At 43.7% G+C, this 113415-nt stretch overlaps 2 protein-coding genes across 5 annotated transcripts; both read left to right on the top strand.

Annotated features, from left to right (window-relative positions):
* The first annotated feature begins 1015 nt into the window (after positions 1–1015).
* LOC134343845 (uncharacterized) lies at positions 1016–69255 on the top strand. Of its 4 annotated transcripts, none has more exons than XM_063042642.1 (8): positions 1016–1101; positions 1349–1588; positions 3636–5200; positions 38489–38789; positions 53687–53830; positions 59692–59787; positions 68724–68834; positions 69095–69255. In XM_063042642.1, exons 2-8 carry the CDS (start codon positions 1360–1362, stop codon positions 69223–69225), a joined length of 2577 nt encoding a protein of 858 aa, XP_062898712.1. In that variant the 5' UTR covers positions 1016–1101; positions 1349–1359; the 3' UTR covers positions 69226–69255. The 4 variants fall into 4 exon arrangements, with proteins under 4 accessions (XP_062898712.1, XP_062898702.1, XP_062898694.1 ...); XM_063042632.1 differs by lacking the exon at positions 1016–1101 and adding an exon at positions 1107–1210; XM_063042624.1 differs by lacking the exon at positions 1016–1101 and adding an exon at positions 1120–1252.
* Positions 69256–88322: 19067 nt separating this feature from the next.
* LOC134343839 (probable G-protein coupled receptor 141) lies at positions 88323–107610 on the top strand. Its single transcript, XM_063042614.1, has 3 exons — positions 88323–88395; positions 106124–106171; positions 106258–107610. The coding sequence occupies exon 3, from the start codon at positions 106313–106315 to the stop codon at positions 107153–107155; it is 843 nt and encodes a 280-aa protein (XP_062898684.1). The 5' UTR covers positions 88323–88395; positions 106124–106171; positions 106258–106312; the 3' UTR covers positions 107156–107610.
* The last annotated feature ends 5805 nt before the right edge of the window (positions 107611–113415 follow it).

The following is a 113415-nucleotide window of genomic DNA, read 5'->3' as shown; positions in this document are numbered from 1 at the left end:
TTTCCTCAGATTAGGGGACCAAAACTTGGAAGGTATTGGAAGGTATTGTAAGGTTCTAGATGTATGAGTATTTGGATGGACATGGATGGATTAGGAATCATCAGTATAGCTAAGTGTGGGTCAGAAAAGTCATGTCTAACCAATCTTATAGAGTTTTTTGAGGTATTTACCAGGAAACTTAATGTAAGCAAGGCAGTTGATGGACTTTAGCGAGGCTTGGGAGGCAAGCTCCCACATGGGAGGTAGATTAATAAGGTCCAGTTATTCAACATTCAAAATGAGGTAGTAAATTGGATTAGACATTGGCTTTGTGAGAGAAGCCAAGGAGTGGTAGTAGATGTTGCCTCTCTGACTGGAGGCCTGTGACTAGTAGAGTGCCTCGAGGATGTTTGCTGGATCTGTTGTTGTTTGTCATTTATATCAATGATCTGAAGTTATAATGTGGTTAACTGGATCATCAGATTTGCCAATGACACAATGATTGGGTGTGGAGGACTATGGTGCAGGTGCAGGTTGATGGGAGGATGCAGTTTAAATGGTTCAGCACAGACTAGATGGGCTGAAGGGCTTGTTTCTGTGCTGTACTTCTATATGACTATAACTTTAAACCAATTTAAAGATGAACTGCCAGCAGTACAGCAGGGAGGGGTTACGAGGTGTACAAGACAATGCAGGTCCAACGAAAAGTTACACAAGATCCAATCATCAGAAATGTTGACCATAGTGACGGGGCAATTGAATAAAATGGATGACAGAAAAAAATGTGGCGGCTGGAAATCCAAAATAAAAATCTGAAATTGTTTCTAATTACTCTTAGTTTGAACTAATCACAGTTACTTCCGTTGGCAAGAAGCAGTTCTCGGTAGTAGAAGGCATAAAGTTTCCACACCTGTTGAACATTTACACCACCGTCACGTTTGTCCGAAAGTAACGCCAGAAAGTTGTGGAATAAGCCGTAGCCATAACTACTGCATAAAATCGGAGTGGTCAGCATAAAGCGCAGGGAGTGGAGAATCAGAGCTGTCAGTGAAATTAGGGGATTCACCTGACTGGCTGCTTGTTGCCGCTAATTGATAAATGCACGGTTCTCGGCGAACCAAGGTAGGGAAGGTTGTTCTGTGCGAGGATCAGGCTGATGGGGGGTTTCCAAAGCGAATGATATTTGATTTCTCTCTAGTCTTTGGTTTAAATACGGAGTTTGAAGTACATGGTGTGTTTGCTGTTTCAAAATCACGACCAGAATTGCTCCTAGGTGTTTATATTTAAAATAATCCTATTTCCTATTGTGTGGAAGTGTGTTTAGTAATGGGTTTGGAAGTTCTCTATATATTTCACCTTTTTTTTCCAGTTGGAGCTCCGATGAATCTGCCACGGATCCCAGATAGTTGGATTTTAACTTTAATTGTTTGCTTGTCACGAGTCGCTATGAATTCTTCACCAAGCTACCAGAGGACGGAAGATGGCCTCCCGCCCAATCAGAACCGCTCCTTCTTCTTCCAGCCACTGCCGCCACCACAGATGTTTGTACCTCCCGTGTCTCATTTCATGCACCCTCCCTCCTTCCACCCGTACTTCTATCCGACTGTAGGTGAGTAGATTCGCCGTCGCATACATTTTTGAGAGGAGAGATGTGTATTCGCATGCAACTGTGAGATGGCAGATGTATGGTTGGTTAAAACGCTGGTGACACGAGAAACCACAGGCGCTGGGATCTTGAGTACAAAACAACACTCAGTGGGTTGCCCAGTGTCTGTGGAGGCAGAGGGGTGGTCAGCTGCATCGAGACTCGCCTCATATACGGTTGAACGTCCCTCTGCTATCACCGACGCTGTTCGGCCCGTTGAGTTCCTCTAGCGGTTAATTTCATCTGTCACTTTAATCGCTTGATTCATGCGTTTATTTTAATTGTTGCAGTGGATTCATAATCAACGGATTAATTGTATAAACGCCGCTCTATCCCGGGTTCAGTTCAGCCTTTAACCTGCGTTCAGCACTGGTAGTTAAGGGAGGATGCAGGAGGTGAAGGGCTCTGGGTTGAGTGTCTGGGACCGCCACTCTTACTCCTGACGATCAGTGTACTGTCGTGTAAACAATCGAAAGGGAGTGGTCGTCTCTTTGGCCGGAGGTAGGTCGTAGCTTTGTCATTTGTTTAACTGGAAGGTGACTTGGTGTTTATTGGGTCATGCCCATTGCGCTGTCCATCGTTTAAATGTTGATATAGACTGGCTGCCTCTGGGTCAGGCCCCCCCCCCCACTGTCATCTGCACTGACAGGGGTGGTAGAACATGGCACAGCAACAGGCCTTTCTGCCCACAATGTGCTCATCCAATTAAATTAGGAATCAAATGGCTAAGTAATCTCCTCTCACACAATGTCCTTATCTTTCATTTTCCTCACATCCATGTGCCTATCTAAATGTCTCTTAAAAGCCCTAAAGTATCTAACTCTACCACAAACCCTGGTAGCACATTCCAGGCACTCAGTTTTTTCAAAAAAAAAACTTTTGCCCCTCAACTGTTTTGAACTTGCACCTCTCACCTTAAATATATGCCCCCTAGCAATGGGCACTTCAACCCTGGGGAAAAGATATTGTCTGTCTTGTCTATCTATGCCTCTCAATCTTATAAACCTCTACTACACGGGGTCATTTCAGAAACTCTTGGGCACATGGATGATAGAAAGATAGAGGGCTGTGTGGGAGGGAAGCGTTAGATTGATCTTGGAATAGGTTTAAGGTTGGCACAACTTTGTGCAAAAAGCCTGTATTCCGCTGTTAGGTTTGATGTTCTAAATTCAGATAGTTTTTCTAAGCCCATTTGCACCACTTACCTGTATCAAAATACATTTGTGGGATGGTTGGATCTTTCTGAAGCGCCAGCAGATTCTATTCAGTGTCTAGTACCATCTGGATTTGGACACGTGCTGCCTGCACAGAAATAAGCCCTTCAACTCATCGATGAGGTGGATGGTGAGAATCTTGATCCCATTACTGAAACATTTAAAACCTGAGATGGGTTTGAGTACACAGGGCGAACAGTTAAGATTTTGTTCTCACCAAGAACATGATGGTGATGTTAACTATGTATGGAGGTATGTACTTGGACAACATCTGAATCTGAGGCACTACTTGAATCCTCAAAGCACTTGAGACAATGGACCCAGTGTAACGAATAAAATTAAGCACAGTAAGCATAGTTATGGTGTCTTCTACAAGGTTGGTTTTTGAGCTTTATGTCACTAACACTCGACCAACATCATCTAGTGATAGGTAGTAAATGCTAACTTTGGTGACATCCATATCCCAAAATTAATTAAGTAGTGGCCAGACTAATTTTCCATTAAGGGGATGCAATTCTGATTTGAATTCTTCCATTGTCACATCTGTTTGACATTGCAACTTGCCTCCTTTTGTTACCATTTTGTTTGACTTTCTGATTTGTTTAAATTTAATGTTTGTTAGGTGCTGGCCATAAACGTTACTGTTATGTGAAGGAATGTCTCCTTTAAAATTACTTGGCATTTTCAGTTCCCAAAATGCTAGGTAGAATTGTGGTGTGGATTAAGAACCTTGCAATTTGTTTGTAGGGATTAATTATTGATTATATGAAAGTAATTTTTGTCTCTCTTCCTGTTAGAAATTGGTGGTAGTTTGTATTACCCTGTGTGTCCCATGCCATTCCCAAGAAGCTATGGCCCACAGTCACCAATGGCTCACACGAATTTGAGGAGACCCTATTTTAATTCTTTTGTCGCTCGACCGGCGTTTTATCACTCTGCCCGATTCCGGCACTATCCCTTCCGAAGAAATGTGACTAATTCAGAAGTCCAAACAGACACAAGTGAAACCAATCCAACCCAACCCAAAAGGACTGATGTGGTTACTGAAACTACGGCATGTAGCAGTCAAGCAGCTGTACTAAGGGACCAGCAGCCCCCTGGTACTGAATCAGCCTCTAACCCTGTTGAGATCCTCCAAGAAAGAGGCCTGCAACAAGGATTACAAGGAGAGTCTAATGAGACAGAAGAAACAGCTGTTACAGCCAAGAGCACCAAAACAGGTGGCTATGCTTTACAAAAGGAAAAGATAAGGATAGAGTGCAGTGAAGGAGCACCTTCAATCAATGTGTGGAGGTCATTTGAAGCAACTGTTCCCTTGTATAACACACCTAATAAAAAGGTAGAAGATGGTATTCAATGTGAAGTTTGGTCTGTTAGTGCCTGTGATAGTGGGGTGCCCTTTTATGGCCCATTTGAAGCTGACAAAATAATCAAGAAAACTGAAGTTCCAGAAGAACGTACTCTTCCAAGCAAGTCACAAAGAATTTTGCAAGATTCAAACAAATTTCCAGAAACTGGGTTTGAAACTAGAACGAAAGATGAGGCTTTGAGCTGCCCAGGCAGGCTTGGCAAAGTGGACAGCCTGCTCAGCAGAAACAATAAAAGCTGCAAGTTTCTAGCAAATGAGTTTGTGCCTGAGGTGTCTGAAAAGTCTCCATTGCACAGGAGTCCAAGTAGACTTGTTCGTCAATGTGGAATGGAAGAGAAGAATGCAACTAATAAAGAAAATGAGCCCATTAGTTCAACAGAGCCATTAAATGAAGAAAAGGTGTGTGAGCTATTGAAAAGTGATGTTTCCCTTGAGTCAGCTGAAGAATATATACCTTCTGCAAGTGTCCTGGCATGGCTACAAGACAAAGCAAGAAGCAGTTACTGTAAAAGTGGTCTTTCTCCAACATTGCAACATCAACCAGGAGACCCCAGTGGATCTTTTGAAGAGATCTCCTCAAAGGATGAGGAATCGTCACTTGATCTCTTTGATGTCATACACGGAAAAAGGCAGGTGTCATACTCTCACTTGATGTGCAATCCCTATTCTTCATCCTTCTGCCCAGCATCCTCTGCCTGCAGTGACGATGTTGGCGGTAAAGAGAACCAACACCTTTCTGAGAGAAAGCAATTTTGCAGTGGTTGCAGAAAAGACCTTCTAAGAGGAAAAGGCGCAAAGCATGTTTGCAGAAATAACTCTGCTACTTGGAATATCAGTAGTGATGCCTTGTCTGAGAAAGAGGATTTGAAAAAGGACCATTTAACTCATGGGACTTCAGTGTCCAATGTATGGCGACGATGTCGCAGGATTTCCAGAGAATCACTCAGAACAAGCAGAAACAAAAAATCTCGTTACTCTTCAGATTCCATAGAGGTAATAATATTTTAGCAATTAGTGAAACAGTGTGGGGCAGCAAATAGCTTTAATTGTAGTTGATTATTTCAACTGTTTCGAGATGGGAAAGTTCAGCTCAGTTTAATTTGGATAAGTTATTGGAATACATTGAGGGATCAGAGTGAATGTTAATTTGTTAAGTTTTCAAATGGTTATGGATAAGAAGACTAAGGATTGGGGAAAGGTTAATGCTGATACTATTGGGCAGGAACTGAAGCAGCAGTTTGGAGGCAGCTTTTACTAGGTAAATTGAACATGGGGACCATTTAAAAACCAGTGGGTCAATGCAGGAACAATGAGATGGCAAAGATCTGGCATCTTTTATGTTGAAAATTTAGTCAAGAGAAGCAAAGCAAGTTTTGGTGATCTAGAATCAGATGGACTCTTAGGAAGGCAGGAGAGAAGTGAAGCATGGTATTGGGAAGGCTAAAAGGAGACAAATTGTACTTGGAAAGTAAGAATTACAAGCCTTTTATACTTGAAAAGGCAAAAGATAGGACTACTAGACGACAGAATGTATCTACCAAATAATGAAGGCCTAGATAGAATGGACATGGAGAAGATATTTCCTATGGTTGGGGGGGGGGGTCTAGGACCAGAGGCCATAGCCTCAATAGAGGGACATCCATTTAGAACAAGGCATTGGGGTATACTTAAAGTAGAGGTTGATGGTTTCTTGATTAGTAAGGATGTCAAAAATGATGGGTGTTAATTCTTGTAACTCCCAAACACAAAACTAATTGAAAGAAAAGCATGGATCTAGGAATAACATGTACTTCATTTTATTTTAGTGAGGCACACACATGACGTGCGGGTGTGATGAGGTATACTGTTCATATATCTTTACAAACCTATTATGAATTGTGTAAACAAATGTTTAATATATTTACAATATTACTGAAATATTAAACACAATTGTGAAAGCTGGTGAATAGGGTTGAAACTGGCTTTGAGGGCATGGATGCTTTCATAACTTCAGTTCTGAATATTATTTGCTTTTATTTGCATGGTTTGTTTTTTTTTAAACATTGGGTGTTTCACTTTTTTTAAATGAGTTTTTGTTTTGACTGCCTGTATAAATACTTGGATAATAAATGTACTTGAACTTTTGAACTTTGAGGGGGTAAAATCAAGCATGATCAAATGGTGGAGCAGACAGTAGGCTGAATGGTCTAATTCTGCTGTGTACATTATCATGTGCCTGGAGCCAGAGAGCAAGATGTTAATGAGCACTTTACATCAGCATTTATCCAGGAGAAGGATGTTGAGCATACTGAGGTCAGGAAAGGGATGCTCGTGTGCCATAGAATGATGACAGCAAAACAAGATGGTATTGTTTAGTTGTCTCCAAGGCCAGTGAGCTTTGCATCAGTTGTAGGAAAATGAAGAATTGGAGTGAAGGATGTATTTGGATTTAAGAAAGTGTGGATTTGGGCGATAGCCTACATGTCTTCCAAACTTGAGTTTTTGAAAAAATGACAAAAGAAAGAAAGGCAGCACTTGAGACAAACATAGAAAACCTACAGCACAATCAATACAGGCCCTTTAGCCCACATGGAACATGTACGTACTTTAGAAATGACCGAGGGTTACCCATAGCCCTCTATTTTTCAAAGCTCCATGTACCTATCCAAGAGTCTCTTAAAAGATCCTGTGTCACCGGCAGCCCATTCCACGCACTCACCTCTGCGTTTTTTAAGGAAAACTTACCCCTGACATCTCCTCTGTAACTACTTCCAAGCACCTTAAAACTGTGCCCTCTCGTGCTAGCCAATTCAGCCCTGGGGAAAAAGCCTCTGACTATCCATGTGATCAATGCCTCTCATCTTATACACCTCTTTCAGGTCACCTCTCATCCTCTGTCGTTCCAAGGAAAAAAGGCCGAGTTCACTCAGTCTGTTCTCATAAGGCATGCTCCCCAATCCAGGCAACATCCTTGTAAATCTCCTCTGCACCCTTTCTATGGTTTCTACATCCTTCCTGTAGTGAGGTGACCGGAACTGAGCACAGTACTCCAAGTGGGGTCTGACCAGGATCCTTTATAGCAGCAACATTACTGCTCAGCTCTTAAACTTAATCCCACGATTGATGAAGGCCAATGCACCCTATGCCACCTTAACCAGAGTCAACCTGTGCAGCAGCTTTGAGTGTCTCCCTGATCCTCCCCACTGCCAAGAGTCTTTTCATTAATGCTATATTCTGCCATCATATTTGACCTAATAAGATGAACCACCAATGGTTGAACTCCATCTGCCACTTCTCAGCCCAGTTTTGTATCTTATCAATGTCCCGCTGTAACCTCTGACAGACCTCTACACTATCCACAACACCGCCCTCCGCCCCACCCCCCACTTTTGTGTCATCAGCAAATTTACTAACCCATCCCTCCACTTCCTCATCCAGGTCATTTATAAAAATCACGAATACTGACTGGCCTGTTGAGTACCTCCAGCATTTTGTGTTTTGCTTGGATTTCCAGCTTCTGCAAATTTTCTCAAATATGAAGGTAGCTATCCAATAATATTAAAGGTATACCAAAAGTTCTTTTAGATAAAGTGGATATCAGACTGCTGGAAAATGATGCTGGAGAGGTAGTAATGGTGGACAAGGAAATGACAGAGGCAAAATTGTTATTTTGCATAGGTGCTCACTGTTGAGGACACTAGCAGTATGCTGGAAGTTCAAGAATGTTGGGGGACAGAAGTGAATGAAGCTGTCATTACTTGAGAAGGTTCTTGGGAAACTGAAAGATCTGAAGGTATAGAAGTCACCTGGACCAAATGGTGTACACTCCAGGGTTCTGAAAGAGGTTATGGAGACAATGATCTTTCATGAATTAAGATTCTAGCATCGTTCTGATGGACTAGAAAATTAGCCATAGTCAGCATGGTTTCCTTGAGGGAAAATCTTGCCTGACGAATCTGTTGGAATTCTTTGAAAAAATTAACAATCAAGATTGATGAAGAAGATTTGGTGGATGTTTTGTACTTGGGTTTTCAGACGATCTGGCAAGGTGCAAGACACAAGGCTGTTTAACAAGTTTAGAGCCCATGGTATTTCAGGCAAGACCATGAGATATAGGAGCAGAATTAGGCCATTTGGCCCATTGAGTCTGTTCTGCCATTTCATCACGGCTGATGCAGTTTCCCTCTTAGTCTCAATCTCCTGCCTTTGAAGTGTATTTTCATATGTCTTTGGTGAACAAGGAAGTCAATAAGATGTATAAGTGCATGAGCACTGAGGCAATGCTGGAATTTTGTATAATACCAGTTACTCTACAGGTCATTGTACGTAAAAATGATTTTAAATTTCCTTCTGTTCTTTCCTGGTTCAGTTCAGGACATTTGCATATGTATTTGCAAACAGAGGAGCTGACATGTCTGTTCAAGGCCACAAGAAAATACTTCATTAGGACCAGCACAAATGCAATACAGAAAGGAAAAAACAAATGCCAACAGTAGTGGTACAGAAATCAAAAGAATACTTATCTGCTAAGCAAGCTGACTTGGAGTGCACCATATATCTGACAATCACATGCAGCCTGCTTTCTTTCTTTCTGTTTCTCACTCTCTTGCACTCATAACAAAGGAAATGCCCCTTTTCATGCCCTTCAAAACCCCTAACATGGGTACTTTTCCATGCATTTGGTGCCTACACCTCCATAATGACCTCTCCTTCCCCAGAAAGTTTTTCACCATTTTCCACTGTTTGGCTGTGGACTTGAATTCCCTTCTGTGGATTTGTTTTCTTGTACTTTCCAAAGCAATTCCTCTCTAAGCTAACAGTACTTTTCCATAGAATCATAGAGAACTGCAGCATAGAAACAGGCTATTCCGCCCATCCAGTCTGTACTGGACCATTAAACTGCCTACTCTTATCAACCATAGCCCTCATATCCCTCTGATCCATGTACCTATCCAAACTTTTCTGAAACATTGAAATCAAGGTTGCATGCACCATTTGCACTGGAAGCTCGTACACTATCATGACTCTGAGTGAAGGTTTCTCTTTGTGTTCCCCTCAAACTTCAATTGGGAGAAGTGCACAAATACAGTATAATCGCACAAGGCCACTGGGAAGGTTCCAGGATAAAAGGGAGACATTGCCTAGTGGAGCAGTTGTTGGAGTGGTGGGGCTTTGGCGAGGATGGGCCTAGACAAGGTAAGGAGATAAGACTTTGCCTCCCAGCTGCCAGGGTTCATGATGTTTTTGAGTGCATTCACAATATCCTGAAATGGAAGAGTGATAACTGGAGGTCATGGTATGTATTGGTACCAATGCCATTGGTAGAAAAAGGAAGTTGGTCTTGAAAGCAGAATACAGGGGGTTGGGAAGGAAGCAGGATGTCCAGGGTATGAATCTTGGGATTGCTGCCTGTGCCACACAACAGTGAAGATAGGAATGGAATGAGGTGACGAATAAATGTGTGGCTAAAGAATTGGAGCGGGGCAGCAATTCAGATTTCTGGATCATTGGGACCTCTTCTGGGGCAGGTGTGACCTGTACAAAAAGGGTGGGTTGCATTTGAATCTGAGGGATGCCAATATCCTGGTGGGGAAGTTTGCTAATGCTATTGGGGAGGGTTTAAACTAGTTTTGCAAGGGAGTGGGAACTGAAGTGAAAAGGCAGAGGATGGGGTGGTTGGCACACAAGTACAGGAAACTTGTTGGGAGTTTGAGGAAGGATAGGCAGATGATAGTGCAAAGATGCACTCAGTGTGATGGTTTTGATGTGTGTACATTTTAATGCAAGGAGTATCATAAACAAGGCGGATGAATTTGGAGCATGGATCAACGTGGAACTATGACGTTGTGACTTGGATGTCTCGGGGGCAAGAATGGCTGTGGAGTACCAGGTTTCATGTGCTTCAAAAAGGATGGGGGGTGGGGGGGGGCAAAAGAGGTGGTATTGCTAATCAGGGATAAGTGTCATGGCTGCAGAAAAGGAGGAAGTCAGAGTGATTATCTACTGAGTCATTGTGGGTCCAAGTCAGAAATTAGAGTTAAAAGGAGCCATGGAGGCTTTGGTGAGCTGGCTTAAGGAAAACCCCAAGGCATTCTGCAAGTATGTGAAGAGCAAGAGGATGAGCTGTGTGAGAATAAGACCAATCAGATGTGATAGCGGAAACGTGCATGTAGCGGAGGTACTTAATGAGTACTTCAGTGTTCACTGGGGGGAAAAAGACCTTGGCAATTGTAGGGATGACTTGCAGTAGACTGAAATGCTTGAGCATATAGACATTAAGAGGATGTGCTGGAGCTTTTGAAAAGCATTGTTGGATAAGTCACCAGGACTGGATGAGATGTACCCCAGGCTACTGTGGGAAGTGAGGGAGGAGATTGCTGAGCCTTTAGCAATGAAATTAACATCAATAGGGACGGGAGGAGTACCAGGGGATTGGAAGGTTGCAAACGTTTCCTTGTTCAGGAAAGGGTGTAGGGATAACCCAGAAAATTGTAGACCAGTGAGTCCTGTTTCAGTGGTGGGCAAGTTGTTGAAGACCCTGAGAGGCAGAATTTGAGCATTTGTTAAGGGTGGGTCGTGCCTTATGAGCTTGATTGAATTATTTGAGGATGTAATAAAACACGTTGAAGTGGATGTAGTGTCTATAGATTTCAGTAAGGCATAGAACATATAATAGTACAGCACAGTACAGGCCCTTTGGCCCACAATGTTGTACCGACCCTCAAACCCTGCCTCCCATATAAGCCCCCAACTTAAATTCCTCCATATACCTGTCTAGTAGTCTCTTAAACTTCACTAGTATATCTGCCTCCACCACTGACTCAGGCAGTGCATTCCACGCACCAACCGCTCTCTGAGTAAAAAACCTTCCTCTAATATCCCCCTTGAACTTCCCACCCCTTACCTTAAAGCCATGTCCTCTTGTATTGAGCAGTGGTGTCCTGGGGAAGAGGCGCTGGCTATCCACTTTATCTATTCCCCTTATTATCTTGTACACCTCTATCATGTCTCCTCTCATCCTCCTTCTCTCCAAAGAGTAAAGCCCTAGCTCCCTTAATCTCTGATCATAATGCATACTCTCTAAACCAGGCAGCATCCTGGTAAGGTTCCCCATGCAAGGCTCATTTGGAAAGTAAGGAGGCATGTGATCCAAGGAGACCATGCTTTGTGGATCCAGAATTGGCTTGACCACAGAAGACAAAGGGTGGTTGTGAATGGTTCATATTGTGCATGGAGGTTGGTGACTAGTGGTGTTCTGCAGGGATCTATACTTTGTGAATCTTAAAAAAAAATATATATATATATATATAAATGACCTGAATAAAGAAGCAGAAGGCTGGGTGAGTAAGTTTGCTGATGATACAAAAGTGGGGGGTGCTGTGGATAGTCTGGAGGGTTGTCAAAGGTTACAGCAGGTCATGAATAGGATGCAGAACTGGACTGAGGAGTGGCAGATGGAGTTCAACCCAGATAAGAGTGAAGTGGTTCATTTTGGTCGGTATAATTTGAAGACACCATAATAATGGTAAAACTCTTGACAGTGTCCACACTGGACATCTCGGAGATCTTGGGGTCCGTGTCCGCAGGACACTCAAAGCTGCTGTGTAGATTGTTAAGCAGGCATATGGTGTGTTGGCATTCATCAACTGTGGGACTGAGTTGAAGAGCCATGAGATAATATTACAGCTATACAAGACCTTGGTCAGACCCCACTTGGAGTATGTGCTCAGTTCTGGTCACCTCAGTACAGGAAGGATGTAGATACTATAGAAAGTGTGCAGAGGAGATTTACAAGAATGTGGTCTGGATTGGAGAGCATGCCTTATGCGAATGGTTTGAGTGAACTTGGCCTTTTCTCCTTGAAGCAACAGAGGATGAGAGGTGACCTGATAGAAGTGTATAAGATGATGAGAGACATTGATCATATGGATAGCCAGAGGCTTTTTCCTAGGCCTGAAATGGTTAACATGAGGGGGCATAGTTTTACGGTGCTTTGAAGCAGGTACAGAGGGTTTTCCAGAGTGGTGGGTGCGTGGAATACACTGCTGACAATAGAGTAGTGAGAATGCCAGGCAGGATGTTGGAATGCTCCTCTTGCAGGATGTGGGAAGTCAGGGAGCCCTCCGGTGTCCCTGACAACGACACCTGCAAGAAGTGCATCCAGCTGCAGCTCCTAACAAACCGCGTTAGAGAATTGGAGCAGGAGCTGGATGACCTGTGGATCATTCGGGAGAATGAAGAGATTATAGATAATAGTTACAGAGCATGGGAAATTGGGTCACCTTCAGGTGAGGGAAGAGGAAAGGGCAAGCAGAGCAGGGTTCCCCTGTGGCCATTCCCCTCAACAATAAGTATACCGCATTGGATACTTCTGGGGGGGGGGCGGGAATGACTTACCTGGGACAAGCTGCAGCAGCCAGATCTCTGGCACTGAGTCTGGTTCTACAGTGCAGAAGGGAGGGAGGAAAAAGAGGAGAGCGGTAGTGATAGGGGACTCGATAGTTAGAGGTTCTGTGGTTGTGACAGAGAATCCAGGATGGTTTGTTGCCTCCCGGGTGCCAGGGTCAAGGATGTCTCTGATCGCTTGCATGACATTCTGAAGTGGGAGGGTGATCAGCCAGATGTCGTGGTGCACATCGGTACCAATGACATAACAGGAAGAGTGAGGAGGTCCTGGAGAGTGAGTATAGAGAGTTTGGTAGGAAGTTGAAAAGCAGGACCTCGAGGGTGGTAATCTTAGGATTGCTACCTGTACTACGTGCCAGTGAGGGTAGGAATAGAATGCTCTGGAGGATGAACAAAGGAATAGAATGCTCTGGAGGATGAACAAGTGGCTGAGGAACTGGTGTAGGGGGCAGGGTTTCAGATTTCAGGATCATTGGGACCTCTTCTGGGGTAGGTGGGACCTGTACAAGAGAGACGGGTTACACTTGAACTACAAGGGGACCAAAATCCTTTCAGGGAGGTTTGTTAGTGCTATTGGGGAGGCTTTAAACTAGATTTGCAGGGGGATGGGAACCAGAGTGCCAGAGCTGACAGTATGGCTGGGGTGAAAATAAATGATGTTAAAAGTTTAAGCAAATCCACTAATAGAAAGGTTGTGAGTGGTGGTAAAAATCTTCTGAGGTGTATATATTTCAATGCTAGGAGTATTGCGGGGAAGGCGGATGAGTTGAGGGCGTGGATTGACACGTGGAATTATGACATTTATAGCAATTAGTGAAACTTGGCTACAGGAGGGGCAGGACTGGCAGCTTAATATTCCAGGGTTCCGATGTTTCAGATGTGATAGAGGCAGAGGAATGAAAGGTGGGAGTGGGGTAGCATTGCTTGTCAGGGAAAATGTTACAGCAGTGCTCAGGCAGGACAGATTAGAGGGTTTGTCTACTGAGTCCTTATGGGTGGAGCTGAGAAACAGGAAAGGTATGGCCACATTAGTGGGGTTGTATTATAGACCACCCAATAGTCAGTGAGAATTGGAGGAACAAATCTGCAGAGAGATAGCAGGCAACTGCAGGAAACATAAAGTTGTGGTGGTAGGGTATTTTAATTTTCCATACATTGATTGGGACTCCCATACTGTTAGGGGTCTAGATGGTTTAGTGTTTGTAAAATGTGTTCAGGAAAGTTTTCTAAATCAATATATAGAGGGACCAACTAGAGGGGATGCAACATTGGATCTCCTGTTTGGAAACGAGTTATGACAAGTGAGGGAAGTGTGTGTAGGGGAGCACTTTGGTTCCAGTGATCAAAACACCATTAGTTTCAACTTGATCATGGATAAAGATAGATCTGGTCCTAGGATTGAGGTTCTAAACTGGAAAAAGGCCAAATTTGAAGAAATGAGAAAGGATCTAAAAAGTGTGGATTAGGACAGGTTGTTCTCTGGTAAGGATGTGATCAGTAAGTGGGAAGCCTTCAAAGGAGAAATTTTGAGTGCAGAGTTTGTATGTTCCTGTCAGGATTAAAGGCAAAGTGAATAGGAATAAGGAACCTTGGTTCTCAAGGGATATTGCAACTCTGATAAAGAAGAAGAGAGCTGTATGACATGTATAGGAAACGGAGTAAATAAGGTGCTTGAGGAGTATAAAATGTGCAAGAAAATACTTGAAGGAAATCAAGAGGGCTAAAAGAAGACGTGAGGTTGCCTTGGCAGTCAAAGTGAAGGATAATCCAAAGTGCTTTTACGGGTATATTAAGAGTAAAAGGATTGTAAGGGATAAAATTGGTCCTCTTGAAGATCAGGGTGGTCGGCTATGTGCGGAACCAAAAGAAATGGGGGAGATCTTAAATGGGTTTTTTGCATCTGTATTTACTAAGGAAACTGGCATGAAGTCTATGGAATTAAGGGAATCAAGTAGTGAGACCATGGAAACTGTACAGATTGAAAAGGAGGAGGTGCTTGCTATCATGAGACAAATTAAAGTGGATAAATCCCCAGAACCTGACAGGGTATTCCCTTGGACCTTGAAGGAGACTAGTGTTGAAATTGCAGGGATCCTGGCAGATATATTTAAAATGTCGGTGTCTATGGGTGAGGTGCCGGAGGATTGGAGAATGGCTCATGTTGTTCCGTTGTTTAAAAAAGGGTCGAAAAGTAATCTGGGAAATTATAGGCTGCTAAGCTTGACGTCAGTAGTGGGTAAGTTATTGCAGGGAGTACTAAGACAGAATCTACAAGCATTTGGATAGACAGGGACTTATTAGGGAGAGTCAACATGGCTTTGTGTGTGGTAGGTCATGTTTGACCAATTTATTGGAGTTTTTTTGAGGAGGTTACCAGGAAAGTGGATGAAGGGAAGGCAGTGGATATTGTCTACATGGACTTCAGTAAGGCCCCGCATGGGAGGTTAGTTAGGAACATTCAGTCGCTAGGTATACATGGAGAGGTGGTAAATTGGATTAGACATTAGCTCAATGGAAGAAGCCAAAGAGTGGTAGTAGAGAATTGCTTCTCCGAGTGGAGGCCTGTGACTGGTGGTGTGCCACAGGGATCAGTGCTGGGTCCATTGTTATTTGTCATCTATATCAATGATCTGAATGATAATGTGGTAAATTGGATCAGCAAGTTTGCTGATGATACAAAGATTGGAGGTGTATTGGACAGTAAGGAAGGTTTTCAAAGCTTGCAGAAGGACTTGGACCAGCTGGAAAAATGGGCTGAAAAATGGCAGATGGAGTTTAATACAGATAAGTGTGAGGTATTTCACTTTGGAAGGACAAACCAAGGAAGAACATACAAGGTAAATGGTAAGGCACTGAGGAGTGCAGTAGAACAGAGGGATCTGGGAATACAGATACAAAATTCCCTATAAGTGGTGTCATAGGTAGGTAGAGTCATAAAGAGAGCTTTTGATACATTGGCCTTTATTAATTGAAGTATTGAGTATAAGAGCTGGAATGCAAATTACAGGAAGGATATAAATAAGGTTGAAAGAGTGCAGAGAAGGTTTACAAGGATGTTGCCAGGACTTGAGAAACTCAGTTACAGAGAAAGGTTGAATAGGTTAGGACTTTATTCCCTGGAGCGTAGAAGAATGAGGGGAGATTTGATAGAGGTATATAAAATTATGATGGGTATAGATAGTGAATGCAAGCAGGCTTTTTCCACTGAGGCAAGGGGAGAAAAAAACCCAGAGGACATGGGTTAAGGGTGAGGGGGGAAAAGATTAAAGGGAACATTAGGGGGGGCTTCTTCACACAGAGAGTGGTGGGAGTATGGAATGAGCTGCCAGACAAGGTGGTAAATGCGGGTTCTTTTTTAACATTTAAGAATAAATTGGACAGATACATGGATGGGAGGTGTATGGAGGGATATGGTCCGTGTGCAGGTCAGTGGGACTAGGCAGAAAATGGTTTGGCACAGTCAAGAAGGGCCAAAAGGCTGTAGTTTTTCTATGGTTTCTAATAGGGTCTTTTAAGTGCCCCTTAGATAGGTACATGGAGCTTGGGAAAATAGAGGGCTATATGGTAGGGTAATTTTAGGCAGTTTCTCGAGTAGGTTACATGGTCAGTGAAATATTGTAGGCTGAGGGGCCTGTACTGTGCGGTAGATTTCTATGTTCTTCGTTCAAACTTTTCGCCTTTCATCCTTAACCAATGACTTTTAGTTTTAGTCCTACCCAACCTCTAGGAGCCAGGGGCGGGAAGCCTGCTTGTATTTACTCCATCTGTACCTGTCATAATTTTGTATACTTCTATCAAATGTCCTCTCAATACTCTGCGTTCCAAAGAATAAATCTGAACCAATTCAATCTTTCGTAATGACTCGGGTCCTTCAAACCTGGCACCACTTTTCTGAATTTTTTGTGCTCTTTCAATGTCATTTACATCTTTCCTGTAGGTAGGTGCTGCATACAATACTCCAAATTAGGCCTCTCTAATGTCTATGCAACTTCAACATAACATCTTATCTCCTGTACTCAATACTTTGGCCTATAAGGCCAATGTACCAAAAGATTTCTTTTATTACCCTATCTGTCTGTGACACGACTTTCAATGAATCATGGACGTCTATTCCCAGATCCCTTTGTTCTACCACACTACTCACTGTGTAACTGTGTAAATTCTACCCTGTTTGGTTCTAATGAAGTGCAAGACCTTGCACTTGTCTGCATTAAATATTCCATCTGCCATTTTTCAGCCCATTATATCTTGCTGGTCCAGATCCTGCTGAGGTATTAGTCTGGGTAGGGGAGCACTTTACATCCAATGACCACAATGCGATTAGTTTCAAAGTAACTATGCAAAGAGATGGGTCTGGTGTGCGGGTTGAAATTCTAAATTAGTGAAACACTAATTTTGATGGTATCAGAAATGATCTGGCAAGTGTAGATTGGGACAGGCTGTTTTCTGGCAAAGATGTACTTGGAAAGTGGGAGGACTTCAAAAACAAAACATTGAGAGTACAAAGCTTATACATGTGTGCCTGTCAGAATAAAGAGTAAAGTCATCAAGTGTAGGAAACCTTATTTTTCAAGGGCTATTGAGGCCCTGGTTAAGAGAGAAAAGGAGGTGCATTGCAGGTATAGGCATGTCGGAGCAAATGAGGTGCTTATGGAGTACAAGATGTACAAGAGAACACAAAGAAATCAGGAAGGTTAAAAGAAAGCATGAAGTGCTTCAGCAGGCAAGATGAAGGAGAATCCCAAGGTGAAGGAGAATCCCAAGGGATTCTTCAGGTAACTGGCACAAAATGTAGGAGGAACTCAGCTGGCTCGGCAGCTTCTATGGAAAAGAGTAAACAGGACATTTCAGGTGGAGTCACTTCATCAGGACTGGTGTAGGACTGGCCTCTGCCTGAAACATTGACTCTACTCGATACAATTGCTGCCTGGCCTGCTGGTTCCTGGAGCACTTTGTGTGTGCTGCTTGGATTTCTACCATCTGCAGATTTTCTCATCTTGATTCTACAGGTATGTTAAGAGCAAAATGATTGCTAGGGACAAAATGGTCCTCTGGAACACCCGAATGATAATCCATTAGTGGAGCCAAAACAGATGGGGGAGATCTTAAATGCATTCTTTGCAGCTGTGTTTGTGTGGGAGACCCACAAGTTAGAGAAGCGAGGCAAAGTAGCATCAACTTCAGATTGGAGGAGGAAGAGGTGTTTACTATCCTGAGGCAAATCAGGGTGGATAAATCCCCAAGGCCTAACAAGGTGTTCCCCCAGACCCAATGAGAGGAAAGCGCAGAAACTGCTGTGCCTTAGCAGAGATATTTAAAACACTTTTGGCAATAGGAGAGATGCTGGAGAACTGGAGGATTGCCAATGATGTTCCACTCTTTAAGAAAGGTTCTAAACATAAACTAGGAAATTATGGGCTCGTGAGTCTGATATTAGTTATGGGAAAATTATTGAAGGTATTCTAAGGGACCAGAGATGTAGTGCCCCCCAATCCTTTGTTCACAAAGCTTTTGTCCTCTTTAAGAAAGGAAGAAGGTAACAGAAAGGAAATTATAAATCAGTTAGTCTGACCTCAGTGGTTGGGAAGATGTTAGTCAATTGTTAAGGATGAGGTTATGGAATACTTGGTGACACTGGACAAGGTAGGACAAAGTCAGCACGGCTTCCTTCAGGGGAAACCCTGCCCGACGAACCTGCTGGAATTCTGAGGAGACTGCAAGTAGGGTAGATAAAGGGGATGCAGTCAGTGGATGTTGTATATTTGGACTTCCAGAAGGCCTTTGACAAGGTGCCACATGCACCTTGATCCTTTCCTGGTTCTGCAGCAGTTGGTGGAGGGGCAGGTCATGTTCAGGAAACAGGTAGGCTGCAGAAGGACTTGGTCAGATTTGGATAATGGGCAAGATAGTAGCAAACGAAATACAATGTTGGAAAATGCATGGTCATGTGATTTGGTAGTAGAAATAAATGTGCAGACTCTTTCCTAAATGGGGGGGGGGGGAAGAATCCAAAAGTCTGAGTTGCAAATAGACTTGGGGGTCCTTGTGCAGAACACCCTAAAGGTTAACTTGCAGGTAGAGTCAGTGGTGAAGAAGGGAACTGCAGTGTTAGAATTCATTTTAAGAGTCCAGAATACAAGAACAAGGATGTGATGCTGAAGCTTTATGAGCCACTGTTGAGCCCTTATCTTGAGTATTGTGAACAGTTTTGAACTCCTCAAAAGAAAAGCTGTACTGGCATTGGAGAGGGTCCAGAGGTGATTCACAAAGATGATTCCAGGAATGAAAGGGTTGTCATATGAGACTCTGGGTCTGTACTCACTGGAAATTAGAAGGATAAAAGGGGAGATCTCATTGAAACCTTTCAAATATTGAAAACTCTAGACGGTAGACGTGGCAAGGATGCTTCCCATGGTGTCGGAATCTAGGACAAGAGGGCAAATCCTAGGGGGACCAATATCCTGGCGGGGAGATTTGTGAAGGCTACTGAGGAAACTTTAAATGAGAATGGTTGTGGGGGTGGGAATCAAATTGAAGAGACTAGGAGAGAGGAGGTTAGTTCACAAATGGAGAAAGCTAGTAGACAGTGTGTGAGGGAGGATAGGCAGGGGACAGATCAGGAGCACTCAGACTAAAGATGTAGGGGAGAAGGGAAAAAAAAGATGAAGTTGTTTGCTCAATTAAGGATAAACAGTAAGAGGTGGAGAGTTTCTTAAATGCATCTATTTTAGTGCTAGGAGCATTGGAAGAAAGGTGGATGAGCTTAGAGTGTGGATTGATACCTGGAAATGTGATGATGTAGCTATTAGTGAAACCTGGTTGAAGGAGGGGTGTGATTGGCAACTAAATATTCTTGGATTTCGTTGCTTCAGGTGTAATAGAATCAGAGGGGCAAGAGGGGGAGTGTTGCATTGCTTGTCAGAGAAAATATAACAGTCCTCTGGCGGGATAGATTAGTAGACTCGTCTAGGGAGGCTATTTGGGTGGAATTGAGGAAGGGAAAGGTGTAGTGATGCTTATAGGGGTGTATTATAGACCACCTAATGGGGAACAAGACTTGGAGGAGCAAATTTGTAAGGAGATAGCAGATATTAAGGAATAGGGTTGTTATCATAGGTGACTTTAACTTCCCTAATATTGATTAGCACATGATTAGTTCCAAGGGTTTAGATGGGGCAGAGTTTAAGTGTGTCCAGGACGGATTCCAGTCACAGCATGTGGACAGGCTGACCGGGGGAATGCCATACCAGATCTGGTACTAGGTAATGAACCACGTCAGGTCACAGATCTCTCAGTGGGTGAGCATCTGGGGGACAGTGACCACCACTCCCTGGCCTTTAGCATTATCATGGAAAAGGATAGAATCAATTAGGAAATTGCAAAGTGAAATTGATGATATTTATACGTTGGAAACTCAAGGAAATTTTCTTTACCTGAGACAAAAGAATTATGAAGTAGGAGGTAAATCAGCTAGATTATTAGCATATAAATTACGAAAACAACAAGCAGACATTACAATTCATAAAATAAAGAATCCAAAGACAAAGCTTGTGGAGAGTACAATAGGGAAAATTCAAGAGAGTTTTGAAACGTATTATCGAGAGCTGTACTCCCAACCCCGGGCCCCCCAATGAGCCCTATATAGACAGTGTATTGAATTTTTTAGATCTACCTAAACTTACAGATTTACAAAATGAAAGTTTATTAGAACCAGTAACTGTCAAAGAACTGAACGTGGCCATCTCTAGGTTAAAGGCTGGAAAGTCCCCGAGTTCTGATGGGTTTACCTCAGAGTGGTACAAGTCCCTGAAGACACAGTTAGCCCCATTACTACTTAACACCTTTAATTGGATCTTGCAGAGAGGAGAAACTCCACCTTCCTGGAGAGAAGCGATTATTTCAGTTATTCCTAAAGAGGGTAAAGATAAACTAGAATGTGGCAATTATCGGCCAATTAGTGTTCTTAATTTAGATTACAAACTATTTACATCTATATTAGCGCACAGATTGGAAAAGCTTTTACCTGGCCTAATCCATTTAGACCAGACTGGATTTATTCAACAAAGACAAACACAGGACAACATAAGGAGAACTCTGCACATATTAGAACAGGTTAATAAGAACGAGACAGAGACAATGGTAGTAGGATTGGACGCTGAGAAAGCTTTTGATTCGGTTAGTTGGGCATTCCTATACAGAGTGTTAGGAAGATTCGGCTTTCAAGAAAGGTTTATTAAAGTAATTCAGACTCTGTATGACAGCCCAACAGCCCGAATTAAGATAAATGGGGACCTCTCTGACTCCTTCATTTTAGAGAGAGGCACTAGACAGGGATGCCCAATTTCTCCTCTCCTTTTTGCGCTATATATTGAACCACTTGCCCAACTAATAAGACAGAGCGAAATCGTAAAAGGTATCAAGGTGGCAGGGATTGAACAGAAAGTGGCGTTATTCGCAGATGTTTTGGTCTATCTGAGTGAACCAGAAAAATCATTTATAGGATTGTTTACACTGTTGGATGACTTTGGGAAAATATCAGGTTATAAAATAAATGTAAAGAAAACGCAGGTTATGTCCCTAAATTATACACCATCCAAAAAATTGCAGGATACATACGATCTTAAGTGGGAAGCTAAATCATTAAAATATTTAGGAATAACCCTGCCGAAGGATCTTTCAACACTGTCACAGGTAAATTATGGGCCATTAATCTCAGAGATAAAAGCAGATATGCATAGATGGAATCTTATCCCCTTTTTAAGTTTAAATTCAAGGATAAATACTATAAAAATGAATATTCTTCCTCTGTTATTATATATTTTCCGTACTTTACCAGTGGAGGTGGATGATAATCAATTCAGGGAATGGGACAAATGGATTTCCCGCTTCATTTGGCAAGGAAGGAAACCTAGAATTCGATATAACACTTTACAGTTAGGGAAGGAAAGAGGAGGTATGGTTCTTCCTTGCCTGAGAAATTATTTTTATGCCTCACAGATAAACCCCTCTGTTATATTGGTGTAATAGGGAATATAAGGCTAGATGGAAGGAAATAGAATTTGGATTAGTTGACAGTTTTCCTCTTCAGGCCTCAATAGCTGACAAAGGATTGATGGCCCAGTTGGAAAAATTTAATAATGCTTGGATAAATCTTACATTAAAAGTATGGCAGAAGGTGGTTAATTCATGTGGAATTAATAACATACTAAAACTCTTTAGATGGTGTGCATATGATACCGAATTCCTTCCCAACAGAGGAGATAAAAGATTTGAGCTATGGATAAAGAAAGGTCTTACAACCTACCTCTCATTTATAGATAAAAGAGTATTACAAAGTTTCCAAATCCTGCAGGACAAACATGGCCTAGAACACAATGACTTTTTTAGGTACCTTCAAATACGAAACTATGTTAACCAGAGTTGTAGATATACAGACCTATCAACAGTAGAATTAGAATTTTTCAAGATTCTGAATTCGGCTTGCAGTTCAATACTTAGTAAATCAGTTTCTCGCCTATATAATGCACTCTCCCATGCTAAAAATGTAAATACACTGTATATTAAAGAGAAGTGGGAGAAAGAAGCGGGGTTGGTACTTTCAGAGGAGGCTTGGGGGAAAATCTGCAGCTTTCAATGGTCCTCGACTAATTCTTTGACTTGGAGAAAACATTGTTGGAAAAACATTATAAGATACTTCAAGACCCCATATCAGGAAAAATATAAAGATACAAATGTGATGTGTTGGAGAAGGTGCAGCTCCAAGGAGGCAAATCATTTTCATATTTTCTGGAATTGCCCTAAATTAAGTCTATTTTGGGAAGGTATTCATAGAACATTAGTTAAGGTACTTAGGTCCCAGATACCTCTGAACTTTGAGACGCTCTATTTGGGGCATGTATTGTTCCTTGAACAGAAGGAAGATATGAAGTTGCTGCAGGCCCTCTTAGCGGCAAGTAAGAAATCAATCACTAGAAAATGGCTAAATCCAATACCACCTACATTAGAAGATTGGTACGAAATTATCTTGGAAATATTTAAAATGGAAAAGTTGACCTACTCCCTGAGAACTCAAAAAGAAACATTTTATCAAATCTGGAATAAATGGATTGAATATATAACCCCAATGCGAGCAGACTTTAGATGACTCTCCTAATGATTTATATTGCTCTTCTCATCAACACAGTAATATTGCTAATGTAAGCACCCCTAGTCTAAATGTTTGTTTTTTTTTGGAAAATAGAGAATTAACACAAGTAAAGGGAAAGATTTGGGAAAGGGATAAAAAAAAATGAAAAAATTAAGTAAATAAGTACATAGGGATTGGATAATTATGTCTGCGGGCAGGAACAAGCACGAACAAATTGGGATATAAACACCTACAATGGTTGGTATATAGGCTTGTATGCAACATTTTGGACCAGTGGAAATGGTCCAGAAGGGTTGTATGGAAACTATTATTACCATTTTTCTTAACAACTAATTTCATTACTTAGCCTAATAGGTTAGATTTACCACAGTACATAATTATCTATTTAAATGTTTATTTTGCTTTTATATCATCTCAATGTATACTTAAGAATGTATAAATAATTGTAGTTTTATACATATAAAAAAATGGAAAAGGTTATATGTGTGAAAAAAGTACATGATAATTGTGAACTCCTTATCCAAATAAAAAAATAAAATTTTAAAAAAAAAGGAAAAGGATAGAATCAGAGAGGACAGGAAAATTTTTAATTGGGGAAAGGCAAATTATGAGGCTATAAGGCTAGAACTTGCGGGTGTGAATTGGGATGATGCTTTTGCAGGGAAATGTACTATGGACATGTGGTCGATGTTTAGAGATCTCTTTCAGGATGTAAGGGATAAATTTGTCCCTGTGAGGAAGATAAAGAATGGTAGGGTGAAGGAACCATGGGTGACAATCTAGTCAGGTGGAAGAAGGCAGCATACATGAGGTTTAGGAAGCAAGGATCAGATGGGTCTATTGAGGAATATAGGGAAGCAAGAAAGGAACTTAAGGGGCTGAGAAGAGCAAGAAAGGGACATGAGAAGGCCTTGGTGAGTAGGCTAAAGGAAAACCCCAAGGCATTCTTCAATTATGTGAAGAAAAAGATGACAGGAGTGAAGGTAGGACCGATTAGAGATAAAGGTGGGAAGCTGTGCCTGGAGGCTGTGGAAGTGAGTGAGGTTCTCAATGAATACTTCTCTTCGGTATTCACCAATGAGAGGGAACTTGATGATGGTGAGGACAATATGAGTGAGGTTGATGTTCTGGAGCATGTTGATATTAAGGGAGAGGAGGTGCTGGAGTTGCTAAAATACATTAGGACAGATAAGTCCCTGGGGCCTGACGGAATATTCCCCAGGCTGCTCCACGAGGCGAGAGAAGAGATTGCTGAGCCTCTGGCTGGGATCTTTATGTCCTCATTGTCCATGGGAATGGTACTGGAGGAATGGAGGGAGGTGAATGTTGGCCCCTTGTTCAAAAAAGGTAGTAGGGATAGTCCAGGTAATTATAAGACCAGAGAGCGTTACGTCTGTGGTGGGGAAGCTGTTGGAAAAGATTCTTAGAGATAGGATCTCTGGGCATTTAGAGAATCATGGTCTGATCAGGGACAGTCAGCATGGCTTTGTGAAGGGCAGATCATGTCTAACAAGCCTGATAGAGTTCTTTGAGGAGGTGACCAGGCACATAAATGAGGGTAGTGCAGTGGATGTGATCTATATGGATTTTAGTAAGGCATTTGACAAGGTTCCACAATGTAGACTTATTCAGAAAGTCAGAAGGCATGGGATCCAGGGAAGCTTGGCCAGGTGGATTCAGAATTGGCTCGCCTGCAGAAGGCAGAGGGTGGTGGTGGAGGGAGTACATTCAGATTGGAGGATTGTGACTGGTGGTGTCCCACAAGGATCTATTCTGGGACCTCGACTTTTTGTGATTTTTATTAACGACCTGGATGTGGGGGTAGAAGGGTGGGTTGGCAAGTTTGCAGACGACACAAAGGTTGGTGGTGTTGTAGATAGTGTAGAGGATTGTCAAAGGTTGCAAAGAGACATTGATAGGATGCAGAAGTGGGCTGAGAAGAGGCAGATGGATTTCAACCTGGAGAAGTGTATGGTGGTACACTTTGGAAGGACAAACGCCAAGGCAGAGTACAAAGTAAATGGCAGGATTCTTGGTAGTGTGGAGGAGCAGAGGGATCTGGGGGTACATGTCCACAGATCCCTGAAAGTTGCCTCACAGGTGGATAGGCTAGTTAAGAAAGCTTATGGGGTGTTAGCTTTCATAAGTCGAGGGACAGAGTTTAAGAGTCGTGATGTAATGATGCAACTCTCTAAAACTCTGGTTAGGCTACACTTGGAGTACTGTATCCCGTTCTGGTCACCTCACAATAGGAAGGATGTGGAAGCATTGGAAAGGGTACAGAGGAGATTTACCAGGATGCTGCCTGGTTTAGAAAGTATGCATTATGATCAGAGATTAAGGGAGCTAGGGCTTCTCTCTTTGGAGAGAAGGAGGATGAGAGGAAACATGATAGAGGTGTACAAGATGATAAGGGGAATAGGTAAAGTGGATAGCCAGCGTCTCTTCCCCAGGACACCACTGCTCAATACAAGAGGATATGGCTTTGGGGTAAGGGGTGGGAAGTTCAAGGGGGATATTAGAGGAAGGTTTTTTACTCGGAGTAGCCTGAGTCAGTGGTGGAGGCAGATACACTAGTGAAGTTTAAGAGACTACTAGACAGGTGTATGGAGGAATTTAAGGTGGGGGCTTATATGGGAGGCAGGGTTTGAGGATCAGCACAACATTGTGGGCCGAATGGCCTGTACTGTGCTGTACTATTCTATGTTCTATATTTGTAGTAAGCACAAGGTTGTGATTGTGGGAGATTTTAATTTTCCACACACAGACTGGGAAGCCCATTCTGTGAAAGGGCTGGATGGCTTGGAGTTTGTAAAATGTGTGCAGGATAGTTGTTGTTGTTGTTGTTTTTTTTTTTTTTTTTTTTGCAGCAATACTTAGAGGTACCAACTGGAGAAGGAGCAGTGTTGTGGATCTCCTGTTAGGGAATGAGATGGGTCAGGTGATGGAGGTATGTGTTGGGGAGCACTTTGGGTCCAGGGATCACAATACCATTAGTTTCAATATAATTATGGAGAAGGATAGGACTGGACCCAGGGTTGAGATTTTTGATTGGAGGAAGGCTAACTTTGAGGAGATGCGAAAGGATTTAGAAGGAGTGGATTGGGACAATTTGTTTTATAGGAAGGATGTAATAGAGAAATAGAGGTTATTTAGAGGTGAAATTTTGAGGATACAGGATCTTTGCTCCTGTTAGGTTGAAAAGAAAGGTTAAAAGTTTCAGAGAACCATGGTTTTAAAGGGATATTGCAAACTTGTTTCAGAAAAAGAGAGGGATCGACAATAAACATAGGCAACTTCGAGTTAGAGGTGCTCGAGGAATATAAAGAATGTAAAAAGAATCTTAAAGAAATTAGAAAAGCTAAAAGATGACATGAGGCTGCTTTGGCAAGTAAGGTGAAAATAAATCTAAAGGGTTTCTACAGTTATATTAATAGCGAAAGGATAGTGAGGGATAAAATTGGTCTCTTAGAGAATGAGTGGACGGCTATGTGCAGAGCCAAAAGAGATGGGGAACATTTTGAACAATTTCTTCAGTATTCACTGAGGAGAAGGATATTGAATCGTGTAAGGTAAAGGAAACAAGAAGGGTAGTTGTGAAAACTATGATGATTAAAGAAGAGGAAGTACTGGTGCTTTTAAGGAATATAAAAGTGGATAAGTCTCCAGGTCCTGACAGGATATTCCCTAGGATCTTGAGGGAAGTTAGTGTGGAAATAGCAGGGGCTCTGACAGAAATATTTCAAATGTCATTAGAAACGGGGATGGTGCTGGAGGATTGGCGTATTGCTCATGTGGTTCCATTGTTTTAAAAAGGGTTCTAAGAGTAAGCCTAGTAATTATCAGCCTGTGAGTTTGACATCGGTGGTGGGTAAATTCATGGAAAGTATTCTTAGAGATGGTATATATAATTATCTGGATAGACAGGGTCTGATTAGGAACAGTCAACATGGATTTGTGCGTGGAAGGTCATGTTTGACAAATCTTATTAAATTTTTTGAGGTTACTAGGGAAGTTGATGAGGATAAAGAGGTGGATGTTCTCTATATGGACTTCAGTAAGGCCTTTGACAAGGTTCCACACGGAAGGTTAGTTAGGAAGGTTCAATCATTGGGCATTAATATCGAAGTAGTAAAATGGATTCAGCAGTGGCTGGAAGGGAGACGCCAGAGAGTGGTGGTGGATAACTGTGTGTCAGATTGGAGGTTGGTGACTAGTAGTGTGCCTCAGGGATCTGTACTGGGTCCAATGTTGTTTGTCGTGTATATTAATGATCTGGATGATGGGGTGGTAAATTGGATTAACATAGAAACATAGAAAATAGGTGCAGGAGTAGGTCATTCGGCCCTTCGAGCTGCACCGCCATTTATTATGATCATGGCTGATCATCCAACTCAGAACCCCACCCCAGCCTTCCCTCCATACCCCCTGACCCCCGTAGCCACAAGGGCCATATCTAACTCCCTCTTAAATATAGCCAATGAACTGGCCTCAACTGTTTCCTGTGGCAAAGAATTCCACAGATTCACCACTCTCTGTGTGAAGAAGTTTTTCCTAATCTCGGTCCTGAAAGGCTTCCCCTCTATCCTCAAACTGTGGCCCCTCGTTCTGGACTTCCCCAACATCGGGAACAATCTTCCTGCATCTAGCCTGTCCAATCCCTTTAGGATCTTGTACGTTTCAATCAGATCCCCCCTCAATCTTCTAAATTCCAACGAGTACAAGCCCAGTTCATCCAGTCATTCTTCATATGAAAGTCCTACCATCCCAGGAATCAATCTGGTGAACCTTCTTTGTACTCCCTCTATTGCAAGGATGTCTTTCCTCAGAGTAGGGGACCAAAACTGCGCACAATACTCCAGGTGTGGTCTCACCAAGGCCTTGTAGGACTGCAGTAGTACCTCCCTGCTCCTGTACTTGAATCCTCTCGCTATAAATGCCAGCATACCATTCGCCTTTTTCACCGCCTGCTGTACCTGCATGCCCACTTTCAATGACTGGTGTATAATGACACCCAGGTCTCGTTGCACCTCCCCTTTTCCTAATCGGCCACCATTCAGATAATAATCTGTTTTCCTATTTTTGCCACCAAAGTGGATAACTTCACGTTTATCCACATTAAATTGCATCTGCCATGAATTTGCCCACTCACCCAACCTATCCAAGTCACCCTGCATCCTCTTAACATCCACCTCACAGCTAACACTGCCACCCAGCTTCGTGTCATCCGCAAACTTGGAGATGCTGCATTTAATTCCCTCATCCAAGTCATTAATATATATTGTAAACAACTGGGGTCCCAGCACTGAGCCTTGCGGTACCCCACTAGTCACCACCTGCCATTCTGAAAAGGTCCCGTTTATTCCCACTCTTTGCTTCCTGTCTGCTAACCAATTCTCCACCCACACCAATACCTTACCCCCAATACCGTGTGCTTTAAGTTTGTACACTATTCTCCTGTGTGGGACCTTGTCAAAAGTCTTTTGAAAATCCAAATATACCACATCCACTGGTTCTCTCCTATCCGCTCTACTAGTTACCTCCTCAAAAAATTCTGAGATTCGTCAGACGTGATTTTCCTTTCACAAATCCATGCTGACTTTGTCTGATGATTTCACCGCTTTCCAAATGTGCTGTTATCACATCCTTGTTAACTGACTCCAGCAGTTTCCCCACCACCGACGTTAGGCTAACTGGTCTAGAATTCCCCGGTTTCTCTCTCCCTCCTTTTTTAAAAAGTGGGGTTACATTAGCCACCCTCCAATCCTCAGGAACTAGTCCAGAATCTAACGAGTTTTGAAAAATTATCACTAATGCATCCACTATTTCTTGGGCTACTTCCTTAAGCACTCTGGGATGCAGACCATCTGGCCCTGGGGATTTATCTGCCTTCAATCCCTTCAATTTACCTAACACCACTTCCCTACTAACATGTATTTCGCTCAGTTCCTCCATTTCACTGGACCCTCTGTCCCCTACTATTTCTGGAAGATTATTTATGTCCTCCTTAGTGAAGACAGAACCAAAGTAATTATTCAATTGGTCTGCCATGTCCTTGCTCTCCATAATCAATTCACCTGTTTCTGTCTGCAGGGGACCTTCATTTGCCTTTACCAGTTTTTTTCCTTTTTACATATCTATATAAGCTTTTACAGTCTGTTTTTATGTTCCCTGCCAGTTTTCTCTCATAATCTTTTTTCCCCTTCCTAATAAAGCCCTATGTCCTCCTCTGCTGAACTCTGAATTTCTCCCAGTCCTCAGGTGATCCACTTTCTCTGGCTAATTTGTATGCTGCTTCTTTGGAATTGATACTATCCCTAATTTCTCTTGTCAGCCACGGGTGCACTACCTTCCTTGATTTATTCTTCTGCCAAACTGGGATGAACAATTGTTGTAGTTCATCCATGCAACCTTTAAATGCTTGCCATTGCATATCCACCGTCAATCCTTTAAGTGTCATTTGCATTAGTAGTGTCATTAGTAAGTATGCAGATGATACCAAGAAAGGTGGAGTTGTGAATAATGAAGTAGGTTTTCAAAGCTTGCAGAGAGATTTAGGCCAGTTAGAAGAGTGGACTGAAAGATGGCAGATGGAGTTTAATGCTGAAAAATGTGAGGTGCTGCATTTTGGTAGGACTAATCAAAATAGGACATGCATGGTCAATGGTAGGGCACTGAAGAATGCAGTAGAACAGAGGGATCTAGGAGTAATGGTGCATAGTTCCCTGAAGGTGGAATCTCATGTGGGTTGGGTGGTTAAGACCATAAGACAAAGGAGCAGAAGTCAGCCATTCGGCCCATCAAGTCTGCTCTGCCATTTTATCATGAGCTGATCCATTCTCCCATTTAGTCCCACTCCGCCGCCTTCTCACCATAACCTTTGATGCCCTGGCAACTCAGATACCTATCAATTTCTGCCTTAAATACGCCCAATGACTTGGCCTCCACTGCTGCCCGTGGCAACAAATTCCATAGATTCACCACCCTCTGACTAAAAAAATTTCTTCGCATTTCTGTTCTGAATGGGCGCCCTTCAACCCTTAAGTCATGCCCTCTCGTACTAGACTTCCCCCATCATGGGAAACAACTTTGCCACATCCACTCTGTCCATGCCTTTCAACATTCGAAATGTTTCTGAGGTCTCCCCTCATTCTTCTAAACTCCAAGGAATACAGTCCAAGAACAGACAAACGTTCCTCATATGTTAACCCTCTCATTCCCGGAATCATTCTCGTGAATCTTCTCTGTACCCTCTCCAACGTCAGCACATCCTTTCTTAAATAAGGAGACCAAAACTGCCCACAGTACTCCAAGTGAGGTCTCACCAGTGCCTTATAGAGCCTCAACATCACATCCCTGCTCCTATACTCTATTCCTCTAGAAATGAATGCCAACATTGCATTCGCCGCCTTCACTACTGACTCAACCTGGAGGTTAACTTTAAGGGTATCCTGTACAAGGACTCCCAAGTCCCGTTGCATCTGTGAACTTTGAATTCTTTCCCCATTTAAATAATAGGCTGCCCGTTTATTTTTTCCCTGCCAAAGTGCATAACCATACACTTTCCAACATTGTACTTCATTTGCCACTTCTCTGCCCATTCTTCCAATCTATCCAAGTCTCTCTGCAGACTCTGTTTCCTCAGCACTACCGGCCCCTCCACCTATCTTTGTATCGTCAGCAAACTTAGCCACAAAGTCATCTATTCTATAATCCAAATCGTTGATGTGCAATGTAAAAAGAAGTGGCCCCAACACGGACCCCTGAAGAAAGCTTTTGGCCTTTATTAATCAGAGCATTGAGTATAGGAGTTGGGATGTAATGTTGAAATTGTATAAGGCATCGGTAAGGCCAATTTTGGAGTATTGTGTACAGTTCTGGTTACTGAATTATAGGAAAGATGTCAATAAAATAGAGTACAGAGGAGATTTACTAGAATGTTGCCTGGGTTTCATCTCTGAGGTTACAGAGAAAGGTTGAACAAGTTGGGTCGTTATTCTAGAAGGTTGAGGGGGACTTGATAGAGGTATTTAAAATTATGAGGGGGATAGATAGAGTTGACATGGATAGGCTTTTTCCATTGACAGTGGGGGAGATTCAAACAAGAGGACATGAGTTGAGAGTCAAAGGGCAAAGGTTTAGGGGTAACATGAGGGGGAACTTCTTTACTCAGAGTGGTAGCTGTGTGGAACGTGCTTCCAGCAGAAGTGGTTGAGGCAGGTTCAATGTTGTCATTTAAAGTTAAATTGGATGGATATATGGACAGGCAAGGAATGGAGGGTTATGGGCTGACTGCAGGTCGGTGGGACTAGGTGAGAGTAAGAGTTTGGCATGGACTAGAAGGGCTGAGATGGCCTGTTTCCATGCTGTAATTGTTATATGGGTATACAACACCAAGGTTGCTGGTGTTGTAGATAGTGTAGAGGATTGTCGAAGATTGCAGAGAGACATTGATAGGATGCAGAGGTAGTGTGGAGGAGCAGAGGGATCTGGGGTTATATGTCCACAGATCGCTGAAAGTTGCCTCACAGGGAGATAGGGTAGTTAAGAAAGCTTATGGGGTGTTAGCTTCCATAAGTCGAGGGATAGAGTTTAAGAGTCGCGATGTAATGATGCAGCTCTATAAAACTCTGGTTAGGCCACACTTGGAGTACTGTCTCCAGTTCTGGTCACCTCACCACTGGAAGGATGTGGAAGCATTGGAAAGGGTACAGAGGAGATTTACCAGAATGCTGCCTGGTTTAGAGAGTATGCATTATGATCTGAGTTTAAGGGAGCTAGGGCTTTACTCTTTGGAGAGGAGGAGGATGAGAGGAGACATGATAGAGGTATACAAGATTATAAGGGATAGATAGAGTGGACAGCCAGTGCCTCTTCCCCAGGGCACCACTGCTCAATACAAGAGGACATGTCTGTAAGGTAAGGGGTGGGAAGTTCAAGCGGGATATTAGAGGAAGGTTTTTTACTCAGAGAGTGGTTGGTACATGGAATGCACTGCCTGAGTCAGTGGTGGAGGCAGATACACTAGTGAAGTTTAAGAGACTACTAGACAGGTATATGGAGGAATTTAAGGTGGGGTGTTATATGGGAGGCAGGGTTTAATGGTTGGCACAACATTGTGGGCCGAAGGGCCTGTTATGTGCTGTACTGTTCTATTTTAAAATCTACCTTGCTTGCGGGGGGGGGGGTGCGGTGGAGGTATTTATTCAGGTGATCCCACATGCGTCTGTATTTACTGAGGAAACTGGCATGAAGTCTATGGAATTGAGGGAATCAAGTAGTGAGATCATGGAAACTGTACAGATTGAAAAGGAGGAGGTGCTTGCTGTCTTGAGGAAAATTAAAGTGGATAAATCCCCGGGACCTGACAGGGTGTTCCCTCGGACCTTGAAGGAGACTAGTGCTGAAATTGCAGGGGCCCTGGCAGAAATATTTAAAATGTCGCTGTCTACAGGTGAGGTGCCGGAGGATTGGAGAATGGCTCATGTTGTTCCATTGCTTAAAAAAGGATCGAAAAGTAGCCCAGGAAATTGTAGGCCGGTAGGTTTAATGTTGGTAGTAGCTAAGTTATTGGAGGGAGTACTAAGAGACCGAATCGACAAGTATTTGGATAGACAGGGACTTATTAGGGAGAGTGAACATGGCTTTGTGCATGGTAGGTCATGTTTGACCAATCTATTGGAGTTTTTCGAGAAGGTTACCAGGAAAGTGGATGAAGGGAAGGCAGTGGATATTGTCTACATGGACTTCAGTAAGGCCTTTGACAAGGTCCCGCATGGGAGGTTAGTTAGGAAAATTCAGTGGCTAGATATACATGGAGGGGTGGTAAATTGGATTAGATATTAGCTCGATGGAAGAAGCCAGAGAGTGGTGGTTGAGAATTGCTTCTCTGAGTGGAGGCCTGTGACGAGTGGTGTGCCACAGGGATCAGTGCTGGGTCCATTGTTATTTGTCATCTATATCAATGATCTGGATGATAATGTGGTAAATTGGATCAGCAAGTTTGCTGATGATACAAAGATTGGAGGTGTAGTAGACAGTGAGGAAGGTTTTCAGAGCCTGCAGAGGGACTTGGACCAGCTGGAAAAATGGGCTGAAAAATGGCAGATGGAGTTTAATACTGACAAGTGTGAGGTATTGCATGTTGGAAGGACAAACCAAGGTAGAACATACAGGGTTAATAGTAAGGCACTGAGGAGTGCAGTGGAACAGAGGGATCTGGGAATACAGATACAAAATTCCCTAAAAGTGGCGTCACAGGTAGATAGGGTCGTAAAGAGAGCTATTGGTACATTGGCCTTTATTAATCAAAGTATTGAGTATAAGAGCTGGAATGTTATGATGAGGTTGTATAAGGCATTGGTGGGGCCGAATCTGGAGTATTGTGTTCATTTTGGGTCACCAAATTACAGGAAGGATATAAATAAGGTTGAAAGAGTGCAGAGAAGGTTTACAAGAATGTTGCCGGGACTTGAGAAACTCAGTGACAGAGAAAGGTTGAATAGGTTAGGACTTTATTCCCTGGAGCATAGAAGAATGAGGGGAGATTTGATAGAGGTATATAAAATTATGATGGGTATATTTAGAGTGAATGCAAGTAGGCTTTTTCCACTGAGGCAAGGGGAGAAAAAAAACCCAGAGGGTATTGGTTAAAGGTGGGGGTGGAGTTTAAAGGGAACATTGGGGGTGGCTTCTTCACATATAGTGGTGGGTGTATGGAATGAGCTGCCAGATGAGGTGGTAAATGCGGGTTCTTTTTTAACATTTAAGAATAAATTGGACAGATACATGGATGGGAGGTGTATGGAGGGATATGGTCCATGTGCAGGTCAGTGGGACTAGGCAGAAAATGGTTTGGCACAGCCAAGAAGGGCCAAAAGGCCTGTTTCTGTGCTGTAGTTTTTCTATGGTTTCTATGGGAGGCTGGTCAAGAAATATCGGTTGCTCGCTATTCAAGATGAGGTAGTAAGCTGCATTAGACATTGACTTTGTGGGAAAAGCCAGAGAGTGGTAGTAGAGGTATTCATCTCTGACTGGCAGCCTATGACGAGTGGTCTGCCACAGGGATCAGTGCTGGGTCCTTTGTGATCTATGTCAATGATCTGGATGATAACATGGTTAATTGGATCAGCAAATTTGAGGGTGACAACAAGATTGGGGGTGTAGTGGACAGTGAGGAGGCCTATCGGGGCTTGCAGAGGGGTCTGCATCAGCTGGAAAAATGGCAGATGAAATTTAATGCAGACAAGTGTGAAGTTTTGCACTATAGTATGACAGTGAACAGCAGGGACTGAGTGGTAGAACAAAGAAATCTGTGAATGTAGATTAATAATATGTCACGGGTAGTAATCGTTGTAAAGAAGGCTTTTGGAAAATTAGCCTTCATAAATCAATATTGAGTACAGAAAATGGGATGCTATTTTGAAGTTGTATATGGTGTTGGTGAGACCGATTTTGGAGTATTGTGTGCCGTTTTGGTCACCTACCTACAGGAAAGATGTAAACGAGGTTGAAAGGGTACAGAAAAAATTTACAAGGACGTTGCCAGTTCTGGAGGACCTGAGTTATAAGGAAAGATTGAATAGATTAGGACTGTATTCTTTAGAACTTAGAACATTGAGAGGAGATTTGTTAGGTTTACAAAATTGAGGGGTATAGTGCAAGCAACCTTTTTCCACTTTGGGTGGGACTACAGCTGGAGGTCATGAGCTAATAATGAAAGGTGAAAATTTTAAGGGGAACATGAGGGGAAAACTTCAGAAGTTTGAGTGCAGAATGAGCTGCCAACACTAGTGAGCCACGCAAGATCAAATTCAATATTTAAGACAAGTTTGGATATATACATGGATAGTAGAAATATGCAGGGCTATGATTCAGGTGCAGGTCGTTGAGTAGGCAGCTTAAATAGTTTTGGCTTGTGCTTGCTGGGCCAAAGGGACTGTTTCTGTGCTGTTTTTCTGACTCTTGACTCCGTCTCTTCTACCTTTCCTACAATAATACTTGCATTCTTGCAGCTCAGGATGCTAATCACACCATGCTCAACCTTGTTAATCCTTTGCCTTCCTGACTTTCAGGTCTTAACAACTGTTTCCAACTTTTCCACTATCTGCTCTGGCACTCTGGTTCTCATCCAAACTGCAACTTTACCACACCTCCCTCTGCCCCCCACCCCCCCCCCTCCAACATCTTGTAAACTTCCATTTTATTTTAGCATATACTAAGGAGGAATTACGTGAACTCTTTCCTTATAGTCATAGAACACTACAGCACAGAAATAGGCCCTTCAGCCTGCGTAGTCTCTACCAAACAGTTATTCTGTGCAGTCCTGTTGATCTGCACCTGGCCCACAGTTCTCATACCCCTCCCATCCATGTACTTAACCAAATTTCTTGAATATTGCAATTGAAACTGCATCTATCATTTCTCGTGCAGCTCATTCCACTCTCACCACCCTTGGTGAAGAAGTTCCCATGCATGTTTCCCTTAAATATTTCACCTTTTGCCCTTAACCCTAATGATTCCAGGATTGAATGGTTTGTCATATGAAGACTATTTGATGGCTCTGGGCCTGTATTCACTAGACTTCAGAAGAATGAGGTGTAACCTTATTGAAACATTTCAAATGGTGAAAGGCCTTGATAGTAGATGTGGAGAGGATATTTCGTATGGTGGGAGAGTCTAAGACCAGAGGACACAGCCTCAGAATAGAGAGGCATCCTTTTAGAATAAAAATGAGGGTGTTTTAGCCAGAGAGTGGCAAATCTGGAATTATTTGGCCTCCACAGCTACCTGTGGTAAGGCTTTATGTACATTTAAGGCAGAGGTTGATGGATTCTTGATTGGTCAGGGCATGAAGGGATATGGGGAGAAGGCAGGATATTGGGACTGAGGAAAATTGGATCAGCCATGATGAAATAGAGCAGACTCAATGGGCCAAAGGGCCTAATTCTGATCCTTTATCTTATGGTCTTAACCTATGATCCTTTGTACTACTCTCACTCAACCTCAATGGAAAGCATAATTTTATATACCTCTACCATATCTCCTTTCTGGCCTGTGCTCTATGGAATAAAGTCCTAACCTACTTAACCTTTTTCTATAACTGAGGTCCTCAAGTCCTGGCAGTATTCATGTAGCTTTTTTCTGCACTCTTTCAATCTTGTTTATATCTTTCTGGTATATAAGTGATAAGAACTGCACACAATTCTCCAAATTTGGCCTCACTAGTATCTTGTACAACTTCGACACAACATCCCAACTCCCGTGCTATATACTCTCCTTTAGGAAAGGCTACCCTATTTACCTATGATGGCCAGTTTCAAGGAACTGTAGACCTTTAATCACAGATCCCTCTGTACTATTACATTCCTTAATGCCTGCCTTCCCTTTGTTCTACCATACTACCCAGTGCCCTCCTCCTCACTATCAGTCCTGCCTCACATTTGAACTCCATCTGTCATTCTTTGGCCCCTTTTTCCAGCTGGCTCAGATTCTGTTGCAAGTTTTGAAGCCTTGACAGTCTTCTTCACTGTCCACCACACCTCCAATCTTGGTGTCATCTGCAAATCTGCTGATCCAAATTTACCATATCATCATCCAAATAACATTGGACCCATCACCGATCCCTGTGGCACTTCACTCTTCGCACCTCTCCAGTCAGAGAGGCAGCCATCTACTGCCATTCTCTGGCTTCTCCCACAAAGCCAATATTGAATTCATTTACTACCAGAATGCCAATGGACCGAACCTTCTTGACCAACATCCCATGTGTGACTTTGTCAAAGGCCTTGCCAAGTCCATGCAGAAAATATTCACTACCTTCCCTTCATCACCTTTGCTAATAAAATCCTTGAACAATTTTAAGACTAGTGAGATATGACATAGCATGCACAAAGCCAAGTTTACTATCCTTAATAACACAAAATGCTGGAGGAACTCAGCAGGCCAGGCAGCATCTATGGAAGAGTACAGTTGACGTTTCAGGCTGAAACCCTTCAGTGGAGCTGGAGGAAAGAAGATGAGTCAGAGTTAGAGAGTGTGAGGCCTATCTCTAATCTGGCTCTGTTCTATACAAATGCTTGTACATCCATTCCCTTGGAATACCTACCAATAACTTATCCACTATTGGGATTGGGTTCTCTGGCTGACAGTTTTCCAGCTTATTCTTAAAGCCTTTCTTGAACAACTGAACAATATCAGCTACCCTATAATCCTCTGGCACCTCACCCATGGTTAAAGGTGTTTCAAATATCTCTGCTGGGACCTCTGCTATTTCTGCACTTGCCTCCCACAAGGTCTGAGGGATCACCTTGTCAGGCCCTGGGGATTTCTCCACCCTAATTTGACTCAAGAAAGCAAGCACCTCTTGCTTTGTACTCCTTGACTAGTGTGGTAGCCCTGGCAACATCCTCAGTACACTTGCCAGTATAATAGTAGAATTGACTAAAGTTAGCAGAATAAAGACTGTTCAAAGTTCCTTTCATTAAAACAGGAAGTAAGGATGTTGAGAGGCCGAGATAAGGTGAAGGACAGGAGATATGAAAAATGTTTCGACACTGAGAGGTACTCCAAATTCAAAACTCACTGTCTGAAAGAGTGGAAGAGTTAGAAAACCTTGTATCTAATGGGCTTGTATGCATTCTTGAAGAGCCTTGAAACCTAGTGTTCAAAACAATGTTATCAGATGGACTAGCTTCACCGAATCATTGTTGTGTATTTCATAGTCACAGGCTGTTTTGGCCAGCTTCCATGATGGTAAAACCTATCTATGCTGCTCATATTTTCTTGTATCCCTCTACCTTCCATCTTCTTTCATGTTTGTAGTACCTGTCCAAATGACTTTTAAACATTGCATTTGACTGCATTACCTCTTGTGACTTATTCCAGATATTCCTCACCCATTGTGCAAATACTTGCCCCTCAATCTCCTTTACTTTTGTCCCTTGTGTCCTCTAGTTCTTGCCTGTCCCTGAGGGTAGGGTGGGGTGGGGGAAGAGATTCTATCCATTGTTTCAATGCCACGGAATTTTATATAATTGTAAAACTTACATTCTATTGAGAATAAATGTGAGCTGTTGAATCTCTCCTTGTAACTAAATTTCCCAATTCCTGGCAACATTGTGATGTATTTCTTCTGCACTTCCTTGCTCCCCTTCCTGTATTGTTGAACTAGAACTGAAGGGTATACTAACCTTTAAAGGGGACATGATATCCCAACTCTATACTCAATGCTTCAGCTGATGAAGGCAGTCATGTAAGCTGCCTTTTTCACTATCCCATCCACCTGTGTTGTCACTTTCAGGGAACTCTGGACTTGTACCTCAGTTTCCTTTTACATCTGTGTTCCTAAGGTCCGCTATCTACTCTGACCCACTGGATTTTGAATTCGCAGTGCTTTACGCTACTTGTCTGGATTAAACTCAATTTGTCACTGCTCTGCCAATTTTTTTCCAGCTGATCTTTTTCCCACTTTTTAAATAACCACCTTTTTTGTTTATAACTTGGAAGTAATTTTTTGCCATCTGAAGACTTGCTAAACTTGACCTCTGCATTCTTAATTATGTCTTTCTATAGAAGGTTCCACCACAGATCCCTGCAATACCATGCTTGTAACATTTGTGGTTGGAAAAAATACTCCTACACTCTGCCTCCTATCCCTTGGACAATCTTGGATCCAGTTTGCTGATGCATCTTGGATAGATGGGTTATGTCTTCTGGCACAACTTGTGATATTTTTCAATTCCAACCAGGTTTCAGAGGAGCATGATGATTCCAGGACAAGAATTCCAGGAAAAGTAAAGGCTAGGCTTTTGCATAAGAGAATTCGGGGTTCACCAAAGATCTCTGCACTTCAGATCTCAAATCGGTTGCAACAAGAAAAACTGAGGGCAAAGAGAAGACAAGAGATGTCTAAGTATATCATTCACCGACGAGAGCAAGGTAAAGAGGGAGCTGAACACCAGGAGTGCCAAAATTCTGGACAAATCTCAAGACCAGAAAGAAAACACAAAGTAGGAAAAAGATACAAATGTGCAAGAGAGACAATGAATGGTAAGGATTCATTGTACTATTGAACTGGGTGGTTTAAAAAAAAAAGTTTACTGGATCTATTTGTCTCAACTAAACATGATGTCCGTTGTGTCCAAGAATCTTTTCAACTTGTCATGCTTGATCTAACAAAGAGCTTTGCTCAGTTTAGAACTCCAGCCCTGCTATTTTCCCACCTGTGTTTCTGTTGCTCCTTTAATCTACTGAAGCTGCACCTGTCACATTTGCCTATGATGCTGGTTCTTTAGCCAAATGTTTCAAATCTGCATTTACTGACTTTTCATACCTTTTGCCATTGGGGCCTGATTCTTTACACCTGAAATCCTCCTTGAACATCTGTCAAGATCTCTAATCTTGCAGTGGATAGAGGGGAATAGATGGACATTATTTACTTGGATTTCCAGAAGGCGTTTGATAAGGTGCCGCATTAAAGACTTGTCTTTAAATAAGGATGCATAGAGTTGGGTGTTATGTATTGGCATGGATAGAGGATTAGTTGATTAATAGAAAGCAGAGTTGGAATACATGGATGTTACTCTGGTTTGCAATCAGTGGTGAGTGGTGTGCCACGGGTCAGTGCTGGGCCAAAACTGGTCATGATTTACATTAACGATCTGGAAGAAGGGACCAATATTGAGTGGAAAAGCAAATTGTGCTGAAGATAGTCTGCAGAGAGATATAGATAGGTTAAGTGAGAGGGCAAGGGTCTGCAGATGAAGTACAATGTTGCTAAATGTGAGGTCATCCACTTTGGAAGGAAAATTGAAAGCAGATTATTTAAATGGTTAAAAAAATTGCAGTATGCTGCTGTACAGAGGGACTTGGAAGTGCTTGTTCATGAATCGCAAATGGTTTGTAGGTACAGCAGATTATCAAGAAGGCAAATGAAATGTTGGCCTTCATTGCTAGGGGATTGAATTTAAGAGCAGGGAGGTTATGCTGCTACTGCAGGGTACTGGTGAGGCCGAACCTGGAGTATTGCGTGCAGTTCTGGACTCATTACTTGAAGCATATACTGGCTTTGGATGTGGTGTGGAGGAGGGTCACCAGGCTGATTCCAGAGATGAGGGGGTTAGACTGAGGAGAGACTGAGTTGCCTGGGACTGTACTCGTTGGAATTCAGAAGTATGAAGGGAGATCTTCTAGAAACATACAAGGGGTGATTGATAAGTTTGTGGTCTAAGGTAGAAGTCATTTTTAGAAAACCTAGCACATTTATTTTTCAACATAGTCCCCTCCTGTACACACTTAGTCCAGCGGTTATGGAACATACAGATCCCTTCTTTGTAGAAGTGGTCCACAGCAGGGGTGATTGATAAGTTTGTGGCCTAAGGTAGGAGATGAGTTATTAACTTCAAACACTCTGCATCGTCACTCAGAGTTGAACTACATGTGCACGTAATGAGAACGTCTTGGACCTTCAAGAGGTCCACAGCAGGGGTGATTGATAAGTTCGTGGCCCAGGGTAGACGATGAATTATACAACTCTCGTTACATGCACGTGCAGTTCAACTGAGTTATTATGCAGAAAGTTTGAAGTTAATAACTCATCTCCTTCTACCTTCGGCCACGAACTTATCAATCACCCCTGCTGTGGACCACTTCTGGAGGTCCAAGATGCTGACTTCTACAAAGAAGGGATCCGTATGCTCCACGACTGCTGGACTTAAGTGTGCAAATGTAGGAAAAAAAATGTGCTAGGTTTTCTAAAATTGACGCAACACACATCAAAGTTGCTGGTGAACGCAGCAGGCCAGGCAGCATCTCTAGGAAGAGGTACAGTCAACGTTTCGGGCCGAGACCCTTCGTCAGGACGCCAAGACCTGACGAAGGGTCTCAGCCCGAAATGTCGGCTGTACCTCTTCCTAGAGATGCTGCCTGGCCTGCTGCGTTCACCAGCAACTTTGTGTGTTGCTTGAATTTCCAGCATCTGCAGAATTCCTGTTGTTTGCGTTTCTAAAATTGACTCCTCCTTTAGGCTGAAAACTTATCAATCACCCCTTGTATAAAAATTATGGAAAGGATAGATAAGATAGAGGCAGGAAAGCTGTTTCCACTGGTTGGTGAGACTAGAACAAGGGAACATACTCAAGATTTGGGGGAGTAGATTTAGAACGGAGATGAAGAGGAACTACTTTTCCCAGAGGGTAGTGAATCTGTGGAATTCACAGCCCAATGAAGCAGTGGAGGCTACCTCAAAAAATGTATTTAAGATCAGGTTGGATAGATTTTTTGCATGGTTGGGGAATTGAGGGTTATGGGGGGAAAAAGGCCAGTAGGTGGAGGTGAGTCCATGGCCAGATCAGCTGTGATCTTACTGAATGGCAGAGCAGGCTCAAAGGGCCAGATGACCTACTTCTGTTTCTATTTCTTTTGTTCTTGTATCTCTGCTTTCACATCACCAACTTTATCTCCATATCTGAAGCTCCCAAAGTTGTTCCATTTTAATTCAAAGTATTTGGTATCTTTAAGTGTTAAATATTGCAATAATTGTTTTAAAGTAAGTTTTGTATTGTCTTTTACCTTCAGATTTGTGTACACATTCTAGGCCTTGTATTCACTTTCATTTCTGTAAAAATGAGAAATTGTAGTAACTTCATACTGATGCTCCACACTGTTGTTGATGGCACAACATGGTTTCAGTGTAAATCACTTAAAATGAGGCAACCATCTACCATCATTCTAGGGCTTCTCCCACAAAGCAAATATTTAATCTAATTTACTACCTCATCTTGAATGCCGAGCGACTGAACCTTGATCAACCCCATGCAGGACCTTGTCAAATGCTTTGTTGAAGTCCATGTAGACAATATCCACTGCCTTGCCTTCATCAACTTTCCTGTTAACTTCCTCAGAATGCTCTAAGATTGGTTAGACATGACCTACTACGCATGAAGCCATGTTGCCTATCCTTAATCAGTCCATGTCTATCCAAATACTCGTATCCAATCCCTTAGTACCTTCCAATAGCTTTCCCACTACTGATGTCAGACTTGCAGCCTATAATTTTCTGGTTTGTTTGCAGCCTTTCCGAAACAGTGGAACAATGATGGCTATCCAATGCTCTGGTACCTTTCCTGTGCAAAGGATGATTTAAATATCCCTGCTAGGGTCCAGGCCTCACTTACCTCGCGTAGAGTCCAAGGGAACACAGTGTCAGGACCTGGGGATTTATCCACCTTGATTTCCCTCAGGATAGCAAACATCTCTTCCTCTATAACTTGTACAAGGTCCATAAAGTTGATGCCACTTTGCCTCACTTTTGTGGACTGTCCATCTCCTGACTAAATACAGAATTTTTTTTTTAATGATCTCCTCCCATTTCTTTTGGTATCACACATGGATTACCAATCTGATCTTCAAAAAGACCAGTTTTGTCCCTTGCTAACATTTTTTGCAGAGTATGACCACATTCCCTACACTTGTTATCTTTTTATTCTGACAGGCCCATACAATCTTTGTACTCTCAAAAATTTCACTTTTGAAGGCCTCCCACTTCCCAAGTACACCTTGGCCAACAAACAGCCGGTCCCAGTCCACCCTTGCCAGATCATTTCTTACAGCATCAAACCAGACCTATCTTTTTCCAGTTTTACTTTGAAACAAATGGTACTGTGTTCCCCTACACAAACTTCTGTCCCCTGCCCTGTCTCATTCCCTGATAGCAGTTCAAGTATCACAGTTTCTTTGGGACTTCTATGTACCAAGGAGCAATCTTTCCTGAACACATTTGACACAAACTATCCCAACTAGTCCTTTCACAGTATGGGAGTCTGTCAATATGTGGAAGGTTAAAATCACCTACTATAATAACCTTGTGTTTCTTGCAATAGTCTGCAATCTCTCCACAAATTTGTTCCTCTAAATTCCTTTAGCTGTTGGGTGGTCTGTATTATAGCCTATTTAACATGGTCGTACATTTCCACGCATAACACACGAGACACCAAAATACTACAGCACAGTAAGGCCCTTCGGCCCTTGATGTTCTGCTGACCCATATATTCCTTTTTTGAAAAAAGGTCCTAAACCCACACTACCTGTAACCCTCTATTTTTCTTTCATCCATGTGCCTGTCCATGTGGTTTGTCCATCGTCATCGATGAAGACCTGGACACCATTAGTCACTTTGAGACTGGATGCGGTGTGTCCGAAGATGACTGGTCAGGCCAATTCGGGCACAGATCGTCCTGGCACATGTTGGGCAGATGTGTAGGCACTGCAGTTGTTACACTGGTGGCTCTGGACTTGTGCAGCTCGCGCTTATGTTGTGTTTCAGCAGTGCGCCTTGCTTTGTAAGCTTGACAGCCCTTGTGGATGAGGCCGTGCCAGGTAGTCATAGTCATATTTTATTGATCCAGGGGGAAATTGGTTTTCGTTACAGATGCTCCATAAATAATAGTAATAGAACCATAAATAGCTAAATAGTAATATGTAAATTATGCCAGGAAATAAGTCCAGGACCAGCCTATTGGCTCAAAGTGTCTGACCCTCCAAGGGAGGAGCTGTAAAGTTTGATGGCCACAGGCAGGAATGACTTCCTATGATGCTCTGTGCTGCATTTCGGTGGAATGAGTCTTTGGCTGAATGTACTCCTTTGGTAGGGCGGTTTTGTGCCAGTGTTTCCTAAGAGGTTGTGTCTATGTCAAATGACTTCAGGGAGGCTTTTAGTATGTCTTTATAACATTTCTTCTGCCCTCCATGCGAGTGTCTTCTAGCAGAGGGTTCCCCCAAAAAGGAGCTGCTTGGGTATGCGCTCGTCCAGCATGTGGATGACATGACCTGCCCACCGGGTCTGTGCTCTCATCAGTGTGTGGACTGATGGTAGACTGCTCTGGAGAGAACTTCAGTGTCTGGTACTTGTCTTGCCATCTGATGCCTAATATTCTGTGAAGACAAGTCATGTGAAAATGGTTGCAACACACATCAAAGTTGCTGGTGAACGCAGCAGGCCAGGCAGCATCTCTAGGAAGAGGTACAGTCGACGTTTCAGGTGGAGACGCTTCGTCAGGATGTGTGTTGCTTGAATTTCCAGCATCTGCAGAATTCCTCTTGTTTGCGTTATGTGGAAATGGTTGAGCTGTCTTGCATGCCTTCAATGCACAGTCCACGTTTCATGGGCATACAGGAGGGTAGTGAGTACCACAGCTCTGTGGACCTTCAGTTTTGTTGCTGGGCTGATTCCTCGGCGTTCTCACACAGTGGAGCGCAGTCTACTGAAAGCAGAGCTTGCCTTTGCTATTCTGCAGTTAACTTATGTATCAATAGTCACTGCTCGGGAGAGGGTGCTGCCAAGGTAAGTAAGTTACCTTACCACCGACTCAAACTGCAAGTTAACCTTTAGGGTGTTCTGCCCTTTCATTCCTGGAATCATTCTGTCACCCTCCTCTGGACCCTCTGCAGTGGCGGTGCCAGAGATCTTTTCTTGCTGGTGCTACAGTGGGGCTGAATTATTCAGTGATGGTGCTGAGGGATGTACCCTATGGCAGAGGTCCCCAACCTTTTTTGCACTGCGGACCAGTTTAATATTGACAATATTCTTGCCAACTGGGGGGGGGGGTGGGTGGGTAGGGTTACCAACAGACAAGAGTAGCAGTCAAATACGTTGTTTGTCCCAAAAAAGACTACCATGACCATGAAGCCTTACGCGGGCACCCATGTGAGCATGCATAATATGTGGGTATGTGCCCATTTTTCTTTACAAACCGTTTTTGGCAATTCTGTTCAGTGAAACTACACTGTACATACATTATTTCTACTTTATATAGGCTGTGTATTTATCATATCATTCCTGCTTTTCAACAGAAAAACACAACACTAATCCATAATGTCCACTGCTATTCACATTACAAAGACAATGCCAAAAGATACACTGTTATTAAAGTGAAATAAGGCAAACAACAGATGCAAGGCTTTACCAGGAGTTGGACAAATCATACTCTGACCATGCAATACCTCAATTAATTTGGCTACTGAATTTAAAACAAAGATCAACAGAATCACTGCTTGGAAGTCTAAGCAAAACCAGTAGGCTTAATAGCAGTAAATGTAATAGTTTAGGATTTGCAGGAAACATAAGGACTATGGGGTATCCACCACAAAATAATAATAATCAGCATTAGTCTTGGCCTAAATTTTAAAATCAACTGCCTTCACCATTGTTGTTTTCAGAGAAGCACAATCCGTCTCTTGTGATTGGTGGTGAAAGCATCAATGATTTTCTGGATGTCAGGTGCCTTGGTCCTCCGGCTGCTTATGGCCAACAGGGCCAAGTTGCTGTTACGAGCATCACTGCTATTCCTCGGGTAGTTTTTGAGGCGTCTGAGGCAAGAGAAACTCCGTTCGCATGAGGCAGATGTCACAGGTAGAGTCAGTGATATGCAGAGGAGTTTGTATAAATCTATAAATGCATCGCGGTAGGGTCTCATTGGAGCTAGAAATTCCACTGTGTCATTCACTGTCTGTCCTTGCTAGGGACTCAACCACAGCTCGCATACTCACAATCTTTGCATGTCCTTTGTCAAGCATATTTCCCAATCTTGAACAGTCTTGTTTTCTCAATCTGAATTTGGCCCATGTCTCCATAGCAAACCTATGAGCTGCACTTACATGGTGGGTTTTGAAAGCTGTTGTAGCTTTCCGCCAGTTGCGGTAACCGGTGACAGTGAAGGTAGACTCAAAATGGAACCCATGTCCTCTACACAGGAAATGCCTGCATGTGAACCAGAATGTAGTATCTTTCATGATCGAATATTCCAGTCAGTCAAACCAGCCACGAATAAAACTCCTTTGCTGATTGCCAAACTTGTTGCGAGCAGCAAAGGGTACTTTCTCAATGCTGGCCATCGGGGTCCTTCCTCAGGCTGCTGGCTGACATCACTAACAGTATTCCCACTAGCACTAGGAGCAGCTTTATCCATGTTCTCTTCCGAATCCCACTCCGTTCCTTGTTCCTCTACTTCGCCCTCACACTCCTTCGATGAACTGCTGTCATCCTCATCCCCACTTACTACTTTCTGCATGTCGCTTTCAATTAAGACAGGCTCAGGTTGAGATCACTGATTCCTCTGGATGAGGTCGTTTTCTCACTAAAGAGCGATCCATTTTTCACATCGGCCAAAATAATGCACGTGCCAGGCCGATGCTAGCTTGTAAAAGGTGTGTGTGTGTTCGATCTGTTAGTCTCGTGAGACCATGGATCTGCGCCTGGATGTATACTATCAATCTCTCGCAAGAGTGAGTGACATCACCACCTGAAGTGATCTTAGATCAGTTTAATTGATCTGAGGACAGCAATGCCAAGACATTGACAATGAACGAATAAGCAGAAGTGTAGAGTGCATCTGACAGAGTTTATAAGTTTATTGCTGCGTGGGTGCTATTGTAATTGGGGGTGCAATCAACTGGAGAAACAAGCTGTATTCAAAACTATACAGAAAGCATAGCAGCTGAAATTAGTATGTGAAATTTCAGTTTAATTTCTTTGGTGCTATGCTGGTGCTATAGCACCAGCTAGCACCACCTTAGCGCTGCCCCTGAACTTCTGCAATGCCACCACATCTCTTCTAAGATGAGGAGCCCAAAACTGTTCACAATACTTAAGCTGAGGCCTCACCAGTGTTTTCTAAACCCCCAGCACCTCATCCCCACTCTTGTATTCTAGACCAGTGGTCCCCAACCTCCGGGCCATGGACCGATACATTGCCGCGAATAATGCAGCAGTGCAGTGGTAGCCGGAACACACCCACCACATCTTTAAGAAAAAAGCTGAATTCTAGACCACTTGAAATGAATGTTAACATTGCATTTGCCTTCCTCACCACTGACTCGACCTGCATGTTAACCCTCAATGTATGCTGCACACGGGCTCCCAAGTCCCATTGCGTCTCAGAGTTTTGGATTTCCTCCCCATTTAGAAAATAGTTTGCACATTTATTTCTACTACAAAAGTGCATGACTATGTATTTGTCAACATTGTGTTTAATTTCCCACTTTTTTGCCCATTCTCCTAATCTGTCCAAGTCCTGCATCCTACCTGTTTCCTCAACGCTACCTGCCCCTCCACCAATCTTCGTATCATCTGCAAACTTGACAACAAAGGAATCAATTTCATCATATAAATCATTTATATACAGCATAAAAAGAAGTGGTTCCCACGCTGACCCCCTGCGGAACACCACTAGTCACTGACAGCCAACCAGAAAAGGATCCTTTTATTCCCACTTGCTGCCTCCTACCAATGCTCTAACAATGCTAGTAGCTTTTCTGTAATGCCATGGGCTCTTAACTTGGTAAGCAGCCTTGTGTGTGCCACCTTGTCAAAGGCCTTCTGAAAGTCCAAACATACAACATCCATTGCATCCTCTTTGTCTATCCTGCTTGTAATCTCCTGAAAAAATTCCAACAGGCTTGTCAGGCATGATTTTTCCCTGAAGGAAACCATGCTGATTTTGTACTATCTTGTCCTGTGTCATCAAGTACTCTGTAACCTCGTCCTAACAATTGACTCTAACATCTTCCCAACTACTGTGGTCAGGTTAATTGGTTTATAATTTCCTTTCTCAAAGAGTGGAGTAACATTTGCAATTTTCCAGTCCTCTGGCACCATGCCAAAGTACAATGATTTTTGAAAAATCATTTCTAGTGTCACCACAATCTCTAACTCCAAGTCTTTCTGAACTCTAGGGTGCAGTTCATCTGGTTTGGGTGACTTGTGTACTTTTGGGTCTTTCAGCTTTTTGAGCACCTTCTCCCTGGTAATTGTAACTGCACCCACTTCTCTTCCTTCACATACAACAACATCCACCACTCTGCTAGTATCTTCCACAGTGAAGTCTGATGCAAAGTACTGACTTAGTTCATCAGCCATCTCCTTGTTCCCCCGTTATTATTTCTCCTGCCTTGTTTTTGAGTGGTCCTGTATTCACTCTTTTTTTTAACATGAAAAAACTTTTGCTATCCACTTTGATATTATTTGCTAGCTTGCTTTCATATTTCATCTTTTCCCTTCAATGATTCTTTACTTGATCTCTGTAGGTCTTTTTTTCCACTATCTTCCCACTAATTTTTGATTTGTTGCGTGCCCTTTGTTTTTACTATAGCTTTGACTTCCCTTATCAGCCACGGTTGTGTTATTTTACTGTTTGAGTATTTCTTCATATTTGGAATACACGTCCTGTACCTCCCTCATTTTTCCCAGAAACACGTCATTGCTGCTCTGCCGACATCCCTGTCAGCAGCTTCTTCCAATTTACTTTGGCCAACTCCTCTCTCATTCTAGTTCTTACAGACACATCTGCATGATGCTAAGCTAGGGCACATCATCAGTGATGCTACCTGGGGTTGTTAAGTGTTTCGGGTCTTTCAACATCATACACCCTCGCCCAGGTGACCCGACCGCGGTTGATCAGACCATGGCCTGTACCCTAGCAGCAACCCACCGATCTGCTCTCTTTATCCAGAGCCACCTTGACACTTGCCGCATCTGTGGTGGTAGAAATGGCTCTCCTTCTCTCTCCCGTGATTCCAAGTGCAATGTATACCTTGCAGAGCGACTGGCCTGCAAAGCCACGACACCCAACCTTCATGGGCTAACACTTTGCTCTCCAGCCTCTTTGGCAGTTGTTCTTCAGATCTTCATACTTGGCTCTTTTCCGCTCGTAGGCCTCCTCCGTGCGTTCTTCCCACGGCACGGTAAGCTCGAACATGAGAACGTGCTTCGATGAGTCGGACCACAACACAATGTCGGGCCACAATGTAGTCTGTGATGTGGGAAGGAAACTGCAGCTGTTTTCCCAGGTCTGCTTTCAGCTTCCGGTCCTGCACAGTGAAGAACAACCCGGTTGCTTTCTGGTGTCCTGTTGGTCTTTCCCCTCTGACAAAGCAGGTGGTGTTCTTGACCAGACTTGTTTTCTGGCAGATGTTAAGGGTGCTGCAGATTGTCTCAGCAAGTGACTGGAGGACCTGGTCATGCCGCCACCGATAATGGCCATTGGCAAGAGCTCTGGGGCAGCAGCACAGAATATGCTCTAGTGTACCGGTCTTCTCACAGGGGGAAAGCTGGTCGTTCTGCAGGGCCCAGCAGTGCAGGTTGGATGGGCTAGGACGGATGTCATAAACAGCCTGGATGAGGAACTTGATGCGGTGTGGATCCACCTTCCAGAGATCGTTCCATGTGATCTTTCGCTCGATCACCTGCTCCCATTTGGTCCAGGCTCCTTGCTGTTTCATTGCCACTGCTCTGCTGGTCCTCTCCTCCTCCACAGCTGCCCTTCATTCTGGACCAGTTCTCATCACTCTTTCCCTTGTACTTTGTCAAAATGGGGGACTTCAAGGCTTCCAGGTCCAGCTCTTCCCTTGGTGACTACCCCCACCAGCACTTTGTGGTGTAGTCGCGCCTCAGCTTCTTCCACTACAGCTCCTGCTCTCCACTCTCTTCCAGTTCTCACTGCCACTCCTGCTCTGGCAACCTTTGGATCTGAAGATTCCCGGAATAGCAGCACCTCTCTTGCTCACAAAACCTTGAACTCCTCCTCGATGGATTTCAGGGGGAGCCTCGGTTTGCAGTTATTCCCGTACAGAGCGATGCTGCTGATGTTCCTTGGTAAACCCAGCCATTTTCGCAGGAACCAGCTGACTATCCTCTCTAATTCAGCAACAGTGGAAACTGGAAACTCTTAGAGAAGCAGTGGCCAGAGGATTCTTGGTAGTGTATGGTGCTGGTAAATCCATGCCTTAAACTGCCCAGGAAGGCCCATCCTGTCAACCTCCTGCAACCATTGTTCAAACTCCCCACAGGTGTTTCTTATTGCTGCCTTATCTCTGAGTGTTGCATCAAACATCTTCCCAAGACTTTTAACAGGGTTCTCTGAGATGGTAGGAATTGGAATGTCCTCAATAGAGAAACAAAATTTCTTCTGTACTCTTCCCTTCTCCAGCACTGCAGATCTTGATTTTGCAGGCTTAAAGGACATCCTTGCCCACCTCATCAACCTTTCCAGCCCCTTAAAAATCCACCTAGCACCAGGCACTGACTCCGTAGTGATAGTCAGATCTTCCATGAAGGCTCGTATTGGTGGTTGGCAGAGCCCAGATCTTGATTTCGGGCCTTGACACTGGCTCTGCAGATTTTACCAGCGTGTTCATTGCCAGGGTGAAGAGAATGACTGAGATGGTGCAGCCTGTGATGATACCAATCTCCAGCCTGCACCAGTCTGATGTTGTTGGTCCTGTTGAGACTGAGGTGGAACCTGTTGTAGTAGTCCATAAGGAGGCCTCTGATTCCTTCAGGAACATGGTGCCTTCTCAGCGTCTTCAACAACCTTGTGGGGGATTGACGCATAGGCATTGGCCAAATCCAACCACAAAACCACTAAGTCACCCTTGTTCTCTCTGGCCTCCCTCAGGAGCTGTGTGCTGCAAGCAGCCTGGTACCCCTGGAACGCCACCCTTCTGGACAGACATGTTGATGTAATTGTTCCTCAGAAAGTACTCTGTTAGGTGCTTCACCACCACGCTGAAGAAGACCTTCCCTTCAACACTCAGCAAGGATATTATCCTAAACTGGCTGATGTTCTCGGAGTCCTCTACTTTTGGAATCCACACTCCATTTGCATACTTCCATTGCTTGGGCACTTTGCCTTTCTTCCAGATGACCCTGAGGATTCTCCACAGCCGCCGGAGAAGCCAGGGGCAGCATTTGTAGATGTTGTAGGTGGTGCCATTCAGACCAGGTGCTGAGCCAGCACTGGCTTTCTTGACTACTTGCTGAACCTCCTTGAAGAGAGGCTCTCGAAGGTCGAAAGCCTCTGTTGGTTCTGCAAGCATGATGAGGACATCAGTCTCCCAGTTCTCTGTCCAGGTTACTGAAGGTGCTTCGAAGATGGTGGTCCATCTGTTCCTTTGTGCAGGACAGATTTCAGCTTCTCTTCTGACCCAGCAGCTGTTTAGTGAACTGAAATGGGTTACTGATAAATGCAGATCTTTCCTGTGCTCCTCTTCTCCTGTGCTTCAGATGTTGCTTCGCTCTTCTCAGAGTTATGAACCTTTTCCTCCGCATCACACGCAGTTCTTCCGGTGGTGCCCTTTCCTCATGGTTTGCAAATTTATGTTGTTGCTTGATCGCCTTGAGTTCTTTCCGGATGTTGTGGATTTTGGAGGCTGTTGTTTTTAACATATGGCTGTTTGGCCTACTTCACTTCCTTGGTACCAAATCTTTCTGCTGCCAGAGTTATGATCCCTGTTGTCATCTGTAATCTCCTCTCCACACCAGCTTTGGCCACTGTTTCCAATACTAGATCTACGTCCTCAAATCATTGCCACTCTGTCTGGCAGGCTTTGGGCCATTTGATCCGCACGGTCTGAGATGTGATGTTGGGATGCACAGCTTGCACCACGCAGAGGCTCTGGGTTCCGTGGGGTGCTTCCTGACCCTGCTCCTCTGTCTCAATCTGCACATTTTGGAGCTCTCTGTTGCTCTTTACACTTCACCCTTGACCGGTGGATTTTCAAGCCTCTCTGGTTCTTACAAATTTTGTCACAGATGCACTGCGTACTCATTGATTGTCCATTGCACTGGGTTGGTAGCCTTGTGTCCGTCCGCCTGGGAAGTTCTTTCGCACCCCGCCCCCCCCGCCCCGGGCTTCCCCTGGGGGTATCTTTCCATTCTTTGATCTGTAGCCTTCTTGGGTACTTTACAGGAGCTGCAGTTAGGGCTGCCAACCCACCCTCTCCCCGGTTTGCTGTCTTTCCAGGCTGTCAACTGTCTTTCCAGTTGTTACCAAACTTGCTGTCAACCAGACTCTTCCTGGTGGTCACTGGTGTCCCAGGAGGTAGTTCTTACAGAAACATCTGCATGGTGCTAAGCCAGGGCACATCAGTGATGTTACCTGGGCTCATCAGGTGTTTCGGATCTTTGAACATCATACACCCTCGCCCAGGTGACCTGACCAGGGTTGATCAAACCCCAACCTGTGCCCTAACAGCAACCCATGGATCTGCCTTCTTTATCCAGAGCCACCTTGACACTTTCTCTGCTGCATCTGTGATTATGGTGGTAGAAATGGCTCTCCTCTCTCTGTAACTTCCCTTACTCCACTGAATACTGCTACGTTTCTCGAGATCCATTATCAACCTGAGAGGCAGGATTTGTGAAAATTTTGAGAGGCATAACATGATTAGGAATAGTCAGCATGGCTTTTTCAAAGGCAGGTCGTGCCTTATGAGCCTGATTGAATTTTTTGAGGATGTGACTAAACACATTGATGAAGGAAGATCAGTAGATGTAGTGTATATGGATTTCAGCAAGGCATTTGATAAGGTACCCCATTCAAGGCTTATTGGAAAAAGTCAGGAGGTATGGGATCAAAGGGGACCTTGCTTTGTGGATCCAGAATTGGCTTGCTCACTGAAGTGGTTGTTTACAGATCATATTCTGCATGGAGGTCGGTCACCAATGGATCTGTTCTGGGACCCCTTCTCTTTGTGATTTTAATAAATGACCTGGATGAGGAAGTGGAGGGATGGGTTAGTAAGTTTGCTGATGACACAAAGGTTGGGGGTGTTTTGGATAGTGTGGAGGGCTGTCAGAGGTTACAGCGGGACATTGATAGGATGCAAAACTGAGTTGAGAAGTGGCAGGTGGAGCTCAACCCAGATAAGTGTGAAGTGGTTCATTTTGGTAGGTCAAATATGATGGCAGAGTATAGTATTAATGGAAAGACACTTGGCAGTGTGGAGGATCAGAGGGATCTTGGGGTCTGAGTCCATAGGGCACTCAATGCTGCTGCGCAGGTTGACTCTGTGGTTAGGAAGGCATACGGTGCATTGGCCTTCATCAATCATGGGATTGAGTTTAAGAGCCAAGAGGTAATGTCGCAGCTATATAAGACCCTGGTCAGACCCCACTTGGAGTACTGTGCTCAATTCTGGTCACCTCACTACAGAAAGGATGTGGAAACCGTAGAAAGGGTGCAGAGGAGATTTACAAGGATGTTGCCTGGATTGGGCAGCATGCCTTATGAAAGTAGGTTGAGTGAACTCGGCCTTTTCTCATTGAGTGGTAACCTGATAGAGGTGTTTCAAATAATGAGAGGCATTGATCATGTGGCTAGTCAGAGGCTTTTTCCCTGGGCTGAAATGGCTAGCAGGAGAGGGCACAGTTTTAAGGTGCTTGGAAGTAGGTACAGAGGAAATGTCAGGGGTAAGTTTTTACGCAGAGAGTGGTCAGTGCGTGGAATGGGCTGCTGGTGAGCAGATACAATATGTTTTAGGAAACTCTTGGATAGGTACATGAGTTTAGAAAAATAGAGGGCTATCTGTAACCCTAGGTAATTTCTAAAATAAGTACATGTTCAGCACAGCATCGTGGGCTGAAGTGCCTGTACAGTATTGCGCTGTAGGTTTTCTATGTTTCTAGTGTGCAGGTGTATATTTTATTTCCAGCCAACACCAGGAGACTAAAAGGTTTTGCTACTTAGATATATATTGGGGTGCGATAGGAGGGAGGTGGGGAGTGGATCTTCTTTCTGTGGTCTGTGTACCTCCTGTACCTAATAAAGTGGCCACTGAGTGTAAATTCAAACAACAGGAATTCTGCAGATGCTGGAAATTCAAGCAACATACATCAAAGTTGCTGGTGAACGCAGCAGGCCAGGCAGCATCTATAGGAAGAGGCGCAGTCGACGTTTCAGGCCGAGACCCTTCGTCAGGACTGAGTGTAAATTCATTGTTTTCTGCTGCTGCAGCGCATCCTCTTCAGGTTTGACGTCCTGTGTGTTCACAGATGCTCTTCTGCATACCACTGTTATAACACGTGGTTACTTGAGTTACTGTTGCCTTCCTGTCAGCTTGAACCAGTCTGGCCATTCTGTTCCATTTTCTTAAAAAGATATTTTTACCCACAGAGCTACTGCTCACTGGATGTTTTTTGTATTCTGCACCATTCTCTATAAACTCGAGAGACTTGTGCATGAAAATTCCAGGAGATCAGCACTTTCTGAGATACTCAAACCACCCCATCTGGCACCAAAAATCATTCTGCAATCAAAGTAAGTTACATCACACTTCTTCCCCATTCTGATTTTTTTTGCCTGATCAACAGGTTAATTCCTTGACCATATCTGCATGATTTTATGATTGAGTTGCCTGATTGACTTATTAGATATTTGCATTAATGAGCAGGTTTGCAGGTGTACCTAACCCCAGGTAATTTCTAAGTACGTACGTGTTCGGCATAGCACTGTGGGCCAAAGAGCCTGCATTGTGCTGTAGGTTTTCTATGTTTCTAACCTGATCTTCCCAATCAAACTGCATATTAAGATCTCCCATGTCTATCCATTACCTTGCCCTTTTGACTCGCCTTTTCTATTCCCTGTTGTAACCTGTGGTCTACCTCCTAGCCACTGTTGGGATACCTGTATATACCTGCCATCAGGGTCCTTTACCCTTGCAGTTTCTTAATTCGATTCACAAGGATCTAACATCTGATCCTATGTCACATCCTTCCACCGATTTGATGCCATTCTTTACCAGCAGAGTCACACCACCCCCTCTGCCTACCTTCCTATCCCTCTGATACAATGTGTAACCTTGGACATTCAGCTCCCAACTACAACCGTCCTTCAGCCACGATTCAGTGTTGGCCACAACTTCATATCTGGCAACCTGTAATAGTGCAACAAGATCATCCACCGTATTTCTGATACTGCATGCATTGAGATACAACACCTTGAGTACTGTATTTGCTACTTTTTAATTTTGCATCCCTAATGTACTGATACTCGCCCTGTTGGCTGTGACTAAGTCCCATCACCTGCTTGCCCTTCCTGACAGTCTGAATGCACGCTACCTTTACTTTTTTAAAACCATCCATCCTGCGTCCCATCACTCCGGTTCCCACTCCCCCTGCAGAGTTAGTTAAAATCTTCCCCACAGCCCGAACAAACTTGCCCGAGAGAGTATTTGTCCCACTCGGGTTCAGGTGAAACCCATCACTTTTGAACAGGTCATATCTCCCCAGAAGAGATCCCAATGATCCAAGAATATGAAGCCCTGCCCCCTGCACTAGCTTCTCAGCCACACATTTACCTGCCAAATCATCCTGTTTCTACCCTCACTGGTGTGTGGCACAGGCAACAATCCAGAAATTTCTACCCTAGAGGTCTTGCATCTCAGCCTTCTATCTAGCTCTCTAAATTTTCTTTTCAGGACTACTTTGCTTTTCCTTCCTATGCCATTGGTACCAATATGTACCAAGACATCTGGCTGCTCTCCCTCCCTCTCCAGAATGTTGTGGATGCAATTTGGGATGTCCCTGACCCTGGCACCTGGGAGGCAACATACCATCTGGGTGTCCTGTTCACATCGACAGAATCTCTGTCTGTTCTTCTTACTATTGAATCATCTATCACTATCGCTCCCTTCTCTCTCTTTCCACTCTGCACCACGGACCCATGTTAACCTTATTTATATACCCACAGACTTGGCCTCCTCTGCAGTGTATTGTAGAGCATTCCACAGATTCACTATCCTAGCAAAAAAAATCCCTCCTTGCCCCTGTTTTAAAACGTTGCCCCTCAATTTTATAGCTGTACTTTTTAGTTCTGGATAACCCTACCATAGGAAATGTCGTCTTCATGTCCACCCTGTCTCATTATTGCAAGATTCAGTAGGTTTCAATGAGATCCCTCTGCATTCTTCTAAGCTTCAGTGTGTACAGGCCCAAAGCTGTCAAATGCTCCTTGTGTGTTAACCCCTTCATTACCAGAACCATTGGAGTGAACCACCTCTGGATCCTCTCCAATGCCAACACAATCTTTCTGAGATATGGGGCCCAAAACTGTTGACAATACTCCAAGTGCGGACTGGCTAGTATCTCATAAAGGCTTATTATTGTATCTTTGCTTTCATATTTCCCTCAAAAATAAATGCCAACTTCGCATTTGCCTCCTTTACCACAGACTCAACCTGTAAATTAACCTCCTGGAAGTCTTGCACAAGGACCCTGAAGTCCCTCTGCACCTCCGTTTCAACTTTCTCCCCATTGAGATAATCCGCACTATTGTTCCTTTCCCAGCACTGTGTTCCACCTGCCACTTTTTGCCCATTCTTCTAATTTGTCCAAGTCCTGCTGCAATCACATTGCTTCCTCAGCACCACCCCTCCCTCCACCTATCTTTGTATCATCTGTAAACTTTGCCACAAAGCTATCAATTCCATTATCTAAATCATTGACAAACAATGTGAAAAGTAGTCCCAATATTGACCCCCTGCGGAACACCACTAGTCACTGGCAGCCAACCAGAAAAGGACCCTTTTCCACTTGCTGCCTCCTGCCTATCAGCCATTCTGATATCCATGTCAATATCTTTCCTGTAACACCATCAAATTTTATCTTGTTAAGCAGCCTCGTGTGGCACCTTATCAAACGCCTTCTGAAAATCCAAGTAAATGACATTCACTGCCTCTCCTTTGTCCACCCTGCTTGTTACTTCCTCGAAGAACTCTAACAGATTTGTCAGGCAAGATGTCCCTTTACAGAAATCATCCTGGCTTTGATTTATTTATCATTAGTCTCCAAGAACACAGAAACCTCATCCTTAATAATAGACTCCAACACTTTCCCAGTCACTGAGGTTAGGCTAACTGATCTATAATTTCCTTTCTTCTGCCTTTCTCCCTTCATAAACAGTGGAGTGATGTTTGCAATCTTCCAGTCCTGAGACTATGCCAGAATCAAGTGTTTCTTGAAAGATTATGACCAAGCATCTGTTATCTCTTCAGCAATCTATCTAACTCTCATTTCAAGAGACTATAAGTAGGATAGATAAAGGGTTTGCAGTGGATGTTGTATATTTGGACTTTCAGAAGGCCTTTGACAAGATGCTACGCATGACACTGCTTACCAAGTGAAGAGCCCATGGTATTATAGGAAAGTTACTAACACATTTAGGTGTTGGCTGATAGGTAGGAGGCAGTGAGTAGGAATAAAAGGATCATTTTCTGATTGATGCCAGTGACTAGTGTTGCTGCATAGGGTCGGTGTTGGGACCACTTTTTATGCTGTATATAAATGATTTAGATGATGGAATAGATGGCTTTGTTGCCAAGTCTGCAGATAATACAAATATTGGTGGAGGGGTCAGTAGTGTTGAGGAAATGGGTAGGATGCGGAAGGATTTAGACAGATTAGGAGAATGGCTAAGAAAGTGGCAAATTAAATGCAATGTTGACAAATACATGGTCATTTACTTTGGTGGTAGAAATAAATGTGTGGACTATTTTCTAAATGAGGAGGAAATCCAGGAATCTGAGATGCAGAGGGATTTGGGAATCCTTGTGCAGAACACCCTGAAAGTTAACTTGCAGGTAGAGTCGGTGGTGAGGAAGGTAAATGCCATGTTAGCATTCATTTCAAGAGGTATAGAATACAAGAGTAGGGATGTGATGCTGAGGCTTTATAATGCACTGGTGAGGCCTCACCTTGAGTATTGAACAGTTTTAGGCTCCTCACCTTAGAAAAGATGTGCCAACATTGGAAAGGGTCCAGAGGAGGTTTACAAGGACGATTCCAGGAATGGAAGGGCTATCATACGGGGAATTTTGATGGGTCTATACTCACTGGAATTCAGAAGGATTGGGTGGGGGGGGGGGGAGAATCTCATTGAAACCTTTTGAATGTTGAAAGGCCTAAACAGAGTAGATGTGGAAAGGATGTTTCCCATAGTGGGAGAGTCTACGACAAGGGCGCACAGCCTCAGGATAGAGGGGTGTTCATTTAAAACAGATACAGAGAAATTCCTTTAGCCAAAGGGTGGTGAATTCGTGTAATTTGTCACGTGCAGCGGTGGAGGCCAGGTCGTTGAGTGTATTTAAGGCAGAGATTGATAGTTTCTTGATTGGACATGGCGTCAAAGGTTACGGGGAGAAAGCCGAGAACTTGGGTTGAGGAGGAGATAAATGATCATCCATGATTGAATGGCAGAGCAGACTTGATGGGCCAGATGGCCTAATTTTGCTCCAATGTGATTTTAATTATCTGTCTCTTGTAGCCTTGGGGGGGGGGGGGGGAAGTGTTGTTACTACCTCCTTGTAGCTCCTGTCTATCACTGCTTCACTTTCCCTAACAAGCTGATGGTCTTTGAGCTGCAGCTTCAGTTCCCTAACACGGTTTCTAAGGAGTTGCATCTCGATGCAGATGTGGCCATTGCAGAGGCTGGTAGTCTCCTGGAAATAGTCATAGTCATACTTTATTGATCCTGGGGGAAATTGGTTTTTGTTACAGTTGTACCCACCATAAATAATAGTAATAAAACCATGAATAGTTAAATAGTAATATGTAAATTATGCCAGGAAATAAGTCCAGGACCAGCCTATTGGCTCGGTGTCTGACCCTCCAAGGGAGGAGTTGTAAGTTTGATGGCCACAGGCAGGAATGACTTCCTATGACGCTCTGTGTTGCATCTCGGTGGAATGAGTCTCTAGCTGAATGTACTCCTGTGCCCACCCAGTACATTATGTAGTGGATGGGAGACATTGGACAGTATCCTCTTTTCAGACACCACTGTCAGAGAGTCCAGTTCCATCCCCACAACATCACTGGCCTTACGAATGAGTTTGATGGTTCTGTTGGTGTCTGCTACCCTCAGCCTGCTGCCCCAGCACACAACAGCAAACATGATAGCACTGGCCACCACAGACTCGTAGAACATCCTCAGCATCGTCCAGCAGATGTTAAAGGACCTCAGTCTCCTCAGGAAATAGAGACAGCTCTGACCCTTCTTGTAGACAGCCTCAGTGTTCTTTGACCAGTCCAGTTTATTGTCAATATGTATCCCCAGGTATTTGTAATCCTCCACCATGTCCACCCTGACCCCCTGGATGGAAACAGGGGTCACCGGTACCTTAGCTCTCCTCAGGTCTACCACCAGCTCCTTATTCTTTTTCACATTAAGCTGCAGATAATTCTGCTCACACCATGTGACAAAGTTTCCTACCGTAGCCCTGTACTCAGCCTCATCTCCCTTGCTGATGCATCCAACCATGGCAGAGTCATCAGAAAACTTCTGAAGATGACAAGACTCTGTGCAGTAGTTGAAGTCCGAGGTGTAAATGGTGAAGAGAAAGGGAGACAAGACAGTCCCCTGTGGAGCCCCAGTGCTGCTGATCACTCTGTTGGACACACAGTGTTGCAAGCACACGTACTGTGGTCTGCCGGTCAGGTAATCAAGAATCCATGATACCAGGGAAGCATCCACCTGCATCGCTGTCAGCTTCCTCCCCAGCAGAGCAGGGCAGATGGTGTTGAATGCACTGGAGAAGTCAAAAAACATGACCCTCACAGTGCTCGCTGTCTTGTCCAGGTGGGCGTAGACAACACCTGACACCCACAATAGAAAAGACTCTGCAGCCATACCCCCTGTTCTCTCAGGAATTAAATAAGAAAAAGATGTGTATCAGTCAGTAACCCTTTGAAAGGTTATGGGGAGAAGGCAGGAGAAAGGTCTAATCTTAGTGGTAGCATTAAGAGGGAAATAAGTCTCTGAAAGAGAAGTTGAAGAGCCAAGTTGTGTTCAGGGAAGTGGGTCTAGCTGGTTTACGCTTGCATTCAATGGGCCCATCAATAACATGGCATAACAGTTGCTCTACAGGTTCTGCAAGAATAAAACCCATTTTAAAAATTGCATTAGATTTGGACAAAACCGAATATTCAAATAGCACTTGTAAGTATGATGCTTAACAATGATAATTGCCTACACTTGTAAGTTATTTCTCCCATAAAAGGGCAAGAGTTGCATGTATCACCAGCTTCCCAAGTATCAAATTAGTGAGGACTAATCAGGTCTACTTAACAATAACTTTATGAATATTTTCAATACTGATTCATTCATCTCTCAATCTGGTGTTGAAGTACAAAATGCAAGTGAAGATTCTGTGGATGAATATTGGAATAAAGTCGGTGCGAAACCCAAGTCAGCTACTCAGTCACTTGATGATGCAGAGTACGGTAAGAAGACATTTACCTTTTAATATGGCTATAGATTTCATTTATGCATGACCTAATTTAAGCTGATTTTGCATTTTTGGTGACTGAGTTCATTGATCTCAGAGATAATCCAATTAGAGCAGCAGCAGGTGATACTGGGATAGGAGTGAAAGATGTCAGTGAAATATGAAAAGCAGGACCTCGAGGGTGGTAATCTCAGGATTGCTACCTGTGCTAGGTGCCAGTGAGGGTAGGAATAGGATGCTCTGGAGGTTGAACAAGTGGCTAAGGAACTGGTGTAGGGGGCAGGGTTTCAGATTTCGGGATCATTGGGACCTCTTCTGGGTCAGGTGGGACCTGTACAAGAGAGACGGGTTACACTTGAACTACAGGGGGACCAATATCCTTTCAGGGAGGTTTGTTAATGCTATTGGGGAGGCTTTAAACTAGATTTGCAGGGGGATGGGAACCACAGTACCAGAGCTGACAGTGTGGCTGGGGTGAAAATAAATGATGTTAAAAGTTTAAGCAAATCCGCTGATAGAAAGGTTGTGAGTGGTGGTAAAAATCTTCTGAGGTGTATATATTTCAATGCTAGGAGTATTGTTGGGAAGGCGGATGAGTTGAGGGCATGGATTGACACGTGGAATTATGACGTTGTAACAATTAGTGAAACTTGGCTACAGGAGGGGCAGGACTGGCAGCTTAATATTCCAGGGTTCCGATGTTTCAGATGTGATCGAGGCAGAGGAATGAAAGGTGGGGGAGTGGCATTGCTTGTTAGGGAAAATATTACAGCAGTGCTCAGGCAGGACAGATTAGAGGGCTTGTCTACTGAGTCCTTGTGGGTGGAGCTGAGAAACAGGAAAGGTATGGCCACATTAGTGGGATTGTATTACAGACCACCCAATAGTCAAAGAGAATTGGAAGTGCAAATCTGCAGAGAGAGATAGCAGGCAACTGCAGGAAACATAAAGTTGTGGTGGTAGGGGATTTTAATTTTCCATACATTGATTGGGACTCCCATACTGTTAGGGGTCTAGATGGTTTAGAGTTTGTAAAATGTGTTCAGGAAAGTTTTCTAAATCAATATATAGAGGGACCAACTAGAGGGGATGCAACATTGGATCTCCTGTTAGGAAACGAGTTAGGACAAGTGACGGAAGTCTGTGTAGGGGAGCACTTTGGTTCCAGTGATCATAACACCATTAGTTTCAACTTGATCATGGACAAGGATAGATCTGGTCCTAGGGTTGAGGTTCTGAACTGGAAGAAGGTCAAATTTGAAGAAATGAGAAAGGATCTAAAAAGTGTGGATTGGGACAGGTTGTTCTCTGGCATGGATGTGATCGGTAGGTGGGAAGCCTTCAAAGCAGAAATTTTGAGAGTGCAGAATTTGTATGTTCCTGTCAGGATTAAAGGCAAGGTGAATAGGAATAAGGAACCTTGGTTCTCAAGCGATATTGCAACTTTGATAAAGAAGAGGAGGGAGTTGTATGACGTGTATAGGAAGCAGGGAGTAAATAAGGTGCTTGAGGAGTATAAGAAGTGCAAGAAAATACTTAAAGAAATCAGGAGGGCTAAAAGAAGACATGAGGTTGCCTTGGCAGTCAAAGTGAAGGATAATCCAAAGAGCTTTTACAGGTATATTAAGAGCAAAAGGATTGTAAGGGATAAAATTGATCCTCTTGAAGATCAGAGTGGTCGGCTATGTGTGGAACCAAAGGAAATGGGGGAGATCTTAAATAGGTTTTTTGCGTCTGTGTTTACTAAGGAAACTGGCATGAAGTCTATGGAATTAAGGGAAACAAGTAGTGAGATCATGGAAACTGTACAGATTGAAAAGGAGGAGGTGCTTGCTGTCTTGAGGAAAAATAAAGTGGATAAATCCCCAGGACCTGACAGGGTGTTCCCTCGGACCTTGAAGGAGACTAGTGCTGAAATTGCAGGGGCCCTGGCAGAAATATTTAAAATGTCGCTGTCTACAGGTGAGGTGCCGGAAGATTGGAGAGTGGCTCTTGTTGTTCCATTGTTTAAAAAAGGATCGAAAAGTAATCCGGGAAATTATAGGCTAGTAAGTTTAACGTTGGTAGTAGGTAAGTTATTGGAGGGAGTACTAAGAGACAGAATCTACAAGCATTTGGATAGACAGGGACTTATTAGGGAGAGTCAACATGGCTTTGTGCGTGGTAGGTCATGTTTGAACAATCTATTGGAGTTTTTCAAGGAGGTTACCAGGAAAGTGGATGAAGGGAAGGCAGTGGATATTGTCTTCATGGACTTCAGTAAGGCCTTTGACAAAGTCCCGCATGGGAGGTTAGTTAGGAAAATTCAGTTGCTAGGTATACATGGAGAGGTGGTAAATTGGATTAGACATTGGCTCGATGGAAGAAGCCAGAGAGTGGTGGTAGAGAATTGCTTCTCTGAGTGGAGGCCTGTGACTAGTGGTGTGCCACAGGGATCAGTGCTGGGTCCATTGTTATTTGTCATCTATATTAATGATCTGGATGATAATGTGGTAAATTGGATCAGCAAATTTGCTGATGATACAAAGATTGGAGGTGTAGACAGTGAGGAAGGTTTTCAGAGCCTGCAGAGGGACTTGGACCAGCTGGAAAAATGGGCTTAAAAAATGGCAGATGGAGTTTAATACTGACAAGTGTGAGGTATTGCACGTTGGAAGGACAAACCAAGGTAGAACATACAGGGTTAATGGTAAGGCGCTGAGGAGTGCAGTGGAACAGAGGGATCTGGGAATACAGATACAAAATTCCCTAAAAGTGTCGTCACAGGTAGATAGGGTCGTAAAGAGAGCTTTTGATACATTGGCCTTTATTAATCGAAGTATTGAGTATAAGAGCTGGAATGTTATGATGAGGTTGTATAAGACATTGGTGAGGCCGAATCTGGAGTATTGTGTTCAGTTTTGGTCACCAAATTACAGGAAGGATATAAATAAGGTTGAAAGAGTGCAGAGAAGGTTTACAAGGATGTTGCCGGGACTTGAGAAACTCAGTTACAGAGAAAGGTTGAATAGGTTGGGACTTTATTCCCTGGAGTGTAGAAGAATGAGGGGAGATTTGATAGAGGTATATAAAATTATGATGGGTATAGATAGAGTGAATGCAAGCAGGCTTTTTCCACTGAGGCAGGGGGAGAAAAAAAACCAGAGGACATGGATTTAGGGTGAGGGGGGGAAAGTTTAAAGGGAACATTAGGGGGGGCTTCACACAGAGTGGTGGGAGTATGGAATGAGTTGCCAGAGGAGGTGGTAAATGCGGGTTCTTTTTTAACATTTAAGAATAAATTGGACAGATACATGGATGGGAGGTGTATGGAGGGATATGGTCCGTGTGCAGGTCAGTGGGACTAGGCAGAAAATGGTTTGGCACAGCCAAGAAGGGCCAAAAGACCTGTTTCTGTGCTGTAGTTTCTATGGTTTCTATACTCCTATGTAAGCAAGACAAGCTGGATTTCAAAGGCCTTGGCTGCTTGTATTTCAATACTGTGTGGTTCTTGTTGACATAGTCTTCTGCCATTCGCAGAGAGAACTGCAAGACTAAACTTCAATAGCTATGCATATTCATAACTTCAGCCCTGGGGAAAACAGACCAGACAATCACAAGTGTGGTAGAAGTACTAGAGGAGAAAACGGACTTCAGGCTTGAAGCATCAACTCCACACCACTGTTTAGATCTGTTTAGATTGCTTTGAGCTATAATGCAATATGACATTTAAGAAAATTGGCATACTTTTTAGCATCTTTGACTGAGTTAATTCTAGCTGGATGCTGATTGATTCCATCGGTAGGGAAACCTGCAGATTTGGTATGACAATGTAAAAGCTGCGAAGTGTATTGGCTGGTGTACTGTAAGATCACCTACATTGACATTTTAAGAATAATTTTGGACCTGATAGAAGGTTGAATTCTACCCACCAGGGAGATTTCTATCTCTTCTATCCCAGCAGCTGGTGCCACTCTATGTGGATTCTCCCCTGCAAATTAACAAGCCAGGCCTGCTTATGCATTTGTTTGGAATGGAGAGCTTTGTATAGAAAGCATGAACACAGAACATAGAAATCTGCAGCACATTACAGGCCCTTCGGCCCACAATATGTGCCAACCATGCAGCCTACTCTAGAAACTGCCTTGAATTTCCCTAGCGCATCGCCCTCTATTTTTCCAAACTCCATGTACCCATCTAAGAGGCTCTTAAAAGACCCTACTGTATCAGTTTCCTCCACCACCAGCAATGCATTCCATGCACCCACCACTCTGTGGATAAACCTGTTCCTGACATCTCCTTGGTATCTATGATCTGATTAGGACAACAAAGTACGGATATTGAAGTTCCCCTGAAAGTTTAATATCATTTAATGATAAACTCAAAATTCAGTTTTGTTAGTGTTTGCTGCTGTTTGGAGAGGATGTTGGGTCAAATATTTGACACCATGCTATACCAGCAAGCGTGTATCAGCACTTTAACTGCACTTTGGATCGATACTTTATTGATCCCCAAAGAAATTGGTGTCACAGTAGCATTACAAATGCACAGATAGACAAATATTAGAAGAGATGTAAGAAAGAGTGAAAAAATAAGTAAACTTAAAAAAAAAATAAGATGCACAAAGTTTCCAAGTTCACACTGATAATATGGTAGTGCAAGAATTACCAAAATATGATGCAGTATTGGGCGCACAATCACACTGTCCATTTAAGCAGTGATGGTCGTGTTGCACAGGGTGTGTTAAACAGCTAAATGGAGACAAAGGAGTAATGGTGGATGTCATTTACTTGAATTTTCAGAAGGCATTTGATAAGGTGCCACACGACGATGCTTAAGATAAAATCCTATGGCGTTACAGGAAAGATGCTGGCATGGATAGCAGAATGGCTGATAAGCAGGAGGCAGCGAGTAGGAATAAAGATTCCCTTTTCTGGTTGGCTGCCTGTGACTACTGATGTTTCTTGGGGGTTAGCGTTGGGACTGCTACTTTTCAGTTTGTAAATGATTATTTTAGATAATAGAATTGACGGCTTTGCGGCAAGGTTTGTAGATGATACCAAGATAGGTGGAGGGGTAGGTAGGGCTGAGGAAGCAATGCAATTCCAGCTGGACTTGGACTAAATGGAAGAATGGACAAACAAGTGGCAGATGGAATAGAGTGTTGGGAAATGTACAATAATTCATTTTGGTAAAAGGAACAATAGTGTGGATTATTATCTAAATGGGGAGAAGGTTCAAACATCAGAGGTGCGGAGGGACTTGGGAATCTGGCAAGACTCCCAGAAGGTTAATTTACAGGTTGAGTCTGTGGTAAAGAAGTCAAATGCAATGTTGGCATTTATTTCAATGGGAGTAGAATATAAAAACAAGGAAGTGATGCTGCACCTTTATAAGATACTGGTCAGGCCGCACTTGGAATATTGTCAACAGTTTTGGGTCCCTAATCTCAAAGGATGTGTTTTTGGAGCTTTTGGCAGCTTTGGTCTATGCCTATTGGAATTTAGGAGAATGCAGTGGCGTCTTATTGAAACCTACCGAATGTTGAAAGGAGTAGATAATGTGGATTTGACAGGATTTTTCCTATGGTGGGGGTATCCGGAACTAGAGCACAGCCTGAAAATTGAGGGCTGACCTTTTAGAACAGAGGTTAGGAGGAAATTTTTTAGCCAGTAGGTAGTGAATCTGTGGAATGCTCTGCCACAGACCGCTGTGGAGGCAAAGTCTGTGGGTATATTTAAAGCAAAACTTGAGTTTCCTGATTGGTCAGGGCATCAAAGGCTATGCCAAGAAAGCAGGTGTATGGGGTTGAGTGGGATCCGGGATCATCCATGATGAAATGGCAGAGCAGACTCTATGGACTGAATGACCTAATTCTGCTTCTGTCTTGTGGTTCAAGTCTGTCATTCAGGAGCACCCCCAGGTAATTGTAGGTCCTCACCAGCTCCATGTTCTCACCATTAAAAGTAACAGGGAGCCTTGCAGCTTTGCCTTCCTAAAGTCCATCACCATCTCCTTTGTCATACTGATGTTGATCTGCAGATGATTCAACTTGCACCATTTGATAAAGACCTCCACCAGGGTCCTGTATGCATCCTCCTGTCCTCCCTTTATACACCCAATTATTGCTGACTCAGAGAATTTCTGCAAATGATATGATTCTGTTGTACCTAAAGTCCAAGATGAACAGGAAGGGAGCCAATACAGTCCCTACTGGGACCCCAGTGCTGCTTATAGTGATATCTGACACACAGTTCTGAAGCTGCACAAATTGCGGTCTGCCAGTCAAGTAGTTGGGAAGTGCCAACCTGCATTGAACAGAGCTTTCTCCCCAGCAATGAGGGCAGTATGGTATTGACCAAGTGGGAGTAGGCTCTAGATGTAGGTGCTAAACCAGGTTTGAAACTTGACACCATTTTGGAATCTCTTAGTATTTGAAACTATATTGCTAAAGTTTCAGTGCTGGTCCTCAACTGGATCTACTGACTTGGATCAGAATCAGCTTTATCATTTTCTTGTGATGTGGAACTTCATTTATTGAGTTTTAAACTTTGGTAGTGCAGTCACTCGAGTACAATGTTCTCTACAGGAACTGCTATTAATAGGCACTCGGGTGGCTGTAGAAGCCAGTCTTTGATCTGCGTTCTGGTGCGGTGTGGGAAAGAGTAGATGGTGGCTATGGTTTGTGGTTGGGTCTTTTGGTTGTTCAGTCTCTTCTTTCACAGCTGGCCTTGGTATTTTGTAGAATAGCAGCAAATTTGTAGAACAGAATATTGACAAGGATGTTGCTGGGACTTGACACCTGAGATGTAGAGTAAATTTGAATGAGATTCTGCAAACGCTACTCCAGTCCTGACCTGCTTTCCTCCAGCATTTTGTTATATAGGGAAAGGCTGAATAAGGTAGGACCTTAGTTCAGGTTTAATTATCATTCAACCATACATGAATACCCATGAATACAGCTGAATGAAAGTGTTCCACTGGGGTCAAGGTATAAAACAGTACCAAAAGTCATAGACAGCACAAAGCATATAAGATAGAAAGTAAACAGTCACATGTATTCCAAGTCCAGACAACATATCCTGTAAATTGATGGTGCATGACATTATCAAGAACAAGCAGTTCTGAGCAGTCTGCATTTCACTTGTCACCAGCTGTTCATTTCACTGATCAAACACTGGATGGTAGTACTGATGGGAGCGGTCAGCACCCCTCCCCATCTCTTCCCCCCCCCCCTCCCAAACGGGTATGGTTGCCATCTTACCATCTCCGGCATCGCCTCCCTTGGACTGCAGCAATAAGCAAGCCTGCAGTTTGAGGCCTGAGGCCTAGTCCTCCCTACAAGCAAGGCCATGCAGCTCCTCTGTCTCGTCAATAAACCAAGGGGACGGACTTGCAGCATCTTGCATCACAAATATGCAACAGGGTCTTGCGATCACAGGTGAATCATCCAGGATACCCTATCGCTGTTAGACGACCCACTGGACTCGCACACTGACTTCAGTGCAATTTTGTAGTAGGCAGTAACAGGGTTCACACCGTCCAGCTCTTCTGCCAATGAGCAGTTCGCTGATGGGGTAGACTGCAGTACCTGAAGTTCTTAATGCCCAGCATTGTCTTGCGATCATAATGATCTGTTAAACAGATAAAAACACCTTTGGTTGGCCCCCAAGAAGTCGCTGCGTCCGAACATGCTGCCATCTTACTGGAAGACTTTATTCCTATAGCATAGGAGAATGAAGGGAAATTGACTATAGGTAGAGAAAACTGAAAGTGTTCAAAGGAGATTCACAAAATTGATTCTGGACATGGAGGGGTCATCATATGAGTGTTTGATGGCTGTGCCTCCACTCACTGGGATTCAGAAGAATGGCGGTGTGGGGGGGGGGAATGAACTTATTGAAACACAACAAATAACCTCTGATAGTGATTCTGGAGAGGGTGTTTCCTTGGTGGGAGAGTCAAAGACCAGAGGGCACAACCTCAGAATACAGCGATCTCCATTTAGAATGGAGATGAGGAATTTCTTTGGCTAAAGAGCGGTGAATCTGGAATTTGTTGCCACAGGTGGCCGTGGAGGCAAAGTCGTGGGGTATATTTAAGGCAGAGGTTGATGGATCTTGATTAGTCAGGGTATGAAGGGATATGGGGAGAAGGCAGGAGACTGGGGCTGAGAAGGAAAATGGATCAGCCATGTTGAAAAGATGAAGCAGACACACAGAACACATTAACTTGATGGACTAAATGGCCTAATTCTGCTCCTAAATCTTAGGGAGACTTTAATGAAGTATCAAAGAGTTCTTTCCTCAATTCTTGCTGTTCCCCTTAAAACAGTATGTCATTAACACATTTGATTGTCACAATTGGGTGCCTTCACTCATTTACACCTTGCAACTCTAAAACTGAACTTGCACAAAGTTGATTGTGGTTTCTATCTCTGGGCTCTGCGTTTGACTTTTGACAAGATAATTAATTTTTGGTTAAAAACCTGGAACTCTGTGCCACACCAGTGGTTTTTTTTAATAAAAAAACCTGCCACTTTTTTGCTAGGAATAGGAAAGGTTCAGAAATGAGTTTATTGTCACTGACGTGTGGTGTGAAATTTGTTTTGTGGCAGTATTGGAGTGTAATACATAAAACTATACAAAAGTATAAATGGTACAAGGAGAAAAATATGAGGTGATGTTCAAAGACCATTTAGTAATCTGATGGCAGAAGTTGTTCCTGAATTGTTGACTGTGCAAATAGAACTAGATTGAATGGGTTTCTTGATCAGTATGAATCAGTTGGACAAAAGGCCTGTTTCTGTGCTCTAACTATGTAACTTGGGATAGTTAATTAAACAATGACAAAGCCTGTGAGTTCACCATACTTCTATTTTAAGTAGTGCCTATTTAGCATTGTGCAGGTGACAATTGAAGTTGTATATTGATGTATTTTGTTTCTGTACAGAGAAACTGGAAGAAGTAAAATCCAGCTGCAAATCAGTCCCTCGGAAGAGAGCTGCTCCGAAACTGAATGAAATGGATTTCTGGGATTTATCAGATTTACATGGGCTTCAAGGTGATCAACTAGTGACCTACCATTAAATGTGCAAGTGTCACAATTCAAGGGGATAATAATCGTGATTTGATATGCCGAGTTATTTTCTACTTGAGAATATGCACTAGTACTTGTCAAAGTACAAATACCTTGACACATCAATTACTTCAACCCATCACTGGAAACTACTTTTTTTAAAAAAAAAAGCTGAATCTTAGTGAAAATGCTGGAGTATAAAGTTTGACACTTTGAACCTTGACTTTCTTTCCTTGTACTTTTAGGAAATGTACTGAGGAGAGGGAGGACTAAAAGTGCCAAGAAGGTTGCACCTTTATACCAGGTCAACAAACAGCACTCGGATACAATTCAAAAATACTCCAATTATTGGAAATGTCTTCACAATGTGGAATGATGAAACACTTATAAATAAACTGGTGCAAAAGCAGTACATACTGTTCTGATTGTTCTGTTTAAATTTCTAGCCTTTTTAAATTTTATATTCAAAATTGAAATATGTAAATCTGAGTTTATAGAATCTTGTGGCACAGAAACAGTTTTCACCTCCTGGAATACAGCAACAACTTGATTTTTCCAAAATTACCTGCATATTGAAATCCTCCACAACTATTGTAACATTGCGCTTTTGGCATGCATTTTCCACCTTCCATTGTAATTTGTAGGCCACATCCTCACTGTTTGGGGGTCAGTATACAACTCTCATCAGGGTCTTTTTACCCTTGCAGTTCCTTAGCTCCACTGACAACAATTCTTCACCTTTTGATCCTATGTCAGCTTTCTAATAATTTAATTTCTTTTTAAAAATGGAACCACCCCATCCTCTCTGCCAGTCATTTTGATACAATGTGTATCCTTGGGCGATAAGCTCCCAGCTATGATTCTCTTTCAGCCATGATTCAGTGATCTCTACAACATGCATGCCAGTCTGTAACTATACCATAAATTACACAGAAACAAAATCTACAGCCCATTACAGGGCCTTCAGCTCACAATGCTGTGCTGACCATGTAACCAACTTGAAGTTGCCTAGAATTTCCCTACTGTCTAGCCCTTTATTTTTCTAAGCTCTATGTACCTATTGGAGAGTTTTTTAAAAAAAAACAAAAAAAAAACCCTATCATATCTACTTTCACAACTGGCTGACATCCTCTTTTTACCTACTTCCAAGCACCTTAAAATATGCCTCCTCATGTTAGGCATTTCAGCCTGGGGGGAAAAAGCCTCTGACTATCCACATGATCACAATGATTCTCATCATCTTGTACACCTCTCAGGTCACTTCTCATCCTCCATTGCTCCAAGGAGAAAAGGTCAAGTACACTCAACCTGTTATCATAAGGCAACATCCTTGTAAATTTCCTCTGCACTCTCTTATATAGCACCCGTATCCTTCCTGCAGTGAGGTGACCAGATCTGAACACGGTACTCCAAGTGGGGTCTTGTATAGCTGTAACATTATCTCACGGCTCTTGAACTCAATCCCATGGTTGATGAAGAGCAACACTGTCAATCTGTGCAGCGGCTTTGAGTGTCCTGTGGATATTGGCCCAAGATCTTGCTGATCTTCCACACTGTCTTACCATTAATATTATATTCTGTCTTCAATTATGACCTATGGAAATGAACCACTTCATACTTATCTGGGTTGAACTCCATCTGCCACTTCTCAGCCCAGTTCTGCATCCTTTCGATGTCGCACTGTAACCTCTGACAACTCTCCGCACTATTCACAACACCCCCACTTTTGTATCATCAAACTTACTAACCCACCCTTCTTCCTCAACCGCGTCATTTATAAAAGTCACAGAGGAGGGGACCCAGAACAGATCCCTGTGGAACACCACTGGTCCTCGTCCTCCATGCAGAGAATGAACCATTCACAACCACCCTTTGCCTTCTGTGGGCAAGCCAATTCTGGATCCACAAAGCAAGGTCTCCTAGGATCCCATGTCTCATTACTTTCTGAATGAGCCTCACATAGGGAACTTTATCAAATGCCTTACTGAAATCCATATACACTATCTACTGCTCTCCCTTCATGAATGTGTTTTACATCCTCAAATAATTCAATCAGGTTTGTAAGGCATGACCTGCCCTTGACAAAGTTATGCTGACTATCCCTAATCAGACTGTCTCTCCAAATGCTCATAAATCCTGATCTCAGGATCTTCTGCAAGTATTTACCTACCACTGAAGTCAGACTTACTCGTCTATAACTTCCTGGGTTATCTCTACTCCTTTTCTTGATCAAGGGAACAATGTTTGCAAACTTCCCATCCTCTGGTGGTACTCCCATCCCTATTGATGGTGCAAAGATCATCTCCAGAGGCTCCACAATCTCCTCCCTTTCTTCCCACAGTAGCCTGGGGTATGCCTCATCTGGTCCTCGCAACTATTCATGCTTAATACCTTTCAAAAGCTCCAGCACATCCTCTTTCTTGAAGTCTATACACTCAGGCATTTCAGTCTGCTGTGAGTCATCCCCACAATGGCCAGGGAACTTTTCACTCTTGAATACTGAAGCAAAGAATTTATTAAGTACCTCAGTTACCTCCTCCGGTTCCATGCACTTGTTTCCACTCTCACCCCTGACTGGTCTTATTCTCACACGGCTCATCGTCTTGCTCTTCACATACTTGGAGAAAGCCTTGGGGGTTTTCCTTAATCCTGCTCGCCAAGGCCTTTTCATGGCCCTGTCTATCTCTCCTAATTTCATTCTTGAGCTCCTTCCTGGCACCCTTGTAATGTTCTAGAGCTCTAACTGTACCTAATTTCCTAAACTTCTCATAAGCTTTTCTTTTCTTCTTTACTAGATTTTCTACATCCTTTATATAGCATGGTTCTTTTACCCTACCAAACTTTCTGTGCCTCAATGAACATTTGCAACATTTCTGCCATGCATTTCCCTGAGAATATCTGCTCCCAATTTATGTACCCAAGATCCTGCCTAACATTTTCCCCTTAGCCCAATTCAGAATCGGGTTTATTATCACCGGCATAGGATGTGAAATTTGTTAACTTAGCAGCAGCAGTTCAGTGCAATACATTTTCTAGCAGAGAAAAGAAATAATAAATAATAAATAAAATAAAAATAATTAAGTAAATCAATTATGTATTTTGAAGAGATTAAAAAAACCTGCAAAAACAGAAATACTGTATTTTTAAAGAAAAAGTGAGGTAGTGTCCAAAGATTCAATGTCCATTTAGGAATCAGATGGCAGAGGGGAAGAAGCTGTTCCTGAATCACTGAATTTGCACCTTCAGGCTTCTGTATCTCCTACCTGATGGTAACAGTGAGAAAAGGGCATGCCCTGGGTGCTGGAGGTCCTTAATAATGGACGCTGCCTCTCTGAGACACCGCTCCCTAAAGATGTCCTGGGTACTTTGTAGCCGCTGTCTTGCCTTCTTTATAACTACATTGATATGTTGGGACCAGGTTAGAAATCCCCAGAGATCTTGACACCTAGGAACTTGAAACTGCTCACTCTCTCCACTTCTGATCCCTCTGAGGATTGGTATGTGTTCCTTCATCTCACCCTTCCTGAAGTCCACAATCAGCTCTTTCATCTTACTGACATTGAGTGCCAGGTTGTTACTGTGGCACCATTTCACTAGTTGGCATATCTCACACCTGTATGCCCTCTCATCACCACCTGAGATTCTACCAACAATGCTTGTATCCTCAACAAACTTTTAAATGTTTTCCAAAATTTTCTGCTCCTATCCCTCTCCAACACTATGGAAAAGGAGATAGAGTTGTGATCACTACCTCCAAAATGCTCTCCCATTGAGAAATATGACACCTGACCAGGTTCATTTCTCAATACCAGTTCTCAAGTACAGCCTCTACATGTTGTTGTTGTTCGTCCTTCGTAGTCGAAGATGACCATGGCTTCAAAGTCAAATGGGAGATTGGTGGCTGTGGGTCCGGAGGTGACTGATGAGGCCAATCCGGGCCCTGAAGGCTCGCCCACATGTGGGACACAAGTGGGTGGGTGCTGTCATGGCAGTCGATGCTACTCGGGCCTTGCGCACAGCACGCTTTCGATGCGCCTCGATGATGCGCCTGACTTCAGCTGCACGGGCTCCTGTGGTGATCTTGCTGCGCCAAGCTGGACGGTCCAGGGCAAGCGTCTCCCACGTGTTGATGTCGACACCCGGGCCTTTGAGGGACGCTTTAAGGCAGTCTTTGTAACGTTTCTTCTGCCCCCCGACTGAGCGCTTGCCCTGACACAGTTCTACGTACAGCAGCTGCTTAGGCAATCAGCTGTCTGGCATTCTGACCACATGTCCAGCCCACCTGGCTTGGGCTTTCAGCAGGAGGGTGTAGACGCTGCAGAGCCCAGCTCCTTCCAGGATTTCCGTGTCGGGGACTTTGTCCTGCCACCTGATGTGGAGGAGTCTGCGGAGACAGCTCAGGTGAAAATGGTTGAGCTGTTTGGCATGTCTGCTGTAGACAGTCCAGGTCTCGCTGGCGTAAAGGAGGGTGGTAAGGACCACTGCACAGTAGACCTTCAGCTTGGTGGTAAGACTGAGTCCTCTCCGCTCCCAGACGTTCTCACGGAGTCTCCCAAAGGCAGCGCTGGCTTTGGCAATCCTGTTGTTGACCTCAGCGTCTATGTTCACTGCGCGAGAGAGTATGCTGCCCAGGTAGGTGAAGTTGTGGGCTGCCTGGAGGTTCTGGCCCTTCACCGTGATGCGCGGCTCCTGGTGTGGCTTTCCTGGGGCAGGCTGGTACATAACTTCGGTCTTTTTGGTGCTGATAGTGAGACGGAAGTTGTCGCAGGCTTGTGAGAAGCAGTCCATTTCACGCTGCATCTCCTGCTCTGTGCTGGCGTTGAGTGCGCAGTCATCAGCAAACAAGAAGTCTCTGATGACAGTCTCTCGCACCTTTGTAACTGCCTGCAGGCGCCTAAGGTTGAATAACCTGCCGTCAGTCCTGTACCTGACGTGGATTCCTTCTTCGTAGTTACGGAAGGCATCTGTCAGCATGGCAGAGAATACCATACTGAACAGAGTCGGGGCAAGAACGCAGCCTTGTTTGATGCCATTTGTCACTGGAAAGGCCTCCGACTCGTCGTCATCATCCAGAAATTTCACCATCAGACCTTCGTGGAACTGCCAGACGATTGTGATGAACTTGCTGGGACAGCCAAACTTCTCCATGATCTTCCACAAGCCTTCTCTGCTGACCGTATCGAAAGCCTTGGCTATCGACAAAGGTCATGAAGAGGTCACTGTGTTGCTCCTGGCATTTTTCCTGGAGTTGGCGCGCAGCAAAAATCATGTCCGCGGTCCCACACTCAGCACGGAAGCCGCACTGGCTTTCTGGGTGCAGACCTTGCTCAAGATGTTGGAGAAGGCGGTTGAGCAGGACACGGGCCAGAATCTTCCCCGCAATGGACAAGAGGGAGATGCCTCGGTGGTTGTCGCAAGACTGGCGGTTGCCTTTCCTCTTGTAGATGTGGACTATGCTGGCATCTTTCAGCTGTTGTGGGACCTGTCCCTTTTTCCACATGGACTGGAAGAGAACAGTCAGCTTTTGCATCATGACAGGGCCTCCTGCTTTGTATACCTCAGCAGGGATTGCATCGGTTCCTGGCGCTTTGCCACAGAAGAGCTGCTTCACTGCCTTTCTGACTTCATCTACCGTGGGGAGGGTGTCGAGGTTCTTGTTGATCTCTACCTGGGGCAGGCGGGCAATGGCCTCGTCGTTGATGTCGGCAGGGCGGTTAAGGACGTTGTTAAAGTGCTCAGCCCACCGATCCAGAATCTGCTTCTTCTCTGTCAGCAGCTGCGTCTCATCTGCACCAGGTTCATTTCTCAATACCAATTCTCAAATACAGCCTCTCCTCTAGTTGGCTTATCCACATATTACGTCAGTCATAGTCATAGTCTTACTTTATTGATCCCGGGGGGGGGGGGGGATTGGTTTTCGTTACAGTTGCACCATAAATAAATAGTAATAGAACCATAAATAGTTAAATAGTAATATGTAAATTATGCCAGTAAATTATGAAATAAGTCCAGGACCAACCTATAGGCTCAGGGTGTCTGACCCTCCAAGGGAGGAGTTGTAAAGTTTGATGGCCACAGGCAGGAATGACTTCCTATGACGCTCTGTGCTGCATCTCGATGGAATGAGTCTCTGGCTGAATGTACTCCTGTGCCCAACCAGTACATTATGTAGTGGATGGGAGACATTGACCAAGATGGCATGCAACTTAGACAGCATCCTCTTTTCAGACACCACCGTGAGAGAGTCCAGTTCCACCCCCACAACATCACTGGCCTTACGAATAAGTTTGTTGATTCTGCTGGTGTCTGCTACCCTCAGCCTGCTGTCCCAGCACACAACAGCAAACATGATAGCACTGGCCACAACAGACTCGTAGAACACCCTCAGCATCGTCCAACAGATGTTAAAGGATCTCAGTCTCCTCAGGAAATAGAGACAGCTCTGACCCTTCTTGTAGACAGCCTCGTCAGGAAACCTTCCTGAATACACCTTACAAAGCGGCCAGAGCGTGAGTGGGCCAGTGAAGGAGTGGAGCTTTGTGGCTTTGACTCAAGAGGCGGAGGACAAGCTAGATCGCAGTTAGTTTTTACAATGTCTCCTGAGATGGTGATGTGCCTCTCATGTGAGATGTGGCAGTCTTGGAGGAACTCCCCTCTCCTGCAGATTCACATCTGCCAGAAGTGCATACGGCTGGGCGATCTGGAAGACCGTGTAAGGAATCTGGAGCAGCAGCTGGATGACCTTCGACTCATAAGGGAGAATGAGGCAGTCATAGATGAGAGCTACAGGGAGGTAGTCACACCTAGGCTGTCTGAAGCAGGTCGTTGGGTGACAGTCAGAGGGAGGAAAGTGAAGGTGAGCAGACAGGTAGTGCAGAGCACCCCTGTAGCCATTCCCCTGAATAACAAGTTTACCGTCCTGGATACTGTTGGCAGGGACGACCGACCAGGTGTGAGCCACGGTGGCAGGGCCTCCGGCACTGAGTCTGACCCTGTGGTGCAGAAGGGTGGGACGGAGAAGAGGAGAGCTGTCGTCATTGGAGACTCTATAGTCAGGGGCGCAGACAGGAGATTTTGTGGACGTGAGAAGGACACCCGCATGGTTTGTTGCCTCCTGGGTGCCAGGGTCCGGGATGTCTCTGACCGGGTGCACGACATCCTGGTACGAGAGGGAAAGCAACCAGAAGTCGTGATACATGTTGGGACCAATGACATAGGCAGGAAGAGGGATGAGGTCCTGAAGTGTGAGTTTTGGGAATTAGGCAGAAGGCTGAAGAACAGGACCTCAAGGGTGGCGTTCTCAGGATTGCTGCCAGTGCTACGTGACAGTGATGGTAAGAATTGGAGGAGATGGCAGTTGAATGCGTGGCTGAGGAGTTGGTGCAGGGAGCAGGGTTTTAGATTTTTAGATCATTGGGATCTCTTCTGGGGAAGGTGGGACCTGTACAGATAGAATGGGTTGCACCTGAACTCAAGGGGGAGCAATATCCTTGCAGGTAGGTTTGCTAGCATGGTTTGGGAGGGTGTAAACTAATTTGCGAGGGGGATGGGACCCAGAGCGATAGAGCAGTGAAAGAAGTGCATGGAGTAAAGCCAGATCTAACATACAGAGAGGCTTTGAGAAAAAGAAGCAGAATAAACGGTGTAAAGACAGTAAGGTAGAAGGGCTGAAATGTGTGTACGTCAATGCAAGAAGCATCAGGAACAAAGGTGATGAACTGAGAGCTTGGATACATACATGGAATTATGATGTAGTGGCCATTACAGAGACTTGGCTGGCACCAGGGCAGGAATGGATTCTCAATATTCCTGGATTTCAGTGCTTTAAAAGGGATAGAGAAGGCGGAAAAAGGGGAGGAGGGGTGTCATTACTGGTCAGGGATACTATTACAGCTACTGAAAGGGTGGGTAATGCAGCAGGATCCTCTTTTGAGTCAATATGGGTGGAAGTCAGGAACAGGAAGGGAGCAGTTACTCTACTGGGGGTATTCTATAGGCCCCCTGGTAGCAGCAGAGATACAGAGGAGCAGATTAGGAGGCAGATTTTGGAAAGGTGCAAAAATAACAGGGTTGTTATCATGGGTGACGGTAACTTCCCTAATATTGATTGGCACCTGATAAGTTCCAAGGGTTTAGATGGGGCAGAGTTTGTTAAGTGTGTCCAGGATGGATTCCTGTCACAGTGTGTGGACAGGCCGACCGGGGGAATGCCATACTAGATCTAGTACTAGGTAATGAACTGGGTCAGGTCACAGATCTCTCAGTGGGTGAGCATCTGGGGGACAGTGACCAGCGCTCCCTGGCCTTTGTAATTATCATGGAAAAGGATAGAATCAAAGAGGACAGGAAAATATTTAATTGGGGAAAGGCAAATTATGAGGCTATAGGGCTAGAACTTGCTGGTGTGAATTGGGATGATGTTTTTGCAGGGAAATGTATTATGGGCATGTGGTCGATGTTTAGAGATCTCTTGCAGGATGTAAGGGATAAATTTGTCCCGGTGAGGAAGATAAAGAGTGGTAGGGTAAAGGAACCATGGGTGACAAGTGAGGTGGAAAATCTAGTGAGGTGGAAGAAGGCCGTATACATGAGGTTTAGGAAGCAAGGATCAGATGGGTCTATTGAGGAATATAGGGAAGCAAGAAAGGAGCTTAAGAAGGGGCTGAGAAGAGCAAGAAGGGGGCATGAGAAGGCCTTGGTGAGTAGGGTAAAGGAAAACCCCAAGGCATTCTTCAATTATGTGAAGAAAAAAAGGATGACAGGAGTGAAGGTAGAACCGATTAGAGATAAAGGTGGGAAGATGTGCCTGGAGGCTGTGGAAGTGAGTGAGGTCCTCAATGAATACTTCTCTTTGGTATTCACCAATGAGAGGGAACTTGATGATGGTGAGGACAATATAAGTGAGGTTGATGTTCTGGAGCACGTTGATATTAAGGGAGAGGAGGTGTTGGAGTTGTTAAAATACATTAGGACAGATAAGTCCCCGGGGCCTGACGGAATATTCCCCAGGCTGCTCCACGAGGCGAGAGAAGAGATTGCTGAGCCTCTGGCTAGGATCTTTATGTCCGCGTTGTCCACGGGAATGGTACCGGAGGATTGGAGGGAGGCGAATGTTGTTCCCTTGTTCAAAAAAGGTAGTAGGGATAGTCCGGGTAATTATAGACCAGTGAGTCTTACGTCTGTGGTGGGAAAGCTGTTGGAAAAGATTCTTAGAGATAGGATCTCTGGGCATTTAGAGAATTATGGTCTGATCAGGGACAGTCAGCATGGCTTTGTGAAGGGCAGATCGTGTCTAACAAGCCTGATAGAGTTCTTTGAGGAGGTGACCAGGCATATAGATGAGGGTAGTGCAGTGGATATGATCTATATGGATTTTAGTAAGGCATTTGGCAAGGTTCCACACGGTAGGCTTATTCAGAAAGTCAGGAGGCATGGGATCCAGGGAAGTTTGGCCAAGTGGATTCAGAATTGGCTTGCCTGCAGAAGGCAGAGGGTGGTGGTGGAGGGAGTACATTCAGATTGGAGGATTGTGACTAGTGGTGTCCCACAAGGGTGCGTTCTGGGACCTCTACTTTTCGTGATTTTTATTAATGACCTGGATGTGGGGGTAGAAGGGTGGGTTGGCAAGTTTGCAGACGACACAAAGGTTGGTGGTGTTGTAGATAGTGTGGAGGACTGTCAAAGATTGCAGAGAGACATTGATAGGATGCAGAAGTGGGCTGAGAAGTGGCAGATGGAGTTCAACCCGGAGAAGTGTGAGGTGGTACTCTTTGGAAGGACAAACTCCAAGGCAGAGTACAAAGTAAATGGCAGGATACTTGATAGTGTGGAGGAGCAGAGGGATCTGGGGGTACATGTCCACAGATCCCTGAAAGTTGCCTCACAGGTGGATAGGGTAGTTAAGAAAGCTTATGGGGTGTTAGCTTTCATAAGTCGAGGGATAGAGTTTAAGAGTCGCGATGTAATGATGCAGCTCTATAAAACTCTGGTTAGGCCACACCTTGTGTCCAGTTCTGGTCACCTCACTATAGGAAGGATGTGGAAGCATTGGAAAGGGTACAGAGGAGATTTACCAGGATGCTGCCTGGTTTAGAGAGTATGCATTATGATCAGAGATTAAGGGAGCTAGGGCTTTACTCTTTGGAGAGAAGGAGGATGAGAGGAGACATGATAGAGGTGTACAAGATAATAAGAGGAATAGGTAGAGTGGATAGCCAGCACCTCTTCCCCAGGGCACCACTGCTCAATACAAGAGGACATGGCTTTAAGGTAAGGGGTGGGAAGTTCAAGGGGGATATTAGAGGAAGGTTTTTTACTCAGAGAGTGGTTCGTGCGTGGAATGCACTGCCTGAGTCAGTGGTGGAGGCAGATACACTAGTGAAGTTTAAGAGACTACTAGACAGGTATATGGAGGAATCTAAGGTGGGGGCTTATATGGGAGGCAGGATTTGAGGGTCAGCACAACATTGTGGGCCAAAGGGCCTGTACTGTGCTGTACTATTCCATGTTCTATATTCTATGTTCAAACTCTTCCCTATCTCAACCCCTTGCTCTAAGGAGATGCCAGTCAATATTAGGAAAGTTAAAATCAATCATCACAAGAACCCTATTATTATTGCATCATTCCAGAATCTGCCTCTCTATCTGCTCCTTGATGTCTCTGTTACAAATGGGGTTTCTATAAAAAACATCCAGTCGAGTTATTGCCCTCTTCCTGTTTCTGACTTCCTCCTACAATGACTCAGTAGACAATCCCTTCATGACTTCCTCCTTGTCTGCAGCCTTTATCTACTTTATTCCGTATACTGTATGCGTTCAAGTATAATACCATTTTTTATTTTTCTCTGCCTTCTATGCTGCAACTCATCCCATTGACTGCAATTTTGCCCTATCATCGGCCCCTCTTGGTAGCAGGCTTACTATGCACAGCTTCTGTTTGTAAACCAGCTATCCCATGCACAGCCCTATCACTCTGGTTTCCATCCCCCACCAAATTAGTTTAAGCTCTCCAGAACAGCTCTGGCAAACCTGCCCATGAGATTACTGGTCCCCCTCGGTTCAGGTGTCACTTGTACAGGTTATGCCCAATGCACCAATTCCTCAGCCACGCATTCATCTGCCAAATCACTGAGGCAAGTTGCCATATTCCTCTTAAACACCAGTATAATTGAATCCTGCTTGAAGCAGTTGGGTAGCTAAGACTGCTGAAGCATGAGACTAAAGATCTCAGTGAACACTCCAGCCAGTTAATCAGTACAGGTTTTTCATAGTTGGCCAGGTACCCCATCTGGGCCATGGGGTTTCATCCTCCTACAGGCTGGTTGCACGTCGACCTCAGACTGAAATCACAGGACCATCAGAGGCTGTGGGAGTTCATGATGTTTCCTCTGTTTTGATGAACAAAGTGAGCAGAGAAGGCATAGAGCTAATCTGGAAGCAAGGCCTTGTTGTCACCTATGTTGCTTGATTTAACTTTATAGGAGGTGATTGTATTCAAGCCTTGCCACAACTGTGGAGTATCCTTATTGATTCAAGTTAAGCCATGAGATGGCTTTCTGTAGATCATACCTTGAGCTCTTCTAACTCTCTTGTTCACCAAACTTGAATGCCTCCGATCTGCCATCAGCATATTGTGGATCTCGTGGTTGATCCAGGGCTTCTGATTGGGGAAGACTTTCAATGTTTTTCTGGGGATACACTCATCTACAACTGATTTTATGAAGTCCATAACAACCATAGATCATAGATCATGGTGATAGAGGTGTACAAGATAATAAGAGGAATAGATAGAGTGGATAGCCAGCGCCTCTTCCCCAGTGCACCACTGCTCAGTACAAGAGGACATGGCTTTAAGGTAAGGGGTGGCAAGTTCAAGGGGGATATTAGAGGAAGATTTTTTACTCAGAGAGTGGTTGGTGCGTGGAATGCACTACCTGAGTCAGTGGTGGAGGCAGATACACTAGTGAAGTTTAAGAGACTACTAGACAGGTATATGGAGGAATTTAAGGTGGGGGCTTATATGGGAGGCAGGGTTTGAGGGTTGGCACAACATTGTGGGCCGAAGAGCCTGTACTGTGCTGTACTCTTCTATATCTAAATCCCTATACTCCCTGTGCAGAACCTTTTTCCCCTTTCTAGCTGTGCCGTTGCTATCAATGTCAACCACAATCTCTGGCTGAATATTCACCCCCTTGAATATTCTGAGACCTTGTACCTGGGAGGCAACACAGCATCATGGCATCTCGTTCACAGCCATAGAATCTGCAGTTTGCTCTCCTAACTATCGAGTCTTCTCTGCATACTGGAAAATTGAGTTACTCAGGATGGATACTGCCCCTCTGGCCCAACTTATCAATGCCGACAAAGTTTCCTATCTGAGCTATTCCCAATTGCCTGTGTTTGGTCTGTATCCCTCCAAACATAAATGTTTTTATGTTGACATTGTATGTACCTCCTACCATTTCAATTTGGGGCTCATTCCACATGACCACTACCTTCCCTTTGTTACCTTAAACCAATATACCCTAGCATGTTCCATCTGATCTTCTCCTCTGACAATTTTATGACCTCTGTAAAGTCACCCCTCAGCCCTCCTCCCTCCCAGTGAAAACAGCTGTAGCTATCCAGTATCTCCTCCTCACTCAAGCCCTTCGTTCTCGGTATCATCTATGTCGAGAATTCGTCATACTGTTTTGCTCAAAACAATCCACTGTAAAAACCTCAGTGAGCAAGTAAAATTCAGACCCAATTCCTCATCCTATTTACTATACAGTGGACTCCAGAGGTCCATGAATGTCAGGGAGCAGGAGTGACTGCCATTGTTATTACAAAGGAAAAATTGCTCGGTGGGTTGTAGATGAGTCATATTCTGCACGGAGGTCAGTGACCAGTGGTGAGCCTCAGGGATCTGTTCTGGGACCCCTACACTTGGTGATTTTTATAAATGACCTGGATGAGGAAGTGGAGGGTTGGGTTAGTAAGTTTGCTGATGACACAAAGGTTGGAGGTGTTGTGGATAGCGTGGAGGTCTGTGAGAGGTTACAGCGGGACATTGACAGGATGCAAAACTGGGCTGAGAAGTGGCAGATGGAGTTCAATCCAGATAAGTGTGAGGTTCATTTTGGTAGGTCAAGTATGATGGCAGAATATAGTATTAATGGTAAGACTCTTGGCAGTGTGGAGGATCAGAGGGATCTTGGGGTCCGAGTCCACAGGACGCTCAAAGCAGCTGCGCAGGTTGGCTCTGTGGTTAAGAAAGCATACAGTGCATTGGCCTTCATCAATCGTGGAATTGAATTTAGGAGCGAGAGGTAATATTGCAGCTATATAGGACCCTGGTCAGACCCCACTTGGAGTACTGTGCTCATTTCTGGTCACCTCACTACAGGAAGTATGTGGGAACTATAGAAAGGGTGCAGAGGAGATTTACAATGATGTTGCCTGGATTGGGGAGCATGCCTTATGAAAACAGGTTGAGTGAACTAGGCCTTTTCTCCTCGGAGTGACGGAGGATGAGAGGTGACCTGATAGAGGTGTACAAGAAGATGAGAGGCATTGGTCGTGTGGATAGTCAGAGGCTTTTCCCCAGAGCTGAAATGGTTGCCACAAGAGGACACAGGTTTAAGGTGCTGGGGAGTAGGTACAGAGGAGATGTCAGGGGTAAGTTTTTTTACTCAGAGTGTGGTGAGTGCGTGGAATGGGCTGCCGGCAACCGCGGTGGAGGCAGGTACGACAGGGTCTTTTAAGAGACTTTTGGATAGGTAAACAGGGCTTAGAAAAATAAAGGGCTATGGGTAAGCCTAGTAATTTCTAAGGTAAGGACACATTTGGCATAACTTTGTGGGCCGAAGGGCCTGTATTGTGCTGTAGGTTTTCTATGTTCTATGTTCTAAACTCAAATGTCTTAAGGTGCATAAGTCACCTGGGCTAGATGCACTGCAGCTCAGAGACCTGAGAGGGGTTGTTGAAGAGATTATGGATGAATTGGTCATGATCTTTGAAGAATCACTTGATTCTGGCATGGTCCTGGAGGACTGGAAGATTGCAAATGTCGCTCCACTCTTTAAGAAGGGAGGAGGGCAAAAGAAAGGAAATTATAGGCCAGTTAGCCGAAACTCAGTGGTTGGGAAAGTGTTGGAGTCTATTGTTACATAGAAAACATAGAAACATAGAAAATAGGTGCAGGAGTAGGCCATTCGGCCCTTCGAGCCTGCACCGCCATTTATTATGATCATGGCTGATCATCCAACTCAGAACCCAGCCTTCCCTCCATACCCCCTGACCCCTGTAGCCACAAGGGCCATATCTAACTCCCTCTTAAACATAGCCAATGAACTGGCCTCAACAGTTTCCTGTGGCAGAGAATTCCACAGATTCACCACTCTCTGTGTGAAGAAGTTTTTCCTAATCTCGGTCCTAAAAGACTTCCCCTCTATCCTCAAACTGTGACCCCTCGTTCTGGACCTCCCCAACATCGGGAACAATCTTCCCGCATCTAGCCTGTCCAATCCCTTTAGGATCTTATACGTTTCAATCAGATCCCCCCTCAATCTTCTAAATTCCAACGAGTACAAGCCCAGTTCATCCAGTCTTTCTTCATATGAAAGACCTGCCATCCCAGGAATCAATCTGGTGAACCTTCTTTGTACTCCCTCTATGGCAAAGATGTCTTTCCTCAGATTAGGGGACCAAAACTGCACACAATACTCCAGGTGTGATCTCACCAAGGCCTTGTACAACTGCAGTAGTACCTCCCTGCTCCTGTACTCGAATCCTCTCGCTATAAATGCCAGCATACCGTTCGCCTTTTTCACCGCCTGCTGTACCTGCATGCCCACTTTCAATGACTGGTGTATAATGACACCCAGGTCTCGTTGCACCTCCCCTTTTCCTAATCGGCCACCATTCAGATAATAATCTGTTTTCCTATTTTTGCCACCAAAGTGGATAACTTCACATTTATCCACATTAAATTGCATCTGCCATGAGTTTGCCCACTCACCCAACCTATCCAAGTCACCCTGCATCCTCTTAGCATCCTCCTCACTGCTAACACTGCCACCCAGCTTCGTGTCATCCGCAAACTTGGAGATGCTGCATTTAATTCCCTCATCCAAGTCATTAATATATATTGTAAATAACTGGGGTCCCAGCACTGAGCCTTGCGGTACCCCACTAGTCACCGCCTGCCATTCTGAAAAGGTCCCGTTTATTCCCACTCTTTGCTTCCTGTCTGCTAACCAATTCTCCACCCACACCAATACCTTACCCCCAATACCGTGTGCTTTAAGTTTGCACACTAATCTCCTGTGTGGGACCTTGTCAAAAGCCTTTTGAAAATCCAAATATACCACATCCACTGGTTCTCCCCTATCCACTCTACTAGTTACATCCTCAAAAAATTCTATGAGATTCATCAGACATGATTTTCCTTTCACAAATCCATGCTGACTTTGTCCGATCATTTCACCGCTTTCCAAATGTGCTGTTATCACATCCTTGATAACTGACTCCAGCAGTTTCCCCACCACCGACGTTAGGCTAACCGGTCTATAATTCCCCAGTTTCTCTCTCCCTCCTTTTTTAAAAAGTGGGGTTACATTAGCCACCCTCCAATCCTCAGAAACTAGTCCAGAATCTAACGAGTTTTGAAAAATTATCACTAATGCATCCACTATTTCTTGGGCTACTTCCTTAAGCACTCTGGGATGCAGACCATCTGGCCCTGGGGATTTATCTGCCTTCAATCCCTTCAATTTACCTAACACCACTTCCCTACTAACATGTATTTCACTCAGTTCCTCCATCTCACTGGACCCTCTGTCCCTTACTATTTCTGGAAGATTATTTATGTCCTCCTTAGTGAAGACAGAACCAAAGTAATTATTCAATTGGTCTGCCATGTCCTTGCTCTCCATAATCAATTCACCTGTTTCTGTCTGCAGGGGACCTACATTTGTCTTTATCAGTCTTTTCCTTTTTACATATCTATAAAAGCTTTTACAGTCCGTTTTTATGTTCTCTGCCAGTTTTCTCTCATAATCTTTTTTCCCCTTCCTAATTAAGCCCTTTGTCCTCCTCTGCTGAACTCTGAATTTCTCCCAGTCCTCAGGTGAGCCACTTTCTCTGGCTAATTTGTATGCTACTTCTTTGGAATTGATACTATCCCTAATTTCTCTTGTCAGCCATGGGTGCACTACCTTCCTTGATTTATTCTTTTGCCAAACTGGGATGAACAATTGTTGTAGTTCATCCATGCAACCTTTAAATGCTTGCCATTGCATATCCACTGTCAATCCTTTAAGTGTCATTTGCCAGTCTATCTTAGCTAATTCACGTCTCATACCTTCAAAGTTACCCCTCTTTAAGTTCAGAACCTTTGTTTCAGAATTAACTATGTCACTCTCCATGTTAATGAAGAATTCCACCATATTATGGTCACTCTTACCCAAGGGGCCTCTCACGACAAGATCGCTAATTAACCCTTCCTCATTGCTCAAAACCCAGTCCAGAATAGCCTGCTCTCTAGTTGGTTCCTCGACATGTTGGTTCAAAAAACCATCCCGCATACATTCCAAGAAATCCTCTTCCTCAGCACCTTTACCAATTTGATTCACCCAGTCTACATGTAGATTGAAGTCACCCATTATAACTGCTGTTCCTTTATTGCACACATTTCTAATTTCCTGTTTAATACCATCTCCGACCTCACTACTACTGTTAGGTGGCCTGTACACAACTCCCACCAGTGTCTTCTGCCCCTTAGTGTTGCGCAGCTCTACCCATATCGATTCCACATCTTCCCGGCTTATGTCCTTCCTTTCTATTGCGTTAATCTCTTTTTTAACCAGCAACGCCACCCCACCTCCCCTTCCTTCATGTCTATCCCTCCTGAATATTGAATATTCCTGAACGTTGAGCTCCCATCCCTGGTCACCCTGGAGCCATGTCTCTGTGATCCCAACTATATCATAATCATTAATAACAATCTGCACTTTCAATTCATCCACCTTATTACGAATGCTCCTTGCATTGACACATAAAGCCTTCAGGCGCTCTTTTGCAACTCTCTTAGCCCTTATACAATTATGTTGAAAAGTGGCCCTTTTTAATGCTTGCCCTGGATTTGTCGGCCTGCCACTTTTACTTTTCTCCTTTGTACTTTTTGCTTCTACGCTCACTTTACACCCCTCTGTCTCTCTGCACTGGTTCCCATCCCTCTGTTGTGAACTAACCTCCTCACACCTAGCCTCTTTAATTTGATTCCCACCCCCCAACCATTCTAGTTTAAAGTCACCTCAGTAGCCCCCGCTAATCTCCCTGCCAGGATATTGGTCCCCCTAGGATTCAAGTGTAACCCGTCCTTTTTGTACAGGTCACGCCTGCACCAAAAGAGGTCCCAATGATCCAAAAACTTGAATCCCTGCCCCCTGCTCCAATCCCTCAGTCACGCATTTATCCTCCACCTCATCGCATTCCTACTCGGATGAGGTTACGGATGAGGTTTCGGGGTGCTTGGAGACTAATGATAAAATAAGTCAAATTCAGCATGGTTTCTGTAAAGGGAAATCTTGCCTGACAAATCTGTTAGAGTTCTTCGAGGAAGTAACAAGCACAGTGGACAAAGGAGGGGCAGTGGATGTAATATTCTTGGATTTTCAAAGGCATTTGATAAGGTACCACACATGAGGCTGTTTAACAAGATAAAATCCTATAGTGTTTCAGGAAGATCCTGGCATGGATAGCAGAATGGCTGACAGGCAGGAGGCAACGAGTGGGAATAAAAGGGTTCTTTTCTGGTTGGCTCTCGGTAACTAGTGGTGTTCCTCAGGGTCGATATTGGGACTGGTTCTTTTCACATTGTTTGTCAGTGATTTAATTAACGGAATTGATAGCTTTGTGGCAAAATTGTGGATTATACGGATAGGTGGAGCGGTAAGTAGTGCTGAGGAAATAATGTGATTGCAGAAGGACTTAGACAAATTGGAAGAATGGGAGTTCTTGTGTAAAGCTTTCAGAAGGGTAATTTTCAGGTTGAGTCTGTGGTAAAGAAGGCAAATGCAATTTTAGCATTTATTTCAAGGGGAATAGAATAGAAAATCAAGGAGAAGATGCTGAGCCTTGATAAGACACTAGTCAGACTGCACTTAGAGTATTGTCAACAGTTTTGGGCCCAATATCTCAGAAGAGATGTGTTGTCATTGGAGAGAGTCCAGAGGAGGTTCATGAGGATGATTCTGGTAATGAAGGGGTTAACGCATGAGGTGTGTTTGGCAGCTTTGGGCCTGTACTCGCTGGAATTTAGAAGAATGCAGGGAGATCTCATTGAAACCTACCGAATGTTGAAAGGACTAGATAGGGTGGATGTGGAGAGGATGTTTCCTGTGGTGGGGTTATCATGAACTAGAGAGTACAGCCTCAAAATTGAAGAGTGACCATTTAGAACAGAAGTAAAGAAGATATTTTTTAGCCAGGGAGTGTTAAATCTGTGGAATGCTCTACCACAGACTGCAGTGGAGGTCAAGGTGGAAGTTGATCGTTTGCTGATCCATCAGGGCATCAAAGGATATGGCGAGAAGGCAGGTGTATGGGGTTGAGTGGGATCCGGGAATCAGTCATGATGGAATGGTGGAGCAGACTTGATGGGTTGAATGGCTTAATTCTGCTCCTATGTCTTGTGGTCTTATGAGCTCTGGTGAAAAATAACTCTGTCTCTGTTGTGCGGTACAAGGTGTTAAGTTGTTTTGCAGCCTGAAACAGAAAGGCAAAACATTGTCAATAATCAGAGAAAAAATACTTTATATAGAAACATAGAAACATAGAAAATAGGTGCAGGAGTAGGCCATTCGGCCCTTCGAGCCTGCACCGCCATTTATTATGATCATGGCTGATCATCCAACTCAGAACCCAGCCTTCCCTCCATACCCCCTGACCCCTGTAGCCACAAGGGCCATGTTGACTAAAATAAATTTAATCTTCAACAAAGCATAACTGGAAAGAGGCACCGTGAAAATGTATAGTGTGATGTCAACTCAGCAATGAGGGAAAGGTGGGGTCCACTCAATGAGCCAAATGATCCAATTCTGCTCGGTTGTCTGATGGTCTAACTGAAGGTCACCAAACTGTAAGCCATAATGGCACAACCAGGAAGCAGATTCCATCTATGTCAGTTTCATAACAGTTTCTGTGGATTAGAACATGAAACACAGCTCTGTGAGGAGGTACCCTCCACCACCACCACCCCCCCCCCAACAGCAGAATCAGATATATGATTTTAGATTTTGTAAGGATGATAGTTTTGTATATTTCCAGCTAAAATGCAAGAATTGGCAGGTTGTTTTTAATACAACTATTTAAACTGACCAAAACAGTATTTTAGCTCCTGTTAAAACCAATGGACATATTTAGACTGCTTATTTCCTCTGGTCTTGACTGCAGTAAAAAAAAGGAAGTCCCTCTTTAGCTGGTGACATATTTTGCACTTGAGAAGCTGTTGTCAACGGGCAAGCACAAAGTTCACCTTTCAGCTTTGATCACAAGCCTCAAGGTAAGACAGTGTGTTTGATGCAAAGTTTAATTCAAATGGAGATGGAAAGAGAACAAAGAAAATAAGCAGCAATTTCCTCAAAGCTGTCTTTCTTTAAAATTATTTTAGTTATTGTATTTTTGTCTTTCTCATATTTCGACTTTGGGGTCGGAGTTCCAGGGTTTATTTTGGGGAGTTAAACCTGATCAGGACATACACAGTAATTGGCGGCCCCCTTGAGAGTGCTATAGAAACTGAGACAATGTAGGATTTGGCCAAGTCAGGATGGTTATCAGTCAGACACTCCTGCGCCAAGCATTGCTTTACAGACATACATAAGCTATTGAACATACTTATATATATTGTGCTTTTTTATTATTGTGGTGGGCAAGTTGTTGGAAAAAATCCTAAGAGGCAGGATTTATGAGCATTTGGAGAGACATAGTCTGATTAGGGATAGTCAGCATGGCTTGTCAAGAGCACGTTGTGTCTTAAGAGCCTGATTGACTTCCTTGAGGATGTAACAAAACAGATTGATGAAGGTAGAGCAGTGGATGTAATGTTTATGGATTTCAGTAAGGCATTTAATAAGATTCCCCATGCTCAGCTCCTTCAGAAAGTAAGGAGGTTTGGGATCCAAGGAGACCTTGCTCTGTGGATCCAGAATTGGCTTGCCCACAGAAGGCAAAGAGTGGCTGTAGATGGTTCGTATTCTGCATGGAGGTCGGTGACCAGTGATGTTCCATGGGGATCTGTTCTGGGATCTCTCCTCTTCGGGATTTTTTATAAATGACCTGGATGAAGAAGTAGAAGAGTAGAAGTAAGTTTGCTGATGACAGAAAGGTTGGAGATTTGTGGATAACCATATAACCATATAACAATTACAGCATGGAAACAGGCGATCTCAGCCCTTCTAGTCCGTGCCGAACTCTTACTCTCACCTAGTCCCACCGACCTGCACTCAGCCCATAACCCTACATTCCTTTCCTGTCTATATATCTATCCAATTTAACTTTAAATGACAATATCGAATCTGCCTCAGCCACTTTTTCCAGAAGCTCGTTCCACACAGCCACCACTCTCTGAGTAAAGAAGTTCCCCCTCATGTTACCCCTAAGCTTTTGCCCTTTAACTCTCAACTCACGTCCTCTTGTTTGAATCTCCCCGACTCTCAATGGAAAAAGCCTATCCACGTCAACTCTATCTATCCCCCTCATAATTTTAAATACCTCTATCAAGTCCCCCCTCAACCTTCTACGCTCCAAAGAATAAAGACACAACTTGTTCAACCTTTCTCTGTAACTTAGGAGATGAAACCCAGGCAACATTCTCGTAAATCTCCTCTGTACTCTCTCAATTTTATTGACATCTTTCCTATAATTCGGTGACCAGAACTGTACACAATACTCCAAATTTGGCCTTACCAATGCCTTGTACAATTTCAACATTACATCCCAACTCCTATACTCAATGCTCTGATTAATAAAGGCCAACATACCAAAAGCTTTCTTCACCACCCTATCCACATGATATCCCACCTTCAGGGAACGATCCCTCTGTTCTACTGCATTCTTCAATGCCCTACCATTTACCATGTATGTCCTACTTTGATTAGTCCTACCAAAATATAGCACTTCACATTTACCAGCATTAAACTCCATCTGCCATCTTTCAGCCCACTCTTCTAAATGGTCTAAATTTCTCTGCAAGCTTTGAAAACCTACTTTATTATCCACAACTTCACCTATCTTAGTAACATCTATCATCTGGATAATGTGGAGTGTTGTCACAGGTTACAGCGGGACATCAGTAGGACCCAGAACTGGGCTGAGAAGTGGCAGAAGGACTTCAACTCAGATAAGTGTGAAGTGGTTCAGTTTGGTAGGTCCAATTTGAAGACAGAATATAATATTAATGGTGAGACTCTTGGCAGTGTGGAGAATCTGAGAGAGCTTGGGGTCCATAGGGCACTCAAAGCTGCTGCACAGTATGACAGTGTTGTTACGAAGGCATATGGTGTGTTGGCATTTATCACCTGAGGGATTGAGTTTAAGAGCCGTGAGGTAATGTTACAGCTACTGTATATAAGACCTTAGTTAGACCTCACTTGGAGTACTGTGTTCAGTTCTGGTCATCTCACTACAGGAAGGATGTGGATACAATAGAGAGATTGCAGAGGAGATTTACAAAGATGTTTCCTGGATTGGAGAGCGTACCTTATAAGAATAGGTTGAGTGAACTTGGCCTTTTCTCCTTGGAGTGATGGAGGATGAGAGGTGACCTGACAGAGGTGTATAAGTTGATGAGGGGCATTGATCGTGTGGATAGCCAGAGGCTTTTTCTCAGGGCCGAATAGGCTATCACAAGTGGGCATAGGTTTAAGGTGGTTGGAAATAGGTACCAAGGGGATGTCTGATGCGAGCTTTGTGTGCCCAGACCAAGCTGTTTTGTGTCATGGTCCATAAACTCTGTGTCACACAAGAAACTGCATTCTTTCAATACATCAAATACAGTGGCAAAAGGAGTATGGCCATAATTGTACAAAGGTATTTTTGGTACACTGGAGGAGGATAAGAATTCCACCATGGACAGTCCCAATCCCGGCTGTGAAAGGAGGCAAGTTGGGAGGCTGGCAACCCTATCCCTTAAAGAGTGTGGCAGAAAAATCGAGGGCTATGTGCTAGGGAAATTCTAGGCAGTTTCTGGAATAGGTTACATGGTCAGCGCAACATTGTGGGCCGAAGGGCCTGTAATGCATTGTAGATTTCTATGTTCCTGAGGTGGTGATAGAGATTGATTGCATCACAGTTGGTAGAGGTGATTATTATTCTCAACCGTAATGGCACTATATTTCAATAACAGCAGCAAGATCAAACCCAGTGACATTCTTTGTGAATTCTAATCTAGAACATAAAATATAGAAGATAGAACAGTCCAGCAAAGGAGCAGGATCTTTGTCGACAATGTTATTCTCTCAGATAACAGGAATTCTGCAGATTCCTGCAGGGTCCTGACGAAGGGTCTCGGCCTGAAACGTCGACTGTACCTCTTCCTAGAGATGCTGCCTGGCCTGCTGCGTTCACCAGCAACTTTGATGTGTGTTGCTTTATTCTCTCAGATATTGTCTTTCTGCTTTTTCATTTTGACTCCAGCTCCTCAGACTCCATTAGCTGAATCTTATTCACAGTTCTACCTCAGTTAATTCATACACTCAGTGATCACTTTATCAGGTACACCTGTAAACCTGCTCATTAATGCAAATATCTAATAAGTCAATCATGCAACTCGATCATAAAATCATAAAGATATGGTCAAGCAATTCACTTGTTGATCAGACTAAAAGTCAGAATGGGGAAGAAGTGTGATGTAACTTACTTTGATTGTGGAATGATTTTTGTGCCAGATGGGGTGGTTTGAGTATCTCAGAAACTGCTGATCTCTTGGAATTTTCATGCACAACAGTCTCTCGAGTTTATAGAGAATGGTGCAGAATACAAAAAACATCCAGTGAGCAGTAGCTCTGTGGGTAAAAATATCTTTTTAAGAAGATGGAACAGAATGGCCAGACTGGTTCAAGCTGACAGGAAGGCAACAGTAACTCAAGTAACCACGTGTTATAACAGTGGTATGCAGAAGAGCATCTGTGAACACACAGCACGTCAAACCTGAAGAGGATGCGCTGCAGCAGCAGAAAACAAAGAATTTACATTCAGTGGCCACTTTATTAGGTACAGGAGGTACACAGACCACAGGAAGAAGATCCACTCCCCACCTCCCTCCTATTGCACCCCAATATATATCTAAGTAGCAAAACCTTTTAGTCTCCTGGTGTTGGCTGGAAATAAAATATATACACGTGCACACTAGAAACATAGAAAACCTGCAGCACAATACTGTACAGGCACTTCGGCCCACGATGCTGTGCCGAACATGTACTTATTTTAGAAATTACCTAGGGTTACAGATAGCCCTCTATTTTTCTAAGCTCACGTACCTGTCCAAGAGACTCTTAAAAGACTCTATCATATCCCCCTCCACCACTGTCACCGGCAGCCCATTCCACGCACTCACCACTCTGCGTAAAAAATGCCCCTGACATCTCCTCTGTACCTACATCCAAGCACCTTAAAATAGTGCCCTCTCGTGTTAGCTATTTCAGCCCAGGGAAAAAGCCTCTGACTATCCTCTGATGGAGGATAAGATGATGAGAGGCATTGATCATGTGGATAATCAGCAGCTTTTTCCCAGGGCTGAAATGGCTAGCACAAGAGGGCACAGTTTTAAGGTGCTTGGAAGCAGGTACAGAGAAGATGTCAGGGGTAAGTTTTTTTACGCAGAGAGTTGTCAGTGCATGAAATGGGCTGCTGGCGATGGTGGTGGAGGCGGAAATGATAGGGTCTTTTAAGAAACTCCTGGATAGGTACATGGAGCTTAGAAAAATAGAGGGCTATGGGTAACCCTAGGTAATTTCTAAGGTAAGGACATGTTTGGCACAGTGTTCTGGGCCGAAGGGCCTGTATTGTGCTGTAGGTTTTCTACGTTTCTGTGTTCTATGTTTCTAGGTATTTTTTTACCCTTGCAATTTCTTACATCCACACACAAAGTTTCAATTTTCTCTGATCCTATGTCATCTCTTTCTAAAGATGTAATTCCGTCTCTTTCCAAAAGAGCCACTTCACTGCCTACGTCTTCCTGCCTGTCCTTTCGATACGAAGTATATCCGATGTTAGGCTCCCAACTATGGCCTTCTTTCAGCCACAACTCAGTGATACCGACCAATCTATAATTACGCCATGAGTTCATCCACCTTATTCTGCATGCTATGCGCATTTAAATACAGCACCTCAGTCCTACTATTTGGGGTCCTATCTGTGATTCCCATAATATTTTTTTTAACCTTGCAGTTCCTATGCATATTTGTGTGTATGTGTCAGTATATATCTGTGCGTGTGTGTGTGTATGCGTGTGAGTGTGTGTGTGTGCATGCGTGTGTGTGCATGTGTGTGTGTGTGTGTGCATGTGTGCATGTGTGTGTGTGTGCGTGTGTATGCGTGTGTGTGCATGCGTGTGTGTGCGTGTGCATGTGTGTGTGTCTGTGTGTGTGTGCGCGTGTGTGTGTGTGTGCGTGTGTGCATGTGTGTGTGTGTGCATGTGTGCATGTGTGTGCATGTGTGTGTGTGCATGCGTGTGTGTGTCTGTGTGTGTGTGTGTGTGTGCGTGTGTGTGCATGTGTGTGTGGGGTGTGTGTGTGTGCGCGTGTGTATGTGTGTGTGTGTGTGTGTGTGTGTGCGCGTGTGTGCATGTGTGTGTGGGGTGTGTGTGTGTGTGTGTGCGTGTGTGTGTGTGTGCACGTGTCTGAGAAAGCACAAGTTTTGAGTTGTAAGGTGGAAGTACTGTAAGAAGTACAGCCTGCACGAGGGAGTTCCGGAGGGCAAGGTCCCTACAGAATACTGAAAAAAGAACGATATATCTGCTGGTGAAAGAGGAAGGAAGTGTCTTTTTTAAGGTGTATAAATTACAGAAAACAATTGGTTTACTGTAGAGGCTGGTGGAATGGAAAGAATAGAATAGGGAAATCTATTTTTGTTCTGTCTAAGAGGAGAGGGGTGAAGGCAGAAGTAGAGGAAATGGATAAGATATGGTCAAGTTCTTTACAACAGTGGAGGGAAAACGTCTCTGAAACATTTTCATTTAGATACATCCTCTCTCTCTATTCTACCTTTCCTACAGCTTTATCAGTTTCCAATTCTGAAGAAGGATCTTCAGCCTGTGGTCTGCCTGCTGAGGAGTTCCAGCACTTCTTTTGTATTTATTTTAGATTTCCAGCATCTAATTTTTTTTTATTTTCAATAGAATGTAGGGTAGAGTTCTGCAAAATGGGATAAGGTTAGAGTTTTTTTTTGGCCAGGATAAACCTGATGGGACACATTGCCTTCCTCGTGTGCAAAAGTCTTAGGAACCGGTAAAAACATTCTGTAAAGTGAAGATGCTTTCAAATATAAAGAAATGAAAAGTTTCTAAAGATCAGAGAATTGTGATAAAGATCAGCAGGTGGAAAAAACAATATCAAATCAATATTTGGTGTGACCACCCTTTGCTTTTAAAACCATATCAATTCTCTGAAGTACACTGTCATGCAGTTCTATGAAAAAATTGGCTGGTAGGTTGTTCCAAACATCTTGGAGAGCTTGTCAGAGTTCTGCAGATTTTGACAGTCTTGATGGCCGGTTGCATGCATCACTTGCGCTAGAAACTCATTTCACATGCTCTCAACCATCTGAGTGAAGATGCTTCCCTTCATGTTCCTCTAAACTTTTCAAATTTCATCCTTAACCCATGACCTCTAGTTGTAGTACGACCCAACTTCAGTGGGAAAAGCCTGCTTGCATTTATCTGTTCTAATTTGTATACCTCAATCAAATCTCCCCTCAATCTTCTTCGTTCCAAGGAATAATGTCCAAACCTGTTCAATCTTTCCTTGTAATTCAGGTCTTGCAGTCTTGGCAACATTCTTGTAAATTTTCTCTGCAGTCTTTCAAACTTACTTATAGTGGGTAGGTAACCTAAAGTGCACGCAATATTCCAAATTGGGCTTCACCAACATCTTCTACAACTTCAACACAACATTTCATTTCCTGTACTTACTACTTTGATTTATGAAAGGCAATGTGCCAAAGGCTTTCTTTACCTGTGCTGTCACTTTCAATGAATAATGGACCCATATTCACAGATCCCTCAGCCCATTTTTCCAGACAGTCCAGATCCCATGCAAGTTCTGATAGACTTTCTCGCTGTCAACTATGCCCCCAACCTTGGTGTTATCCGCAAATTTGCTGATCCAGTTAACCACATTATGATCCAGATCATTGGTATAGATGACAAACAACAATAGACCCAGCACTGATCCTTGCATCATTCCACTAGTCACAAGCCTCCAGTAAGAAAGACAACAATTTACTACCACCTTTTAGCTTCTCCCACAAAGCCAGTATATAATCCAACTGTCAAACAAGAGAAAATCTGCAGATGCTGGAAATCTGAGCAACAGACACAAAATGCTGGAGGAACTATGCAGGCCATGCAGCACCTATCAAAAAAAGTACAGTTGACATTTTGGGCCAAAACCCTTACATCATCTTGAATGCTGAGCAGCTGGACCTTCCTGACCAACCTCCCATGCATGTCTTTGTCAAATGTCTTACTAAAGTGCATGTAGACAACATCCACTGCCTTGCTGTCATCAGCTGTCCTGGTAACCTCCTTGGTTAAACATGACTTACAATGCACAAAGCCATGCTGACTATCCCTAATCAATCCCTGTACATCCAAATACATATATATCCGATCCCTTGGGATACCTTCCAACAACTTTCCCACTACTGATGTCAGGCTCACAAGCCTATAATTTCCTGGTTTATTTTTAGAGCCTTTCTTAAACAACAAAACAACATTAGCTATCCAATCCTCTGGTACCTCACTTGTCATTAAGGATGATTTAAATGTCTCTGCAACTTTTTCACTTGGCTTCCACAAGGTTCAAGAAAACACCTTGCCAGGCCCTGGGGATTCATCCACCCTATCCACAATGATTCAACACATTCTGACTGTATGTCACCTCTTTCTAATGATTTAATTTCATTTTTTACCAACAAAGCCACGCCACCCCCTCTGCCTTCCTGCCTACCCTTACTGTCCAAAGATACAATGTGTATCCTTGGACATTCTGCTCCCAGCTACAATCTCCGTTCAGCCAAAATACAGTGATGCCTATGACATAGTACTTGTCAAACTGTAACTGTGCTAAAAGTGAATCAACCTTATTGCGCGTACTGCGCACATTCAAATATAATGCCTTAAGCCTGCCTTCTGCCTTTTCCATTTTGTCTGTTTTTACGTTGCAACTCATTCGGTTGTCTGCAAGTTTGCCCTATCATCAGCCTCTCCTCGCTAAAAGTCTCACTACCCATTGGCTCTGTTTGTAAACCAACTACCTTGAGCATGTAGATATCAAGAAAGAGGATGTGCTGGAGCTTTTGGAAAGCATCAAGTTGGATAAGTTGCCAGGACCGGACGAGATGTACCCCAGGCTACTGTGGGAGGCAAGGGAGGAGATCGCTGAGCCTCTGGCGATGATCTTTGCATCATCAATGGGGACCAGAGAGGTTCCAGAGGATTGAAGGGTTGTGGGTGCTGTTCCCCTATTCAAGAAAGGGAATAGGGATAGCCCAGGAAATTATAGACCAGTGAGTGTTACTTCAGTGGTTGGTAAGTTGATGGAGAAGATCCTAAGAGGCAGGATTTATGAACATTTGGAGAGACATAACATGATTAGGAATAGTCAGCTTGGCTTTGTCAGAGGCAGGTCATGCCTGACGAGTCTGACTGAATTTTTTGAGGATGTGACTGAACATATTGATGAAGGTAGAGCCGTAGATGTAGTGTATATGGATGTCAGCAAGGCATTTGACAAGGTACAACCACGCAAGGCTTATTCAGAAAGTAAGGAGGCATGGGATCCAAGGGGCCATTGCTTTGTGGATCCAGAACTGGTTTGCCCACAGAAAGCAAAGAGTGGTTGTAGATGGGTCCTTCAGCCATGATTTAGTGATGGCCACAACAACATCATACCTGACAATCTGTAATATTGCAACAGGATATCCACCTTATTTCTTATGTAATGCCTTGGTAAATGTTTCACTGCTAACAGTGTAAGGTATTTCATGTAATGGTCTTTTTGTAGTAGCAGTGTTTGGGGTATTGTTAGAGATGCTTAGGAATGTAGCTATCCAATCGGGAGAGAAGGCTGGGGGAGTGGGTTTCGTTTTGTGCTGGATTCTGGTGAGAATCTTGGCCTTGGTTTGGCTGTGGAGATGAAGAGAGTAGACCCAATTCCATCTGGTGGGGATTGTGATTCGATGGAGCCAAGGATCGGGAGTTTACTGGGGAATCAGTGAATATGATTTTTGGAAGATTTCAGCTCCAACCTGTGCACGTTTGACTGTTTAATTATAATGGTCCCTTTTTATTTTTATTTTTTCTCTCTACTGACTCTTTAGTTTTGTTAGTGTTCATAAATATACTTTTAATTCTATGCAGTGTGCGATCAATTCTTTCCTGCAATGAGTTTTAACAGGTATTCCATCCGGACCAGCTGCCTTCCGTACATTCACCCTGCTCAGGGTGACGCAAACATCAGAGGTGGAAAGTGAGAGAGGCGGTTCAGCAGGTGGGAGATCCGCTTTGAGGGTGACCTCCTTGTTCTCTCGGTCAAAGCGAGTGTAGAAGTAATTGAGCTCATCAGGGAGGGAAGCAGAGCTGGAAGGGGGCACAGTACTAGGTGGTTTGAAGTCTGTAATGACCTGTGTGCCATGTCACATGCGCTGGGGTCCGAGGAGTTGAAATGCTCCTCGATTCTCTGTTTGTATGTGTGTTTAGCCTAAGAGATTCCCCTCCTCAGGTTGTCCCTGACCCTCGCACCTGGGAGGCAACATACCATCCGGGTGTCCCGTTCATGGCCACAGAATCTCCTGTCTGTTCCTTTGACTATTGAGTCCCCTATTACTACCGTTCCCTTCTTCTGCCTCTTTACCTTCTCATCATGGACCCATGCTCCACGGCATTCCCCTGGGAGATTACCCCCCCACAACCGTATCCAAAATGTTCTTATCATTGAGGGGAATGGCCACAGAGTGCCCTGCCCAAACTGCCTATTCACATTTCCAATTCTCCTGATGGTCACCTAGCTACTCGTATTCTGCACCTCCGGGGTGACTACTTTGTTGTAATTCTGATCGATGATCTTCTCACTCTCCTGTAGAAGCCAAAGGTCATCCAGCTGTAACTCCAGATCCCAAACGCTGTCTTAAAGGAACTGCAGCTGGATGTACTTCACACAGATCTAGTTCCCTGGGAGACTCCAACATCTGGTATGAAGAACATGCAACGGTTATTTACTAACCTAAGTAGAGCAAGGCAGAGAAGAAAAGGAACCTTAACAGAGAGTGACAAGTGAAATAGTATGTTGGAAAATGCATGGTCAAGCACCTTGACAGTAGAAATAAATGCCCAGGCTGTTTTCTAAATGGGGAGAAAATCGAAAATCCGAGATGGAAAAGAACTTGAGAGTCCTTGCGCAGAACACCCAACTTGCAGGTAGAGTAGGTGGTGAGGAAGGCAAATGCAATGTTTGCATTCATTTCAAGAGGCCTTGAATACCAGATCGTAGGGATGTGATGCTGCGGCCATAAGACCATAAAACATAGGAGCAGAATTAGGCCATCTGGCCCATAGAGTCTGCTCTGCCATTCAATCATGGCTGATCCTTTCTTCTATCTCCTCCTCAACCCCAGTACCCAGCCTTCTCCCCGTAACCTTTGATGCAATGTCCAGTCAAGAACCTATCAATTTCTGCCTTAAATACACCCAATGACCTGGCCTCCACAGATGTACGTGGCAACAAATTCCTCAAAATCACCACCCTTTAGAACATAGAACACAGAATAGTACAGCACTACTCTGAACATCTTCTGAATCCTCTCCAATGCCAGCACATCTTTTCTTCGATGAGGAGCCCAAAACTGTTCACAATACTCAAAGTATGTTTACTATGGTAGGAGAGTCTAGGACAAGAGGCCACAGCCTCAGGATAGAGGAACATCCATTCAAAACAGAGATGCAGAGAAATTAGAAATTAAAAGACCCTATTGTATCCAGGAGTCTCTTAAAAGACCCTGTTGTATCAAAAGACCCTATTGTATACCGTATCCACAGTCGCTGGCAGCCCATTTGAGGCACTCACCCAATCTTACCCCTGACATCTCCTCTGTATCTACTTCCAAGCACTTTAAAACTGTACCCTCTCATGTTCCTATGTCCTATGGTCTTAATATTTGCCCCCTTCAGGTTCAGGTGCAACCCATCACTTTTGAACAGGTCATACCTCCCCCAGAAGACATCCCAATGATCCAAGACCCTGAAGCCCTGCCCATTGCACCAGCTTCTCAATCTCGCATTAATTTGCCAAATCATCCTGTTTCTACCGTCACTGACGCATGGCACAGGCAGCAATCCAGAAGTTACTACCTGGGAGGTCCTGCTTCTCAGCTTTCTACCTAGATCTCTAAATCCTCTTTTCAGGACCTCTCTGCTTTTCCTTCCCATGTCATTGATAACAACATGTACCAAGACATCTACCTGCCCTGCCTCCCTCTCCAAAGTGTTGTGGATGTGATCCGAGATGTCCCTGACCCTGGCTCCTGGGAAGCAATATACCATGACCATAAGATATAGCAGCAGAAGTAGGCCATTCGGCCCATTAATTCTGCTCCGTATTCAATCATGGGCTGATCCAACTCATCCAGTCATCCACACTCCCCTGCTTTCACCCCATACCCTTTGATGTCCTGGCTAATCAAGAACCGATCTATCTCTTCCTTAAATGCACCCAACGACTTGGCCTCCACAGCCACTGGTGGCAACAAATTCCACAGATTTACCACCCTCTGACTAAAGTAATTTCTCCGCATCTCAGTTCTAAATGGACATCCTTCAATCCTGAAGATGTGCCCTCTTATTTTAGAATCTCCTACTATGGGAAATAACTTTGCCATAGCTAATCTGTTCAGGTCTTTTAACATTTGGAATCTTTCTGTGCGATTCCCCATCATTCTCCTGAAATCCAGGGAATACAGCCCAAGAGCTACTAGACGTTCTTTATAAGGTAACCCTTTCATTCGTGCAATCATTCTCGTGAATCTTCTCTGATCCCTCTCCAATTTCAGTATATTCTTTCTAAGATAAGGAGCCCAAAACTGCATACAGTACTCCAAGTGTGGTCTCACGAGTGCCTTATAGATCCTCACCATCACATCCCTGCTCTTATATTCTATTCCTCTCAAAATGAGGAACATTGCATTCGCCTTCTTCACCACCGACTCAACCTGGAGGTTAACCTTTAGGGTACCTTGCACAAGGACTCCCAAGTCCCTTTGTATCTCTGCATTTTGAATTCTCTCCCCATCGAAATAATAGTTTGCCCGTTTATTTCTTCCACCAAAGTGCATGACCATACACTTTCCAACATTGTATTTCGTTTGCCACTTCTTTGCCCATTCCCCTAAACTATCTAAGTCTCTCTGCAGGCTCTCTGTTTCCTCAACATACCTGAGTGTCCCATTCATGTCCACAGAATCTGCTGTCTGTTCACCTGACTATTGAATCCCCTATCACTACCGCTCCCTTCTTCACCGCCTTCCCTTCTGCACCATGGACCTGTGCTCCTGCGAGCTTTGTACTACCAAAATTCACTTTTGAAGGCCTCCCATTAATGGGATTATAATCGCATGATGCAAAGTGTTCCCCTACACAAACTTCTTTCACCTGTCATCTCATTCCCTAATAGAGATCAAGTATCACTAACTTTCTCATTGGGACTTCTATTCTATGTACTGATTCTATTTCCTGAACACATTTGACAAACTCTATCCCACCTTGTCCTTTACAACACGGGAGTCCCAGTCAGTATGCAGAAAGATAAAATCACCTACTATCACAACCTTATATTTCCTGCAACAGTCTGCAATCTCTCCACAAATTTGCCCCTCTAAATCCCGCGGACTGTTGGGTGGTCTAAAATATAGCCCCACTAACATGGTCATGTCTCTCTTATTCCTCAGTTTTAACCATAAAGCCTCACTATATGAGATTTTGCAGTGTGTCCTGCCTGAGAACAACTGTGACATTTTCGCTGACTAGTACTGCCACCCTTCACCCTTTAATCCCTCTTGCTCTGTTGCATCTAAAACAAAGGAACCCTGGAATTTTGAGCTGCCAGTCCTGTCCCTCTTGCAACCAAGTCTCACCCATGGCTACAACGTCATAATTCCAGGTGTTGATCAATGTTCTGAGCTCATCTACCTTCCCTACGGTCATTCTTGCATTAAAATATACACAGCTCTGAACATTGATTGCACCATGCTCAACCTTTTAATTCCTGACTTTGTCTGAGATCTTAACAACATCTGTCTCCACAGCCTCTCCACTATCTATTCTGCAACTCTGGTTCCCATCCCCCTGCAACTCCTGATTAGCTCCCAACCCCTGCACAGCACTTTGGAAACCTTCCTGCTTGGATATTCATCCCTTCCAGCTCAGTTACAAACTGTCTCTTTTGTACTGACCCCACCTTCCTTGGAAGAGAGGCTCATAACCTAAAACTCTGATGCCTTCCCTCCTGCACCAACTCCTTAGCCATGTGCTAAACTGTTTGATCTATTTCTGGTCTCAGCAGCACAATGCACGCATAGCAACCCTGAGATCACAATTCTGGAGGTCCTGTCCTCTAACTTAGCATCTAACTCCATGAACTCCTTTTACAGAACCTCGTCACTCTTCCTACCTATGTCATCAGTACCTACATGGCCTCTGACTACTCACCCTCCCACTTAAGAATGCTGTGGATTCTAACAGAGATGATCTGGACCCTGGTATCTGGAAGGCAACATACTATCCGGATATCTCATTCTTGTCCACAGAACCTCCTTTCTGTTATCCTACCTCCACAGTTCATCTCTTCTCTCCCCTTCCCTTGAGAGTCACTGAGCCAGACTCAGATCCAGAGACCTCACACCTATGGCTTTTCTCTGCTAGGTCATCCCCACTCCCCCCAAACAGTATCTAAAGTGGTCTACCTGTTGTTGAGGGGAATGGCCACAGGGGTACTCTGCACTGGCTCATTAACCCCTTTCCCCTTCCTGATTGTCACTAATTCCTGACTCCATAAGACCAAAAGACCATAAGATATAGGAGCAGAAGTAGGCCATTCAGCTCCACCATTCAATCATGGGCTGATCCAATCCTTCCAGTCATCCCCACTCCCCTGCTGCCTTCTCCTCACACCCAAGTTACAAGTTACAAGATGATAGTTACATCAAAGTCCTGCACCTTGGATGTAACTATCACTCTAAATGTCCTATCCATCATCCTCTCAGACTCCCAAATGATCCAGAGTTCATCTATTTCCAGCTCCAACCCTCTAACGCGGAGTGTTAGAAGCCAAATTAACAAATTTCACGACACATGCCGGTGATAATAAAGCGGATTCTGATTCTTCAGCTGGATGCACTTCTTGCAGGTGGTCATCAGGGACACTGGAGGTCTCCCGGTCTCCCCACATCCCACAAGAAGAGCATTCAACTATATCGCCTGGCATCTCTACTGTTCTAACTGAGCAAATATAAGGAAGAAAACAATAAATAAACTGCAGAATAAAATCTACCTACAACTTTCTTGACTTCTGTCTGCTCCTCACTGAAGCCTTGAAGAGCTAAAGCCTCAAACATCTTCTTGAATGCTGTTGTCTCCAATAAAGGCCGCCCCATAATGGCCACTTTGCTTTCCCTGCCTTATTTTATTTATTCTTGCTATTCAATCCTGATTGCTGATTGGGCACTACTCAAACACCAAACTGCTGCAAATTGATGCCATATGACCTCATTCGATGAACCTGAGTGAGCTACGTCTTCTCACACTTCTGATTGCTTGGCTGCTACTCAAACACCAAACTACCGTGAATCGATGCCTTCTGTACTGAATTGGTGAACCTGAATGAGCTACATCTTCTCTACATTTTTGCTGAAGATAGTACTTTATGACCATGGTCGTGTGTTTGGTGTCAATGTTCTGCAGCAGAATACAGTTGGGACTGATCAGATGCCTCTCTAACGATATTGTAATGACTGAGAATCTGCTTCTACCTCAACACTGAGGATTCCATTAATTCTGACCAGATCACCGACTTTATTTACATAAATGCAGTTCCAAACCTGCAGAGAACCTCCACCATGCTTTGCTGTTGGCTATAGCACTCATCCATGCAGCGCTTTCCATCTCTTCTATGGACAAACTGCTACCTGTTGGAGCCAAAGATTTCAAATTTTAACTCATCAGTCCAGAGTACTTGCTGCCAATTTTCAGCATCCCAGTTCTTGCATTTTTGTGCATAGTTGAATCTCTTTGTTTCCACTTTGGTGGAATGGCATTTTGGCAGCAGCTCTTCCATGACTGTAGAGGGGCATCCTTGGGTTCCAAAGGTTTCTGTGAGTTCAGAGCTGATAGCAGTGTTAGACTTCTGATTTAGAAGGGATGTCAGTCTGATGTATCTCTCATTTGCTAAACTCATTTTCCACGCCTGAGCACTGCATTTCTGGTCCTCATCCTTGCCTATTTCTTTGTGCTTCTTCAGAAGAGCTTGGAGAGCACATCTTGAAGCTCCTGTCTGCTGCGAAATTTCTGCTTGGCAGAGATGTTGGTGATGCAGTTGACCACTTTGTGTCTTGTTGCTATGCTCACTCTTGCCATGGTGTAGGAATTGATGATTTGAAAGTTAAACTGTCACACCTCCCACAGCCTCACCTTTTAGTTTGGTTGTCCTTCGTCCAGTTTGATTCCTTCTACACCCATTCCTGTTTCAGTTAATCAGAAAAAGAATGGTTAGAAATCTAAAATTTGCTCTTTTCTACTGACACACTGATGCAGAAGACAAAAATATAAAATTTTAAAACAAAGTTTATATAAAAATCTAGGGTGCCTGAGACTTTTGCAGTTCATAATGTGGCCAAAACTCCACATCACTCTAGGGTCCATGCAAGATTCAATACTGCTGAAGTATAACTACCCTGCATTTCTGTTCTAGTAACTTGGCGGCCTTACTGTTCTGCAGTGCATCTTTCGGTGAGTGGTGTAAATATCTGAGATCCCTCTGTTCCTCTACCCACCTAACATTGAAGAACGTAAAATTGAATAGCCAAAAGACCCAACCACTAATCACAGCCACTACTTGCTCTTGTCCACACTGCACCAGAATATGTGGATCCCTGAACAGGCTCTACAGCCACCTGAGGACCCACCAATAGACAACTCCTATGTTCCAGATGAGCTCAATGCCTTCTATAATCGCTTTGACTGACAAACCATGGAGGAGCCATCACAAATTCCCACAGCCCCTGATGATCTGGTGATTTCAGTCTTTGCGGCTGACGCGTGAGCAGCCTTCGGGGGGTGAACCCATGAAAAGCATCTGGCCCAGTACGAAGTACCTGGCCACGTACTAAAGACCTGTGCTGATCAACTGGCTGGAGTGTTCACTGAGATCTTTAACCTTTGTTGGAGAAGATCCCAAGAGGCAGGATTTATGAGCGTATGGAGAAATGTTATCTGATTAGGGATAGTCAGCATGGCTTTGTCAAAGGCAGGCCATGCCTTACGAGCCTAATTGAATTATTTGAGGATGTAACGAAACACATTGATAAAGGTAGAGCAGTGGATGTAGTGTATATGAATTTCAGTAAGGTTCCCCATGCAAGGCTCATTCAATAAGTAAGGAGGTATGGGATCCAAGGGGACATTGCTTTGTGTATCTAGAGTTGGCTTGCCCATAGAAGGCAAAGGGTGGTTGTAGGTGGTTCATATTCTGCATGGAGGTTGGTGACCAGTGCTGGGCTTCAGGCATTTGTTCTGGGACTCCTCCTCTTTGTGATTTTTATAAATGACCTGGATCAGAAAGTAGCAAGGTGGGTTAGTAAGTTTGCTGATGACACACAAGTTGCGGGTGTTGTGGATAGGCTAGAGGGTACAGCAGGACATTGGTAGCTGCAGAACTGGGCTGAGAACTGGCATAAGGAGTTCAAACTAGATAAATGTGAAGTGGTTAATTTTGGTAGGTCAAATTGAAGACAGAATATAGTATTAATGGTAAGACTCTTGGCAGTGCAAAGGATCAGAGAGACCTCGGGGTCCGTGTCCATAGGAACTGCTGTGCAGGTTGACAGTGTTGTTAAAAAGGCGTATGGTGTGTTCACCTTCATCAAATGTGGGATTGAGTTCAAGAGCCGTGAGGTAATGTGACAGCTATATGAGTCCTTGGTCAGACCCACTTGGTGTACTGTGTTCAGTTCTGGTCACCTCATTACAGGAAGGATGTGGATGCTATAGAGAGTGCAGAGGAGATTTGCCTGGATTGGAGAGCATGCCTAATAAGAATAGGTTGAGTGTCAAGCTGAAGATTATCTTTACCTGTCACATGTGCTTCAAAACATACAGTGAAATGTGTCATTTGTGGCAATGATCAACACAGTGCAAGGATGTGCTGGGGCAGTCCACAAGTGTCGCCATGCTTCCAGCACCAATATAGCATGCTCACAACTCACTAAAACTAACCCGTACATTTTTGGAATGTGCGTGGAAACTGGAGCAAATGGTGAAAACACATGCAATCACAGGAGGACGTACAAACTTCTCACAGGCAGCGGCAGGAATTGAACCACAATCTCTGGCACTGCAAAGCATTATGCTAACTGCCGGATGTACAGCATGCTGGATTGACCAAGTGGATAGTTTGTGAGAGAACCCATTCCTTCTACCAATTACACCAGGGTTCTGGGAGCTCCCATTGCACATTGCTGGTGGTCAATGCCACACAATATGTTGTATTACACTTTAGAACGTTGAATGCAACAACACAGTGCAGCCCCTTTGGCTCACAACTTTGTGCCGACCTTTTAACCTACCCTAAGATCAACCTAACTCTTTCCTCCTACATAGCCCTCCATTTTTGTATCATCTACATAAGACCATATAGTTGTCATATTTTTCAGCAGCCATGGCCCCATTAGTAATGGGCACTGATATACAATGATTAGTATTTAATGTGTTCCATTGTTTTAATTATTATATCTTAAATCTTTTCTTTCAGGTTTCAAAACCAACAAGGTTAATGCGGTTGACTACAAACAACTTATCTGTGAGTTCTGCAACAATGTTGTTGATTAGCTCCTTTTCAGTACATTTTCCAGAGGTGTGTGGATAATTTCTTCATTTCTTTTGCAGAAAACTCTTCGCTTTTAATTACAAACAAGTTACTTGTTCTTGAAGGATCTGCAGAATGGCTAATATAACGAAAGACACCTGTGATCTTTTGCAAAACTCTGCTCAGAAAATTTTAATCGGAATTTATGGGCTTGTGTTAGTGGGAGGTTCTGCTGGTGCTTTCATCATGATATGGAAGATCAAAAATGATAAAAAGTCAGTGACATCTATTGCTGTCATCAATCTCATGTCAGTGCACACAATCTTTATCTTAACTCTGCCTTTCCGCATCTCCTATTATGTTTTGAATAAATGGAGCTTCAGCAAGATATTCTGTAAGGTAGTGAGTGCGATGATTCATGTCCACATGTACCTGTCCTTTGTGTTTTATGTCATTATAGTTGTCATAAGGATGTCCAGTTTCTTTGGAGGAAAGAAGTCAATGCGATTTTACCAACCTTGGCACTCCTGTGCTGTCAGCCTGGCAATCTGGGCATTGGTGATTCTTGCCATCCTCCCACTGTTTTTCAGTTTCTATGGTGCTTCAAAGGAGTATAACACAACTGAATGCTTCCAGTTCCAAAAAGAAATTAGTGAAAGATATGTAAAATCTGTGAACTACATTCTTATTGCTGTTGTACTAACAACAATTTGTATCTTGCTTGCCATTGAGATGAGGATAATAATAAAATTAGCAGCTAAGCACACCAGGACCTTACACAAACGACAGGAATTTGGAGCACAGAAAAAGACATTGTTGATTTTATTTCTTATGATCACATGTTTTTTGCCCTACCTTGTCTACAGGTTGTTCTACATTCAGCAAGATGAGTCTTGTTATATTATTAATGAAATATTCTTAGCTCTAACAACAATAAGCTGCTTTGATGGGCTGATCTTCTTTTTCACTGCGCATTAAAAAATTAGTCTGGTCTAGTTTCAAATGAATGCAAATTAATTCTCATGTACAATAAAGATGTTCAAAATTACTAACTGCAAAATGTTTTGGTTATTGAATTATGGACATTATATATACATTTTAAATCGTGGACAATAAGTGCTGTAGAAATGTGGTTGCATAGTGTGCTTTGTAAATGTGATAATTCATATAAAATTAAGATATCTAAAATTATTGAAAATTGTTTGTGATTCTGTCATATGCTTGCAGATATGAGTATCATTGCAGTTACCATTACACTGTTACAGTGCCAGTGACCAAGGTTCAATTCCTGCTAAAGGCTGTAAGGAGTTTTTACGTTCTCCTCATAACCACATGGGGTTCCTCAGGGTGCTCTAGTTTCCCCCCACATTCCAAAGATGTATGGGTTAGCGGATTAATTTGTCACATGAGTGTAATTGGACGGCAAAGGCTTGTTGGGCCATAAGAGCCTATTATTGTGTTGTATCACTACATAAAATAAATAAAATATTTTAAATACGTGGGAGAGGGTGAACTGAGTTTCATTCATGTTTTTAAATACAATCCATTTGGCATTGCTGATAAAATGCTGAATACTAGCAAGAGATTGTTCATTAGTACAGTGATCCGAACTGGATTTTGACCAAAGGTTTCCAAATGGACTGTGACCTGCAGAATGCCAAAGCAATGCAGGCAGACCTGTTCACCATCTTTTCCATTTTGTGCCTATTCGGTGCCTTTAAAATATTGAAACATATGCTGCAATATTATGTTTAATTAACTATTGATAACATAGCATGATGATCTGGTGTAAACTCTGGACTCGTGACACAAATCACAGACTTTCCACAATACTACACCACAATTTATCAGAGTCTCTAACACATCCATTTGAATCAAGCAACATGACCATCTTTATTTTGAAAGAAAGATTAATTAAGGCTATTTGGTATGGTGTCAAGTAAAGGTCAAAGGAAGAGTGATCAGACCATAACAGGATTTCTCATATACATAGCTGGAGAAATGCATAGAATAATAACCATAACAGAATCAAAGAAAGACCATCCAAATTGGATGCTCAACCAGTGTTCGGAAGACAACAAACTGTGCAAATACAAAATGAAAGAAGAAATAATAATAAATAAACAAATAAACAATTAATATTAAGAACATGAAATGAAGAGTCCTCAAAAGTGAGTTCATTGCTGTGGGAACATTTCAAAGATGAGGCAAGTGAAGTTATCCACTTTGGAATACGGTGTCAGGAAGTGTATGGTCATGAACTTTGGTGGAAGAAATAAAAACGTACAGTATTTTCTAAGTGGAGAGAAAATACAGAAATCTGAGGCACAAGAGGATTTGGGAGTTCTCGTGCAGGATTCCTTAAAGGTTAATTTGCAAGTTAAGTCAGTGGTGAGAAAAGCAAGTGCAATGTTAGCATTCATTTCAAGAGGACTAGAATATAAAAGCTAGAATGTAATGTTGAGGCTTTATAAGGCACTGATAAGGCCTCATTCGGAGAATTGTGAACAGTTTTAGGCTCCTTATGTAAGAAAGGATGTGTGACATTGGAGGGGGTTCAGAGGAGGTTCATGAGAATGATTTTGGGAATGAAAGGGTTACCATATGAGAACTGATTGATGGCTCAGGGCCTGTACTCACTGGAATTCTGAATAGTGAGGAATGGTCTCATTGAAACCTATTGGATATTGAAAGGCTTTGAATGGATGTGGAGAGGATGTTTGGTGGGGTGTCTAGAACCAGAGGGCACAGCCTCAGAATAGAGGGACATCCATTTAGAATGGAGATGAGGAGAAATTTCTTCAGCCAGAGAGTGGCAAATCTACAGAATTCATTGCCACCGGTGGTTGTGGAATCCAAGTTATTGGGTATATTTAAGGCAGAGGTTGATAGATTCTTGATTTGTCATAGCATGAAGGGATATGGAGAGAAGGCAGGAGATTGGTGCTGGGAAAGAAATAGATTGGCCTTGATGAAATGACAGAGCAGACTCAATGGGCCATATGGCCTAATTCTACTCCTATATCTTATGGTCTTATGGTATTTGGTTCAAGAGACTGATGGCTGGGGGATAGTAACTGGTGGTGTGAGTCCTGAGACTCCTGTACTCTCTTCCTGATGGCATCAGCGAGAAGAAAGCATGCCCTGGTCGGTGTGGGTCCCTGATGATAGATGCTGCTTTCCTACAACAGCATTTCATGTAGATGTGCTCAATGGTGGTCTTTACCTCGGCTGACAACACACACAAAATGCTGGAGGAACTCAGCAGGCCAGGCAGCATCTATGGAAAAGGGTATAGTCGATGTTTTGGGTGAGACCCATGAAGGGTCTCAGCCCGAAACATTGACTGTACTCTTTTCCATAGATGCTGCCTGGCCTGCTGATTTCTCCCAGCATTTTGTGTGTGTTGCTTGGATTTCCAGCATCTGCAGATTTTCTCTTGTTTGTGATTTACCTAGGCTGGACAGAGCCGTATCCACTACTTGTATGAATTTCCATTACAGGACATTGGTGTTTCCATATCAGGCTGTGACGCCCTTACCTATCAATCTGCATACTTACTCATCCAAATTACCACCCCCTCAATCTATCAATCCCTGATTAAATATACCCAAAGACTTGGCCTCCACAGCTGCTCGAGAGTTATTAGATAGGAAGAGGTTTAAGACAAGGTCCCACATGGAAGGTTCAATTGTTAGGTATTAATGTCCAACTTTATTCACCATCTTCATTGCGACAATCGTCCACATTATCAAGGACGACCTACCCCCAGGAATCGAAATTGCCTACAGAACAGATGGCAGACTTTTCAATCTTGCCCCTCTGAAATCCAAAACGAAGACATCCACGAGTTCCCTCATCGAGTTCCAATACGCAAATGACAACAGTGTTTCAGCTCTTTCAGAAAACCACCTACAACAGAGTCTGACTGCCTTCAACCGTGCATACACGAAACTTGGACTTACCATCAATTCCAAGAAGACTCAGATCATCTATCAACCGTCACCAATTGAGACAAATCGGATAGAACCATCAATTCAACTTGGCGAAACAACCCTGGAAAATGTGGACCACTTTCTGTATCTTGGAAGTCACCTCTCCTCCAATGTCGATGTTAATGACGAGATCCAACATTGTCTTAAATGCGCTGGAACAGCTTTTGTACGTCTCCGAATAAGAGTCTTTCATGATCGTGACATCTGAACAGACAGCAAAATGTTAGTGTACAAAGCAGTGGTATTCCCAACGCTCCTGTATAGAACATAGAACATAGAACATAGAATAGTACAGCACATTACAGGCCCTTTGGCCCACAATGTTGTGCTGACCCTCAAACCCAGCCTCCCGTATAACCCCCCCCACCTTAAATTCCTCCATATACCTGTCTAGTAGTCTCTTAAACTTCACTCGTGTATCTGCCTCCACCACTGACTCAGGCAGTGCATTCCACGCACCAACCACTCTCTGAGTAAAAAACCTTCCCCTAATATCCCCCTTGAACTTCCCACCCCTTACCTTCAAGCCATGTCCCCTTCTACTGAGCAGAGGTGCCCTGGGAAGAAGTGCTGGCTATCCACTCTATCTATTCCTCTTATTATCTTGTACACCTCTATCAATTCTCCTCTCATCCTCCTTCTCTCCAAAGAGTAAAGCCTTAGCTCCCTTAATCTCTGATCATAATGCATACTCTCTAAACCAGGCAGCATCCAGGTAGATCTCCTCTGTACCCTTTCCAATGCTTCCACATCCTTCCTAGTATGCATTAGAAACCTGGACAACTTATCAACGTCATCTGAAGGCACTGGAAAAGTTTCATCAACGCTGTCTTCGAAACATCTTAAATATCAGCTTGGAAGATAGAAGAACCAACGTCAGTGAGATAAATGAAGCAAAAACAACAAGCATTGAAGCCTATGTCATCAAGAACCAACCAAGATGGAGCGGTCATGTTGTTTGGATGAAAGACGGACGTCTGCCGAAACAAATCTTCTACTCCCAGCTTAAAGAAGGCAAATGTAAAAGAGGTGGACAACAGAAGAGATTCAAAGACATCTTAAAAGCCAACATGAAGAAATGTAGCATCGACATCAACAATTGGGAAACCACTGCCAAGGACAGGAAACTCTGGCAAGCCATCATCCGAGAAGGAACAGCAATTTTCGAAGCCAACACATGTGCAGAATTAGAAGAAAAGAGAAGAAAATGGAAAGAGAGGCAGCAACAACCAAAGTCCGATCTGCCATCTGGAACCACCCGTCCTGAATGCGGAAGAACTTTCAAAGTCAAGATTGGACTCATAAGCCACTTGTGAGCCCATAAGTAGATCAACAGATGGAAGACCATCATCCACGACCTCAAGGGATAGCCATGATGACAACAACAATTAATATTGAAGTAGTAAAATGGATTCAGCAGTGGCTGGATGGGAGACGCCAGAGAGTGGTGGTGGATAACTGTTTGTCAGATTGGAGGCTGGGGACTAGTGATGTGCCTCAGGGATCTGTACTGTGCCCAATGTTATTTGTCATATACATTAATGATCTGGATTATGGGGTGGTAAATTGGATGAGTAAGTATGCAGATGATACTAAGATAGGTGGAGTTGTGGATGACGAAGTAAGTTTTCAAAGCTTGCAGAGAGATTTAGGCCAGTTAGAAGAGTGGGCTGAAAGATGGCAGATGGAGTTTACTGCTGATAAATGTGAGGTGCTACATTTTGGTAGGATTAATCAAAATAGGACGTACATGGTAAATGGTAGGGCATTGAAGAATGCAGTAGAACAGAGGGATCTAGGAATAATGGTGCGTAGTTCCCTAAAGGTGGAATCTCATGTGGATAGGGTGGTGAAGAAAGCTTTTAGTATGCTGGCCTTTATAAATCAGGGCATTGAGTATAGGAGTTGGGATGTAATGTTGAAATTGTACAAGGAATTGGTGAGGCCAAATTTGGAGTATTGTGTACAGTTTTGGTCACCGAATTATAGGAAAGATGTCAACAAAATAGAGAGAGTACAGAGTAGGTTTACTAAAATGTTACCAGGGTTTCATCTCCTAAATTATAGAGAAAGGTTGAACAAGTTGTGTCTTTATTCTTTGGAACGTAAAAGGTTGAGGGGGCACTTGATAGAGGTATTTAAAATTATGAGGGGGATAGATAGAGTTGACATGGATAGGCTTTTTCCATGCCTCAACCACTTCTGCTGGAAGCTTGTTCCACACAGCTACCACTGTCTGAGTAAAGAAGTTCCCCCTCATGTTACCCCTAAACTTTTCAAATATTTCTGTCAGAGCCCCTGCTATTTCTACACTAACTTCCCTCAAGGTCCTAGGGAATATCCTGTCAGGACCCAGAGACTTATCCACTTTTATATTCCTTAAAAGCTCCAGTACTTCTTCTTAATGTAACCCCGCTTTTTAAAAAAGGAGGGAGAGAGAAACCAGAGAATTATAGACCGGTAAGCCTGACATCGGTGGTGGGGAAACTGCTGGAGTCAGTTATCAAAGATGTGATAACAGCACATTTGGTAAGCAGTGAAATTATTGGACAAAGTCAGCATGGATTTGTGAAAGGAAAATCATGTCTGACGAATCTCATAGAATTTTTTGAGGATGTAACTAGTAGAGTGGATAGGGGAGAACCAGTGGATGTGGTATATTTGGATTTTCAAAAGGCTTTTGATAAGGTCCCACACAGGAGATTAATGTGCAAACTTAAAGCATACGGTATTGGTGGTATAGTATTGATGTGGATACAGAATTGGTTGGCAGACAGGAAGCAAAGAGTGGGAATAAACGGAACCTTTTCAGAATGGCAGGCAGTGACTAGTGGGGTACCACAAGGCTCAGTGCTGGGACCCCGGTTGTTTACAATATATATTAATGACTTGGATGAGGGAATTGAATGCAGCATCTCCAAGTTTGCGGATGACACGAAGCTGGGTGGCAGTGTTAGCTGTGAGGAGGATGCTAAGAGGATGCAGGGTGACTTGGATAGGTTAGGTGAGTGGGCAAATTCATGGCAGATGCAATTTAATGTGGATAAATGTGAGGTTATCCACTTTGGTGGCAAAAACAGGAAAACAGATTATTATCTGAATGGTGGCCGATTAGAAAAAGGGGAGGTGCAACAAGACCTGGGTGTCATTGTACACCAGTCATTGAAAGTGGGTATGTAGGTACAGCAGGCGGTGAAAAAGGCGAATGGTATGCTGGCATTCATTGCAAGAGGATTCGAGTAT

Source organism: Mobula hypostoma, chromosome 1, assembly GCF_963921235.1.
Source record: "Mobula hypostoma chromosome 1, sMobHyp1.1, whole genome shotgun sequence".
In the NCBI taxonomy this organism is placed as follows: Eukaryota; Metazoa; Chordata; class Chondrichthyes; order Myliobatiformes; family Myliobatidae; genus Mobula; species Mobula hypostoma.
The sequence above is the reverse complement of the archived record's forward strand: the minus strand, read 5'-3'. Positions and strand labels throughout refer to the sequence as shown.

Coding starts and splice junctions, on each gene's coding strand:
- LOC134343845 (XM_063042624.1), top strand. CDS start 1,156: ATGATATTTGATTTCTCTCTAGTCTTTGGTTTAAATACGGAGTTTGAA. Junction 38,790..53,686: donor TGCAAGAGAGACAATGAATG/GTAAGGATTCAT, acceptor TTTTACCCACAG/AGCTACTGCTCACTGGATGT. Junction 68,835..69,094: donor AGATTTACATGGGCTTCAAG/GTGATCAACTAG, acceptor TTGTACTTTTAG/GAAATGTACTGAGGAGAGGG.
- LOC134343839 (XM_063042614.1), top strand. CDS start 106,313: ATGGCTAATATAACGAAAGACACCTGTGATCTTTTGCAAAACTCTGCT.